This window comes from Chiloscyllium plagiosum, unplaced genomic scaffold, assembly GCF_037043375.1.
Source record: "Chiloscyllium plagiosum isolate Xiang-an unplaced genomic scaffold, Cpla_swu_hap1 HiC_scaffold_17, whole genome shotgun sequence".
Taxonomy (NCBI): domain Eukaryota; kingdom Metazoa; phylum Chordata; class Chondrichthyes; order Orectolobiformes; family Hemiscylliidae; genus Chiloscyllium; species Chiloscyllium plagiosum.
Window position 1 is genome coordinate 63,351,475 of NW_028270155.1, and position 144,179 is coordinate 63,495,653.

At 46.6% G+C, this 144,179-nt stretch overlaps 2 protein-coding genes across 2 annotated transcripts in view; both read left to right on the forward strand.

Moving 5' to 3' along the window:
- The first annotated feature begins 328 nt into the window (after positions 1-328).
- On the forward strand, positions 329-88,406 carry LOC122546991 (uncharacterized). The gene is made up of 18 exons (XM_087995606.1): positions 329-413; positions 4,313-4,762; positions 5,732-5,876; positions 11,855-12,002; positions 17,478-17,597; positions 48,943-49,053; positions 49,971-50,013; positions 50,108-50,226; positions 67,252-67,368; positions 67,463-67,493; positions 74,835-74,952; positions 76,417-76,426; positions 79,731-79,874; positions 83,060-83,176; positions 83,282-83,324; positions 83,413-83,519; positions 86,813-86,931; positions 88,358-88,406. The coding sequence occupies exons 1-18, from the start codon at positions 329-331 to the stop codon at positions 88,404-88,406; spliced, it is 2,076 nt and encodes a 691-aa protein (XP_087851732.1).
- Positions 88,407-108,097: 19,691 nt separating this feature from the next.
- LOC148147384 (uncharacterized) overlaps positions 108,098-144,179 on the forward strand; it is a 184,590-nt gene continuing 148,508 nt past the window's right edge. Inside the window, exons 1-5 of the mRNA XM_087995607.1 lie at positions 108,098-108,182; positions 111,849-112,298; positions 113,286-113,430; positions 128,677-128,824; positions 135,170-135,289. Of these exons, the coding sequence (XP_087851733.1) occupies positions 108,098-108,182; positions 111,849-112,298; positions 113,286-113,430; positions 128,677-128,824; positions 135,170-135,289 (948 nt within the window). The remainder of the gene's footprint in view (positions 108,183-111,848; positions 112,299-113,285; positions 113,431-128,676; positions 128,825-135,169; positions 135,290-144,179) is intronic.

Sequence of the window (144,179 nt, forward strand, 5' to 3'; positions counted from 1 at the left end):
AATTGGATAGGTGCATGGATGGGTGCTTAAGCTAGGACAAATGTTCGGCACAACATCGTGGGCCGAAGGGCCTGTTCTGTGCTTTATTGTTCTATGTTCTATGTTCTATAAAATCTCAATAATTTCCCCCAAAATTCACCGATCACGGTGATTTCAAATGGGAGCTACATCCTGTCAATTGGTGTCACTGTGTGTTGGGACAGTGACAGGTCATCATTTAACTCCATGTAATTTTGCATGTTTTGGATGTAACCATCATTTGTGTGAACCTCACCCTGTGCTCTCATATTCACAATGTTGATTTTCCAGAGGAGGAACCCAGTGGAAGATGCCTCTCAAAACCAGCTCCTTTCACAGACTGATCAACTGTCACTGCCTTCTGTTATGTTTCTTCAGCTTTCACATTGGGAAAGGTAATTCATTTCTCAGCACTTCCTTTGTTTCACTTCTTTTAAATTCCCCAGTTTATTTTCAATGCTGTGTGAGGCTGGTGATCCAAGGGGATGGATTATGTATCTCAGTGTGAACAGTGGTCCCAGTGTTAATGTGATTTCTGTACATTTCCCATCATTGACTGTTGAAAAGAGAGACAGAAAATTAACACGATACAAACAGAGTTCATCGAAGGTAAAGCAACAAATTAAGACAATTGTAGAGATAAAGTTATCACACAAATGCTGCTGACAGAACATAGAATAGTCCAGCACAGTACAGGCCATTCGGCCCTCGATGTTGTGCCAGTCTTTTATCCTCTTCTAAGATCAGACTAACCGATTAACCCTTCCTTGTACGATCTTCCATGTGCCTATCCAAGATTCACTTAAATGTCCCTAATGTATCTGACTCTACTACCACTGCTGGCAGTGCATTCCACATACCGCCCCCCCCCCTCCCCCCCCACTCTGTGAGTAAAGAACCTACATCTGATATCTCCCCTAAATCTTCCACCAATTACCTTAAAATTATGCCCCTTCATGATAGACATTCTGCCATGGGAAAAACTCTCTGGCAATCCACTCAATCTACGCCTCTGAACATCTTATACAACTCTATCAAGTCACCTCTCATCCTTCTTCGCTCCAGTGAGAAAAACCCTGGCTCCTTTCTTCAGATGTCATGCCCTCCAGTCCAGGTAATGTCCTGGTAAATCTCCTCTGCACCTTCTTGAAAGCTTTCCAATAATGAGGCAACTAGAACTGAACACAACATTTCAGGGCTCTGTAGAGCTGCAGCATAACCTCGCAGCTTGAAAACTCAATCCCCCTGCTCATGAAAGCTAACACTCCATACACCTTCTTAACAACCCTGTCAACCTGGGTGGCAACTTTGAGGGATCTATGGACATGGAACCCAATATCCCTCTGTTCCTCCACACTGCCAAGAATCATGCCTTGAATCCTGTATTCAGCATTCAAATTCAACTTTCCAATGAGAACAGCTTCACACTTTTCCAGGTCGAATGCCATCTGCCACTTATCAGCCCAGTTCTGCATCCTGTCAATGTCCTGTTGCAACCTACAACAGCCCTCTGCATTATCCACAACTCCACCAATCTTTGTGTCATCAACAAACTTACTAATCTATCTTTCCACTTCTTCATCCTACTCATTTATAAACATCACAAAGAACAGAGGTCCCAGACCTGTTCCCAGCAGAACACTACTGTTCACCAAGCTGCAGGCGAATACTTTCCATCAACCATCACTCTCTGTCTTCTATGGGCCAGTCAATTCTGTATTCAGACAGTTCCCCTGTATCCCATGCCTCCTTACTTTCTGTATGAGCCTACCATGGGGAATCTTACCAAATGCCTCACTGAAATCCATGTACACCACATCCACTGCTCTACCTTCATCAACATGTTTTGTCATATCGTCAAAGAATTCAATAAAGTTTGTGAGGCATGACCTGCCCCTCACAAACCATGCTGACTATCTCTATTCAAACTATGGTTTTCCAAGTAATCAGAAAATCTGTCTCTCAGAATCTTCTCCAGTTTTTGCTCATCAGTATCATAAGACTGCTTGGGGACTGAGTGTAATTCCCAGGATTATCTCTATTTCCTTTCTAGAACAAAGGAGAAATGTTTGCCACCCTCCACTCATCTGGCACTACTCCAGTGGACAGTGAGAATGCAATGATCATTGCCAAAGGTGCACCAATCTCTTCCCTCACTTCCTGTAGTAACCTTGGATATATTCTGCCTGGTCCAGGGGATTTATCCATCTTTATATTTTTCAAAATTTTCAGAACATCCTCCTTCCCAAAATCAAACTGTTTGAGCATATCAGTCTGTTTCACGCTGTCCTCATGAATGTCAAGGTCCCTCGCAGTAGGTATTCCTGAGGGAAAGTATTCATTAAGGACCTCCCCTATTTCCTCCGATTCCAGGTGCAAGTTCCCTTACTATCCCTGATCGGCCCCACCCTCCCTCCTGCCATCCCTTTTACATAATGATAATGACAAAGATGGGTGATCAAATTTTAACCTCTAACATTAGGCTGTTGTACCTGAGACCTTTCAGAGAGTAACACGGTTGCCAAAAAGGAAAAACTTGGATCTAAAATGACTGCAGGGGCCACCTGCCCAAAGGTTGAGCTAGATTCATGTGACCCATTTGTATGAAACAATCTATCGACAGTGAAATTACCATTTTATATGAAGAAATGTAATGAGTAACCATTAAGAAATTTTCACCCCCTACTTAGTACAGTTGTGTGTGTTGCTTTAATATTTTGGGAGATGCAAGAGTTACCAATCAATCAGAGAACTTGAAAAAACAAAGGATCGTGACTCTGGAATACACACTGAACTGTATTTCAACAGCTGCTTTTCAGCATCAGGACTGAGAGAATGAAAAGTGAATTTGTGTAGCAAGAGCTGGAATTCTCTCTCCCCCTTCCTGTTTCTAACATTATTTCAGAAACAGCACCCAGTGAAAATGTAAATTCGAGAAACAACTGTTCACCAAGAATTCAAAGATCGACAGATTCTGAACTGTTGAGGATAAAAGTCACTAAATTCTGATTTCAGGTTAAGACGTAACACCCCAAGATGTCTAAAGGCCACATAAACATTATTCTCACTGCCTCTACCACTGTCTATTTCCTACCTCTGTGTCTGTGTGGTCTGTTCATTTTAATCATTGGTTCTTGAATCAAGTGAGTCATAAAAGTCCTCTTTTCATTCAAGAAAAGCTTGAAATGGGCTCTTGCACTGTGTAGTGAACTTGGTTGAAGTTGAAAGATCATCACTGTAAGCTGAACAAAATAAATAAAATGTTTTTGCAGCTGACTAATAGGAGTGAGAAAACAGGGAGCTGGTTCCCTTCACACAACTCGTTATAACAAGTTCAAAAGCTGAATAAAAAATTGGAAAAATACATTTATCCTCCTGAATCCTGAAACTTCCTCCAGTCAAAGTCCAATAAGCTCTCCAGCAGCGAAGTCATTCAGTTTGGTGAAAGGCCTCCTCAGTGAGCAGGATGTGACATGAGATTCTGTTCCTGACCTTCTTCCTTGCTGACAGGCTCAGGCTGAGGACGGGAACAGACACGGCAGGAGGAGGGAATATTGTGAACTCTCTGAACATGCGATCCCCTTTCAGTGCAAAATCTCAGGCAAGCTCATTTCATCAAAGTTACAGATTAAACTCACAGTGTCACTTTGCTGTTCCGTTCTATCTATTGCCTTTACATTTCCTGATCCCTTTTCCAGGGTTCTGTTTTGGAAGAGCAATAACTTTCTCCATCTCAGTGTTGGCAAGATCAAAGCCTTTGACTGTGGCTTTATTTTATCACACAACTTGATAAGTTGATGGAGGATTGAGGAAACTGGTCAAACAGTTGTATATTTTCATGTGTATACAAGGACAGTGAGTCTGATCATCATAAAATGTAAAATCACCTCTCCTGAGTTAAAGCCAACTCCCAGCTTTATACAACATATTACAACATTATTTATGACACAGACACTGTCTATTCTTCACCCAGTTCTTGACTCCATCCTTAGAAAATTCTGACCAGCAAAATGTTTTAATATTTTAGCCTGTGTTTTACAAATACTATTGAGACCTTACAACGGCATCAACGTTTTGTTTGAGAACCCTCTTGTGAAGGGCCTTGGAACATTTTATTCCTCTAAAGGTGCTATGAAAAAAAAGGTTGTTGTTGTTGCTGAATATCAATTCCTGATTATGCAATTGGTGTGGAATTTCCCTCAATTTTCCAGCAAAGTCACAGTATTGATTTAAAAAGCTTCTGAGAAAATTTCTCGGGTGTTGATTAATGCTTACCTTGTGATTGTATTTGCAGCAATAGTTGGTGCTGAGTTCACAGTTTGTGGATACCTGAACAGTCACATTAATAAATCTCATCACTACATTGGCCCAGATCCATGTTCATTGAAAGTGTCTGTAAAGAAAACAGGCTTAGAAATAGAAGCTCATCTCATTGGGAATGGTTCATCTTCCTGGACACAAGATCCTGCAGCATCTACATCTGCAGCTTCATCAGAAATCTGCATCACCTGGAAAGGATCCGTTGGCCAACTCTACATAACCCGTGGTGATATTGGAAAGTCGTATCCAACTGCCATGTCCACTGGAGGGAAATGTTGTCAACATTTCACTCTCACCAATAGCAGTTCACACAAGAGTTCACCGTTGCTGAGAGACATTATTTACATAAATCAGTCAGACCTCAGTCCAGTTCACATGGAAAATGCTTCTTATTTGGAATTTACTGGATCTGAAGGAGCATGTGGTGAGTAGAATAATAACTGACACATTGTGAATCACAGATATGTGACTCTATGACTCTATTTATCACAGATAAAGAATAAAATAGAAACATAGGCCCAGGCTCTCTCTGTTTCTCCTACAACCACAGGACGAGGAAAGTGTGAGTGGGGGGTGTGTGCTGCTCCCTGTCTTCAGAGATGTCCCCAGTCAATGGGGAGGGGGAGATGGGAGGCCTGGGGTATATTATGGAGCACTAGATGAGCACTAAAAACAATACCTTGATTCTGTAAATAATGTTAATTGTACATCGCAACACAATTAATTTCATGACCTGCTGAATGAAAAGGATCGATGGCTTTAAACCCAGGTTGTGGAATATGCATTTCTTTAAGCTTTAGAGTATATTTCTCACAGGTAAACTACTCCCAGTATTACAGGAATATTAGTAGATTTGGCAATGTCTGTTCTAACCAGACTCAATTGTAATCTAATAAAACTGAAAGGTTTTTGGTGAATTAGATGATTGATAATAACCACAACAGATATGAACTTTTCAGCTATTTATCAGGACCCATGTTGAGAGTTTAATGTTCCCGATGCTCTATCAGGACCACAAGTGATTTACTTTCCCAATCCCAAGCTTCCTTTCTCCTTTCCTTGTATTGTTCCTGTTTCTGATGGAGTACCTTTCACTCGGGAGAAAGATCTGGCTGGACATCATTGAGTTGCCACGTACATTCAGTTTCCCTCTCCCCAGATACTGCAGGCCTGCTGGGTAGTTCCAGCATTTCCTGTTAGTGTTTCACAATTTTAATTGTACTGTTCAGGTTAGAATTCGACACAAAGATGGAGATGTGTGTACAGAAAGTCCTTTTTAACATTACACTGCAATTTGCAAGCACATGTATATAACATTTCAATGTTTGAAATATTTTCCTGATATTGAAGTGTTGAGATTCCCTCTTTTTTCTAACGGTATCTTTCCTATTAGAATTACCATTGGCTGATTGCTTATTTCAGAAAAACAAATTGACTGACCTCACAAGGAAAGGACAATTGAAACTAAATGATGCTCGCTATGCAATGTTACTGACCAACAGGATCCTGGGGCAATGTGATGGGAACATTTCAGTCGGGTAAGTGTGAACAACTTGAAGTTGAAAACAATGTTTAAAAGTTGATGTGGTGAAGGGGCACATTTTGGAAGTATTTTATCCAAGGCTTAAACAGATTCACTGCCAGGTTTCGGTTCCTTCCTGCTTCAGTAACGTGTCTGTGAGGAGTGTTCGTCAAGTTTGACGGTTTCTGATAAGTGAATAAAATCTCCTGTATAATGCAAAGCTGCTATTTTTCACCTTCAATGTTTTGCTTGTCATGTGAAAGAATGTGAAATGTTAAGATGCATTGTGGTGTGTGCTTAGTTCAAATGTTTTAATTCAAGTTCATAGACCCAGTAAAAATGAGCCTGAACACTGTATTCTGCCATTTCATTCAAACTGACACATTTTGCGCTGACTTGGAGGCTCTGTGACCTGCATTGCTTTTTAGCAGCAGAGGGAGAGGCAGGCAGCGTGCCATGGTTGGGAGCACTGAGCAGTCAAGGGGCTGGACATGTTGTTGTTGTACAGCACTGGACTCTGTCAATGTCACACCGAGAGCTTGTGGCAGCAGCTTATGTGGCAACACATTGCATGGGCTTCAAGCAAATGGCTCTGTCTAAAGGTCAAAGGGACCAGTCCTCAGTGGAGTGAAGGGACTATGTGTCAAGGAACTCATCTAATCCCAGTCCAGGGGCTTGGCCACAGTCTTCCAGAATGTGGGGATCCCTGCAGTCCAGGGACCCGGCCAGGAACAGCCCTGAGGAAACGTTCAAGCAGGTTGGAGATCACAGGTACATCAGCTGGAGTGCTGTGGGGACACCTGTCTTTGGGCTGGCTCTCATTCAAGGCTGGCCTGCCCAAGTGACTCTGGGGACTCAGACATGGTCCGAGCTGGAGGTTTGGGTATTAATGGTCAGGGGCTTTTCAGGGTCCTTTCCATGGAGTCCTGGGGAAAGCAGGAAACTCAGGTCTGAGGATCAGGATCATTGGATTGGGTTGATGAGGGAATGGTGGGAGTGAAAGGAGGGAATTCAAGATGGAAGGCTGGGATTTCCTGGAGAATGGGATGGGACAGAATGCTAAGGGAGGGATGGTTCTCACAAGGTGCTACTACTTTAGCCACAACATGGAGGAGGTGTAAGGCCAACGTGGGCATCGCAATTCACAGAACCATGGGCTCCGAGGGTAAAGTGAGAACATTGATGGTTATATAAAGGGGAAGGATAGAAATGGTGGAGGCTGACAGGTCACTGAAGATGCAAGGACAGCAACAGGAAAGGGAGCATGAAGCAAAGGGAAGATCATCATTCATCTCAGGCAAAGTCTGCAAGTCACTCACAAGGACACTCAGCTGAAATAGTCAGGTATGAGTATCCCATCGTCAACATCCCAGTGAAGCAGTCTGGGAAGGATGTCCCACAGTCAGCATCACAGTGAAGCAGTCTGGGAAGGATGTCCCACAGTCAGCATCACGGTGAAGCAGTCTGGGAAGGGTGTCCCACAGTCAGCATCCCAGTGAAGCAGTCTGGGAAGGGTGTCCTACAGTCAGCATCACGGTGAAGCAGTCTGGGAAGGGTGTCTCACAGCCAGCATCACAGTGAAGCAGTCTGGAAAGGGTGTCTCACAGCCAGCATCACAGTGAAGCAGTCTGGGAAGGGTGTCCCACAGTCAGCATCACAGTGAAGCAGTCTGGGAAGGGTGTCCCACAGTCAGCATCACAGTGAAGCACTCTGGGAAGGGTGTGCCACAGTCAGCATCACAGTGAAGCAGTCTGGGAAGGGTGTGCCACAGTCAGCATCACTATGAGGCACTCTGGGAAGGGTGTGCCACAGTCAGCATCACGGTGAAGCAGTCTGGGAAGGGTGTCCCACAGTCAGCATCACGGTGAAGCAGTCTGGGAAGGGTGTCCCACAGTCAGCATCATAGTGAGGCACTCTGTGAAGAATCATATAGTCATGTCGGGCAAGAAGATTTACTGAGTACGGTTGGGTGAGCGTTTAATTTATTTTTATCACTTAACGTCTTTATTTTGGGTTTATAGTTTACAAGTGCTGTGGCCAAGAGAAGAAGAACCTGGAAAAAATCAACGTAATTGATTTTACAGACAATCTGAGGGTCTCGTTGAGCAGAAAGTCATGGGAGTAGATCTCAATGCCGTGGTGTGCCCCTCCTGCTCTGTGGGGTAAGTGGGACCAGAACATGTGCAGGAAGTGGCTCCAGCTGCAGCTACTGGAAGGGAGCCTGGGTTTCAGAGCTGGAGCAGAGACTGGGGACACTGTGGAGCATCTGGGAGGCTGAGGGTATCGAGGATAACATGTACAGGGAGATGGTCACACCGCAGTCTCAATCTTCAAAGTGAGAAAGTGAACGGATAATCACCTGGCCGAGTCACAGAACGATGCAGCAAGTGCAGGAATCCCCTGTGGCTACCCCCTGTAATACAGATAGACCCACAATGGATCCTGCTGGGGGTAATGGCCTCTGAGAGGAACGTGGTGATTCTAAAATCTGTTGCACCGTGGTTGGTTCTGCTGTATTGGAGAGGAGGAACAGTTTGGAGTGGAAGGGTGAACAGCCAATGGTTGTAGACTGCACAGGTATCAAATTCATGGCTTAAAAAAAGGAATGAGGTCCTACAAGCAGAATATTGGGATTCGTTTTCAGACGTTTCATCACCGTACTGGGTAACATCATCAGTGGATGGTATGAGGCTGTCCCTTCCTGCCTAATACCACTCAGCTTGGGGAAATAATGGCCCTTTGTCTGTGACCAACATTCCCTCGAGTCCATGCATTGTAGAAGATGCTTGCACCTTTCCAATCGTTTTCCCCGTGTTGAACAAATGGATTCTGTGCAGATCCAACCACTTTAAATGAGCATCCACAATGACTGAAAACACGGAGTGTGTGAAAGGACTGGCGTTGTAGACTTGTGACTGAGTTCAGGGTTTACCCAGTCATTCCCACAAATGTTGGGGAGCTGCTGGTGGTAATTTGTGTCCTCGTTGGCACTCTGGGCACTGCCCCACCAAAGCAGCTATGTCATCATCAAATCCTGGCCACCAGATGTAACTTCTCACTAACATCTTCATTTTGGAATCCCCTGGATGACCCCGGTGGAGTTCAGCCAGTATCTGTCAATGACCTTTCCTCAGGACAATCACTCTTGCTCTCCATAACAATATGCCACCCTTTATGGTGATCTGGTCTCACTGAGTCCAGAAAGGTTTCAATTCTGGTGATGGTTTCTTTCCTCTCTCACCACCAGCTGTTTTTGTTTTGCCAGGACGGGATGTTTTTGTGGCGACAATCTGATATTTTCAGTGGTGACCAGAAGGGTGTCCAGAAAGTTTCAAACCAGAACAGACTCTTCTTGTGGTGGAACCACTGGCCAGTGGGAGGCGCCTCACGGCATCTGCATTTCCCACTTGGCCCCCCGGACAGGGGTCCAACTTGTCACTGTCTGCCTCAGAATAAGGGCCCACCACTGTATTCATCCTGAAGCTCTGGTCGGCATGGCCCAGTCTTCGTTAAGTAGCCCTAGCAGGGGACTGTGGTCTGTTCCTATTACAAATGTACACATGGAAAGGCACAGGTGGATCTTTCTCACATCAAAGGTGACCACAAAACCTTCCTTCACTATCTGGGCGTATCTTCGTTCAGCATTAGCCAAACTCCAGGAAGCATGCACTATCGGGCGTTCCTCTCCATTGGCCCTCCAGTGAGCCAACCCTACCCTGATACCCCACAGGGAGGTATCACACATCAGCACCATATCTCGCTTAGGATTGCAGTGAGCAAATACCTGAGACAATGACAGCTGCTTCTCTACTTCCCTAAAGGCTACATCTGAGCTCCAAGGCCATTCCCAAGGCTGACCCTTTTTCAATAGAAGATGGAAGGATGCCAGAATGGAGGCCAGGTTGTGGATGAAGGTTCTGGAATAATCCACCAACCCAAGGAAAGGCTTATGCTCTGGTACAGATGAAGGAGCCTCGGGATCTTTTTTCAATGAATCTCAACCAGTTCTGTCCTATCAAGCTTGGGCCTGGGCCTTTTACTACAATCAGTGGGAACTGACCCAGCTCCTTCTCAGAAAAGACCGGAACTGAAGTTGTACCCTTAATCTGGAAAGGCTCCCCAGTATAGGCTCTCAGCCTGGCCGAGGCCTTATACAGACTTAAGAGGTAGAGTCCAGAGGGAACTTTGGTAAAGACTGGTTCCACAATCACTGATACAGCCGCGCTGGTATGGACCTCCATTGGAACTGGGTGACCGTTTAACCAGACCTTTATTTTGATTGGTTCTGAGTTGGAGATGATGAAGCATTTTAACTGTTCCTAACCAGCTGTCGGTGAACTTTCCAGTGTGTGCACTCTCCTGGATAACGGCCTGTGAGTTCTTATTCAATTCAGGCCAAGTGGGACCCCTTTGCCGTCTCGGGTCCACATACTGGCTGTGACTACAATGGTCTGCCAGGCCGGATCAAGAAGAAAACGTTAACTGGTTGTCCGAGGCTTGGCTTTGTTTTGGGGTTTTGCTGTGGGCTGTCCAAGGGTCCCTCTGTTCAGGATATGTCCTGAGTGAGGCTGTGCAATGGCCTTCCCTCATGTGGTGTTCCCAAGCTCAGTCGGCCTGGTGAGGCTGTCCACATCCACCAACATACCCTGTAACTCCAGCTCCACTTGCTGCATTTCCCAACCACAAAGCCAGTTGTAGTGCCTGTTTGAAGTCCTGTTGGGCTTCAGCTGGTCAGTGCTTTTGCATGGTCGCCTCATAAAGCCCACACACCAAACAGTGTCTCAGCATCTCACTGAGGGTTAAACCAAAATCATATTCCTCTGTCAGTTGTCTTAACCTCGTCCAGACCCTGATACGGATTTCCCTGAAAGGTTTCTCACACTGTCGAGTAATACCGATGGTGTCTCAGAATGAGAGCAGACTTGGGTCTGTAACAAACCTTCACTAAATCCATCAGCTCTTGAAATGTTTTAGTGTCTGGTGCTGCAAGGGAACTCAGGCTCCTAATAACCAAAAAGGTTGTGAGGCCACGCGCTGTCAGGAGAATTACTCATTGCTTGTTACCTGCTCTAATGTCATTTGCCGGAAAAAATACTGCATTTCTTCCACATTCTGGGCCCAGTCTTCGATGGCAGGATTGAATGAGTCAAGCTTCCCAAATAGCAGCACGATACCACAAATGTTGACCCCAACTCAGGCACCTGTTGCAATCTCTTCAGGAACGTGCTTTTTTCTCATCATTACAGAAATAACTCACTGAAAGCTGGTGTCCCATCACCAAGTCACCCTTTATTTACATCAGCGTAGTCAATAACACTGACCCAGCGAGCTCAGAGCTGGCTCCTGGAGGGAGCAGAACCCCTGACACTCCAGTTTGTATCTGTCAGCCAGGGCTCCCTGATTGGAGCAGGTTAACAGCCCCAAACAGGGAACCCATATTCTCTGAGATCTACCTGACTGACCTTGTATCAGTCACTAGTGTTCAGTAACTGCACCTCACGCTGGGTAAGCCATTGAGCCACTGCCTTCAGGAAGTCTGACGATGCTCTTGTCTCCCAGTTTAATCTTACCTCATGGTTCTTCAGATTCATCTGAGAAGGACCTGAGAAGAGACTGATGCCCCCATTGAAGCTGCTATGTTTGAGCTGGTGGTGATGTGGTTTCTTTGGGGAATAACAGAAACGTGGATCAGACACCTTAGCAATTATTACAGTGTGTTTATTATCAGACTGAGCATGGCAGTAAGGGATCAGAGCAGCACACATAGTGATGACATCATGATAAAGGCTGATGGGTTCTGATGCAGAGTCACTGGACTCGGAACATTCATTCTGCTTTCTCCCCACAGATACCAGACCTGCTGATTTTCACCAGCAATTACTGTTTTTGGTTCATGACATGGACTGAACTGTAATAAATAAGTTAATATTGACCCTAGTGTGTGAATCCCTGTTTCTTATCCAGTCCAGAGCTAACTGTCTGTGCATTTTCCAGCCTGGAGTCTGATCTACATAAGGTCCTGATGGATATGGATTTTCCAATGGACAGTGAAACCTTTGTACTTCCAAATGTTAAGGCTGCTGTGACCAAAGAGGATGTGAAAGGTGTTTTAGCATTTACAGTTACTGCCACTTTCTCATGGGTAAGTGTTTTCACAATGCAGTAATTAATAAGGGTGCAGTAAGGAAATGTGACATTGTCTGACTTGATAATATTTGAGTATTAAATACCCCCCGGAGTAAGGATCACACAAATATTTAACTGCAACATTTCAATAGAATCAGATCGTTTCTGACTGGATAATCTGAACAATGACCAAGGGGGAAAGTCTCAGCTTTGTAGTGTTGCTTGTGATGAGACTACATGAGCCCTGTGCCCCCCTGGAGATGGGTGCTGTGGTGCCAGCTGTTTCCAGTATACCCCACATGGTACAGCCTCTTGAGAAGGTGCCCCCTGAGCCCTGTGTGTGGCTGGAACCAGGTGATGAGCTGCTATCCTGGTTTTACACAGCAGCCTCCCTGCCTGATGTAATACTGAATTCCCCAACTTGGACCACCCAGGGCCAAGCAACAAACATGTGCATCACAGAATCTTTATTCAGGAACATAGCCAGTGACATGGACAAATGGGAACTGACCATCCTTGTGCAGTGCCCGAGGGCCTGTCCTGGTGTTCCTGTGCAGCTTTACCCCATTGGTTACTGCATGGTTAGTGGAAGGCAGCTGACTTCCAATGGGGGAGACTGCAGGTGTATTTTGCAGGAATTCCTGGGGAAACCCTGGGCCTGGCTTCAGACTGCACCATCTCACAACAGACAGCAGCTGTCTGGACTGACAGGGTAAGGGACAACAGCAAGGGGACTGGTGGAGTGGCGACAGTGAGAGCACAAATGCTGTTACCCTGAGAGAGGGCAGCAGGTTGATGCCCCATGGTGCCTCTGCCAGTCCCCCAGGCAGCATCCCCAGGTCCCTAGTGATCTGTTGGAGGACAAGCTGCTGGCCTGCTCCAAGACCCTGCAAACCCCTTTGCCCACTGGGATCCACAGTCATGTTCACAGCGGGTCTGAGCCTGCATGGGACCAAGCACGACCTCAGTCTGAACTCATACTGCAGTACTGAGGGGTTTCTTGGCTTCTGTCTGTGCTTCAGCAGAGGCTGAGACAGTTAGCACAGATACTGGATCACTGCCCTGTCAGCTGCTGCAGTCAAGGAGCTGGCTCCCACTGCCACAGGGGAAATGATGGGATCCAAGCTCTGTGCAGTGCCCTCTGTCACATTGGGACTGAGCTTCTCCATGCCCTTTGATAGACTGTCTGACATGGCCTGCTAATGTACCAAGCATCTCAGTGTGCACTCCCATCAACCTCCTTCTGTAGGCCTCCCATTAATGTCCCCATCTGTATTCCTAGCAGCAGAATGTGCCCTCCATGGAGTTGGCACACTAGGTACCCATTTCCCCTGGCAGCTCACCTGTGAGATCACGTTACAATGCCCCCTCACCAGTGACCTGGGTTTGAACTTCCGCCTCCTCATGGCTGTGAGGAGGTCCCCAGCCGGTACTTCCTGGGAATCTGAAAGCAGCCAATCAGAACGGGCGGGTTGGGATGTTGGAGGGAGAGGCAGAGGAAAGCACCAGATCCATGGTCCCACAGTCTGCAGCTTTCATTTGATTCCCCATCTCAGGGTGAGAGTGAGGAGGGGATTGAGAGTAGCAGGGGCAGTTACTCACCGTCATCCTTAATGTCCCCCATGAAGCCATGGGCTCTGTTCCAGCTGTCCCCATGATTCTCAGCATATTCACAGAGGTCCCTCTGTGAATGAAATGGTCCTGTCCCCACTGATTCTGTCGGCCATGTAGCTATTATGGAGAACCTTCTCCTGTAAAATGTGATTGAGTCTGTTGTAGTGTGTCGGGGTGATGACCCACAGCTGAATAGCTGGATGGGAGTAGGAGCAGCAAGAGTTGGTGTTGGTCTGTGTGCGTGTGTGTGTGTGTGTGGTTAGTGAGAAGGGTTTGGAGTATTGAGTGGTTAAGAATATGTTGTACACTTGGTGGGATGTCCCAATGGAGGGAGCATGCACTCACCTTTCCCACACACGTGAGACCATACACTATTTAGTGGCAGGGCCAGGCATTGAGGTGCCATCTCCCTTGCAATCTGTCCTGACTCTATTTGGAAGCTCTTACATGAGGGCCTTCAGTCTGCCCACAGCTACAAGGTGCCTCCTCCCTAAATCCATTAAAAAATGGAGCTCTCTCCTTCACCTGATGTCTCAGTTTCCCTGACCTTCCTATTCCAACATGGAATTTGTGCTCTCAACACGGGCAATATACTTCCAAATCTCAAAATGGCAGCTGTAATCTATCTGCCCAGGCACAGCTCCCTCTGCAATACAATTGTTACTCTGTATGTAACTTCACTGGCCTTCAAAGATTTGATAATTTTATTGATTAAATTTTGGGAATGAAATCGATCTGTCAGTCTTAGAGAATCACCTAAAGCACAATGTATCTTTCCCCATTCGTTCCTGCATCACTTGCAGTAAGATAAAGCAGCCCATTCTTCTGTTGTCAGAGTGAACTGAAGGCTGTTGCTGACAAGGTGGCAAACTGCTTCCTCTTTACTCCTGAGTTTTTCTGCCACACAGTGAGGTTTGGGTTTGAGACAGACTGGTTGTGGAGAAGACAAGTGAAAGCCTATCGTAGCCTATTCTTCACATTAACACTGGTCATGAGGCTGTATACAAAATATTCAGATACATGGTGACCTTACACCAACATCTGACTTATAGTTACAACAGGAAATGATTAATCTGTTTCCTTCCAGTGTTGATGCCCATGTCTTCCAGAGAGTCACACCTTCCAGTGTTTTTCCCAGTGTATTTATACCCAATGATGTGCAGCTCTATGACATCTCAGCAAGCTTGCTCCAGGGTCCTATTACCCTTACACAACACTGGGTTATACAGAAAGCACAATGATTGGAGATTTGCTGCAAAGGTCATTTGGACCCCCTCATTTCAGATACTTCTGCCCATTTTCAGGGATGATGTGGAGGTTTTTTAGATTAGATTCCCTCCAGTGTGGAAACAAGCTCACCGGGCCAACAGTCCACACCGACCTTCCGAACAGTAACCCGCCCAGACCAATTTCCCTCTGACCTATGGACCTAACATTATGGGCAATTTAGCATGGTCAATTCACCTGACCTGCACATCTTTGTGACTGTGGGAGGGAACCGGAACACTCGGTGGAAACCCACCCAGACACAAGGAGAATGTGCAAACTCCACACAGACAGTTGCCCGAGGTTGGAATTGAACCTGGGACCCTGGTGCTGTGAGGCAGCAGTGCGAACCACTGAGCCACCGTGCCGCCCCTTTAAGAATATCATGCTCATGTTGGACTGGAGTGCACAAATTAAAAATCACACAACACTGGGGTATAGTCCAACAGGTTTATTTGGAAGTACAAGCTTTCAGAGTACTACCCCTGACGAAGGATCAGCGCTCCGAAAGCTTATACTTTCAAATAAACCTGTTGCACTATAACCTGCTAGTTTCAGGGAAGTCTCCCATTTCGTTGCTGAGTTCCTGCTCATGCACTTCGCCTTGCCTCACAGCTACAGGAGCTCACTGTGTCCCCATGGCTACTGGAGGTGCTGGGGTCACTGGCAGAGGGGCTGAGGATGCTCTGTGTGTACTCGGAGCACACTGAGAGAAGGCCCCGAGACAGAAGGAGTCTCTTCTCCTCCGTTGCAAGGGACACCTGCCCCATTGTGTGATGGGGAGATGGAGGAGCCCCTGGGAGAGACTCTCCAGCTATGTTGTTCCTCTCTCACCTGGTCACCCTGTGGGTGTGTATCCATCAAGTGACCTGCTGGATGTAGCTCACCATGAGGGGCACACACCCATCGATACAGGAAGCATGACACACCCACGGCTGGGACAGGATAGCACCGATGGCCTGAATGGACTCCTCCATTGTCCACCCATGGGGTTGTCAACCCCTGGCAGCTCCCTCACCTCTCGCTGTGACTGCAGCAGGTTCCATGTTACTGACTGCAGAGGCCCCTCATCAGCCTGGGGCTCAGCATGGGCCTGGCCTCTACCAGACCTCTGTCTGTCAGTGGCTTCAGTCATCACAGCCTCCATCAGCTGCTCAGGAGAGGCAGTGATGTACTCACCAGCTTGTGACATTGTATCAGATAGTGAGCAGATAGCCACTGCCCGGAGAGGGTCTGTGTTGGTGGGGGGGTGTCGGGGAATGATGTGATGCTGCATCCTCTGAAGGATCCTCCTTCTCCGAGTGGAATACAGCTCCCTGGTCTCAGCAGCTGACTGTCCTTCTGGAGCACGGAGTCCTGTCTGAGAAAACACAAACAGTCAGGGGGTAAGGGCTTCAGATCCCCTCCTCCCAGCCCTGCCCTGCCTGTTGTGAATCTCTGTGTGCCCAGTGGTGACACAGGAGCTCAATGCCCCCTCACTCTCTTTGCTGTTCCACCTCACGGGGGGAATGGACTGGAAATCAAACCCTGCTATTCCCAGAGTTATGACAAAAGCTAATGATTTTTACATCATATTCAAAACTCCCTCATTTACTTGTCTTTTTAGATCCAGGTTAACAGAAAACATGGACCAGGTTTTCATACTAAGCTATTTCCTTCAATTTATTCCTGGTACATCAGTGTCACTGGCGAGGTCAGCATTTCTTGCCCGTTGGGAATTCCCTTTGAGAAGGTGGTGGTGAGCTGCCTTCCTGACCCACTGCTGTCCAACTCAGACTTTATTGCGATTGACACAACTGAGTGGCTTGCTCGGCCATTTCAGAGGGCAGTTGGAAATCAACCAAGTGATCCTGATGAACAAGATCGCTCTGCTCACAGGATGAAAAGTTCTTTTGAGATGGTGCCAGGCCCTGTCTTTCAGTGAGGGGACACTGAGATTGGCACCTCATTACCCACTCCCACTTACCCATTCAGCATGTCCCTCACCCCCGGGTCTGATCACCATTGGGCCTTTTCCTTGTGTGGGAACAGCACCCGCTCCTCGTGCCAACACCAAGATGGGCCCCATCATTAAAAACAGAGGGTTCAGGGATGCTCCAAGTCCATAAACTGCATTTTCTGTCTGATTCCCATTCAAACTTCCTGAAAGATTGATGAACTGTGGAGTGCTGGGATAGTCCAACAGGTTTATTTGGAAGCTCTAACGTTCAGAGGCGCTGCTCCTTCATCAGGTGGTTGTGGAGTATAAGATTGTAAGACACAAGATTAAGAGCAACATTTTGTGATCTGTCTTATGATCCTACAGCACAACCACCTGATGAAGGAGCAGCGCTCCGAAAGTTAGTGCTTCCAAATAAACCTGTTGGACTGTAACTAGGTGTTGTGGGATTTTTAACTTTGTCCACCACAGTCCAACACCAGCTCCTCCAAATCATATCCCTCATTCAGAGTGAAGGTCGAAGTGACAGATCGTCAACTCCCTTAAAACCCACTCTCTGCCTCGTTCAACCTGTCACCATGGAATTATTAAACAACAAGGTTACATTGTCACTGGCTTGTTCAGTAAAAGACACTGGAAACTATTACAAACAATCTTATTATCATTGTGCAGGTGGGCCCTGATGGTCGGATGGAGGTCACTGCTGTTCAGATTTCTTTGCCATTTGCGTCACCTATATTCGGGAACCCGAGGGCCGTTGTCACTCAGTTGAAGAACGAACCCTCCGTCCAGGTAATGGAAGGAACCCACTCCCTCTGAATCTGTATTGATATGGATTCCAGACTGTCAGTGTTTCTGTTTGTTATTCCCTTTGTGGATGAATCTGGGGATTATTCTCTCTTTATCTGGAACCTGCTGTGTCTCCAGTATTACTGACATGGCTCCTCCTCACTTCAGGAGAAAGTGAGGTCTGCAGATGCTGGAGATCAGAGCTGGAAATGTGTTGCTGGAAAAGCGCAGCAGGTCAGGCAGCATCCAGGGAACAGGAGAATCGACTTTTCGGGCATAAGCCCTTCTTCAGGAATGGGGAAAGTTTGTCCAGCAGGCTAAGATAAAAGGTAGGGAGGAGGGACTTGGGAGAGGGGCGTCGGAAATGTGATAGGTGGAAAGAGGTCAAGGTGAGGGTGATAGGTCAGACTGGGGTGGGGACGGAGAGGTCGGGAAGAAGATCTCAGGTTAGGAAGGCGGTGCTGAATTTGATGGATTTGACTGAGACAGGGTGGGGGGAGGGGAAATGAGGAAACTGGTGAAATCCGAGTTCATCCCTTGTGGTTGGAGGGTTCCTAGCCGGAAGATGAGGCGTTCTTCCTCCAACCGTCGTTTTGTTGTGGTCTGACGATGGAGGAGTCCAAAGACCTGCATGTCCTTGGTGGAGTGGGAGGGGGAATTGAAATGTTGAGCTACAGGGTGGTTGGGTTGGTTGGTCCGGGTGTCCCAGAAGTGTTCTCTGAAACGCTCCACAAGTAGCCGGCCTGTCTCCCCAATATAGAGGAGGCCACATCGGGTGCAGAGGATGCAATAGATGATATGTGTGGAGGTGCAGGTGAATATGTGGCGGATATGGAAGTTTCTTTTGGGGCCTTGGAGGGAGGTGAGGGGGGAGATGTGGGCGCAAGTCTTGCACCTCCTGCGGTTGCAGGGGAAGGTGCCGGGAGTGGAGGTTGGGTTGGTGGGGGGTGTGGATCTGACGAGGGAGTCACGGAGGGAGTGGTCTTTACGGAATGCTGATAGGGGAGGGGAGGGAAATATATCCTTAGTGGTGGGGTCCGTTTGGAGGTAGCGGAAATGACGACGGATGATGCGCTGTACATGGAGATTGGTGGGGTGGTAGGTGAGGACCAGTGGGGTTCTGTCCTGGTGGCGGTTGGAGGGGCGGGGTTCAAGGGCGGAGGAGCGGGAAGTGGAAGAGATGCGGTGGAGGGCATCGTCGACCACGTCGGGGGGGAAATTGTGGTCCTTGAAGAAGGAGGCCATCTGGGTTGTGCGTTTTTGGAACTGGTCCTCCTGGGGGCAGATGCGGCAGAGTCAAAGGAATTGGGAGAATGGGATGGCGTTTTTACAGGGGGCAGGATGGGAGGAGGTGTAGTCCAGGTAGCTGCGGGAGTTGGTCGGTTTGTAGTAGATGTCCGTGTTGATTCGGTCGCCTGAGATGGAAATAGAAAGGTCGAGGAAGGGGAGGGAGGAATCTGAGACTGTCCAGGTGAATTTGAGGTCGGGGTGGAAGGTATTGGTGAAGTGGATGAACTGTTCAACTTCCTCGTGGGAGCACGAGGCGGCGCCGATACAGTCATCGATGTAGCGGAGGAAAAGGTGGGGGGTGGGGCCAGTGTAGTTACGGAAGATGGATTGTTCCACATATCCTACGAAGAGGCAGGCATAGCTCGGGCCCATGCGGGTGCCCATGGCTACTCCTTTCGTTTGGAGGAAGTGGGAGGATTGGAAGGAGAAGTTGTTCAGGGTGAGAACCAGTTCAGTCAGTCGAAGGAGGGTGTCAGTGGAAGGGTACTCACTTCAGCTAAAGGCAGGCTTTAATTCCTGGCTTTAGGTGAACAAGATCTTATATTTACAATCATCATGTCATCATCTGAGTATATCTGCATTTTCCCACCCCATCTCCTCCTATATACCGCGAGAATAAATCTGTTTATTGACCAAACATCGAACTACAGGAGATTAAGGTGACACGGTGACTCTGTGATTAGCTGCCTCTCAGCACCAGGGACCCGGGTTCGATTCCAACTTCAGGCGACTGTCTGTGTGGGGCTTGCACATTCTCCCCGTGTCTGCGTGGGTTTCCTCCGGGTGCTCCGGTTTCCTCCCACAGCTCAAAGATGTGCAGGTTAGGTGAATTGGCCAAGCTAAGTTCCCCACAGTGTTCACATGTATCTAGGTTAGGTGCAGTAGTCGGGGAAAATGTAGAGTAGAAATTGTGTTGCTGGAAAAGCGCAGCAGGTCAGGCAGCATCCAGGGAACAGGAGAATCGACGTTTCGGGCATAAGCCCTTCTTCAGGAATGAAGGCCTCACCTTCATTCCCCTACGCTCTCGGATTAATGAGTTCAACACGCGGCGTGACATCGAACAATTCTTCCGCCGCTTTCGCCTCCGTGCCTACTTCTTTAACCAAGACTCTCGCCCACCCTCTGACGAGCCCTTCTCCCGCCTCCAACACACCCCATCCACCTGGACACCCCGTGCTGGCCTCCTACCTGCCCTCGACCCCTTCATAGCCAACTGCTGCCGCGATATTAACCGCCAACTGAACTCCTCCACCCCTCTCACCCACTCCAACCTCTCACCCTCGGAACGTGCAGCCCTCCACTCCCTCCGTTCCAACCCCAACCTCACTATCAAACCAGCAGACAAGGGAGGCGCAGTAATAGTTTGGTGCACTGACCTCTGCACCGCTGAGGCCAAACGCCAGCTCGCAGATACCTCCTCCTACTGCCCCCTTGACCATGACCCCACCCCCCACCACCAAACCATCATCTCCCAGACCATCCATAACCTCATCACCTCGGGGGATCTCCCATCCACCGCCTCCAACCTCATAGTCCCACAACCCCGCACCTCCCGCTTCTACCTCCTGCCCAAAATCCACAAACCTGACTGCCCCGGCCGACTCATTGTCTCCACCTACTCCTGCCCCACCGAACTCATCTCCGCATACCTTGACACCGTCCTGTCCCCCTTAGTCCAAGAACTCCACACCTACATTCGGGACACAACCCATGCCCTCCACCTGCTCCATGATTTTCGCTTCCCCGGTCCCCAGTGCCTTATTTTTCTCAAACAGAAAATGTAGAGTAATACTCTAGTGGAATGGGTCTGGGTGGGATACTCTTCGGAGGGTCGGAATGGACTGGTTAGTAAATGGCTTGTTTCCACACTGTAGGGATTCTATGATATTATTGATCCAGACCTGTGGATAGCAGTATGTCCATAATCAGGATGTTATTCAGTGTAAATGGCTGGGACAGGGGCCTCGATATTAATGGGGAAAAGGGGAGGGTGCAGGGAGCCCAGCAGGGGGTGAAGGACCTGACCAAGTAGACAAACAGGAGGCTGGAAGAACACAGCAAGCCCGGCAGCATCAGGAGGTGGAGAAGTCAATGCATCAGTTCTAACCCTTCATCAGATAAAGAGAGGGAAGGGGAGGGGTGGGGAGAGCAGCAGAATGGTGAGGCAGTGATTGGTGAACACGGGTAGTGGGTACGACCTGGTTGGTCAATGGGAGGGATAGGTCCAGTTCGGAGCTGGAAGGAAGGGTCAGTGGATGGAATGGAAGGGAGGGGGTGGGGCTGGTAAGGGAGATGGGGGGATGGGTGGGAAGGTTATTGGAAATTGGGGAACTCAGTGTTAAGTCCTTTGGGCTGTAGGCTGCCCAGGCCAACCTGACAAGGCTGGGGAGGTGGAGCTCCTCAAGATCTTCCCTGGAGGGAGACATTTCCATCATTCTGTCCAGCCTCCCGAGTGACAGTCGGCCAGACTGACTGCCTGGTTTACAGCAAGAGCAGAAATGTCGGGGAGATCTCATGAAACATGCAAGAGCAGGAAATGGAATGAAATCAGAATGTGCTGGAGAAACTCAGCAGGTCTGGCAGCATCTGTGGAGAGAGAAACAGAGTTAATGTTATCCATCCAATCTGGCTTTTCTGATGAACTGAGGAGATGTGCTGGGAGTGTGGCTGAATTAGGCCGGGTGTGAATTGTTGTATTTCCCAATGACAGGTTGTGGTGTCGAGATAAAGCCGTGTGTTTACAGTTTGTCAGGTATTACACCAGACTGTGGGGCTTCCTACTTGGTTTACATTTGGATCCCATGAATATTCATGAACATAAAAACCCAGTCCCTCCTTGAAGCCCCAGTCAGCAGTGTGTGAGAATCTGGTGAGCCCGGTTCACGTTAGTTTCCCGGTGATGTACAGAGGCAGGTTTCTGCAGTTTGGTCTGAGGGCAGCACTTTCTCTTGGTTACGGCACAAGGGAGAGGGACAGAAAGCTGGCAGCTGGCATGGAGCATTGGGAATGGCCAGGTTGTGGCAGTGAGGGGAGCTGGGGGAATGGGGTCAAGGGGGTGGAGGGATACACAAGGAATTCAGGGGAGGGCAGAGGTGGGATAGGGAGTGGCGATAGACTGGGAACAGTCAGACAGGGTAAGGAAATGAGGGGCCTTGAAGGGGGTGTCAGTCCTGTCCACATTTGGCTCCACCTCAGGCTGTTAGCTGATAAAGTCATTCCCGGACGATGAGTTTATCTGTTCCCACTGAGGCACATCCCACAAGGAGCTGATGATGGTCTGTTCCTCACCTGAACCATGGTGAGAGCAACATGCAGAGGCAGTGAGACTCTGGGTGGACAGGGTGGATCTGACAGGGAGTACCCTCTCTCCTCCAGCTGGGATCAGAACAAGATCAACTCCAGTGAGACCAAATGGGAACCTTCTGGATATACAGAACGCCCAAGGCCCAGGTAACTTTAATTGTGTCCCAATCCCAGCTGATGGTGATACTGGACACATCAGATCTCAGAGTGAAACCTGACCTGATAAACCACAGTAATATGGAACAAAGAACGGTGGGTACTGGAAATCAGAAACACAACACAAAGTGCTGGAGAAACTCAGCAATTCTGAAGAAGGATCACTGGACTGGAAACATTAACTCTGTTTTTCTCTCTGTACATGTTGCCAGATCTACTGAGTTTGTCCAGCACTTGCCTGTTTTCTTTCAGATTCCCAGTATCCACAGATCTGTGTTTTATATTGGGCTGAGGCGGGTGTTGGGTACATTCCCTACGGCTGTGTCCCCACAGACATGGCCCGTTGTTGAACTCCAGACAAAGTGGAAGATGTTTTGAGTGACCTCCACTGTCCAGGAGTGGAGTATGGGCCAAAGTGACAGCACATTGAGAAATGAAGAAGCATCTCCCAGCTGGTGACCAGCTCCTTAACTCCAATGGAGAGGGAATGTCACTTCCCCATCCCAGTTTCAGTCACCTCACAGTGACCCACACCTTCCAGGTTCTAGCACACACCTCGGCTCCTCTGAATCACATTCCCAGCACCTTCAGGTAGTCTGCTGGGACAGGGCAAAGGGCAAAGGATTGATTGGCCCAGTTCTGAAAAGGAACAGGAGCCCATTCTTGCTGCAGTTGATCTTGTGTCCTGAAGCCAGTTTGAACTGGTCACAGATTCTCATCAATCTGATCACTGACGTGGATCTGTGCAGAAAGCAGTGATGTTTTCCATGTGCAGGGATGATTTGAACTCAGTGCCTGCAGTACCTGGCATTTTCCCTTTTCCTACACCTGCCTCCTTCCTATTGTACTCAGTAAATGGTTCAATACAGCACACAAACAGGACGGGAGAGAGGACAGCCCTGCCTAGCTCCATCTCTGATCGGAAAGCTTTCCGATTCCCACCCATTATTTAAACTGTCCCACTGATGTTTGTGTAGAGCAGATGGATCCAATTGTGGAGTCCCTGCATTAACCCCATTTGAAGAGCAAGTTGATTAAGTAGGTGTTGGATATTCTTCCAAAGGCCTTCTCCTGGTCCAAGCAGACAAGACACGTCTCCAAACCCCTCTGGCCTCACTGAGGTGTTTGTCCAGACTCTCCCTCATACTGCTGTCTGAGACCTCCATGAGAGAGAACAGCAAAGACTGAGGTCTTTCTGCCTGTGGGCTTCCCATCCTAAACTCCGATGCAGTAGGACTTGCCATCCAGCCACAGCAACAATGAAGGTGAAGCCACTGCCTAGAATGACCAGCCAGGAATTCACCAGCAGCAGTGGGAGCTGCTGGACACCAGCAGGTTACTGGCTGGTTTGAGTTGGGTGACATGTTGATTCACCACTGTCTAGCGTTTTTTACAAAATTACATCTTTAATATGAAGGTGACCGCCCACAACCTCCTTAACTTTATGGGAAGGATAAACTGTTTCCCTAGACTGGAACACCTAGGCCAGAGAATTATACATTATTTCCTTCTGACCAGATCGATGGCCCATGGAACCATTGCTGTGACCACTGCCTGTATGCACTGAGCTGCAGTATTTCACATTCCTGTCAATACAGCAAACAGCACTGACCTTGGTGAAGGACACAAGGTCAAATCACTTTGTTCAGTGAACATCTGCTGGACACAAAATGGAGGCAATCTTGATACATCATAAAACTCAGTTGGTTCCCAGTGTGATGAAGGTTCAGGAAATGTTATTATCATTTGGGAACCTGTGTTCTCAGGCAGGAGATGTATTGATAGCTTTCAGCTTGATTTTCATTTCTAAAGTGTGTTAAGAATGGAGGAACACAGTTTTATTTCATTTTTGAGTTTTGTTATTGGTACTGAAATGTTGGACAGTTTGTTCATCCTCACTTTACTGCGGGTTTCCAGACTGGAATAGACCTTGAGGTGGACAGTTGAGTGCATTAGAAAACAAAACTTATCAAAACAGAAACAGCTGTTGTCTACTGACAGGGCTAAAACAACACAGAAAGGCAGAATTGTACAGATAAATCAAAGGATACTTGTAGGTTCAGTCACACCGAAGAGCTACTATCTATTTAGCTGTCTCCAAAATCTCCTGGAGGTCAGTAAGGCTGGCGGAGTTGTGGATAGTGACGAAGGATGTTGTAGGTTACAGAGAGACATAGATAAACTGCAGTGCTGGGCTGAGAGGTGGCAAATGGATTTTAATGCAGACAAGTGTGAGGTGATTCACTTTGGTCGGAGTAACCGGAATGCAAAGTACTGGACTAATGGTAAGATTCTTGGTAGTGTAGATGAGCAGAGAGATCTCGGTGTCCATGTACACAGATCCTTGAAAGTTGCCACCCAGGTTGACTGGGTTGTTCAGAAGGCATAGTGTTTTCTATTTTATTCATAGAGGGATCGAGTTCCGGAACCAAGAGGTTATGCTACAGCTGTACAAAACTCTAGTGTGGCCACACTTGGAGTATTGTGTACAGTTCTGGTCACCACATTATAAGGAGGATGTGGAAGCTTTGGAAAGGGTGCAGAGGAGATTTATTAGGATGTTGCCTGGTATGGAGGGAAGGTCTTACGAGGAAAGGCTGAGGGACTTGAGGCTGTTTTCGTTAGAGAGAAGGTTGAGAGGTGACTTCATAGAGACATATAAGATAACCAGAGGGTTAGATAGGGTGGACAGGGAGAGCCTTTTTCCAAGAATGGTGACGGTGAGCACAAGGGGGCATTGCTTTAAATTGAGGGGTGATAGATATAGGACTGACGTCAGAGAGTTTCTTTACTCCGTAGTAAGGGTATGGAATGCTTTGCCTACAACATTAGTAGATTCTCCATCTTTATGTACATTTAAGTCGTCATTGGACAGGCATATGGACGTACATGGAATAGTATAGGTTAGATGGGCTTCAGATTGGTATGACAGGTCGGCGCAACATCAAGGGCTGAAGGGCCTGTACTGTACTGTACTGTAATGTTCTTTGTAAAACAGAACAGACCAATTATACCAGTATGAGCTGAATGAGGAACTTTAATGTGAAAACAGGGGGATCCTCCTATTCATGTACCTGTCCAAATGTCTTTTAAAAGTTTTATAACTGTACCTGCATCTGCCACTTCCTCTAACAGTTCATGCGACATATGAACCAGCCTCTGTGTGAGAACATTTCCCCTCAGCTTCCTTTTAAATCTTTCTCCACTCAGTTTAAAATTATGCGCTCTAGTTTTGAACTCCCTAACTCTTTGGGAAAAGTGTTTGTTACTTAACTTATCCATGCCCCTCATGATTTTATAAACCTCCATAATTAATTGGGGGTGGGGAAATTATATCGCTATTAGACAGGAGCTGTGGAATATAAATTGGGAACATTGTTCTGCAGGAACTGTACAACAGAAATGTGAAGGCTGCTTAAGGAACACTGGTTGAGAGTGTTGGATAACTTTGTCCCACTGAGACAGGCAAAGGAATGGTCAGGTGAAGGAGCCTTGGATAGCAAGAGAAGAGGAGCTTCTTATCAAGAGGAAGAAGGAAGCTTACTGAAGGTTTTGGAAGCAAGGATCTGGCACAGCTTTGGAGGATTACAGTATAGCTAGGAAAGAACTCAAAAATGGTCTGAGGAGAGCTAGGAAGGGGCATGAAAAAGCCTTGGGGGAAAGGATTAGGGACAACCCAGAGGCAGTCTACGTGAGGAATAAGAGAATGATCAGTGAGAGGGTAGGGCTGATCAGGGATAGTGGAGGGAACTTGTGCCTTGAGTCTGAAGAGGTAGGTGAGGCCTTAAATGAGTTTTTGCTTCAGTGTTCGAGAGAGGGACCTCGTTGATAATGACAACATTGTGGACCAGGTTAATAAGCTTGAACAGATTGACATTAAGGAAATGGATGTGCTGGAAATTCTGGGAAGCATCAAGTTAGATAGGTCCCCAGGGCCAGACCAGATATATCCGAGGTTACTACAGGAAGTGAGGAATGAGATTACTACACCTCTGGTGGTGATCTTTGCACCCTCACTCTCCATGGCAGTCATGCTGACTGATTGATTGGAGGGAGGCAAATATTGTTCCTGTGTTCAAGAAGGAGAATCGGGAAATCCCTGGGAATTACAGCCCAGTCAGTCTTACGTCTGTGGTAAGCAAGGTACTGGAAAACATTGAGAGATAGGATTTATGACAATCTGGAAAAGCATAGTTTGATTAAAGATAGTCAGCATGGCATTGTGAGGGGCAGGTCATGCCTCACTGGCCTTATTGAGATCCCTGAGGATGTGATGAGACAAGTTGATGAAGGTTGAGCAGGGGATGTGCTGTAAATGGATTTCAGTAAGGCATTTGATAAGGTTCCCCAGGGTAGGCTCATTCAGAATGTTAGGAGGTATGGGATATCGGGAATTTTGGCTGTCTGGATACAGAATTGGCTGGCTGAAAGAAGACAGTGAGTGGTCATGGATGGAAAGTATTCCTCCTGGAGCTCAGTGACCAGTGGTGTCCCACAAGGATTATTTTGGGCCTCTGCTCTTTGTAGTTTTTACAAATGACTTGGATGAAGAAGTGGAAGGATAAGTTAGTAAGTTTGCCAGTGACATAAGGGTTGGTGGTGTTGTGGATAGTGTTGAGGGCTGTTGCAGGCTACAACGAGACATTGATAGGATGCAGAGCTGGGCTGAGAAGTGCAGATGGAGTTCATCGGTCCTTGCAGAAGGCAGAGAGGGGTAGGGACGGCAATGTGTTCTTGGTGGTGGGGTCTAATTGGATTTGGTGGAAGTGTTTAAGGATGATGTGTTAGATGCAGAAACTATTGGGGTGGTAGGTGAGGACAAGGGGGATTCTGACTTTATTGTGTTGGGAGGGGTGGGAGTTTAGAGCAGTTGAACGGAGAATGAAGGTGGTGTGGTGGAGAGCTGTCTGGATGACAGAGGGAGGAAAAGCATGTTGCTCGAAATAGGTGGACATCTGGGATACTCACGAGTGGAATGTTTCCTCATCCGAGTAGATGCGGCAGAGGTGGAGGAATTGGTGAAGTCGATGAACTGCTCCAGTTCAGTCTGGGTGCAGGAAGCTGCACCGATGCAGTCATTGATATAACGGCAGAAGAGTTGGGGTACATTGCCTGTGTAGGTGCTGAAGAGAGACTGTTCGATATAGCCAACAAAGAGGCAGGCATAGCTGGGGCCCATGTGGGTACCAATGGCCACCCCCTTGATTTGGAGGAAATGGGAGGAGTTAAAGGAAAAGTTATTGAGGGTGAGGACCAGTTTGGCAAGGTGGAGGATATAGGTGAAGGGGGATGGGATGGGTCTGTTGGAGAGGAAGAAGCAAAGGGCCTGGAGGCCATCCTTGTGAGATATTAACATGTATAAGGACTGCACATCGATAGTGAAGAGATAGCACTGGGGGCCAGGGAACTGGAAGTTGCTGAAGAGATGGAGAGCGTGGTTGGTGTCGCAGATGGAGGTGGGAAGTGCCTGAACTGAGGGGCAGAGGATGGAGTCGAGGTAAGACGAGATGAGGTCATTGGGGCAGGAGCATGCCGTGACGGTGGGTCGGTCGGGGTAGTTGGGCTTGTGGGCCTTGGAGAGCAGGTCGAACCGGGCAGTTTGGGGCTGGGGGACTATGAGTTTGGAGGCAGTGGAGGGGAGATCACCGGATGCAATGAGGACACAGACAGTGCAGGTGATATTGGCTTTTGGCTTAAAGCCAGGATTGTGCGCAGAGTGGAGGAACAGCAGGATGTTGGGGCCCACGGACATAGATCCCTCAAAGTTGCTGCCAACTTGATCGGGTTGTTAAGAAAGTGGATGGTGTTTTGGTTTTCATTAACAGGGGGATTGAGTTTAAGAGCCAGGAGGTTTTGCTGCAGCTCTATAGGACCCTGGTTCGACCACACTTGGAATATTGTGTTCAATTCTGGTCACCTCATTCGAGGAAGGATGTGGATGCTTGAGAGGGTGCAGAGGAGATTTACCAGGATGCTGCCTGGATTGGAGGGCTTGTCTTCTGAAGAGAGGATGAGTGAGCTTGGGCTTTTCACACTGGAGAGAGGAAGAGAGAGAGGTGACTTGATAGAGGTGTACAAGGGAATGGGAGACCTAGATAGAGTAGTTAGCCAGAGACTTTTCCCCAGGGCAGTAATGGCTGTCACAAGGGATCATAATTGTAAGGTGATTGGAGGAAGATATTGGGGTGATGTCAGAGGCAGGTTCTTTACTCAGTGAGGGGTACGTGGAATGCACTGCCAGTGACGGTAGTAGAGTCAGAGACATTAGAGATATTTAAGCGACTGTTGGACAAGCTCATGGATGGCAGTAACCTGAGGGGTGTGTAGGTTAGGTTGATTGTCGATTAAGGTTAAGGTAAATGCACAGCACAACATCGTGGGCTGAAGGGCCTGTCCTGTACTGTGCTGTACTGTTCTGTGTTCTGTGTTTGAAGCGCACTCTTTAACCTCCTATGCTGCAGTGAAAAAGTCTTGTAGCTTTTCCAGCCACTCCTTATAACTCAAACCCTCCATTCCTTACACCATCTTTGTGAACCTTTTCTACATCCTCTCCAATTCAACCATATCCTTCCTGTACCATGACAACCGGAACTGTACACAGTGCAGGTACACAATCCCTTATCCAAAGTTCCAAAATCAAAAAATCTCTAAAATCCAAAATTGTTTTTGTGGAGTGTGGAGCGCCATTTTGGCATGTGAACAGGTGACCCAACTCCATACCCACTCGATTCGCGTCACTCAGATGTGACGTGGTGTGGCCCAGCGCTGACAGGCATCAATTGTGTCTCAGTGCTTGTACTATTCACACGTGTATCTGCTGTTAGGTAATACTTTTCTCATTTCACTGTGAAAATGTCATTTATTCCGAATCCAACAAATTCCTAATTCAGAAAACCATCTGGCCCCAGAAAAAGGATTGTGTAACTGTACTCCAAAATTGGCCTCACCAATGTCCTGTACAATCTCACCATGACATCCCAACTGTTTTACTCAATGGTCTCAGCAATAAAGGTGCCAACCACCTCCTTTCCCACCCTGTCTACCTGTGACTCAACTTTCAATGAACTATGTACCTGAACCCCGAGGATTTTCTGTTCTACAACATTCCCTCAGGCCCGACCATTAACTGTGTAGGTCCTGCCCCTGTTTGTTTTACCAAAATGCAATACCTGACATTTATTCAAATTAAACTCCATCTGCCACACCTCAGCCCATTGGCCTAATTGATCAAGATCCATTTGTAATCTTGGATTACAATCATCACTGTCTCCAACCCCACCAATTTTGGTGTCATCTGTGAGTTAACTGGCCCGTCCTCCTATATTCTCATCTAAATCATTTACATCAATGACAAATAACAGTTGGCCCAGTGCTGATCTCTGTGGAACACTGCTGGGTACAGGCCTCCAGTCTGACAAAGAACTGAAAACGGGACTCCTGAATGGTATGTTGCCTCCCAGGTGCTCGGGTCAGGAATGTCCCCGATCGGCTGCAGAGCATTCTGAAAGGGGAGGGTGGACAGCCAGTTGTCTTGGTGTATATAGGCACCAACGACATGAGTAGAAAATGAGATGAGGATCTGTAAGAAGAATTCAGGAAGCTAGGAGAGAAGTTAAAGAGGAGGACCTCAAAGGTAGTGATCTCGGGATTACTACCAGTGCCACGTGCTTGCCAGCATAGAAATGAAAGAATAGGTAGGATGAACACGTGGCTTGAGAGATGGTGTAGGAGGGAGGGGTTCAGATTTGTTGGACATTGGGACCGGTTCTGGGGAAGGTGGGACTATTTCAAAATGGATGGTCTACATCTAAACCAGACCAAAACCAATGTCCTTGGGGGAGTTTTTGCTACTGCTGTTGGGGAGGTTTTAAACTAATGTGGCAGGGGTCTGGGAACCAGAAGAGAAAACTAGTAGACAGCGAGGTGGAGGCTGGAGGTTGTAAGAATTATGAAAATAACATTAACAAAGGGAAGAATAGGCAGAGAGCAGATGAGTGCAAAAAAAAACTGATGGCCTGAAATGCATCTACTTTAATGCAAGGAGTATAGTGTGTAAGGCAGATGAACTTAGGGCTTGGATTGGTGCCTGAGAGTATGACATTATTGCAATCATAGAGACTTGGTTGAAGGAAGGGCATGATGATTGGCAATTAAATGTTCCAGGATATAGACACTTCAGACAGGACAGGGAGGGAAGTCAAAGGGGGGTGGTGGAGGGGTGTTGGATTTCCATTGCTGGTCAGGGACAATATCACGGCTGTGCTAAAGGAGTACACTATGGAGGTTTTGGGCAGTGAGGCATTATGGGTGGAGCTGAGAAATAAGGGTGCAGTTATATTGGGGCTGTATTACAGGCCTCCCAACCGTTAGCGTGAGGTAGAAGAACAAATAGGTAAACAGATTATGGAAAGGTGTAAAGGCAACAGGGTCGTGGTGATGGGAGATTTTAATTTTCCCAACATTGAGTGGGATGCACGCAACGTCAGAGGCCTGGATGGGGTAGAATTTGTAAGAAGTGTCCAGGCGAGTTTTCTAGAGCAGTACGTCAATAGTCTGACTAGGGAAGAGGCCATATTGGACCTGGTACTGGGGAACGAGCCAGGACAGGTGGTAGAAGTTACGGTGGGGGATTTCTTTGGGAACAGTGACCGCAATTCTGTAAGTTTTAGAATACTCGTAGATAAAGATGCGTGTGGTCCGGAGGCAACAGTACTAAACTGGGCCAAGGCAATTATATTAAAATTAGGCAGGAGCTCGGAAATGTGGATTGGACACAGCTATTTGAAAGGAAGTCCACATTTGAGATGTGGGAGGATTTCAAAGATAGGTTAAAGATAGTGCAGGATCGGCATGTCCCGTTGAAGGCAAAGCATAAGGGCAAGATAGGAGGATGACAGGAGAAATTGTACGACTAGCCAAGAGGAAAAGGGCAGCGTATATAAGGTCCAGGCAGCTAAGAACACAACAGGCCCTGGAAGAATAGAAGATGAGTAGGACAAGTCTTAAACAATGAATCAAGCGGGCTAAAAGGGGTCATGAAATAGCTTTATGAGCAGATTTAAGGAGAATCCCAAAGCATTTTATTCTTATATAAGAAGCAAACAGGTAACTAGAGAAAGGATTGGTCTACTAAAGGATAATGAAGGAAGGCTGTGTGTCGAACCTGAGAGAATGGGTGAGATTCTGAATGACTACTTTGCATCAGTGTCCACGGAGGAGAGGTTCATGATGAATCTTGAGATTAGAGATCCAAGTATGGATCATGTTGACATAAGTAGGGAAGATGTATTGGGTAGGCTAGAGGTTATTAAGGTGGACAAATCCCCAGGACTGGATGGGATCTATCCCAGGTTGCTGAGGGAGGCGAGAGAGGAAATAGCTGGGACGCTGACAGATATCTTCATGGCATCCTTAAATACAGGTGAGGTGTCGGAGGACTGGAAGGTTGCTCATGTTGTCCCCCTGTACAAGAAGGTTAGTAGGGATATTCCGGGTAACTGCAGACCAGTGAGCCTACATCAGTGGTGGGAAAGTTGCTGGAGAAGGTACTGAGAGATAGGATCTATTTATGTTTAGAAAAGAATGGGCTTATCAGTGATCGGCAACATGGTATTGTGCGGGGGAAATCGTGCCTTGCCAACTTAGAGTTCTTCAAGGAAGTGACCAAGTTGATAGATGAAGGAAGAGCTGTTGATGTCATATACATGGACTTTCGTAAGGCTTTTGATAAGGTTCCCCATGGTAAACTAATGGAGAAAGTGAAGTCAGTGTGCAGGGTGTTCTAGCTCGGTGCATAAGGAACTGGTTGAGAAACAGGAGACAGTAGTAGTTGAAGGGAATTTATCAAAATGGAGCAAGGTGACCAGTGGTGTTCCACAGGGGTCAGTGCTGGGGCCACTGTTGTTTGTGATATACATAAATGATTTGGAAGAAGACACTGTTGGTATGATCAGCAAGTTTGCAGATGAGACAAAGATTGGTGGAGTAACAGAAAGCATAAGGGACTGTCAGAGAATACAGGAGGATAGAGATAGGCTGGAGATTTGGGCGGAGAAGTGGCAGATGGAGTTCAATCCAGACAACTGAGAGGTGTTGCATTCGGCAAGTCTAATTCTAGAGTGAATTATACAGTGAACGGAAGAGCCTTGGGAAAAGTTGATGGGCAGAGAGATCTGGGAGTGCAGGTCCATTGTACCCTAAAGGTTGCTGCACAGGTGGATAGAGTGGTCAAGAAGGCATATAGTATGCTTGCCTTCATTGGATGGGGTATTGAGTATAAGAGCTGGCAAGTCATGTTAAAATTGTACAAGACATTGGTTTGGCTGCATTTAGAATATGGTGTACAGTTCTGGTCGCCACATTACCAAAAGGATGTGGACGCTTTGGAGAGGGTGCAGAGAAGGTTTGAGGATGTTGCCTGGTATGGAAGGTACTAACTACGAAGAGAGGTTGAGTTAGGTTAGGTTTGTTTTCATTAGAAAAAAGGAGCTTGAGGCGGGACCTGATTGAGGTTTATAAAATCATGAAGGGTACGGCAAGGTGGATAGAGACAAGCTTTTCCCAGGGTAAAGGATTCAATAACGAGAGGTCACGCTTTCAAGGTGAGAGGTGGAAAGTTTAAGGGGGATACATGCAGTAAGTACCTCACAGAGGGTGGTGGGCGTTTGGAACGGGTTGCCATCAGAGGTGGTAGAGGCAGGCACGGTAGATTCATTTAAGATGTGTCTGGATAAATGCATGTGTAGGTGGGGAACAGAGGGATACAGATGTTTAGGAATTGGGTAATAAGTTTAGACAGGAGATTTGGATCAGCTCAGGCTTGGAGGGCTGAAGGGCCTATTCCTAGGCTGTAAATGTTTCTTTGTTCTTTCTTTGTTAACCCTCCATTACCCCCCTCTGTCTCCTACCATGAAGCCAATTTTGTATCCAATTGGCAAACTCCCCCTGAATCCCATGTGATCTAATTTTACTAACCAGTCTACCTTGTGGAACCTGGTCAAAGGCCTTCCTAAAATCTATGTATGCAACGAGGTAAAAAACAATGACTGCAGATGCTGGAAACCAGATTCTGGATCAGTGGTGCTGGAAGAGCACAGCAATTCAGGCAGCATCCAACAAGCAGCGAAATCGCCGTTTCGGGCAAAAGCCCTTCATCAGGAATAAAGGCAGAGAGCCTGAAGCGTGGAGAGATAAGCGAGGGGAGGTGGGGGTGGGGAGAGAGTAGCATAGAGTACAATGGGTGAGTGGGGGAGGAGATGGTGGAGTGGATAGGTGGAAAAGGAGCTAGGCAGGTCGGACAAGTCAAGGGGACAGTGCGGAGCTGGAAGTTTGAAACTAGGATGAGGTGGGGGAAGGAGAAATGAGGAAGCTGTTGAAGTCCACATTGATGCCCTGGGGTTGAAGTGTTCCAAGGCAGAGTGGGAGTTCTTCCTCCAGGCGTCTGGTGGTGAGGGAGCGGCGGCGAAGGAGGCACAGGACCTCCATGTCCTCGGCAGAGTGGGAGGGGGAGTTGAAATGTTGGGCCACTGGGCGGTTTGGTTGATTGGTGCGGGTGTCTTGGAGATGTTCCCTACAGCGCTCTGTTAGGAGGCGTCCAGACTCCCCAATGTAGAGGAGACCGCATCGGGAGCAACGGATACAATAAATGATATTGGTGGATGTGCAGGTAAAACTTTGGATGTGGAAGGCTCCTTTAGGGCCTTGGGAGGAGGTGTGGGCACAGGTTTGTCAGACCTGCCTAGCTCCTTTTCCACCTATCCACTCTACCCTCTCCTCCCTGACCTATCACCTTCATCTCCTCCCCCACTCACCCATTGTACTCTATGCTACTCTCTCCCCACCCCCACCCTCCCCTCGCTTATCCCTCCACGCTTCAGGCTCTCTGCCTTTATTCCTGATGAAGGGCTTTTGCCCGAAATGTCGATTTCGCTGCTTGTTGGATGCTGCCTGAATTGCTGTGCTCTTCCAGCACCACTGATCCAGAATCTATGTCTGCAACGTCTACCCCTCTGCCAAGTTATAAAAAAAAAAATCTCACAGCAGTCCAACAATTGTATTTGGAAGCACTAGCTTTTGGAGCACTGCTCCAAAGGTGTTTTTTTTAAGGTGGTTGTGGAGTATTAGATCATTAGACGCAGAATTTATAACAAAAATTTAGTGTGATGTAACTGAAATTATATATTGAAAAAGACCTGGATTGTTTAAGTCTCTCATCATTTAGAATGGCCACGTTGGTTTCACTTCATTCATATGTAAATCCCAGAACATTTTTGAAGTTACTTTCTCAAGTGAACTTTAACAACGTGTGCCATCCTCGTCCAGATAATGCATTGAAGGTGTGAGGTGCCCTGTGTGAGGCTGTCTGTCTGTGCCCCAATGTTCAGACTGATTCTATTTCTAAAACTGGGAATTTACAGCATCTAACAGATTTCATGCAGTTTTTGAGCAAAATAAAATATAATTTTGCAAGTACAAATTTACCCCACAAAGTTGTGTGTGTGTGTGCACGGGGGGTATTAATGTCTGTGAGAGTGTGTGTGTATGTGGATGTGAGTGTGTGACTGAAAAGGGGTATAAGTATGTGAGAGGATGCATGTGAGGGTGGGAGTGTGAGAAAGTGCATGTAATTCTGCACTATTTTGAAACTAATACAAGTATGAGCATTGTTCCCAAAATGTACCCACGGACACTTCCGTCACTTGCCCTGCAATATTTCCCAAGAGAAGGTCACGTTTTGCTCCTTGCTCCTTCTCTCACAGGTACATCCACATTTTGAAGAAAGTTTTCTTGAATGCATTTAACAAATTCCTCCCCATCCAAGCCCTAAATACTATAGCCATCCCAGAAATATGTTTAGGAATTTAAAATCCCCTATTTCACCCCAATTATTCTTGCACATGTCTGAGATCTCTCGACATATTCCCTCCTCCCTTTCCCACTGACTACTGGGGGACCTATAGTACAATCTCATCAAGAAGAACATTTCCCAACTTGTTTGAGTTCCACCAATATGGCTTCACTGGACGATCCCTCAGCAATATCCTGTCGAAGGAGTAATGTTTTCCCGAATCAAAAATGCCATTCCTCCTCTTCTCTTGCCTCCCTTTCTATCCTCCCTATAGTATCTAAACCCTGGAACATTAAGCTGCCAGTCCTGTCCCTCGGTTTCCCTGTAGTTGATGTGCTCCCAGTGATGTTAGTGCTGGAGAATCCGATCCCAGACTGAACCGTGGCAGGATTGATTGCATTTTGTTTTGTTTAAATTTAATGTGGCAGTATTTCATTGAAATAAGCTCACAAAGCTGCAGATTTACTTGTCACAATAAGACAAAAGTTTATTATGCAAAAGAAATAAAAATTAAATCAAACAAACCACACTATTGAAATACAACCATTTGAATGATTTCACAACACAATAGAAAGAAACACAATCCCAACTACTTTCCAACATCATTTACTTTGGAAAAATCCAGAGAAATTGCTTCTGCAGCGTTTCTGTAGTTTTGAGTTCGCTGCTTCTTCTCAGTTCAAGTCCTGTGAGCTGTGGGGCCTTTTCCCTTGACCACTTACACATCTGAGAACTTAGACTTTCTCAGTCTTTGAATAATCTGCAGAATTCTAGCCAAACACTTCTTTTCTAGAATGTTTACAAACTACACGGTTTCACTGAGATTTAATTTTCTTAACTGCTCTGATCAATTCCTGCTTTCTTGGAGAAAATGTATTTTCTTCTGAACCCAAGAGCTCTCCTCCCAACTGCCCTCAAAAGTTGAACTTAAAATTAAAAGGCTTCCTCATCCGAGCTGCTAGTCAGCTAAGAGCCTCATATTTTCTCTCTCTAGTCATAAAACCCCTCTGCCCACCCCAGTACCAACAAACTTGCTGCCCCAGGAAGCACATCCTGGATTTAAATCATGGTTCCAGAAAGACTGACCTTGGTCATCTTTAAGCTCCGTCATCTCACACCTTTCATCACAAACTGAACAATCCGGCCTGTTCCACTTTAGTACACACGGGGGTGCCCACTGGACATCCCACTGCACTCAGTAATTTGCGTTGGGATATGCACCACCATTTGCAATTTCCAGTGTTTCAGAAACTTGGGGTATTTTCCTCCAGCTCCTTAAAGTTTTGCCATTACTTTTTCTGGTGTCACCATTCTTCCATTCTCCAGCCAAAAAGGAGCAGCTCGTTCTCATCTGTTTCCGTGTGGAGCCGCCCCTTGGCACTGGGTTGGTGATGGCTCATCTCTTATTTGACTCATGTTTTGTGGTTAAACTAAGACCATAAGATGGAGGAGCGAAGGGAAGCCATTCAGCCCATCAAGTCTGTTCCACTATTCAATGTGATCATGGCTGGTCTGATAATCCTCAACTCCACTTTCCTGCCTTTTCCCTGATACCCTTGATTCCTGACTGATTAATAATCTGTCTGACCCAGCCTGTTTGTCTATTCCTTTGCAAATGCTGGCAGATATTGCCATTAACACCATGACCATCACTTTCGCAGATGATTGAGAGCAGACTGATCGGGTGGGAATTAGTTGGGATGGATTTGTCCAGCACTTTCTGTCCTTTGTCAGGGCATATCTGTCATTGTCCAAATTGTGGGAAACTTCCTGTATCGTGTGTGATGGACTGCTCTTCCTGGTTCACCATTTCCCCTTCCTGTGCACAGTCATTACAATGGAGGGGCTGTTTGGTTCACCTTACTGGGCCATTTCACATGAGCCAATGTGGAGTCACATATCAGCCAGACTGGGGAATGATGGGAGATTTCCTTCCCTGCAGACCATGAGTGACAATCTGGTTCCATGGTCACCATTACTGGGACAAGCTTTTGGCTCCAAATGTCTTTGTTAATTAATTGGATTTAATTTTCACGTCTGCACTGGGATTTAAACCCACATCCTGCATTGACTGAGACCTCTGGATGACTCGTCCAATAACCTTTCCCCGACACCATCATTCCCACAATCCTCACCACTGTTATCCAAGCAGTAGCTGAAACCACTCAGAAATATATTCCCCAACAATGAAGAAGGGAGAAAGAGAGAAAACAGAAAACTACAAACCTGTTAGCGTTATACCAGGAGGAGCGAAAATACGAGAATCGATTTGAAAGAATGTGATAACTGAACACTTCGAAAATAACATTAGTTTGGACAGGGTCCACACGGATGTGTGAAAGGGAAATCATTTGACAAATCTGTTGGAGATTTTTGAAGTTATTACTTGTAACGTAGATAATGGAGAACAGGAGGATGGGATGTACTTGGATTTTCATAAGGCCCCAAGCAGGAGGTTGGGAAACACACTTCGAGCACCAGGGACTGGGAGAAAGGTCCTGCTGTGGGGATTGGGAATTGTTTACCAGACAGAAAACAGACTTGGAATAAATGGGTCACTCTGAAGATGGCAGCCTGTGTCCAGTGAGGTCCCACAAGGATCAGTGTTTGCATCACTGCTGTTCACAATCGAAACCAATGATGTGGATGTGGGGACCAAATGTAATGGGCAGCATCGTATCGGGGTCTGAGCAGCGAGTGTTATGGTGAGCTGTGTGACAGAATTGGGTGACATGTGCAGTGAGGCCTATCTCAACATCAGGAGCAACTCACACCATCTTTTCACAAGCAGCATGGCAAGTTTCTCACTAGGCAGCGGGGAGTTACCAACTGATGCTCAGTATTGATGGTTAAACACCAGGTTCATAACCCAGACCAGCTCATTAACAGTCAGACTGCCATCTCACCAAACTCACCAACAAGCCCGATGGCAGGGAAACTTGACTGGGGACCCAGAGTGAGCACAGCGTGAGTATGAGATATTTGAGAGAAGATGGGGGGACTTATGCTGGCAGACTGGAGAAGGTCATTGGCTTCTTCCTATAATACTGGGCATTCCACCAAACAGTTCAGACCGCTTTACCCCAGTGACAACCTTAGAGCAGGATGGCATGGGGTGTCAGTGCCAGCCCCTTTTGGGGAGGGGTATGGGGAGTGGAGTCAGCACTGGGCCATGTGGGGGAGGGGCAACAGGGAGTAGAGTCAGCATTGGGCCATGTGGGGGAAGGGCATGGGGAGTGGAGTCAGCACTGGGCCCTCTAGGGGAGGGGGATGGGGAATAGAGTCAACACTAGACCCTGTGGGGAGGGGCATGGAGCAGTGAGAACAAATTTACATTTTTGAGGATTTGGAGGCTGAAACCCTGGAGGAAAAAGAGCAGGATTGTTATGGTTAGAGGCGATTCAGTAATAAGGGGAACAGATAGATGGTCCCGTGGCTGTAAACGAAACTCCAGGATGGAGACATCGGGTGAAGGATGTCTGTGTGGCTGCAGGACATTCTGAAATGAGAGGGTGAACAGCCAGTGGCCGTGGTACACATTGGCATCAATCACACGGGTAAGACAAGGGATGTGATCCTCAAAACTAGAATAATCAGGATTTAGGGAGCAAGGGACACAGTAGCTCAATGGTTCGCACTGCTGTCTCAGCGCCAGGAACCTGGGTTCAAAACCAACTTTGTGTTATTGTCTGTGTGGAGTTTGCACATACTCCTCGTGTCCACTCGGGTTTCCTCCGGGTGCTCTGGTTTCCTCGCATAATCCATGTCCAGGTTAGGTGAATTGGTCATGCTAAATTGTCCATGGTGTTCAGGGATGTGTCAGTTTGGTGCTTTAGTCAGGGGTCAATGTCAAGTGATACGGTAGGGTTGTGGGTGGCTTAATTTACAGAGGGTTGGTGTGGACCTCTTTGGCCAAAGACCCTGTTTCCACACTGTTGGGTTTTTATGAAGTTAAAAAAAGTAGGATATCAAAGGTAGTGATCTCAGGATTACATTGGTTCAGGTACACATTGGTGTGAACAACATGGGTAAGACAAGGGATGATGTCCTAACAGCAGAATACAGGGATTTAGAAAGCAAGTTTAAAAAGTAGGATCACAAAGGCAGTGATCTCAGGATTACTGCCAATGCCACATGTACATCAGAGTAGAAATAGCAGGTTATATCAGACTAAAATGATCAGACAGGAGAGGGTTTCAGTTTGCTGGAGCATTGGGACATTTTCTTGGGGAGGTGTCACTGTTACAATCTGGATGTATTGTACCTGGACCGGACTGGAACTGGTGCCCTTGGGAATGTATTTGTGAGTGTAGTCAGGAAGGTTTAAACTAATATGCCAAGGGGATGAAACCCTTATAAAGGGAGAAGGATGACACCGAGGTAAGGGTGAAATCAGAAGACCAAATGGGAGGCAAAAAAGCTGTGAGGCAGAGAATCCAAGGGCTAGAATTGAGCAGGGCAACAATGAACAGAACTGTGGAAGCCTTAAGGCCTTGTGCCTCAATGTGCAATTATTCTCAATAAAACGGATAAATTTGCCACACATCAGAGTGGATATGATATTTTGGGTATTACAGAGATGTGGCTGCAGGGTGACCAGGAATAGGAACTGAATTACCACAGGTTTTTAAATTTTAGAAAGGAGAGACAAAAAGCAAAGGTGCAATAACACGGCTGATTAAAAGGGAAATTGTTGTGATTATGAGGAAAGATATTAGAATAGACCCATGACAGTGCAAATAGAGGCCATTCAGCCCATCAAGTCTGTACCAACTCACTGAAGAGCATCCCACCTTATCCCAGTCCGCCCACATTTGCCACAGCTAACCCACCTAGCCTGCCCATCCCTGGGCACTGTAAGGCAATGTTTTTAGTGTGGCCAATCCACCTAACCTGCACATCCTTGGATAGTGCCTGGCAGAAACCCACATAGACACTGGGAGAACATCCAAACTCCACACAGACAGTCACCCAAAGGCTAGAATTGAAACCAGGTCCCTGACACTTTGAGGCAGCAGTGCTCCCCACTGTGTCACCGTGCTGCCCGAGAATAGCTCTTGTGAAGTAGAATCTGCATGGGTTTAGAAACACCAGGGGGGCAGGGAATGGTAGTGGGAGTTGGAATATCAACCCCCAAACTGTGGTAGTAATATTGGGCAAGGCATTAAAAAGGAAATTAGAGACACAAGTAATACAGGTAATGGTGACCTTCGGGGAGGGTGACCACAAGATGAAATTCTTCATTAAGATGGAGAGGGCTATCATTGTGTCTAAGACTGTGGCACTGAATTTAAATAGAAGAAATTATGATGGTCTGAGATACAAGCTGACCATGATAATTTGGTGATTGTTATTTAAAGGGATGATAGTGGTTAGGCAATGACAAACATTTACACAGACAAACAGCAAAATATATTAATTTCTGGAATAAAAGTAAATCGGGAACCGTGTAACGCCCTGGTTAACAAGGGAAATTAGGGAGAGTATTAAACCTGAGGAAGGCACATCCAAATTGGCCAGAAAAGCAAAGACCAGAGGATTGGAAAGACCTTTGGCCCTTGCAACGGGAGGAATAGAGACCGATTAAGAGGGGCAAAACAGAGTATGGGAGTAATCTTAAAGGAAACATACAAGCTCATAGTAGAAGCTTCAATGAGTTTGTTAAGAGAAAAAGGATTAATTAACATGAACATAGGTCCCCTGCAGTCAGGAACAAGAGAACTTATAATAGGAAACAAAGAGGTGGCAGACCAATTAATGACATACTTTAGTTCCGTCTTCACAAAGAAAGAAAACATACAACTTCCCAAAAGATGGGGGACACAAGGACAAATGGGAAGGAGGAATTGAAAGGAAGAAGTCTTCTTAGGGAAATGGTATTGGGGAAGCAGATCGGAGAAAAGGCAGATCAATCCCAGGGCCTGATAACCTTCATCACAGAGAGGTTTAGAATGTGGCCCTGGAAATAACAGATGTGCTCGAGGTTATCTCCCATAATTCTCTCAACTCTAGAACAATTCCTAATGTAGTTAATGTAACCGAGGAGAAACATCAGTTGTTGTCTTTTCCTGAGATGAATTAATGTTCAGAGGTTTTACACAATGTTGTGGTCTTCTCCACTGAGGTATTGTCACCGTCAGATATTCTGTCCTCAGGTCTTTATTTGGCAAAATTATTTGTGGATCTTTAAACAATGTTGTCTCTGACACATTTGTTCAGGTTGCTAAGTGTTGATCTGCATATGACATCATCTGTCATCTGTACAGTGCAGGAAACTGGTCCAGTCTGTGTTACAATGATGGCTGGTATCTACTTCACACCAGTGGTATAATTCCTCACCAACACTTATTGAGCTTTTTATAAAACCCAGAGTTTGCCCTTGTTCTCTCATTGGAAACCCTGATTCTGCTGTTTCCCATCAACAGTGTCCTGTGTAATGGATGGTTCCAGCAAATCAAATGCCATGTGCAACTGATCCTTTCCCAAGGGCAATGCTGGAACCTTTAGTCATCGAGTGGGTTGTGTTCTGGTATGGGAACAAAACTTGGCTCAGTTTTTTGGATTGTGATTCTTGTTACCCTGAAGGAATGTTTCATTGTCTGAACAAATGTTTCTGTCAAATTTTTAAGACTATAAGACATAGGAGTGAAAGTAGGGCCATTCAGCCCATCGAGTCCACTCCGCCATTTAATCATGGCTGATGGGCATTTCAGCGCCACTTACCCTCACTCTCCCCATTTCCCTTAATTTCTTGGGAGATTAAGAATTTATCAACCTCTGCCTTTCAGGCATTTAACGTCCCGGCCTCCACTGCGCTCTGTGGCAATGAATTCCACAGGCCCACCACCTTCTGGCTGAAGAAATGTCTCCTCATTTCTGTTCTAACTTGACCCCCTCTAATTCTAAGGCTGTGCCCACAGGTCCTAGTCTCCCCACCTAACAGAAACAACTTCCTAGCATTCAGCCTTTCTAAGCCATGCATTATCTTGTAAGTTTCTATTAGATCTTCCACAACCTTCTAAACTCTGAGTACAATCCCAGAATCCTCAGTCGTGCATCACATATTAAACCTACCATTCCAGGGATCATCCGTGTGAATCTCCGCTGGACATGCTCCAGTGGCAGTGTGTCCTTCCTGAGGTGTGGGGCCCAAAACTGGACACAGTACTCTAAATGGGCCTAAGTAGAGCTTTATAAAGTCTCAGAAGCACATCACTACTTTTGTATTCCAACCCTCTTGAGATAAATGACAACATTACATTTACATTCTTAATCACAGATGCAACCTGCGAGTTAATCGTTAGAGAATCCTGGACCAGCACTTTCTACTTCGGCTTTGTGAATTTTCTCACTGTTTAGAAAATAGTCCATAGCTGCATTCTTTTTTCCAAAGTGCAAGACCTCACATTTGCTCATGTTGAATTTCATCAGCCATTTCCTGGATCACTCACCTCAACTTTCTGCAGCCTCCCCACCTCCTCAGTACTAACTGCCTGTCCACCTAACTTCATATCATCGGCGAACTTTGCCAGAATGCTCCCAGGCCCGACATCCAGATCATTAATATACAAAGTGCACAGCAACGGCCCCAACACTGAACCCTGCAGGAAACCACTTGTCACCAGCTACCATTCTGAAAAAGAACCTTTTATCCCAACTCTGTCTTCTGTCAGACAGCCAATCCTCAATCTATGCCAGTAGCTTACCTCTAACACCATAGGCCCTCACCTTACTCTGCAGCCTCCCATGAGGCACCTTATCAAAGGCCTTTTAGAAGTCTAGATAGATAACATGCACTGGGTTTCCCTGATCTAACCTATTTGTTACATCTTCAAAGAATTCTAACAGATTTGTCAGGCATGGCCTCCCCTTACTAAATCCATGCTGACTTGTTCTAATCCAACGATGGACTTCCAAGAATTTAGAAATCTCATCCTTGACCATGGATTCTAGAATGTTACCGACAACCAAGGTTAGGCTAATCGGCCTATAAGTTTCCATCTTTTGTCCTGATTCTTTCTTGAACAAGGGTGTTTCCAATCATCTGGGACTTTCCCTGACTCCAGTGGCTTTTGAAAGATCACAGTCAGCACCTCCGTTATTTCCTCAGCCACCTCCCTCAGAACTCTAGGATGTAGCCCATCGGAGCCAGAAGATTTATCTATTTTTAGACCTTTTAGCTTTTCTAGCACTTTCTCTTTTGTAATGGCTACCATACTCATCTTTGCCCCTTGACTCTCCCTAATTGTTAGGATATCAGTGTGAAGACTGACGCAAAGTATTTGTTAAGTTCTTCAGCTATTTCCTTATCTCCCATCATTAGCCTTCCTGTATCAATTTGGAGTGGCCCAATGTCTACTTTAGCCTCTCGTTTGTTTCTGAAGTATTGAAAGAAACTTTTGCTATCATTTCTCATATTACTGGCTAGCCGACCTTCATGTTTGATCTTCTCCTTCCTTATTTCTTTCTTTGTTATCCTCTGTTTTTGTAGTCTCCAAATCTTCTGATTTCCCAGTGCTCTTGGCATTTCATGGGCTCTCTTTTTTCCTTTGATGCATTTCCTGACTTCCTTTGTCAGTCATGGCTGTCTAATTCCGACCCTCCTGGAAAACCTTTATTTTCTTTGAGATGAGCCTCTGTACTGTGTCCTCAATTACACCCAGAAACTCACGCCATTGTTGCTCTACTGCCTTCCTCACGAGGGTCTGCTTGCAGTCGATTTCCGTCAGTTCCTCTCTCATGCCCCTGTAATTACTTTTATTTAACGGTAACACCATTACATCTAATTTTGCCATCTCTCTTTCAAACTGCAGGCTGAACTCTACCATATTATGATCACTACCTCCTAAGTGTTCCGTTATTTTAAGATATTTTATGTCTGGCTCATGACATAGCATGAAGTGCAGAATAGCCTGCTTCCTTATGGACTCCATCACACACTGTTCCAAAAAGCCATCCTGTAAGCATTCCATGAATTCCCTTTCTTTGGATCCACCGGCAATATTATTCACCCAGTCCACCTGGATATTGAAGTCCTCCATGGTCACCCTGACATTTCATTTCTGACATGCCAGATCTGTTTCCTGGTACATCTTGTGCCCCTGGTCCTGACCACTGTTAGGAGGTCTGTACATAACTCATGGGCGGCACGGTGGCACAGTGGTTAGCACTGCTGCCTCACAGCGCCAGAGACCCGGGTTCAATTCCTGCCTCGGGAGACTGACTGTGTGGAGTTTGCACGTTCTCCCCATGTCTGCGTGGGTTTCCTCCGGGTGCTCTGGTTTCCTCCCACAGTCCAAAGATGTGCAGGTCAGGTGAATTGGCCATGCTAAATTGCCCGTAGTGTTAGGTAAGGGGTAAATGTAGGGGTATGGGTGGGTTGCGCTTCGGCGGGGCGGTGTGGACTTGTTGGGCCAAAGGGCCTGTTTCCACACTGTAAGTAATCTAATCTAATCTAATCTAATTATGTATTTTTTCCTTTGTGGTTCCTTAACTCCACCCTCGCAGACTCATCTGACCCTATTTCATTCAGTGCCATAGATTTAATTTCATTCTTAACTAACAAGGCAACCCTGCCCCCTCTGCCCACCTCCCTGTCTCTTCGATAAGTTGTAAATCCTTGGCTGTTTAACTGCCAGTCCTGAACCCCCTGCAACCATTTCTCTGTGATGCCTATCATATCATAATCATTCACAATGATTTGTGCCGTTAATTCATTTACTTTGTTACGAATACTATGAGCATTCAGGTAAAGTGTCTTAATGCTAACTTTCTTACCATTATTAGAGATATGGGAAATCATAAGATGTCCTAAGGCATCCTTTCTTTTTGCTGCATTCCTAGTCAGCTTCAATTAAACCCACCTGCACACATGCTCTCCTGCTGCTTATCTTTCCGTTTAACTCCATACTCCCTGTAGCTTTCGCTTTCCCTCCCCCCACTCCCCCTGCCACCCCCCCCCCCCCCCCACCCCCCGACTCAGTTTAAAGTCCTACTGACCACCCTATTTCGCCTTTGTGCCAGAACATTAGTTCCAGATTGGTTCAGGTGGAGACCGACCCAATGGTACAGCTCCCCCCGGTTCCAAAACTGATGCCTATGCCCCGTGAAATGGAATCCCTCTTTCCCACACCAAATCCTTAGCCACGTGTTTACTTCCTTAACTTTTTTATCCCTATGCCAATTGGCACTTGGCTCGGGCAGTAATCAGGAGATTATGACCCTTGAGGACCTGTACTTCAATTTCCTTCCTAGTGTGTGATAATCCCCAAACAGGTCCTTTACCCTAGCTTTGCCTGTGTTGTTAGTCCCAACATGAACCACACAATTGGAGCCTCCCCATCCTGCTCCAATATTCTTTCAAGCCGGTCGGAAATGTCCTGCACCCTGGCATCGGACAGGCAAAGTATTTAAAACGGTGAAGGGTTTTGGTCGAGCAAAGAAATAGAATCTGTTTCCAATAGCTGAAGGGTGGTTCACCAGGGAGCACAGATTTAGAAAAAGGGTCAGAGGCGATACGAGGAGAAACAGTTTAATATAATCTGCAGCTCGCCTGTGAAATGTAATGGCTGATAGTGCAGTGGGTGCACATTCAGGATTAAATTTTAAAATGGAATGGAATAAATATTTGAAGGAGAAGGATTGCCAGAAGATGAGTCCGTGCTGTCTGATTCTATAAGGACAGAGCAAAGGAGGGGACCCTCAGTGGATTGCTCTCTGAAACACCAGGTACAGATTCAATGGACCAAATCACCACCTTCTGTGCTTTCAGTCGGGATTCGGGATTTTCAGGCTGAGGTTCCTTCTCCCCAGTTACAGGGCTCTGTTTCTGGTTGGTGGGGTTCGAGCCTGGGAAAGGGGAAATCGGGTTCACAGCCTGCAGCCCTTCGAAAGCTGGCATAGGGTAAAGCTGTTCTGTAACAGTGTGGAGTAGAGCTCGAGGAACATCTTCCTGGAGAAACTCAGCACGTCTGGCAGCATCTACGGAGAGAAAGCAGAGGTAATGTTTTGAGTCCACTGACCCACCTTCAGAACAGTCCTGAACAAGGGTCACTGGACAAATAGAAATATAGAAACAATTACTCTACTTTCTCTCCACAGATTTTGCCAGACCTGCTGAGTTTCTCCAGCACTTTCTGTTTTTGTTTCAGATCCTCAGCATCCACAGTTCTTTGTGTTATTTTGGATGAACATCTTCCTTGTCTTGAGGGTCCCTTGTCTCTGAGTTGTACAGGAGCTGGTGCAGTTGGAGACCACGTCCTTGAGGGAATCAGAGATACCAGGCCACCTCCAGGTTCTGCTCCCAGACACAGCACTTGAAAATCCCCAGGTATTCCTGGTGGATCTTCTGGAGCGTGTCTGGTTCGAGAGCCCGTGGGATCACTAACTGCTCGTTTTAGAATGTGCTGGCCTTGTTGGAAATGCTGCCTCAGTGTTGTGTTGGAATGAAATGCTTCAACAGGTTCTTGTTAATCTGATTGAGAAATGGTCATGAGCAAAGAATCATGTTTTGTTATCATGATTAACTTTAACTTTAATAATTCAAATCCCACATATTAAAAGCAACCAGTGAGTGTCACATCCTCCTGCCCATTGGTGACCCCTCAATGACCTCTGGCCTGAAGGATCGATCCCAATTTCCACTGCACCGTTTATGAACCTGGTGGTGAAGTTCCACAAGTGGGACAAAGTCCCTGATATTCATCCTATTCTGAATTTAATGCTACATGTTGTATCACCTCATCTGAGTACTTTCCCAAATGTTCCTGAGACCCCATGACCATCAGTAATACTGATGTAATGGCCTTGTTTGAAATCCTGCCGCAGGACAGGGTGACTGGGAACATATTGCAGTCAGAGCGAAGGGAAGATATGCAGATCAGGACATAATTCTCACCATGTGACAGACCCTCACAATATTCCTCCAAAATTGATTGTTGTGGTGAGGAAATGAGGAGTGGTTAAGTGACCTGGGAGGTATTTTTCATGGACAAGGTTTAGACCATAAGACCTTGGAGCAGAAATTAGGCCATTCAGCCCATTGAGTCTGCTCTGCTATTCAATCATGGCTGATAGGTTTCTCAACCCCATTTCCCGCTTTCTCCCCATCACCCTTAATCCCTTTGATAGTCAAGAGCCTTTCTATCTTAGTCTTAAATATACTCAATGACCTGGCCTCAACAGCCTTCTGTGGAAATGAATTCCATAGATTCCCTACTCTCTGGCTGAAGAAGCTTCTCTTTATCTCTGTTCGAAAAGGTCTTCCCTTTTCTCTAAGGCTGTGCCCTTGGTTCCGAGTCCCTCCTACTGATGGAAACATCTTCCCAACATCCACTCTGTCCAGGCCCCTCAGTATTCTGTGTGTTTCAATTCGATCGCCCCTCATCCTTCCAAACTCCATTGAGTACAGACACAGAGTCCTCAAATGTTTCTCATTTGTTAAGTTTTTAATTCCTGGGACCATTCTAATGAACCTCCCCTGGACACGTTCCAGGGCCTTCCTGAGATATGGGGCTGAAAACTGTACACAAAACTCCAAATGTGGTCTGACCAGAGCCTTATAGAGCCTCAGAAATACATCCCTGATTTTGTATTCAAGTCCTCTCAAAATAAATGCCATCATTGCATATGCCTTCCTAACTTCTGACTCAACCTGCAAGTTCACCATGAGAGAATCCTGGACTAGAACTCCCAAGTCTCTTTGCACTTCAGACTCCTGAATTTTCATCCCATTTAGAAAATAGGCCACGCCTGTGTTCTTCCTCCTAAAGTGCATGACCTCACACTTTCCATCTGCCAATTCTTTGCCCACCATCCTAACCTGTCCAAATCCTTCTGCAGCCTCCTCAATACTATCTGTCCCTCTACCTATCTTTGTATCATCTGCAAACTTAGCCAGAATGCCCTCAGATCCTTCATCTAGATTGTTAACGTGTAAAGTGAAAAGTTGTGGTCCCAACCCTGAGCCTTGTGGGACACCACTTGTCACCTGCTGCCATCCTGAGAAGGTTCCTTTCATCCCCACTCTCTGTTTCCTGCCAGACAGCCAAGCTTCTATCTTGCCAGCACCTGGTCTCTGACACCATGGGCCCTTGTCTTACTCAGGAGCCTCCCGTGTGGCACCTTGTCAAAGACCTTCTTTCTGTCCTCCTTGCTCGGATGTTGATGGGATCCTTGATGGAGTGTCACATTGATCTGGTGTTTCCCTGTAAATTTTCCTGACCGTGTCATACTGGATCAGTCACCATCAAGAGCTCTGGATTTTGGGAGGAGACTTTATGCTTAACAAGGTGAACAGTGAAAGTGAGCCTTAATGAGCATCCAAGCATCAAAACCAGAGGGTGACTGGGCATCATCATCAGGAACATGGTTTGTACCCCACACCCCTTCACTCCCCAACACTGAGTGTCTCTGTATTTCTGTTTCTGTCCCTGTGTAAGGGGTCACTCTGTCTCTCTGAACTCCCACTGGGGTGGACATCACTGATGTACTTTAATGTGTTAATGACCCATCCCCACAGTCTAGGGCAGGGCGGGCAGAAAGCTTCATGGAGGGTCTGGAGTTACCATTCACACATTTCTGACAGCAAAGGGAGCTTCTGGGATTGCAGCCCCTAAGGTAACATTTGTTACAATGAGGAAGCCTCCTCTGCTCACCCTCACCACAGAAATGAAGATCATTGAAATGTTTCTGTGTGTTCTGTAAATCCTCAGTGAGTAGATGTTTAACCATCCATTCTGTGTGTTGTTACAGGGCCAGGAGAGGGACCCTGTCTCACCCGATGTTACAATCCAAGTGGGGGATTCAATGATTGATGATCTCACCAGCCCTCTGACAGTTACATTTCAGGACGTGCCTTTCCAGGTGAGATAAACCTCCACAATATCATCGAGCTGAGCCTGTGAGCAGCCAGGTCTGACTGGATTGTGCAGCACAGTCTGGACCATCTCCAGTGTTGATGAACAAGTTAAACTGAATGACCCCGAAATTCTATAGTCCTCAGGCTGTGAATGGAGTCCAAAACATCCAAAACCCATCCCCTTTACAGCCCGAGAGACTCTGGGGATGAAACCTGTTCGTGGAGCATCACCTCGAACAGAGCTACACAATCTCGCTCAATTCCCTGACAGTAACAGCCACGTCCTGCCTGTCCTCGGGGAATTCGGATGAGTCTTTGCTTGAATCTCCTCAAGACAATTGAATTTTGAAGGGCTCTCTCACTGGGAGGGCAGTGGAGCATGGGTAACTGACATAACTGACAGCATCAGGGAGCTGCAATGCTCACAGTGGTCCTGGAGTAGTGCAGACACACTTTCAGAGGGATCACTGTCCAACCTGAGGCTCCTCACAGGACTTTGTATCGTTCTCACCACTGAAGAGAGAGACATTTGTGAGTGCCCCTATTTTAAGGTGATGCTCGATCTCTCCCTTGTCCAGCAGCGTTATCCTCTCCCAATGAGGCTGTTGTCTGGGCACTGCTTCAGACCCTCCCACTGGGCCCTGTACTTCCTGGTAAATTTAAAGATGGTGAATGGGGAGGTGACCAATTAGGAATCTGCTTTGTGTAACGTTGCTTTGGTGGGAACACTGAGGTCGTACCCAGGATCCGGAAAATTCAACCCAACAATTTCCCAGTTGGCATCACATTTCCTCCTCCTTCCCTGCCTTACCCTGTTAGACAGGCGAGAGAGAAATGTCTCAATGTGTTTGTATCGACACAGCTGCTTCAACTGTGTTATTGTTGGTGAAGCTAATGTTCTGGTTTATCATTTCCATTTTAGTCCGATTCTCCACCATGCAGCGCCCGAGACTCTGGTGGGAATGGTAAGTGAAGATTGTTTTAAAATGCTGACATCACTCAATACTGGAATGTGAAAATGGGGGAATGATTCTCATGATTAATAATTCTCCAACACAGGCCCCTTCGATCAGAATGGATGTAACACCCTCATGAGCAGACCGGGGAACAGAGTGGATACGATCACTTGCAGATGTGACCGTCTGGGTTTCTTCTTTGTACTAACACTGGAATCGAAGGTATGAATCATGCTCATCTCCACACTGTAAATAAACTCCAATATAAGGTTCAATTGGCCTGGAAAGTGAGACTGTTGTCACATTTTTACTGCAGTTCAATACAGCTCTGCCCAAGTCTTGAACATGCCTCTGCAAAATATTCTGTAGCTCTCCCACCCCAGTCTCTATGTTTATTTTTAATCTGTTTAAAAACCAGCAATGTAACAATATTTCAGCCTCTCAGTTCAGATGGACCTCCTGCTTGAAATCCCGTTCTGACTTTGATATCAAGCCCATACATGGATTTTCAATGGGCCTCCCAACTCTGCTGCAGTGTCTGAGCTCCCGCTAGTGCAGACAAACCAGGGAAATCAGTCATTTGTTTTCATTCTCTCCCAGGATGCAGGTGTTGCTGGATGGGCCAACAATAGTTCCCTGTCCCTCATTGCTCGGGAGAAGCTGGTTGTGTGCTGCCTACCTGAACCTCTGTAATCCTTGGAGATGCACCATCATGCAGAGAGGAAGGGATTGCCCTGATCTTTACCCAGAGATTGTGAGCGAAGGGTGATGTGTTTCCAGATCGGGTAGTGTATGACTTGATCGGCAACTTGTGGCTGGTGTTGTTTCCATGAACCTGCTGGCCATGTGGTCAATGCAGCAGGTTTGAAAGGGACTTGTCAAGGAGCTTTGCTGAGGAGCTGCACTGAATGTGAGATGTGGTACTCACTGCTGCCCCTGTCAGCCAGTGGTGAAAGGAAGGAATGGTAAAGGTGATGGATGGAGTGCCACTCAAGTGGGGTCCTTTATCCTGGGTGCTGTCAACCTTCCTGAATGTTCTTGCAGCTATACTTATCCAGGTGTGATGTAAAGTTCGTGATTTTTACAAATGTTAATATCGTTTTAAGAGTTTAGAGTTCAAACTGGTGGCATCCGGGTGTTGGTTAACTGTCACGGGTGTTTGCAAAATCGTCAAAGAGTCTGGAAGAGGGACCGAATGCAGCAGGTGTCAGAGAGCAGGTCCCTGCAAACCCCCTGCTGTGTGAATGGAGGGTTGTTGATATGATGGGGTTTATGACACGGGGAATAAATATTGAAAATCATTAACTTGCTTTTGGTTTAGAATGATCAAGGATTAATTTCTGAGCAGTTCAGAAGGGAAGTGACTGGGGTAAGAAGGGAATATATTTTCTCACCTAAAAAGTTGTAAAGAAAAGTTCAAGGAAAACCTGGCCATCTTGGTGAAAGAGATTAACTTGTGAAACTTCCAGACGAGGAGTGTTTGATTCGAAATATGCAGATGATTAAAAGACTGAGAAAGAGTAAGCTTTCAGTGACATGAGTGTTCATGTCCGAGGCTTGACAGCGCACTGTTTTAAAAAAAAACTGGAAGCAGCAGTTAAGTTGAACTTAAAGATTTGACATAGAAGGGTAATTTCTCTGGATTTGAATCACTGTAAGATGATAATATTAGGGATTGATGAGAGTTTGTGGTGCTGTGTTTAAAGATCTGTCAAACTATATTATTTATTTAGATAGCTTTTTGTTATTTTGTCCAGGAAGCTTCTGCTTTATTGCTGAAGAGAACTGCAGCCTTTTGGATCTATGATTCGGTTAATGAGCCCCACTTTAAATTAAGAATAAATATGATTTATACAATCCATTCAGTCAGGTTTCAATCTGGGATCTGAACTGTCCGGGGATAATATCAGCTGGCATCATAATAAAGACAAGTGGAGAGTATCCCATCAGAGTCCTGAGTTATGTGACGTAGGCAGGCGTACGGATACAAGGATGAGTTACTCACAACCCAATTCCCAGCGGTTGGCCTGCTGACCAGCCACAGTATTTATATTGCTGGTATAGCTGGTCAGTGATAAGCTCATGATGCTAAAAGTGGGGCAGTCAACAATGATAATGCCATTGAATGTCAGGGGGAGATGGTTATATTCCCTCTTGTTGGAGATGACCACTGTCTGGTAGTTGGGAGTGAAGGTTACTTTCCACTTAGCAGCTGAAGCTGCATGTTGTCCAGGTCTTGCTGCATATTCACGTGCACTGCTTCAGTAGCTCAGGCATAGTACTGAGAGTGAACATCCTCACTTCTGGCCTAATGATGGAGGGATTGTTGTGTAAGAAGCAGCTTATTCAGGTTAGGCCTAGGATACTCCCCTGTGGAAGTCCTGCCGAATATTCTGGACTGAGATAATTGATCTCCACTAACCACAACCATCTTCCTTTGTGTTTGGGATGGCTCTAGCCAGCGGAGAGTTTTCTCCCTGATTCCCAGTGATTCGGGTTTTCCTGAGGCTCCATGATGCCCACCCATGGTTAAATACTGCCTTGGTGTCAAGGGCATTCACTCTCACTTCCGTTCAGCTCTTTGTAAACAGTTGGACCAAACCTATAATCATATCAGGAGCTGGGGATGCTGTGGTACCCAAACTCAGTTAGCAACGTATTGCTGAAAGTGCCATTTGAGAGCCCTATTAACCAGGCCTGCTATGGTTATCGCTGAAAATGTGTTGCTGGAACAGCGCAGCAGGTCAGGCAGTATCCAGGGAACAGGAGAATCGATGTTTCGGGCATAAGCCCTTCTTCAGGAATCAGGGCTTATGCCCGAAACATCGATTCTCCTGTTCCCTGGATGCTGCCTGACCTGCTGCGCTGTTCCAGCAACACATTTTCAGCTCTGATCTCCAGCATCTGCAGACCTCACTTTCTCCTGCTATGGTTATCAACAATAGACAGCTTGAACTGTAATTGATCAGGTTGGTTCAGTCCTGGTTACTGTCGATGAGATATTCCAAGCTGCTTTGTAAATGGCAGCGCTGTACCTACACTCACACAGCTTGGTCAGGGGTGTGGTTACCGCTGGATAACTTGGTCACACAGCTTGGTCAGGGGTGTGGTTACCACTGGATAACTTAACCTTTGTGTCCAGGTTAGTGTCCAGGACCTTCAATTCCTCCTTGATATGACATGGAGTGAATCCACTTACCCACAGACTGGCATCTCCAGTGCAGGGAATGTCAGGTGGAGGCCAAGATGGAGTTTCCACTCAGCAGTTTGAGCTGAAAATGATGACAATGCTTCAGTCTTGTCCTTTTCCCTGATGTTCTGAGCTCCCTCCTCATTGAGGTGGGGGATATTTGTGGAGCCTGCTACTCCAGAGAATTGTCTAATTGTCCACCTCCATTCAGCATCAGGACTGCAGGGCTGAGATTTGACCCATTGGTTGTGGGATTGCTTAGCTCTGTCTATTGCAGGCTGCTTACACTGTTTAACATGCAAGTAGTCCTGTGTTGTCGGATCACCAGGTTGGCCCCCCATTTTCAGTGATGCTCATGTTCTGTTGATTCACCCTTTTTCCTGGGACCATGCTCTGGATCCTGGGAAGTGTACTCGAGCACAATGTAAGCTTTCCCAAGGTTAGTCTGAGATCCAAGCTTGCTCAGCTGCACCAAGCAAACACTACCGTGGGATTATATGATCTCACTGTATACTGCCCTGAGCTATTAATGTCTCACAGGCTTCTTCACAGCCACACCATGGCTCTCAGTACTTGTGCTAAATCTTAACTGTGTAACTGCTTGGTATCTACTAACAGCCTTACTCTGCCTGAAGGCAATTCTACGCTCTGGCCTCCTCTCAGTTACAACTCCTGGATCCCAGAGCTTTCCTTAATCCTGACTAACTGCAGCTGTCAAATCGCTCCTGGGACTTCTCGCTGATCCCTAGTTCCAGGCCCCTCTCTGTAACTTCAGTCAGTTCCTACATGGAGCCTGTTTCTGACTCTGTTTCTCTCTCTCTGCCATTGCTTTACTGACTGAAACTGACTGCAACTCTTCAGCTGCTGTTCAGTTTCCTTTGAGTTGTTTCGCATGATTTATCAAAACTCCGTAACAAGCCCCATCCTTATTCCTCGGTAGGATTGCAACCATTGGAACAGGCAAAGGTAGCAACACTCGCAGAGCATGAAGTTCAGCTTAATTTTCACACTTCCAAATGCAGTAACAAGTAGCAGGATTTAAACACCGTAGCATTTCAAGGTACCAGCACTGTTTTAATAATCTTCCTTTAAAGCTGTGCTGAATATTTGAGTTAAGGACACAGACACATCATCCATCCATTCATGCACTGGAGATGTACCTTAACCTCTAAGCTTATTCTTCAAACTTAAATACGATAGATTCTCATTTTTAGTCACTGAGGTAAAAATGATATCTCTATGTTCCAACAATACACCTCTATTCCAAATAATATCCCTTTTAGCTGGTTTGAGAAAATTATTGAGATTTTGTGTTGAAATGTTTTGGATTCCTGTTGGCTTTGACCTTTGAAGACTTTGAGATCTGTCACCTTCTCCTGATCCCCTTTTGAATGTGCTTCATTGGAATCTTTCTCAGCGATGTCAATAGTTCCCTTCTTCTGTTTCTCTTTCTAATATTTTCAGTCTTTTGGGAAATTTATGAACCACATCCTTCCCATCCTCTGGCCTTTTGCTTTTCCTCTTCTCTATCGGTAGAAATTCCATGGCTCCATGACGGTGGCTGTGGGAAGCTGGGTTCCTGACTGACAACCAGCTTCAAACTCATCTCCCTGAATCACTTCCTTTGGAACAGAATTGGCTGCATTGTGTGGGTCTATATTAGTTTATTCAATCAGCGTGAAGGGACTTTTGGTTCCTTTACTCAGATCATGTTCTAGTTTCTCTGAGATACATAGCACAGCCTTTTGTAACCAATCATTTTCTTCCCTGTGAAGTTTTAAAGAGTGGAAACTTAATTTTCACTTCTTTCACAATTTCCTCCGACTTTTGTTTTCTCTCTTAGTTCATAATTCATTCTCAAATTTGTTGACTTTTTTAAATTCAACCGCACAACTACTCTGGTCAGTTTAGTTGCCTCTGTTTCATAGTGGACTTAAAAAACCCAGCTACAAGTTTCACCATTTCACACAATAATTCCACACATTATGGAACTATTCCTCCCTATGTGTCTGATTGCTCCTCAGCCCATTCCTTAAAAGTCTCTTTATCTGTTCAAATATTTGGTTCATTTTTTTCCACACTGAACATCTCATCTTTCTTGTTCTCCAGTCTGCGTCAGCATTTTGTCTGTCTTCGTTTTTAATTCTGCACTGAGCCAACTATTCTGAGGCATCAGAAATTCCTTCTCCTGTTCAAGGTATTTGTCACCTCACAGAGACTTTTGATATTTGATGTTCTAAACTGAATCTTTATTGAATTTGCTTCCACGTGTTTATCATTGAGACATTTTAAGTTCTCGTTCAAGTATTTTCGTTCCTGTGACCGATGCTGAAGTGTTCTCACCTGTTTGCATTTTTCTTCAGTAAATTCATCATTTGAGTGTGGAAGTTGGTTCTCCACATTACTCAGTTTTTCCTTAAAGTGTGATTATCAGCAAAAGGCTTCTTGGGTTTGGCCGCAGTCATTGTGGAGTTTGGGCAAGATCAGCATGATCAGGATCTGCAGCAACACACTCCTTGCTCTGTGACTGTCTATGCTGGACAACTCACTATCCAATATCATTTCTTCCCCCTTCAATAAGTAAACCAGGAATAATTTACACAATTTAATTCCACTTCCTAGCCACTTTGTAAGTTAACTTTGTGCAAGTAAATAGATTCATAAATCTTTATTAATACTTTTTATTTGTCAAATAATCTGCAACATAAATCACAACATCAGCCACCATCAAAGACTGACGTGCCCAGAGTCTGTCAAAACATTAATTAATTTTCTCACGCGGGAGAAAGAGGATCATTCTTGCTGAGAGATAAAACACCAGTAACCCCCCATAACATGACAGTTATGCTGTTTAGCAGTGGTCAGCTTCAGGAACAATTCCTTTAAATGTTCTAAGACACATTCTGTGGAAAGGTCTGGGAGAAAATGCTGCTTGTCTATTACCCATGGTTTATAGGTCCATTTCCAGCAATCAGTGCAATGCGGTTGCTATGGAAACATAAGCTTTCAGACTTCACTCCCACTCTCAGCATCTCTCATTTTGACTTGAGAGTATTCTTTTGGGTGGAAATTTCTGCTCCAATGAGTGGCATGGGAAAAGGTAAGAAAACTGGAAAATATAGGGAGAATGGGAAAATCAGATTCTTGATAATATTTCCAGCTTTCCCTGGAGTTTACACAACAAATTTTCAATCTCTCAATCAGCAGTCACCACCTTATTTAAAATGCAGTTACATCTCATTATTCGACAGACTCATGTCATTTGTAAGCAGCTTCCAGTTCTCCTCTCTGTCCCTGAGAAACCAGATCACACCAATTTCTGACATGAAAGTCACCGCGGTTACCTGGCAACAACAGCTTGTTATCTCCTTCTCTGTGCCTTTGGGCAGGTCCATCTGACCATCATTTCATTGCCTGCTCCATGGACACTGTCCTCTTCCATTATGCAGTTTGCATCAACTGCCTCCTTGTCATGTCAGTTGCAAACTGAGTAACCTCACTGGGTTTGCCATTTCTGTGTCACTTTTCCAACCTGTTACTGGAAGACAGCACTGCCACGTTCTCACTCTGAACTGTAAGTGTGCAAAGGCATGGTCTGTGATGTTCAGGGTGACCTTTTTTAGATGGGGGTTTTATCACAGCGGGTATGTGCCTGAATTTCACTCCCCTAATCTAGAAATAGCACTGTGGTTCTGTGGCATATTTTCGGATAAGGTTACATTGCTCCGAGCTCTGTATTAAGGCATATGACCATAAAACATAGGAGTGGAAGCAAGGCCATTCGGCCCATCAAGTCCTCTCCACCATTTAATCATGGCTGATGGGTGTTTCAATTCCACCTGCCCACACTCTCCCCGTAGCCCTTAATTCCCTGTGAGATCAAGAATTTATCAATCTCTGCCTTGAAGACACCCAACGTCCCGGCCTCCACTGCGCTCTGTGGCAATGAATTCCACAGGCCCACCACACTCTGGCTGAAGAAATGTCTCCTCATTTCTGTTCTAAATAGAACCCCTCTAATTTTAAGACTGTGCCCATGGGTCCTAGTCTCCCCGCCTCTCAGATACAACTTCCCAGCTTCCACCCTTTCTAAACCATGCATTATCTTCTAAATTTCTATTAGATCTCCCCTCAATCTTCTAAACTGTAATGAATACAATCCCAGGATCCTCAGCCATTCATCGTATGTTAGGCCTACCATTTCAGGGATCATCCTTGTGAATCTCCGCTGGACATGTTCCAGTGCCAGTATGTCCTTCCTGAGGTGTGGGGCCCAAAATTAGACCCAGTATTCTAAATAGGCCTAACTAGAGTTTACAAAGTCTTAGTAGCACATCACTGCTTTTATATTTCAACCCTTTTAGAAATGTACAGCATGGAAACAGACCCTTCGGTCCAACCCGTCCATGCCAACCAGATATCTCATCCAATCGAGTCCCAACTGCCAGCACCCAGCCCATATCCCTCCAAACCCTTCCTATTCATATACCCATCCAAATACCTCTTGAATGTGGCAATTGTACCAGCCTCCACCACTTCCTCTGGCAGCTCATTCCATACACGTACCACTCTCTGTGTGAAAAGGTTGCCCTGTAGGTCTCTTTTATATCTTTCCCCTCTCACCCTAAACCTAGACAACATTACATTTGCTTTCTTAATCACGGACTCAACCTGCAAATTAACCTTTAGAGAATCCTGGACTCGCACTCCCAGATCCCTTTGTACTTTGGCTTTATGAATTTTCTCACTGTTTAAAAAATAGTCCATGCCTGTATTTTTCTTTCCAAAGTGCAAGACCTCACATTTGCTCACATTGAATTTCATCAGCCATTTCCTGGATCACTCTCCTCAACTGTCTAGACCTTTCTGCAGCCTCCCCACCACCTCAGTACTAACTGCCTGTCCACCTAACTTTGTATCATCGGCAAACTTTGCCAGAATGCCCCCAGGCCCTTCATCCAGATCACTAATATATAAAGTGAACAGCTGTGGCCCCAACACTGCCATTCCCAAAAAGAACCTTTTATCCCAACTCTCTGCTTTCTGTCAGACAGCCAATGCCCAATCCATGCCAGTAGCTCACCTCGAAAACCATAGGCCCTCACCTTGCTCAGCAGCCTCCTCTCTGAGGCTGAGAGGTGACCTTATAGAGGTTTATAAAATCATGAGCAAGGATAGGGTAAATAGACAAGCTCTTTTCCCTGGGGTGGGAGAGTCCAGAACTAGAGGGCATAGGTTTAGGGTGAGAGGGGAAAGATTTGAAAGGGAGCAAAGAGGCAACGTTTTCATGCAGGGTGTTGCATGTATGGAATGAGCTGCCAGAGGAAGTGTTGGAGGCTGGTATAATTACAGCATTTTAAAGGCATCTGGATAGGTACATGAATAGGAAGAGTTGAGATGGTTATGGGCCAAGTGCTGGCAAATGGGACTAGATTAATTTAGGATATCTGGTCGCCATGTAACCAGTTGGACCCAAAGGTCTGTTTCCATGAGGTACATCTCTGCGACTCTCTGACTCTATATCAACAGGTGAAATAGTGGGCAAAATGTTGGCAAATGGTGTATAATGTGGGAAAATGTGAAGTTGTTGATTTTGGAATGGAGAACACAAGAACAGAGAATGATCAGGGAGAAGGTAGGGCCGATCAGGGATAGCAGGGGGAACTTGTGTGTGGATACCGAGCAGATAGGGGAAGCTCCATTCCTGAGGAAGTGCTTTTGCCCAAAACGTCAATGTTCCTGCTCCTCGGATGCTACCTGAACTGTGTGCTTTTCCAGCACCACTCTAATCTAGAATCTGGTTTCCAGCATCTGCAGTCCTTGTTTTTACGAAGCCCTAAATGAGTTTTTTGCTTCGGTTTTCACCAAGGAAAGGGAACTTGTTATAAATGAAAACTTAGTGGAACTGGGATACAGTCTTGACCAGATCAAGATTATTGAAGTTGATGTGCTAGAAATTTTGGAAGACATGAAGATTGATAAGTCCCCAGGGCCAGACCAGATTTATCCTAGGCTGCTCTGGGAAGCCAGAGAGGAGGTTGCTAAGCCGCTGGCGACGATACTTGCCTCCTTCTCGAGCAGTGGATGTGGTGTATATGGACTTCAGCAAGGTATTTGATAAGGTTCCCCATGGTAGACTCATTCATAAAGTCAGGAAGTATGGGATACAGGGAGATTTGGCTATCTGGATTTGGAATTGGTTGGCTGACAGAAGGCAGAGAGTGGTTGTAGATGGAAAGTATTCTGCCTGGAGGCCAATGTTGAGTGGGGTCCTGCAGGGCTCTGTACTTGGGCCTCTGCTCTTTGTAGTTCTTATAAGTAACTTGGACAAGGAGGTTATGGTGTGGGTTAGTAAATTTGCAGATGATACAAAGGTTAGAGGTGTCGTCGATAGTATAGAGGGCTACTGCAGGCTGCAGTGTGACATAGGCAGAATGCAGAGATGAGCTGAGAAATGGCAGATGGAGTTCAACCTGGATAAATGCAAAGTGATGCATTTTGGAACGTCGAACTCGAATGCTGGATATAAGATTAAAGACAGGATTCTTGGCAGTGTGGAGGAACAGAGGGATCTGGGTGTGCAAGTACGTAGATGCCTCAAAGTTGCCACCCAAGTGGATAGGGTTGTTAAGAAAGCATATGGTGTTTTGGCTTTCATTAACGGGTATCGAGTTTAAGAGCCGCGAGGTTTTGCTGCATCTCTACAAGTCCCTGGTGAGACCACACTTGGAATATTGTGTCCAGTTCTGGTCACCCTACCATAGCAAAGCTACAGAGACTTTGGAGAAGGTGCAAAGAAGGTTTGCCAGGATGCTGCCTGGACTGGAGGGCTCGCCTTGTGAAGAAAGGTTGAATACGCTCGGAGTTTTCTCTCTGGAGGAAGAGAGGAGACCTGATCGAGGTGTACAAAATAATGAGGGGAATAGATAAGAGTCAGTAGCTAGACACTTTTCCCCAGGGCAGGATTGACTGGTACGAGAAGTCATAGTTTGAAGATATTAGGAGGAAGGTATAAAGGAGAGGTAGGTTTTTTACACACAGTGTTGTGAATGCATGGAACGTGTTACCAGCTGTGGTGGTGGAAGCAGAGTCAGTGGGGACATTTAAGCGGCTGCACATGGATAGCAGTAAGTTGAGGGATGCGTAGGTTGTTACTATATGTTATATTAGAATTAAATCTCGGCACAATATCATGGGCCAAAGGGCCTGTTCTGTGCTGTACTTTTCTTTGTTCTATGTTCTAACAGTATTATTTAAATGGAGAATAACTGCAGAAAGCTGCAACACGAAAGGAATTGAAGGGACATGTGCATGAAACACAAAGCAGGTCATTAAGAAGGCCAGTGGAACACTGGGCCGTATTTCATTGGGTTTGGAATATAACAGCAGGGAATTGTTTTAGTTTTCCACCTGTTACCCAGTAGATAAGTGCCCACACCCAATAGTCTCTGTGTCTGTGCTCAGGCGGTTTCTGGAGGTTTGGAAAGCTCTGCCTGTCCCCTTCAGGGACAAACCCAACAGCACTGAGGCGAGTGATCTTGGCTGTTTCACAATCGACAGAAACTTCTTCAGAAAGCATTTCAAAACCCACAGGGGTTTCTCCAGTCAGCCTGCTCTGCATGAGAAGGGTCCAGCCTTCTGTGGGACAATCGTTTTGTTCTGCAATGTTTCAAAGGAAAGGAAAATGTCTCCATGTCCCTTTCTTCAAATTTGTGGATTGTTGGGGAAATTTAAATAGCACCGGACTTGGCCCTGAGCTGGAGGCAGATCTTTCCCCATCAATATCTTCACTGAGTTCCAGGGAATTGTTCCGTCTTAGTTCAAACTTTTAGGACTGAAATTCCCTTTATTGCCCCCTCCTGTTCTCCCTTTTTTCTTTCCTCCCCTTCCCTTTGGAATTCTAGTTCTGGTCTCCTGTGTTCCAACTAATTCTTTCCCAGTGCTACCTCATCTATTTCCAGCTCTACACTTCCCTCTATCTCCCTCAAAATTAGCCATTTCCATAAAACCATCAGATATCGGTGCAGAAATCGGTCATTTAGCTCATTGAGTCTGCTCCACCATTCAGTGAGATCCTGGCTGATTTGATAATCCTCTGCTCCACTTTCCTGCCTTTTCCCTGGAACCCTCGAGTCCCTTCCTGGTTAAATATCTGTCTATCTCAGCCTTGGATATCCTTAAAGGCCCAGCCTCAACAGCCCTGTATGGTAAAGTCTCAGAGATACACCACCCTCTGAGAGAAGGAATGCCTCCTCATCTCGCTCTTCAATGTGCAAACACTTCCTCTGAAATTATACCCTCTGCTCCGAGACTCTCCCACAAAGGAAACCAACTTCCCCACATCTACCCTGTCAAGTCCTCTAAGAATCTTGTATATTTCAATAAGGTCACAGTTCATTCCTCAAGCCTCCAATGACTACAGGCCCAACATGCTCAGCCTCTCCTCATAAGACATCCCCTCCATACCTGGTACCAACCTTGTGAATCTTCTCTGGAATGTCGCCAAGGCGAGTATACTTTTCTGAGATAAGATACACAAAACTGTTCACAGTATTCCAGCTGTTGTACAACTGGTCCCTTGTATCGTTTTAGCAAACTCTCCCTGGTTTGATTCTCTGTTCCCTTTGGAATTAGGGCTAACATTCCATTTGCCTTCCCTATTTCCTTTTGAAATTGGATACTAATTAATTGTGAGTCATGCATGAGGACTCTCAAATCCCTCTGTTCTGTAACTTTCTGCAGTCTTTCTCCATTTAAATAAGATTCTACTCCCTTATTCTTCCTGACAAACTGCATAAATTCACATTTTCTCACGTTATGTTCCTTCTGCCTAGATTTTGCCCATTCGCTTAAACAATCTCTTTTTTGTGTCATCCATACCACTTGCCTTTCCATCTATTTTTCTGCTGTCTGCAAACCTGGTGAGAGAACAGTCACCTTCTTCATGCAGTCACTAATATATATTGTATATGATTGTGGCCACAGAACTGATCCCTGTGGCTCACCACTAATTACAGGCTGCCATCCTGAAAATGCCCCCCTTATCCCAACTCTCTGTCTTCTATTAGTTAACCAATCCTCTGTCCATGCTAATGTACTTCCTCCAACACCATGAGCGCTTATCTTTTTAAACAGCCCAATGTTTGATACATCATCAAAAGCCTTCTGAAAATCCAATTTATTACATAAACCACTTCCACTTTATCTGTCCTGCTGGTTATTTCCTCAAAGAATTCAGGTAAATTTATCCCCTTCATGAAGCCAGTCTAACTTTCCTCAATGATATTACATATTTCTAAATGCTCTCCTATTACATTCTCGATAATTGACTCCAACAGGAGACTTTGTTCAGATGTTAACCTAACCGGCCCATAGTTACTTGTCATTGTCTACTTCACTTTTTAAATTAAGGTGCTACATTGCCAGTTTTCCAAACCTCTGGGAACGTTCCAGAATCCTGGAGAGATTCTGGGAAAATTATTATCACTGCATCCATGATCTCTCCAGCCACTTCCACTAATTACTCTTGCACTTTTTCTCTGGTGATCGTTATTGTATTTATTTCCTCTTCTCCTTTGCAACTTGATTATTTAATAATTTCAGAATGTTGTTCGTGTCTTCTACTGTGAAGGCTGATGCAAAGTATTTTTCAACCTCTCTGCCATTTCCTGGTTCCCCTCATTCTCTAAGGGGCTTACCATCAGTTTGACTTCTCTCTTCCTTTTTATATCTTTAAAGACATTCTTGCTAACCATTTTAAGATAACTTTTAAGTTTACTCTGAGATTGTTTTCTCCCTCTTTAATATTTTTGGTCATATTTTGTTGGTTTTTAAAGCCTTCCAAATTGTTTGGCTCGCCACTAATCTTTGCCACATTGTACTCGCCTTCTTTCAATTTGATTCGATCCTTAACTTCCCTGGTCAACCATGGTTGGCTTATAATCTTCCTGGGATCCACCTTCCTCACTGGAATATGTCTTTACTGGGAGCCATGAACTATTTTCTTTAAGTTCTGCCATTGTCCTCAACCATCATTGCTGCTAAACCCCTTTCCCAAACCACTGTCTTCATTCCTTTGTAATTACCCTTATTTAAGCTTTGCAGAGTTGTTTCAGACCCACATTTCTCCCTCACAATTTGAATGGTATATTGTACCATATCATGATCATTGTTTCTTAGCTGCTCTTTTACTCTGATGTTATTTATTAAACCTGTCTCATTACATATCACCAGATCCAAAATAGTCTGATCTCTAGTTGGATCTATAACACATTATTCTTGGAAACTGTCCCAAATATTCGATGAATTCATCCTCCTGACTTCTCCCAACAATCTGACTAGCCCAATCTACATTAGGATTAAAATCACGCATGATAAATGTACTGGCTTTGTTACATGCCATCATTATGTCCTGGCCTATTCTCTGTCCTACAATATAGCTCTGGTTAGGAGGCCTATAGACTATTCCTTCCAGGGTCATCTTGTCCTCATGGCTCCCTCTGCCAATCTGACTGACCCAACCTACATAAAGATTAAAATAATCCATGATTTTGGTTTGTATAATTTTACTCTTGTGCTCAGGAACCTGGATTTATAAAAAATGATCATTTACACCACAATTATCCTCATTCCTCTAGAATGAGGATTCCATGTCAGTGTCATGTGTGATCACATGAGTTCAGTGAAAAGTGTAGAAAGCCGCCATTCCCAGCACCGTCTATGGTTCGATGCCAGATACGAGCATCCAAGTATTTGTTCCGGCCAATGTTGGAGGTGTGCACTGATCCCATTGCAGGGCCACTTCTCCATTGGCCATTACAAAAGTTAGGTTTAACCAAGGAGTCGTTAACGTTGCCAATTAGAGAGAGCTCAGACTGTAATAAAAACAGCAAGTGCCGTCTAAAATGGCTGTGTAAAATGAAGCAGAGATTAATCATAAATGGGCCTGTTACAGCTGGGAAGGATATAATGAGTGGTGTGCTGTAGGATTAGTACTGGGACTCTACTGTATACAATTGACATAAATGACTTGGACAAAAGGACAGAAGGTATGTTTCCCAAAAGATATACAGAGTTACTTCGATTATCCGAAGGCCACAGGCGGGGAGCATTCCGTTCGGTGAACCGAATGCTGGATAACATAGATTAGCCATGCAGCGGGACCTTGTGATCTTGTTTGGATAATCCAAAATTTGAATAATCGAATGCCAGGTAATCGAGGTTCCTCTGTAGATAAGTTAAGTGAGTGGGGAAGATCTGGCAAATGGAATATAATGAAGCAAAACATGAAATTGTCCATTTAGACAGAATAAAAAAAAGCTTATGATCTAAATGGTGAGAGATTACAGTGCTCTCGGGTGCAGAGGGATATATGTGTGTCCTAATACAGGAATCATTAAAGGTCAATGTGTGGGTGCAGCAAAATATTAGGAAAGCTAATAGAATGGTATAATTTAATGAGAGGGAAATGGAATACAGAAATGAGGAGGTGAGACCACATCTGGAATACTCTGTGGAGTATTGCTCACCTTATTTAAGGAAAGATGAAAATAAATGGGAAGCAGTTCAGGGAAGGTTTGCCAGAAGAACACCTGGAATAGAAAGGTTGACTTGTGAGGAAAGGTTGGACAGACTAGGTTTGTATCCATTAGAGTTGAACAGAGTAAGAGATGACATGGTTGAAATATATAAGATTCTAAATGGCTTTGACTTGGTGGATGTTGAAAGGATGTTTCCTCATCTTGAAGAAACTACAACGAGGGGTAATTGTGTACAACTCGGGGCTTGAGAAATGGAGAGGAAGCAAAGTATATTTTTCTCAGAGTCTTCTTGAAAAGGTGGTAGAAGCAGAGGCCTTGAATATTTTGATGTCAGAATTTGCTAAATTCTTGTTAAAGCAAGAGGTGAAAGATTATTAATGGGAGTGAAAAATGGACTTGAGTCACAGTTTTTTCCATTTACAGTGTAAAACAGTAATGGAAATGTGTTGCTGGAAAAGCGCAGCAGGTCAGGCAGCATCTAGGGAACAGGAGAATCGACGTTTCGGGCATTAGCCCTTCTTCAGGAATCAGGATTCCTGAAGAAGGGCTAATGCCCGAAACGTCGATTCTCCTGTTCCCTCGATGCTGCCTGACCTGCTGCGCTTTTCCAGCAACACATTTCCATCTCTGATCTCCAGCATCTGCAGACCTCACTTTCTCCCCAGTGTAAAACAGTAATAACATTCTAAAATAATCAAGAGGTGAAACATTGAGGCTGGGGAGGAAATAAATCAGCAGAGACAAAGTATTAAGGAAACGAATAGGGATAAAGGTTCCCAGGACCTGATTGGCTGCTTCCTAGGATATTAAAGGAGGTAGCTACAGAGATACTGGATGTGGTAGCGGTAATCTTCAAAGAATCGTTAGATTCTGGAAAATTCCCAGAGGATTGGAAAACTGCCTGCCTCACACACTCATTCAAAATGTGGACCAAGTTAAACATCACACAACACCAGGTTATCATCCACCAGGTTTACTTGGGATCACGAGATTTCGAAGTGCTGCTCCTTCATCAGGTGGTTGTGGAGAATAAGACCACTCCTAAAAGATGTTGGAGAGTTGAGATTAGGAGAACATTTGCCAGGATGACAGCCTCTAACTCACAGAATGTCACAGGGATCAGTGCTGGAGCCAGTGCAATGGCTTCCTCTGCACTATAAGAATTCTGTGATTCTGTATGGAGGGATATCCTTATGATGAGAGGTTGAGTAGGTTTGGCCTGTACTCATTGAAGTCTCAGAAAATGAGAGAGATGACTTTCTTGAAACATTTAAGGTTCTTTGAGGATTTGACACTCCCTAGATGCTGAGAGTTATTTCTCTTTGTGGGAGAGTTTACAGGCAGGGGGCATAATCTCAGAGGAAGGGATCACCCATTTAAGACAGAAATGATGAAGAATATCTTTTCTCAGAGGGCACTGGTTCTGTGGAACTCTTTACAGCAAAGGGCTGTGGAGACTGGACCACAAAGTGTATTCAAAACTGAGGTAGACAGATTTTTAATCAGTGACAGAGTTAAGGGTTATTGGAAAATAAGTAAGAAAGTGGAAGCGAGAATGATCAGATCAGCCATGAACTTATTGAATTGCAGAACCTTTGATGGGCCGAATGGTCTACTTCTACTCCTTATGATCTTATTAAATTGTGGAACAGGCCCAAAGGCCTGTATGGCCTGCTCCATGTCTATCTGTTTATATGTGTCCCTGCCTGCTAGGCCTCAATGTTTAGCAGGTACATCTGGAACCTCCACCAGACTGGGAAGGCTGAATAGGGCCCCAGTGAGAGCTGTATTAAAGCTTCAATTTTAAATGTTTGGATTTTTTCCAGCTGTCCAAACCTTGATCTCAGCCTGAGCCCCTGGTTAGCCCCCAGTTCTACTCCTGTTAATGTGGGATTCCCCTCCAATCCGGGGTAGTTAGAGCCGTTACACAATAGCACCCACTGAAGACTTGGGAATTCTCACATTTGGAGTCTGCAGACTGATTCTCCGTGATAACAATGATCATATTTTCATCACCATTGAAGTATTTCAACACTTATCCAAGACCCAGTGGTACTTGGGTACTGATCGAGTACACAGACATTCTGGAATGTTCCCTGACCCCCTTTCAGTTGCTCAAAACTAATTACACTTCTCATTTTCTGAGTTCTGAAGAAAGGTCAAACATTTGAAAATGTTAACTCTCTCATTTCCTTTTCCATAGATGCTGCTGGACATGTTAAATACTTCCTTTTGTGTTTATCCTTGGCAGATTGTTGGGTTTTTTATTGTTTGAGACACAGTGTGACACTCTGTTGTAAAACAGTGTCACCTGAAATATCAAGGCAATGGGTATTTTCTTATCTCTATTTCTAATAAATTTATGCACTAAAAATAGATAAACCTTGCTTATTTCACTGAGCACTTACTAGAACGACTGACAACAAGTTGGAAATAAAAACCTCTATAAAATATTCATGGTATGAATTTTTACTTTCAGATGATCTGTTTCAATATTTTTATCATATTTCTTTCCAGGACATTTTTGCCTTTTTTCCAAGTGGTGACCCATTTAAAATTACAACACAGAGTAACCTTTCCAATCATGTCAATGTCACTACCCCAGTGACAGGCAGAGCCTGTGAAACACCCCCGGTAAGGTCCAATTATTATTCAGTATCTCCATTCTGTTATTTATAAACATTTATTTGATTGAAAACTTATCTGATGCTGTAAATTTCCACTTTAGGAATCAAGCATCAGCACACCCTCTTCAGCAGGTAATTAAATGTTTTTATAAATATATTATTCTGATCTGGACAATGTACATCTCAAGTTAAATCAGTTTACATCAACAACTTACAATTTTCTTAAGCAATGAGGTTGCCATTAAGGACCCGTTCTGTGATATTTCAGGGTACTGTACATGACTGTTGTGTGATAGACGCCCTTTGCTATCACACATTGAGGTCTGCAACAGTTGGACCTCTGTGAGACAGTTCCATCAGAAATTTAAACTCAGCTCAATTGTATGTCCATTGAAGGAAATACTGGCAAAAATCCCATTACATATGAGTACTTTAAACTTAAAAAAAAGATTATGGCAGATCCGACCTTGGCCTAATCTTCACTTTCCCGCCCAATCACTGTAAACCTCAACTCCCTCGTGGATTAATAATCCAGCAGCAAGGTCTCAGCTGTTTGACAATTCAAATCCAACTGCTCATCAAGAGTGTCTGCTTTGGTGAGGATCTCATCGTAACCAACCTGGAGTATAGTAAAAGGTTTCCTCATTGGTTACTTACCACACAACTATGGGAAGTACATCTTTCCACCAATGAATCATTTAAAGCATTCGCAGATGATGGATATTGTCAGGAAGACAGACTTTTACACAAATATTCTGTTGCCAATGATCACAAACCATTCCTTACTAATGGAACTGAATCCCATGACTGGATTAATTAAATACAGTTCCGGCCCTCAATGTAAATATTGGACTAATCGGTGACTCTTTACAACCTGGGAGGGCCAGAAATGTAGAAGGAACCACTCTCCCTGCCCTGTTGGTGAAGCTGGTCAGTGTGAAGCTGGTGCCATGCACCCAATTAGTGCATCAGTCACTTTATAATGCAGCAATGATCAGTGAGCTGTCTGATGTGTGCAACATGAACAATGGGGTCGTGAAATGATCCTGTTCCAGAAAAGGTAAGTATTGTAATTCGCTTTGCTGCTTGATGTTGCTTTATTGGGACAGCATGGCTGCTTGTAGCAGGTGGCAAAGATTTGCAATGGCTTTCTTCAGTTCATAGATTTAGATTTAAACCTTATTGTCATGTGTACTCAAGTACAGGAGAACAGTGGAAAATGTACAATGTCGCCACACATGATGTAATCTTAAGTTTGAGGGAACTTAGTTACAAAGTAGTAACATAGAGAAAGAAAGGTAAAAGATAAACTTTACAGTTGCTCTTAGTATAAGTAGAAAAATAAAGACATAAAAATAAAAGCTCAACAATGTTTCTTCAGTGCCCTCCCTGCAAGGGCTCGGCCTCCTCAGCTTTCACCTGTTCTCTGGGAAGCCACGCACTTCTTGCTCTTGATGCTGCAGATGCTGGGAAACCCCTCTCACCAAAATGTCAAACTCGCTGTAACCATGTTGTTTTCAGGTTCACAGACACCGCCACACACCGGACCTCCAGCCATCACCACTCCGGGCCCACAGACACCGCCACACACCGGACCTCCAGCCATCACCACTCCAGGCCCACAGACACCGCCTCACATCAGAGCTCCAGCCATCATCATTCTGGGCCCACAGACACCGCCACACACCGAACCTCCAGCCATCACCACTCCAGGCCCACAGACACCACCTCACATCAGAGCTCCAGCCATCACCACTCCAGGCCCACAGACACCGCCTCACATCAGAGCTCCAGCCATCATCATTCTGGGCCCACAGACACCGCCACACACCGAACCTCCAGCCATCACCACTCCAGGCCCACAGACACCACCTCACATCAGAGCTCCAGCCATCACCACTCCAGGCCCACAGACACCGCCACACACCGGACCTCCAGCCACCACCACTCCGGGCCCACAGACACCGCCACACACCGGACCTCCAGCCATCACCACTCCGGGCCCACAGACACTGCCACACACCGGACCTCCAGCCATCACCACTCCGGGCCCACAGACACCGCCACACACCGGACCTCCAGCCATCACCACTCCAGGCCCACAGACACCGCCTCACATCAGAGCTCCAGCCATCATCATTCTGGGCCCACAGACACCGCCACACACCGAACCTCCAGCCATCACCACTCCAGGCCCACAGACACCACCTCACACCGGACCTCCAGCCATCACCACTCCAGGCCCACAGACACCGCCTCACATCAGAGCTCCAGCCATCATCATTCTGGGCCCACAGACACCGCCACACACCGAACCTCCAGCCATCACCACTCCAGGCCCACAGACACCACCTCACATCAGAGCTCCAGCCATCATCATTCTGGGCCCACAGACACCGCCACACACCGAACCTCCAGCCATCACCACTCCAGGCCCACAGACACCGCCTCACACCGGACCTCCAGCCATCACCACTCCGGGCCCACAGACACTGCCACACACCGGACCTCCAGCCATCACCACTCCGGGCCCACAGACACCGCCACACACCGGACCTCCAGCCATCACCACTCCGGGCCCACAGACACCGCCACACACCGGACCTCCAGCCATCACCACTCCGGGCCCACAGACACCGCCACACACCGGACCTCCAGCCATCACCACTCCAGGCCCACAGACACCGCCTCACATCAGAGCTCCAGCCATCATCATTCTGGGCCCACAGACACCGCCACACACCGGACCTCCAGCCATCACCACTCCGGGCCCACAGACACCGCCACACACCGGACCTCCAGCCATCACCACTCCGGGCCCACAGACACCGCCACACACCGGACCTCCAGCCATCACCACTCCGGGCCCACAGACACCGCCACACACCGGACCTCCAGCCATCACCACTCCGGGCCCACAGACACCGCCACACACCGGACCTCCAGCCATCACCACTCCGGGCCCACAGACACCGCCACACACCGGACCTCCAGCCATCACCACTGCGGGCCCACAGACACTGCCATGCTCTCCCGATCCTGCTACCTTTCTTTCCGGAACTCCAGAAGGTGAGTAAACATCATCTAAAAACTAAGCAACAAACAAAAAACGATAAAAATGAGAAAAGAAGTAAAAAAATTAAACTAAAAGTGAATGAGCTGACCCTGCAGCTGCCATCTTGGAGGATATGCCTGAATCAAGATTCAACCCACAGCCCTTCAATCTCCACCATGGGTGGGGTGGAGAGACGGGTCTTGAACACACCCAGCTGGAATGGAGAACATCTGTGTGCTGGGTGCACCAATCTGATCCATACCAGCCATCCAAGATAACGGCCACTCAGGGATCTGAGTTGCTATGACAACACACACTGTTAGACGCATGTTGAAGTATTGAGAGTGATGGTAAACGATCTAATTTCTTTGGCTCTGTCACCATAGCTGACCAGAATCTCTCTTGCTCATGCTATCTGTCATTGCCATGTGTGGGAAGGGGTTGCAAGTGGTTACTAAACTTGTTTGGCCATGTTACAAACACACTCATTCTGAAGAGGGGTCACTGGATCTGAAACGTTTAATCTGATTTCTCTGCATAGATGCTCAGACCTGTTGAGCTTTTCCAGCAATTTTGTTTTTTGTTTCTGGAGTGAGACCTGAGGCCAGATCACTGGCTCAAGGCAGAGGCAGGGACACTAGCCACTTGAGCATATGATCTACAATCGTGTACATGACCAACATACGATGCTGGATTGAGCTGTTAGGTGGAATTTTGGATGCTGCAGATTATTTCAACTAATTCTGATAGGTTTATCAAAATCCTTAATCAGCTTCATTTCACAAACAAACCCACAGGAAAAAGAATTCTAAAAACTGAATCACTGTTCACTGAATGAAGATAGGGACCCATCAGTGAATAAAGAGACAATTCGACCCCAAACTGTCTGGATTGTGTAAATGAGATATAAAATCTGACATAAACCTCAGCCTCTCCAGTCCAGAAATCTACAGTTTAGAACATGAGTTATCGAGAAATGTTTTGAGTGGAGTTGAGTAACTTTCAGCGCTATTTTAGTCCAGTAGCTTGAGAGTGGAAATGGTGGATAAGTAATGCAATATTTTTACTGCCTTGTAATGTTTGATCACTGTTTTATGCTGCAGGTGAACATTTTAAGTTTGATGTTCTCCAATTTTGTTTTCTAATGTTATTCTTTAATCCAGAAAATTCCAGTATTCAGAGATACCTTGATCCTGAACATTTTGGATTGGAGAGATTACAGTCTGTCCATTTCATTATGCTCCATTTTTTCCCCTATGATCGTAAGGCTCTAATATAAACTGGTCCAAATGATCCCTCTGTCAGATTGTGGATTTGCTGTGGACCCAGTACATGATTATTTCAACGAGGTAAAAACAATGACTGCAGATGCTGGAAACCAGATTCTGGATCAGTGGTGCTGGAAGAGCACAGCAATTCAGGCAGCATCCGAGGACAGGCAAAATCGACGTTTCGGGCAAAAGCCCTTCATCAGGAATAAAGGCAGAGAGCCTGAAGCGTGGAGAGATAAGCTAGAGGAGGGTGGGGGTGGGGAGAGAGTGGCATAGAGTACAATAGGTCAGTGGGGAAGGAGATGAAGGTGATAGGTCAGGGAGGAGAGGGTGGAGTGGATAGGTGGAAAAGGAGCTGGGCAGGTCGGACAAGTCCGGACAGGTCAGGGGATCGAGTTTCTGGAGGTTAGAAGCTAGGATGAGGTGGGGGAAGGGGAAATGAGGAAACTGTTGAAATCCACATTGATGCCCTGGGGTTGAAGTGTTCCGAGGCGGAAGATGAGGCGTTCTTCCTCCAGGCGTCTGGTGGTGAGGGAGCGGCGGTGGAGGAGGCCCAGCACCTCCATATCCTCGGCAGAGTGGGAGGGGGAGTTGAAATGTTGAGCCACTGGGCGATGTGGTTGATTGGTGCGAGTGTCTCGGAGATGTTCCCTAAAGCGCTCTGCTAGGAGGCGTCCAGTCTCCCCAATGTAGAGGAGACCGCATCGGGAGCAACGGATACAATAGATGATATTAGTGGATGTGCAGGTAAAACTTTGATGGATGTGGAAAGCTCCTTTGGGGCCTTGGATAGAGGTGAGGGAGGAGGTGTGGGCGCAGGTTTTACAGTTCCTGCGGTGGCAGGGGAAAGTGCCAGGATGGGAGGGTGGGTCGTAGGGGGGTGTGGACCTGACCAGGTAGTCACGGAGGGAACGGTCTTTGCGGAAGGCGGAGAGGGGTGGGGAGGGAAATATATCCCTGGTGGTGGGGTCTGTTTGGAGGTGGCGGAAATGTCGGCTGATGATTTGGTTTATGCGAAGGTTGGTAGGGTGGAAGGTGAGCACCAGGGGCGTTCTGTCCTTGTTGCGGTTGGAGGGGTTGGGTCTGAGGGCGGAGGTGCGGGATGTGGATGAGATGCGTTGGAGGGCATCTTTAACCACGTGGGAAGGGAAATTGCCGTCTCTAAAGAAGGAGGCCATCTGGTGTGTTCTATGGTGGAACCGCTCCTCCTGGGAGCAGATACGGCAGAGGCGGAGGAATTGGGAATACGGGATGGCATTTTTGCAAGAGGTAGGGTGGGAAGAGGTGTAATCCAGGTATCTGTGGGAGTCGGTGGGTTTGTAGAAGATGTCAGTGTCAAGTCGGTCGTCACTGATGGAGATGGAGAGGTCCAGGAAGGGGAGGGAGGTGTCAGAGATGGTCCAGGTAAATTTAAGGTCAGGGTGGAATGTGTTGGTGAAGTTGATGAATTGCTCAACCTCCTCGCGGGAGCACGAGGTGGCGCCAATGCAGTCATCAATGTAGCGGAGGAAGAGGTGGGGAGTGGTGCCGGTGTAATTACGGAAGATCAACTGCTCTACATAGCCAACAAAGAGACAGGCATAGCTGGGGCCCATACGTGTGCACATGGCTACCCCTTTGGTCTGGAGGAAGTGGGAGGATTCAAAGGAGAAATTAAGGGTGAGGACCAGTTCGGCCAAACGAATGAGAGTGTCGGTGGAGGGGTACTGTTGGGAACGTCTGGAGAGGAAAAAACGGAGGGCTTGGAGGCCCTGGTCATGGCGGATGGAGGTGTAGAGGGATTGGATATCCATGGTGAAGATGAGGTGTTGGGGGCCGGGGAAACGGAAGTCTTGGAGGAGGTGGAGGGCGTGGGTGGTGTCTCGAACGTATGTGGGGAGTTCCTGGACTAGGGGGGATAGGACAGTGTCGAGGTAGGTAGAGATGAGTTCAGTGGGGCAGGAGCATGCTGAGACAATGGGTCAGCCAGGGTAGTCAGGCTTGTGGATCTTGGGAAGGAGGTAGAACCGGGCAGTGCGGGGTTCCCGGACTATGAGGTTGGAAGCTGTGGGTGGGAGATCTCCTGAGGTGATGAGGTTCTGTATGGTCTGGGAGATGATGGTTTGGTGATGGGGGGTGGGGTCATGGTCAAGGGGGCGGTAGGAAGAGGTGTCCTCGAATTGGCGTTTGGCTTCAGCGATGTAGAGGTCAGTGCGCCAGACTACCACTGCGCCCCCTTTGTCCGCTGGCTTGATGGTGAGGTCAGGATTGGAGCAGAGGGATTGGAGGGCTGCACGTTGTGAGGGTGAGAGGTTGGAGTGGGGGAGGGGGGTCGACAGGTTGAGGCGGTTAATGTCCCGGCGGCAGTTGGAAATGAAGAGGTCGAGGGCAGGTAATAGGCCAGCGCGGGGTGTCCAGGTGGATGCAGTGTGTTGGAGGTGGGCGAAGGGGTCCTCGGAAGGTGGGCGGGAGTCCTGATTGTGAAAGTAAGCTCGGAGGCGGAGGCGACGGAAGAATTGTTCAATGTCACGGCGTGTATTGAATTCATTGATGCGTGGATGGACGGGGACGAAGGTGAGTCCTTTGCTGAGGACTGATCGTTCGTCCTCAGTGAGGGGGAGGTCTGGGGGGATGGTGAAAACTCGGCAGGGCTGGGAGCTGGGAGCTGGTGTGGGTGTAGAGCTGGGAGTGGGGTCGGAGCCAGTACCTGGAGTGGGTGTGATGGTGGGGGGAATGGGGGTAGAGTCATGAGCAGGGGTAGTGTTCCCCTCGGGGTTCTGGGGGGTGGGGATAGTGACAGTGGGGTCTGTGGGGGGCGTGATTATTTCAGTTGTATAGAATATTTGATAAGTTTGAATCATTGTAAGAGATTAGCAACATAGTGGGATTATTACCGTTTAAATTATTTATAACAAACTGATGCAGCAGTTTGAAACTTCGCTGCTTACAATTTAATTGAAGATTTCACTGATTTGAGTCAAATCTGGAAATTTCTCTCAAACTCATTAACCAGTTAATGAAAGAGCTGAGAAAGGGATTCCACTCCCAGAATAAAACAAAGCGGGTTTACCCCGAGACCGTACTGTGGGTGTTTTCCTGTTGGTATTTCGAAGGGTTGGAGCTGATTTGTATTGACCTGATTATTTAATCCTCTCCTTCTCCACTCAGGGCCGACTGAGACTTGTGAACATTTATGGTGCCAGCTTGATGAAAGTGAACACTGCACAGCTGCAGTTGGAATAGTGAACAAATTCATCCAGAGATGTACCAACCACACTCCGGACATGTAAATAATCATTCTCCCAGAGGGCAATGTCAGCCTCACAACACAGTTCATTTAGATATCATCCCAGTACTATGGGTTTTAACTAGACTGTATGTTCAATAATACTTGGTGCTTTTCGGGCCGTTCCCTCTGTTTGAACCTACTCTGTGCTCGTATCCCAGTCTGAAGGAGGTACCCGAGGCAGTGTTGTTGAAATATCAGAGGTCTCACCTGATGACTGGAGAGAGTCAGCAAGAGACCCATTGTGTCTCTTTAGGACAAATACCAGCCAAACCACATGCCAATCAGGCAGTGGCACGGCTATTGACAGAGCCTTCCTTGGAATCATTACCCTGGGGGTAGCAGTGCCATACAGTGAGAGCTGCTGGCAGTTGATGTGCTCAGCAGTGCCACTGAGGTGGTCATGGATGATGTCAGAAGGATCCCCCCCCACTCCCCCAAATCCCAGGCTCCTGGAGGAGCCACGCCACAGGTCAGTAATGTAGCAGGGATAGTGCTGTGGGAAGTTGCAGGGAAAAAGGGGCCAGGAGGGTAGGAAACAAATGCAGGGGCAACACTCATCAGCCCATCCCTTCCTGATGTGCTATCCCTCGATTAGTTACTGATTGCCTTTGATTGAAGGATGCCAATACCCGCTCTCCCCAGAGATGACAAGCAGCCCACACAGTTTGATCAGTCCAGCACGCCACATAACACCATGCCCACTTGTAGCTGCGTTAATTCCAGCAGAGGTGGTGTGATGAGGCCATCTTGTGATCCATTATTGGCCACTTAAGGGCCTTGACGATGAGCATGGTTGGGAAGTCGAGCTGCAGCCCAGACCCTAATTCTTGTGAAGATGGGAAGTCAGCAGGGTTCAGGTAAAACACCATCCCACCTAATTATTTACCCTCCCTGTCTCCAAGCTTGTGAGAACACTGCTGCCTCACAGCGCCAGAGACCCGGGTTCAATTCCCGCCTCAGGCGACTGACTGTGTGGAGTTTGCACATTCTCCCCGTGTCTGCGTGGGTTTCCTCCGGGTGCTCTGGTTTCCTCCCACAGTCCAAAGATGTGCAGGTCAGGTGAATTGGCCACGCTAAATTGCCCGTAGTGTTAGGTATTGGGGTAAATGTAGGGGTATGGGTGGGTTGCGCTTCGGCGGATCGGTGTGGACTTGTTGGGCCGAAGGGCCTGTTTCCACACTGTAATGTAATCTTAAAAAAAAAATCTAAAACACCAGTGAGAACAGGATATTCTGCTCTAGCCTCATGCTAGTGTTATCCATGAAAATCCTTGGCCAGAGTGATAAATAGGGGGGGCAGAAATTAGGATTTATATTGCTTCTTTTACCATCAGCAAGCTCAGGTAAAATTAGTATCAAATGGAGAAATCTTTCTTGATGTAAGATGTTAAACTTCTGTGTTGCTTCCATAGAATGCTTATTATACTTTGCACACATCCCTATTCTGTTTCACTACATGTAGGTGGAAGTGGGTACTACAGATGCTGGAGATGAGAGTCTAGATTAGAGTGGTACTGGAAAAGCACAGCAGGTCAGGCAGCATTGGGTGTGTCTAGCTTGCACATAACTATCTCTTTTTTGAAAGTCTCCCATTTTCCATTATTTCATCCAGCAAAGAGAAATTCCAATGTGCTCCAGTTCATCTTTTAGACTCCTAAAATCTGTCCTTTTCCAGTCAGAGATCTTAATCCTTGACTGATTTTTATTGTTTGCCAACATAATATTGAACATGATTAATACTATGATCGCTATTTCCCAAATGCTCCCCTACTCTGGCATTCTCCATTTGGCCTGCCTCATTTCCTTGGACCAGATCCAATACTGCTCCCTCTCTGTCGGACTGGAAATGTACTGTTCCACACTGTTCTCCTACACACACATACTATATTTGTCCCAGTCTACCCTCGGGTAATTGCAATCACCGACAATCACAAACTGATTTGTCATGAAGATTTCCATGATCTGCCAAAAAATGCTCTCTTCTACTTCCTCCCCTTTGTTTTATAAAAAATATCTGACAAGGTCACCACTCCCTTCCAGTTTCTCACCTCTAACCATATCGATTCCCTCACTGCTGCTACATCATATCCCACGAGACAAATCTCTGTTTCCTGTCCCCAGTTTTGTTCACTATACTCCGTACATTTACATACATACAATTTATCCTGCCCTTATTTCTTCCTTGCCCAATGAAAGGTGACCATGTCTTTGTTCACCATCAACACTCAATCCTTCCCTCACTTCCTTTTCCCTATTCTCCATCTTCTCTGTTTAGCCCTCTCTGGTACCTCCAAAACTAGGTCCATTAGTTAACCCACATCCCTGCCTTACAAGTTTAAACCCACACTCACTACACTATTTAGTCTCTCAGCCAGGAGATTATTTCCATTTCTGTTTTGGTGAAGCCCATCTCCTCTTTCCCAAAAGTGATCCCACTCGTAATAAAATCTAAACCCCTCCCTCCTGCACAAGGCCTCAAGCCACACATTTACCTCCCTGATCTGCCTTTGCCTAAATGGTGAAGCTCATGGCACAGGGAATATTCCTGAGATTCCTGCCCTGGAGGTGCTGCGTTTCAACCTACTCCCTACCTCCTGAAGCTGATCCTGCAAGACCTCCTTGTTATCCCTCCCTGTGTCATTGGCTCCCACGTGAACAGCCATCGGTTTTTCACTCTCCCTCCCAGAAGTTTATCCAGCCGTTACATTACATCCCAAATCTGTGCACCCAGAAAGCAGCAGAGCATACGGGACTCACCATCTCATCTGCAAACCAGACTGTCTGTCTATTGCTCGAGTTATTGAGTCACCAACTGCTACCGTCTCCCTAATCTGCCTCTCAGCCCCTCTCTCTTTTCCCATGGAAGATGCCAGTTACCTCCCAGAATTCCATAAGGCCATAAGAAATGGGAACAGGAGGAGGCTGTTTGGCCCCTCGAGGCTCCTCTGCCATCCAATAGAGTACCAGCTGAGCCGACATTCCCCATGGCCACTTTCCACATAACCCCTGACACCCCCACTGATCCAAGAATCTAACTATCTCAGCCTTCAATATACACAAGGATTCTGTCCCCCAGCTCTCTGTGGCAAGGTGTTCAAAAGATTCTTAACCCTCTGAGAGAAGACATTTCTCCTCATCTCTGTCTTAAATTGGCTCCCCTTTATTCTGAGACTATGCTTGCTGGTCCGAGACTCTCCCATGAGGTGAAATACTCTCTCAGCATTTACACTGTCAAGCCCCTAAAGTGTTTTCTAGTGACCCTTCTCTGAACTGCCTCAGATTACATCGGAATGTAATCTTTCCTTAAATAAGGGACCAAAATACTACAGATGTGGTCTCACTAGCACCTTGTTCAGTTGCAGTGAGACTTCCCTACTCTTATATTTCAACTCCATTGAAATCAGGGCCAACATTGTATTAGACTTCCTGATTACCTGCTGCACCTGTGAGTGGGCTTGTTGTGTTTTGTGCACAAGTTTCCCCAAGTCCCCTTGTGTTGCAGCTTTCTGCAGGGTTTCTCCATTTAAATGATCCTGTTTTGGTTTCCCTTCCAAAATGAACAGCTTTGCATTTTCTCACATTATGCTCCATTTACCAACTTTGTGTCCACTCACTGAACCGATCAGTATTTCTGTATAAACTGTTGATCTCCCTCTGACAGGCTGCCTTTCCACCTATTTTCCTTCAGCATATTGTTCCTGATACTTCAGATTGTGATAAAGGCTCCCAATATGCTATTATCAGGGATCTTGGACTCTCAAGGTAAATGGATTTTCAGTTCTGTGAAAAATATTCTGTGAAGCATTGGATCAAAACCACCTTTCCATGAAATGATGTGCTTAAGCTGAACACCCAAGCATGTCACCTGATGGAAAGACTGTTGGACAATGTTTCTTTGTTTCTTTTTCCCCCCGTTGAATGTGGGTGTCACTGACCGGGTCAGCATTTATTGCCCATCCCGAGTTGCCCATGAAAAGGTGGTGGTGAGATGCCTTCTTGAACTGCTGCAGTCCATGTGTTGTAGGTAGACCCACAATGGTATTGGGAGGGAGCTCCAGGATTTTGACCCAGTGATAATGAGGTAATGGTGAAATACTTCCAAGTTAGAAAGGTGAGCCACTTGGAGTGTTAACCAATTTAAGATTCATGACAGACTGAGAGACAGTTGGAGAGAGGGTAGGGAGAGGTTTGAAAGAAAAGAATACATACCAGTAAAAGAGCAGTTTAATTTTGACAGTCCCCAGACCATCAGAGCGAACAAGATGTCATAAGCTGTTTCAGCAGTACAGGTAGACAGAGCAGAAAAAAACCCTTAGCATTTCTTAGTCTGTCAGTGTCTGGGTATCTCAGAAAAGGCAGTAATGGGGAGAAAAGATCACAGGTGAATGTGTAAATGTCACCCTGGTGAGCTTGTCAGTTGAGTAAGAAATTGACCGGAGCGACAGTTCACAGGGGGTTAAGTGTGTGTGAGAGACACTGTCGTGGAAATGGGTTCATGGGTCTTTTTGCTGTTTATGATCGAATACTTCCAAAACGTCTCACTGATATCATGCTGTTGGTTATTCCAGTTTGTATGCTAAACTTCTGCTCTTAGTTAAAAGAATATGAGAAACCTCTTATGAATATGTTCAGTGACTGACCACCATGGCACCCAAACTGGAAAAATAAACTTTACAGTCAATCAAGTCAGGTTTCCCTCTGGAATCTAACTGGTTCAGTATTATCCCCAGCTGGGCTCATGATAAACAATTGATTTACCTTGTTTCATTCAAACAGATTCAGCAGCAAAATATCTCAAGCTTAGCCCGAAAGGTTGAAATTGAATTGCCTCCAACTCTTCTGGACCAGGTTAAGGAACAGCCAAATGTTCTGATCTCGAGAGTCATTTTTGTTATCTATGGAAATATAAACCTTTTCCAGGTAACGTAGTCAGAATCAACATTGAAGTATAATGCAAGTTAATTCATTTGGAAAATAGCAATAGGACAATATTATATCAAGTAATCGCTACATTTATGAAGTTAACACCGTGAAATGTAATGCTGTGCCTCGGAGTGGGATGCAAGAAAGGACAGCAGGTTTATGCTCATACACGCTGCTTCATACTCTCATGGTCAACATTTTCCAACAAGAGAGAGAGAAATGTCCCAGTGATTGTATTGTACCGTGTCATGTGATGGGGCTGCTATACCGAGTAGCTGGAGTTTTGTGGAAGCAGCAGGAACTGGGTGAGGGTCTGGCCTCACTGGGTTCTGCATGAGCACAAGGTGCAGTATCTGGATGTTTGGTCTGAGTCCCAGTCCCCAGGGACTGCTGGGTGATATGGCTGTGGTGCATTGAGCAGCGTGTGGTGAGAGTGGTGTGGTTCGGGGGAAATGTCCTTTTGAAGATACATTCACTGACCTCGACCACCAGTGTAAGCTCACTGACATACTTGTGGCACTGCTTCAGACACAAGACCCACACTTGAAAACAGGAGAGAACACAGCTTCAGCACTCACTCTGTCACTCAAAGGAAAAGCTCCCAAATTACATCAATCATTTAGACTGTGACTTAACTGTATTTTGCCTCTGGTATGGGGGGCTTGTGTTCCTGTACGAACATCGCATTTGACCCTTCAATTTACAAAACTCGTTAAGTATTTTTTAGTTCTGGGCTGTATTGAAGTTATAGCAGGAGAACACTGGGTTTGAGAGCATAAACTGCTCAGAAGGACAGTGATGTCAACCCTAGCTATGCATCTCATTAATTTTGTACATTTCGACTAAGTCTCCCCTCAGCTTCTGCGCTCCGAGTTTTACTCACCTCTCCTTATAGCTTATACCCTCTCATCCAGGCAGCATCCTTGTAAACTCTTCTTTCTGAAGCCTCCAATCCTTCCTTTGGACTGACGACCAGAAATGAACACAAAATCCTACGTGTGGCCTAATCAATGTCTTACATCGCTGTATCATGACCCCCTGACTCTTGAACACAATTCTCCAAACAATTTTCTTAAATAAAGGCACAACATTAGTCCTCTGGCAACTCACCTGTGGTGACAGATGAGTCAAATATTTCTGAATGGGCTCCACAATTTCTTCCGTCACTTCCCACAGCATTCTGGGATACACTTGATCAGGTCCTGGAGATTTATTTAACGGTATGTATTCTCAGACATTCAACACTTCCTCTTCTGCAATGTGAACTGTTTTCAACATATCAATATTTATTTACCCAGAGTTCCCTAGCCACCATCTTTTTTTTCCACAGTAAAAAATTGACACGTAGTATTTATTTTGTATCTCTCCCATCTCCTAACACAGAGAGAACCTCATTGATCTGTAAGGGACCCGATTCTCTCTCGAGCTCCTCTTTTACTGTTCATGTTTTTAGAGAATCCTGAACCTTATCTACCAAGGCTCTCATATCCCCTCCCTGACTTCCTGATCTCCCTCTTCAGAATGCTCCTACCCTCTTTATACTCTTCATAAGAATCATTTGATCCCAGTTGTCTCCATTTCACGTGTAATGCTTTTGTATTCTTGACGAGAACCCCAATCCCTTCATCCATCCATTGTTCTCTCAAAAGGTCATGAATCTATGGGATTCTCTATTCCAGAATGCAGTGGACATGGGAAACTGAATACATTTGAGGAGGAGAGAAACAGATGTTTAATTAATACTGGGTTAGAGGGTTATGGGGAGAGGGCAGGATAGTGGAGTTGAGGCAGAGATTAAATCAGCAATGATCAGTTGAACGGCAAAATAGGCTTGAGGGGCTGAGTTACCTACTCCTGCTCCTAGTTAATAGGTTTACTGTTTATTACTGGTGTTTTGTCTGCTTCCTCTTGTGTGAAAATGGACACAAAGTACTCAGTATATTGATCCATCATTAGCTTGATGTTTCTTCCAGAATACCAGTCTCCAGCAAATAAAAAAAAACAAAGGAACCAACAGGAACAATACTTTCAGTTTTTGTTTATTTCATCTTTTGCATCACTTTGACTTTTCAAACATTAGTTGTCCTTATATGCTCCATTTTCATTCAGTAATTTTCTACTCTGGCCAGTTCATACTGCCCAATTCTCCCAATCTCTCATATCCCGGGAAGTACTCTGTAATTGTAAAAGAATTGGGCAGTGTGGGTTGGAACAGCTTTACCGAGCTGGGAAAATAGCTGACATTGGGAGACCTGGAGTAAATACTGAAATGGAAGTGAAGGTGCTACAAACATCGGAAAATCCATGGATTGCAAAACCATTTCCAGTTTTAACTTGATGTCAGGTAAACTGGAACATCGGCAGTCACAGACAAAGTGTTCCTTTCCAGGGCAGAGATCAGGAGATTACTTCCATCCACACCACATGAACTTTTCTATTTCCAATATTCAGCGCCCCGGATGAACAGCCTCTCATTACAGGAAGAGATTCTGACTTCAAATGTCGGATCATAAACAATGTGTTCAAAGTTGTAAAGAACAAAAGAGGATTCAGTTTTAATCAGCCTTTTGGAATGTTTTTAGATGACTTACAGTGTGGAAACAGGCCCTTTGGCCCAACAAGTCCATACCGACCCGCTGAAGCACACCCACCCAGACCCATTCCCCTATATTTACCGCTGCACCTAACACTGTGGGCAATTTAGCATGGCCAATTCACCTGGCCTGCACGTTTTTGGACTGTGAGAGGAAACCGGAGCACCCGGAGGAAACCCACGCAGACACAGGGGGAATGTGCAAACTCCACACAGTCAGTCGCCTGAGGTGGGAATTGAACCTGGGTCTCAGGCGCTGTGAGGCAGCAGTGCTAACCACTGTGCCACCGTGCTGCCCATATGTTGGTGAAGACATTCCGACCAATGAATCCAAACATGTTTCTGCAAAACTAAGCTGCCTCTGTCTTGTTTGGGTGGGCAGTTTCATGCTGGCTGCACACTCATACCGTTCACAAATGCTTCTTATTTTGCCTCACTTACTGAAATACCAATAAGGCCAAGTCTCTGCAAAAAGGTTTGTACATACGAATTTATTCAAATTTAATCCTGTTTAAAATACACAGTCCCATCTGTAAAAAGTATCCACAGTCCTTAAGTATACATTACTCTTGCTGTCCTTTGTCTCCAGAGTGACAATAACAGCACTGTGTTAAACAATCTAGTAAGTGGAATCGAAGTGGTCAATGTCACCATTGAAAACCTCACCGACCCAGTGACCATTGTCTTCCAGAACACAACCTTGCCGGTAAGGGAAAACACAAACACTCATTCATTCATCACTGTGCAACTGAACAAATAAATTATTTAAGTGAATGAGAGCCCTTTATGATGTAAATCAATTCCATTTTAGACTAACTCAAGTGGAAAATGTGTCTTTTGGGATTTCAGAAAAGGTGAGTTAACATTTGATGAAACAAACTTTGTTAGCTCTAGAATTGAGGAGTAATGGCTCACCTCTGATTTTCTAACTTTTCATTGTAGGGAGCACAAGTCATGGCATCTGGAGTGAGTCTGGCTGTACGACAGAAAGTCAGCTTCACTACATCACCTGCAAGTGCACCCACTTGACCTCTTTCGCTGTGTTACTGGTACGAATGATCCAATCAAATACTGTGTTTTATTCTGGATGGATTGCAGTAGGAACAATAAATCTCCAGCATGCTGTGATCAATCTGTCCTCTCATTGTGGTTTGAATACAATTTCATTGTGGAATGAAAGGGAAGCAGAGAGACATAGATCATTGAAAGCACAGATGGGGACCATTCTGTCCATCACGTCTGTGCATACTGAGAGGGATCTATCCAAAATCAATCCCACTTTCCAGTAGCAGCTGTGTAAATTACAACAATTTACATGCATATCCAATTTTCATTTTTGAACATAATTAGGGTTTGACTCCATTACACTTTTCGGTTGCGAGTTCCAGATCCCTATCTTCTCCTCAACTACCCTCTATTCATACACAAATTAATCTAAATTTCTACCCCATGGGTAATGATCTGTCTGCCAAGGGAAACAGGCTTACTCTGCCTCAAGCGCCTATTGCATTGTCCATCTCAATTAAATTTCTCCTCAACCTTCCCTGTTTTAAAAAAGCCTGGTCTCTCCAATCTGTCCTTGTGTTCTTTATTCCTGGTGATATCTTTGTCAATCTCTGTGTACATTTCCTCTGTGATCAAATCCTTCCAGTAACCCTGTAAATGGTGTTGTGTGCAGGACTCCACCAGTGGCTGACCTAGATTGAGCTGAAGCTCTCTGCTGCTATATTTTACCCCTTGGTTAATCAACAATCCCATTGGCCTTCTTTGCAGCTGATCGACCTAATTTGTAACCTCAGGGAACATGTGCTCCACAGTCTCTCTATTCCTTCACACCGCTCAGTATTCCACCATTTATCGTTTCTTCCCTCACGCATTTGCCCCCTTCCAATTCCCTACTTACATTTCTCTCCATCGCGTTTTCTCCCAGCTCAGTGGTAATCTCTCTGATGCCTGAAGATTTCTTCCTCACTATCCATTTTTATAATATCTGCAAACTGAATCCTGTCCCAACATCATTGATACCTGCCAAGTAAAGTAAGGGACAGAGCCTTCCACAACCCCACTGAAACAGCCTCCCAATCACAAAAGCAGTGTTGCCCATTGCCCTTTGCTTCCTATCATTGAACAGCTCAGATTCAATTTGTCCCGTGCTCTTGGATCCTGTGGGTTCTTGCTTTTCTGCCCAGTCTCCCATATCATTCTTTCCCCTTAGAGTGGTCCCTCGCTGACCCAGATAACAGGGAGGCAACATATCATCCTGGTGTCTGTGGCTACAGTAATGTATGTTTATTCCCTTAAGTAGTGGTTGCACTTCCACTGTCATCATTCGGAATTTTATCGGTGTTTCCCTAAACAGAGTCACCAAGGTGCTCACAGTTTGGCATTGCCATCACCAGTTCACAAACCCACCTCCAATCAAAGAGAAAGATGCATTGGGACTCCTACCTGGTTCTCTTTAGGCAGTCATTCATTCCCTCTCTGCTCGGGGATTATTAAGCTGCAGCATGTCAGCTCCTGCTCACGATCTGAAGCTCAAGCTGCTCCAGATGGTGATAATTCCTGTGTACGTGATTGTCCTGCACAAGAGAGCTCCTGTGGTACAGTGGGTAGTGTCCCTACCCCTGAGGCAGGAGGCTTGGGTTCAAGTCCTCCCTGCTCCAGAGGAGTGACATCACAATTCTAAACAGGTTCATTAGAAAGTACCTTGTCCAACATGAGAAGCTTCCTGGATTGCTACGTGCTACAGGGTGTGTACTCAACACAACTGAGGTGCCCCACCATGTCCTTTTTCATTGCACAGCGTATGAACTTACCAGAAAGACAGAGGGTTGTGCCTTATTTGAAAAATAGTCCCAGCTACTTGGGATCTGCTCCTCCCCTTGTGCTGATATCACACTATTCTTTTATATTCCCACTGCTCCCATTCCCTTCCCTCCAGGCTTTCCATTTCAACTTCATTTGTTTCGACCTGATTTCTTGATCACAATGAAGTTATCAGTAACTGAGCTGAAACATTTCCCTGCGAATCGCTGATCTGCCTTGCTCTGTGATGCCACTTTGTTATTTGTTTCATGCTGTGTCCTTCAGCTCCCTTTGCTGTTACTCTGCTACACTGCCATTGAAATCACTGCAATTACTCCTGTGACCCACCTCACTCACCTGACTCTCTCCATCCTTGTGGGATCAGACATTGTCATTGATGAACCGAGGAAAGAGGCAAGTTGGCAATAGTCAAGGTCGAGGCATTTCAAGCTCAAATGATCCAAGGGCAGGCTGTTTTCTCCCAGAACCCCTTGCCAACCCAGCGCCAAAAATAAAACACACCACAAATGTTGATGTCTGCAAATACATCAGGCAAGAGAGAATCCCAAAGCAAAGTCTCGATGCCCAGTGCACATTTCTCTCACACATAACAGGCCACTGTGAGCTATCATTTTTCCGACAGTCCAACATGTCATGATCATTGATGCAGATGAGATTGGAAATGTGTCATCCATTACACAGCAGACCCAATTGTTGGAGTTGTTTGTCACCTTTGCAGAAATCGTGGTTTCTGAGGGTTCGTTTTGAATTGCTGCATGTCCATTTTGGTTTGACTGTCTCTTTCTCCAGTGTATGAAATGTCCTTAATTTAGGCGGCATTTGATGTAGATTTAACAGAATAGAACAGAGACAATTAATTAAAAAGGACTTCAACAATCCTGGTCTCTAATACTCTGCTGTTTTGTCCAGCTGCTCCATTTTGATTGACAGATATTTCTCTGATCCTTTAGACCTCGGTTTCTTCTGCACATTGAATGGGAGCTGGGTGGGAGCTGGAGTTTTAAGGAACATTCAGAATAGTTGGTTGAGGCTGAACTGCCTCAATTCTGATGTGAAAAGAAAACAGGGTCACCAACTGGCAACAAAGCTGGTTTGACAGATTCTGCAAGATGGCACAATCCACATACATCTCCACCTGCTCACAGCCATGGGACACTGTCTTCTGGGAGCTAAAGGCAGCGTGGATTACAAGGGCACCTGCAACCACTGTGCAGTTGAAGGCTGGTCCAGCCAGTATTGGAAATTTCCCTCTGCACCAGTGAGGCATGTTGTACTGGAGACTGGACTTCTTTAGTCTTGTCCATATTTCATGTTTCCTTTCATTTTCCTTTTTCGTGTTATTCCTTCAACCTCTCCTCTTTCAGCCTTGAGTTAAGGTATGAATTGGTGGAAGTGCCTTTAGAACATTTCTAACGCTTTCAGGATTTTTGTGATCAGCCCTTAAATATGGTGGACCTGTGGCTAGATCCCTGATGGTGCTTTGATGTAATAACATTTAGAATTTTCTTTCTCAAAGGATTATCACAGTGACGATGCCTCAGATGTTACTTCATCGACACGGTCTGTTGCATTGATTATTGTTGGCACTTTTATCATTTTCATAGTGATTACAGTTCCCTGCTATGAGACAATCAGGTAAGAAAATCTGCTCTCAAGGCTGTCATTCTCCTTTTGAAGTGTATTTCTGCTGCAAACCCATTCTGTTTTACATTTACACATTGTTCATTCTGAATTGTTATTTCTTTCAATCAATTACAGGCTACATGCACATACGCTAATACAAACTGATTGGATCAAGTGACTAGTTTCCACGTTTTACTTTGATTTTAGTGTATGCTTTGATTATTTGATTTCCTTCACACAATGAACAGTATATTCCCAAACCCAAAGCAATAATCAGCTATTAATAACCCTTTGACGAGGAGAAGGGACAATGTTGAATCAAATGTTGCTGTCTTGAATTGCCAACAACTCCTGAACGTCACTGTGACCATTCCAATGTGATGGTCCATGTTGCAAAACTTGCAATCCCAGCCTGAAATTCTTTGTATTCTTTGATGTGGGCAGATGGAAAACTGCAGGCTGGGTAGGAGTAATTAGAATATGGATTCACAGCGTGTATGAGGGGAAAATCCATACAGGATGTTCGCACCTGCACACTGAAAGGATCTAAAACATTAATCTTTAGGTTTATTTATCAAATTGTTCATTTATTCATGAAAGCTCCTCTCATGGACTTGTCTTCCGAGTCTTAGCTTTTCGTAGGAGCTGATGCTTGACTTTACCCCCCTCCTGGGAGGGACTTCAATCAGTTCACCCGTGGCCAATAGTACTGACTATTTTGAATTTTTGATGATGTGTCAAGTGAAATGTTGCCTTTGTTAAAGTGTTTTTAGTTTGAAATTGTGGAAAATCAGTGGTTGTAGTTTCAAGTTTCATTCTGGAGACTTGTGCACCTGATCGAGGCTGGTACCTCAGTGAAGTGTAAATGAAGTGCTGCAGTGGCAGGGGGGCTGTCTTTCAGATGAAGCATTAAATCAAAGGCCTCGCTGCCCTCTCAGGTGGATGGAAAAGATCCCCTGGGCCTCTACTGAAACACAGCTGGGGAGCTAGACCAAAGTGGGTTTATACTCTTGTACTTGGGTATCTGTGAGGCCCATTACCAACCCCATTGCTGCCTTGAGACAAGGCAGGGTCTGTTAATGTGAAGAGTGCTGCACTTGCTGGAATTCCCAGCTCACCTCTGACACAGCCTCAAACCTGCCACAATGTCCAGGATGTAGCCTGAAGGTGTAGGCCTGTTCCTTCACAATCAGGATTTCAGATTAAACTCAACTCTGGACAAACAATCTAAATTCCTGTCTCTCACAGATTAACCCAACTTGTTCCCTCCCAATTGTTGTTTTTATTGTCAGAAACCTGTATCTTAAAGTCATTATGAGTAAAGGTGTGTCAGTATTTCAAGGTCATGTCAAGGTCAAGCGAATGAAGACAATTGGCTCTGAAATATCCTGTCAGTGGTTTGCTCCTTTTGAATATTTATATTCTCTTTCTTCAACAGCAGGATGATGTGGCCTTCAGGAAAACCTACAGGACGTTCCCGGTTCTAAGCAATTTGAACAGAATGATCCTGGCTTTTCCTCTCGGGCTGAAAATGTGTTGCTGGAAAAGCGCAGCAGGTCAGGCAGCATCCAAGGAACAGGAGAATCGACGTTTCGGGCATAAGCCCTTCCTGAAAAAGTGGGTTGGGAAGGACCATGTTATTAAACAAGACCGTTAATATTTAAATCGCTGCACAGTGAACCTGACAGCTCTGTGCTAACAGACTGTTGAGATATACCAAGATAACATTTATGCCCGAAACGTCGATTCTCCTGTTCCTTGGATGCTGCCTGACCTGCTGCGCTTTTCCAGCAACACATTTTCAGCTCTGATCTCCAGCATCTGCAGTCCTCACTTTCTCCTCGAAGATTTTACCTCTCGAGTGCCATTACATTCTGTGGCTGGAATACTTTTTAAATAGCTGAAGAATTTCCAAAGTTTCTGCTAATGAAGAGACACTAACATAACCTTGTAACTAGAGCTGGTAATTTCTATGTCATACTACATCATGACTGCTTGGAACAAACCTCCAGAATATCTTCTTCCAGTGACAGGTTTGTCTCTGAAGCCAGTCTTCCTTTGTTAAATTGTTTATCACTGTCAATGGATTCCAATCTCACCTTAATGACTGCTCAGCTTGGAGTGTGGGTGAAGAAAGAGGAGGAAATAAATCATTCCTCAATCTTAGTGTTACACTGCACCAAACTGTTTCGAAAAATGGTGAGAGCTCGTTCTCAGTCTTGAACCAGGAGTGCACACTCCTTCCTATTCACTGTCTCGGTGTTCTGCTTTCAGGATGTATGTCTGTCCAGCTCAAACAGCATTGCTGAAACCCAAGGAGCAAACTGCTGTGATTCTGAAATGGGCAGCTGACAGGCCCCATGGCTTTCCATAATGAGATAAGGATAATGGGAAACGTGGATGGTGTATGTCATTCATGATGCAAACCAGTGAAACACAATGCTATCCCTGTCTGTCAAACCTTGCTGAGGTATTTTACAAAGCTAATAATAAAGCACATGGCGAGAAGGCAGAATGTAAAGTTTCGGTGCTCCCCACTTATTGTTCTCTGTCTTTATTTCGGGTCATGATTTGGAGATGCCGGTTTTGGACTGGGGTGTACAAAGTTAAAAATCACACAACACCAGGTTATAGTCCGACAGGTGATTATCACCTGATGAAGGAGCGTCGCTGCGAAAGCTCGTGTGCTTCCAATTAAACCTGTCGGACTATAACCTGGTGTTGTGTGATTTTTAACTTTATTTCGGGTGAATGTGAAGAATGTTTTGCTTTGCTTACATTCTGCTTCTGGGATATTTTGGGCCGATTTACAAACCAGCCTCGAGAACCCTAATCCAGATGAACTCCACAACCAAACCCCAAGCCCCAACAGAATTGCTTTGGTGTTGTTATATTTGAATTCAAATGATTTAATTGGTCAGGAGGTGAGTTCCTGAGGTACCAAGTGTTTCCAGGAGATGGGAGCTGTCAGGTTGGTGTCCATGCCAAAGACAGGTGGCAGCCATGTTGGGGATTGCTGCTGCTTTGAAGAGAATAGACTGAAGGGAATAGAGAATACCTGAGATGGCTGGCAGAGTCAATGGGTCTAGACAGTGCTGTGAAAGGGAAATGGAAATTTAATGCTTTCACCGTAGCAAGTGGGTTGGGAAGGAACATGTTATTAAACAAGACCGTTAATATTTAAATCATTGTACAGTGAACCTGACAGCTCTGTGCTAACAGACTGTTGAGATACACCAAGATAACATTTAAATGTCAGTTCTGTAATGGCCAGGTACCTGAACCAGCTCCTTGTGGCACAAAGGGACCAATAATTATTGCCGAATGGCATTTCTTTCCCTTCCCCCACTGGCCCCATGCAAATTGCAAACTGTCACAGAGACCCTGGGATCCTGAGACAAACACCACGACTGTGATTGTCATATCTCGCTCACATTGAGTCCCAATAATTAGCTCTTTGAAAATCCAGCCCCACTGTGTCTTTACAGTGCAATGGTTGTGATGTTTTGTGGGGTGATAGAACATAGAACAGGACAGCACAGTACAGGCCCTTTGGCCCTTGATGTTGTGCCGACCTTTTATCCTGCTCTAAGATCAACTAACCTCCATCCCCTTCATTTTACTATCATCCCTGTGCCTATTCAAGAGTCACTTAAATGTCCCTAATGTCTCTGACTCTACCACCACCGCTGCAGTGCAGTCCATGCACCCACAACTCTCTGTGTAAAGAACTGACCTCTGACATCTCCCTGAGAACTTCCTCCAATCACACTCATATTATGGCCCTAGTGATCTCCATTTCTGCCCTGGGAAAAAGTCTCTGACTATTCACTCTATCTATGTCTCTCATTATCTTGAACACCATTATGAAGTCACCTCTCACCCTTCTTTCCTGCATTAAGAAAAGCCTCAGTTCCTGCAACCTTTCATCATAAGTCCAGTCCAGTCCAGGCAGCATCCTGGTAAATCTCCTCTGCACCTTCTCTAAAGCTTCCACATTCTTCCTATAATGAGGTGACCGGAACTGAAAGCAATATTCCAAGTGTGGTCTAACCAGGGCTCTGTCGAGCTGCAGCATAACCTTCTGGCTCTTAAACTCAATGCCCCTATGAATGAAAGCCAACACACCAATTGCATTCTTATCTGCCCTGTCAACCTGGGTCCAAACTTAGAGGGATCTCTGGACATGGACCCCAAAATCCCTCTGTTCCTCCACACTGCCAAGAATCCTGCCTTTAAACTTGTATTCTGAATTCAAATGCAGTCTTACAAAATGACTCCCTTCAGACTTTTCCAGGTTGAACTCCATCTGCCAGTTATCAGCCCAGTTCTGCATCCTGTCAATGTCTCGTTGGAATCTACAACAGGCCTCCACACTATCCACCACTGCACTGACCTTGGTGTCATTGGCAAACTTACTAGCTTTAAACTGAGGGGTGATAGTTATAGGATGGATGTCAGATGTAGCTTCATTATTCAGAGAGTATTAAGGACGTGGAATGACATGCCTGAAACCGTAGTAGATTTGCCAACTTTCAGGGCATTTAAATGGTCATTGGATAAATATATGGATGAGAATGGAATAGTCAATCCTTTCACCTTTTTGCAGTCGGTGAGAGAGAGGGATGCAACGACCAGTCAGAAGTGAAGTGCACACATTTCCCTTTCCATTTTCAGTTGTGGTTTTCAGCCATGGTTATTGCCCATTCCTCACGAAACCACATCCCAATTTGGAGAATACTCCCCTTGAAGACTTCAGCACAGAAGGAGACCATCCAAGCCATCGTGTCCACGCTGACTGTCCAACAGCACTGTGATTAGTGCCACTCTTCCGCCCTTTTCCTGTACCTTACAAGTTTTATTTTCTCTGCACCTAGTTACCAGTTCTCTCCTGAGAGCCACTGTTGAATCTCTTTGTGCCACACTGTGGTCAAGCTAAGTTTTTGTATAGCTGGATAGGATAAATAGACAAAGTCCTTTCTCTGGGGTGGGGGAGTCCAGAACTAGAGGGCATAGGTTTAGGGTGAGAGGGGAAAATATAAAAGAGACCTAGGGGGCAACTTTTTCACACAGAGGATGGTACGGGTATGGAATGTGATGCCAGAGGAAGTGGTGGAGGCTGGTACAAATACAATGTTTAAAAGGCATCTGGGTGGGTCCATGAATAGGAAGGGTTTGGAGGGATTTGAGCCAGGTGCTGGCAGGTGGGATGAGATTGGGTTGAGGATTGCACTGAAGGGTGTGTTTCCATGCTGTACATCTCTATGACTCTATGGTGGGGTTCACATCGGTGTCACAGGTCGGCGTAACAGCGAGCGCTGAAGGGCCTCTACTGCGCTGTATTGTTCTATGTTGTTCTATGTTCTATGTTCTAACCCAGCCTTCCACTTCATCATCCAACTCATTTATAAAAACCACAAAGAGCAGTGGTCCCAGAACAGATCCCTGTGGAACACCACTGGTCACCGAGCTCCAGGCTGAATGATTTCCATCTACTATCACCCTCTGTCTTTTGTTGGCCAGCCAATTCTATATCCAGACAGCCAAATTTCCCTGTATCCCATTCCTCCTTACTTGCTGAACGATTCTACTATGGAGAACCTTATCAAACTCCTTGCTAAAATCAATGTACACCACATCCACTTCTCTCCTTTCAATGTTTTTTTGTCACACCCTGAATGAATTCAATAAGGCGTCTGAAGTATGACCTGCCCCTCACAAAGCCATGCTTTCTCTAATCAAACTATTTTTCCAAGTAATCATAAATCCTGTCTCTCAGAATCCTCTCCAATACTTTGCCCACCACTACGCAAGACTGACTGGTCTGTAATTCCCAGGATTATACCTATTCCCTTTCTTCAACAAAGGAATAACACTTGCCACCCTCCAATCAACTGACACTACTCCAATGGACAGTGAGGAGGCAAAGATCATCGCCAAAGGCACAGCAATCTCTTCCCTTGCTTCCTTTAGTAACTGAGGGTATACTTGTCTGGCCCAGGGGATTTATCTATCCTTTTGTTTTTCAACATTTTCAACAAATCAACCTGTTCAAACATATCTGTCTGTTTCACGCTGTCCTCACAAAAGACAAGGTCCCTCTCAGTAGTGAATACTGAAGCAAAGTATTCATTAAGGACCTCCGCTACCGCTTCCAACTCAAAGCACAAGTTCCCTCCACTATCCCTGATTGGTCCTACCCTCACTCTGGGGAGAAAGTGAGGTCTGCAGATGCTGGAGATCAGAGCTGAAAATGTGTTGCTGGAACAGCACAGCAGATCAGGCAGCATCCAGGGTCCAGGAGAATCGACATTTCGGGCATAAGCCCTTCTTCCTGACGAAGGGCTTATGCCCGAAACGTCGATTCTTCTGTTCCCTGGATGCTGCTTGACCTGCTGCGCTGTTCCAGCAACACATTTTCAGCCCTACCCTCACTCTGGCCACTCCCTTGTTCCTCACATAAGTGAAGAATGCCTGAAGGTTTTCTGTAATCCTACCCACTTAACCGTTTTTGATACTCCCTTCTAGCTCACCTTAAGTAAGTTTCCTTCTTCCTCTTGACTAGATGTTCCACATCCCTCCTTACCCAAGGTTCCTTCACCCGACCATCCCTTCCTTGCCTCAGTGGGACAACCTATCCAGCACTTGCAGCAAGTGCTCCTTAAATAACCTCCACATTTCTGTCATGCATTTTCCTGAGAACATCTGTTCCCAGTTTAGGTGTCTCAGTACCTGTCTAATAGCACTGTAAGACCCCCTACGCCAATTAAATACTTTCCCATACCATCTGCTCCTATCCTTCTCCATGACTATTGTAAAGGTCAGGGAGTTGTTGATCACTATCACTGAAATGCTCTCCCACCTAGAGATCTGACACCTGGCCTGGTTCATTGCCAAGCACCAAGTCCAATACGGCCTTCCCTCCATTCGGCCGATCTACATATTGAGTTAGAAATCCTCCCTGGACACACCTGTCAAAAAACTGTTCCATCCAAACTATTTGAACTAAGGAAGTTCCAATCAATATTAGGGAAGTTAAGGTCACCCACGACAACAACCTGTTACTTCTGCACCTTTCCAAATTCTGCCTTCCAATCTGCTCCTCCATGTCTCTGTTGCTATTGGGGGGTCTGTAGAAAACTCCCAATAAAGTGACTGCTCCTTTCCTGTTTCTGACTCCCACCCACACTGACTCTGTAAACAAACCCTCATCGATGGCCTCCCTTTCTGCAGCTGTGATACTGTCCCTGATTAGCAATGCCACTTCCCATCTCTTTTACCTCCCCTTCTATTCCTTTTGAAATATCTGAACCCTGGAACAGCCAATAACCATTCCTGCCCCTGTGATATCTAAGACTCTGTAATGGGCACAACATCAGAGTTCCAATTACTGATCCATGTTCCAAGTTCTTCACCCTTATTCCTGATATTTCTTGCATTAAAAAATAGATACATTTCAACCCAACACACTGACTGCAACTTTGCCCTATCAACTGTCTATCCCCCCTCACAGATTCTCTGTGTGCTGTATCTGGCTGTACACTAGCTACTCCACCCTCAGATCCGTAGCTCCAGTTCCCACCCCTCTGCCAAACTAGTTTAAACCCACCCACCCTCCTGCCCAGTACATTGGTGCCCCTCCAGTTCAGGTGCAACCCATCCTTCTTGTACAGGTCACCTTCCCCAGAAGGTATCCCATTGATCCATATCTCTGAAGTCCTCCCTCCCCCACCAGCCCTGCAGCCACGTGATCATCTACACTCGCTCTCTGTTCCTAGCTTCGCTAGCTCATGGCATTGATCCTGAGATTCCTATTCTGCTCATCCTGCCTTTTTCGCTTCCAAAATAACACCCCATATACTCTTTTCAGGTCCTCATGCCTTTTCCTAGCCATGTCATTGGTACCAATGCATCCCACAACTTCTGTTTTGTCTCCCTCTTCTTTAAGGATCCTGTCAATTTGATCAAAGACATCCCTCACCTTGACACCGGGGAGATAACATACCATCCGGGAGTGTCGTTCACGACCACAGAATCTCCTGTCTGTTCCTCTCACCATTGAATCTCCTCTCACTATCGCTCTCCTATTTCCCCCCTTCCCTTCTGAGCCACAGAGCCAGGCTCAGTGACAGAGACCTGGCCATTGAGGCTTTCCCCTGATAGGTCACTGCTCCCAACAGTATCCAAAACGGTATAGTTATTGATGAGGGGGGTGGCCACAGCGGGGGGGTCCCTGCACTGTCTGGCTATTCCCTTTCCCTCTCCTGATGGTCACCATTCTAACAGTGTTTGTCATTATATATGATAATTATGTCAAATCTGCTGAGGTGCTTCTGGATTTGCTGAAAGTCACTTTCTATCAAAACAAACATGTCCACAAAGAATTGACATGATTTGTGAAATCATTCGTAAGATTGTTTCACGTTTGTTCGAGAAATTACATTTTCACAATTTAATCATTGGAAGACACACACTATTGGAGTTGAGCGTGATAATTTCTGGACGTTGAGACACTGAAATAATCTGAATACCTGATGTACAAGTTGTCACCGATTATTGCATCCTGGTGAGAATTTGCTTAGACAGAGCCACATACTTTAATTTAATGCTTGTTTAATGTGTTTAATGCTTTATTGCCAATAACAAAATAAAATGAAATAGCTGTTCTCACATTGTTGTGTCTGAATTTTTAAAAATACTCTTGAAAGTGATGATGACCAAACTGGTGCCAAACCAGCATAAGGATACACTAATTAGGAGGAGGTGGCCATTTGGCCCATTGACCCCACTCCGTCATTGAATACAATCCTGGCTGACCTGATTGTGGCCTTGGCTCCACTTTCCTACCTGGAGCCTTTGACAGAGATTTTTTTTTGCTCCAAATGCAATGCAACCCAACCTTCAATATATTCAACAACCCGGCCTCCACCACGATCCAGGCAGATAAATTCCAAAGATTAAGGATTCTCTGAGAAGGAAAATTCTGTTTCATCTCCATATTAAATTGGAGACCCCTTTTATTGTGATCCCCCTCATTGTGGATTACCCTTCATGGGAAAACAATCCTCTCGGTCCCCCTCAGAACCTTATCAGTTTCAATAAGATCCCCCTCATTCTTCCAAATTCCAATGAGCATATGCCTCCAACCTGTTCAAAGTTTCCTCATAATCGAATCCTTTCACCCCAGGGATCAGCTTGGTGAACATTCTTCACATTGTTTCCAATGCTATTCTCTCCCTCCTGAAGGAAGGAGACCAAAACTCTACGCAGTTCTCCTGGTGTTGTCTCATCAACCCCCATCAATAATCTGTAGCAGGACATCCATGTTTTTACACTTCTTCAGCGTTTGCTCATTGATTACTCCCTTTACCTGCATGCAAATATTTTATAGTTCTTGTTTTCGGAAACCTTGATTCTCTGGACTGAAGTATTCTGCAGTCTCTGTCCATTTGGGTGGTGCAATGGCTCAGTAGCTACCACTGCTGCTTCACAGCACCAGGGGCCAAGGTTCAATTCCCAGCTCAGGCAGCTGTCTGTGTGGAGTTTGTGCGTTTTCCCTGTGTCTGTGTGGGGTTGCTCCGGTTTCTTCTCACAGTTCAAAGAGGTGCAGGTCAGGTGAATTAGCCTTGTTAAAATTGCCAATAGTGTTAGGTGTGTTAGTCAGGGGTATATATGGGGTTGGGGAATGGGTCTGGGAGGTTACTCTTCGGATGGTCGGTGTGGACTTGCTGGGCCGAAGGGCCTGTTTCCATACTGTTGGGAATCTAATCTAATCTTCGTACCAAAGTGACATTTTCCCACATTATTCTCCAGTGCCTTTTCTTTGTACTTTGACTCATCAATATTCATTTGCAGACACCCTGGAGCTGCCTCAACTTGCTTGCCAACCTATCTTTGTAGTGTCAGGAAATCCTGCTACAAGACAGTCAATTTTTTAATGAAAATAATTGACCCAGATCATATATATTTGAGGGCCCAACATTAATTACTATGGTACTTCACTAGCTCCACCTTTTCAGACTGTAACTAATCTGTTTATCCCAACACCCTGTTGGCTAATGGTGTATTCATGCTAATGTATTACCCCATCACCTTGAGGATTTAATGTGCAGTAAAGTTTTATGGGGCATCTGACTCAATTTTTTTTGGAAATACAAATCTACCACATCTCCTGGTTCCCCTTTGTCCACCTGCTTGTCACATGATCAAAGAAGTCTTGTAACCTTGTCAAAGGTTTCCCACTAACAAACCCAAGCTTGGACTCTGCCTGATTGTATTGTAATCTTCTAAATGCCTTGTGACCACCTTCTTTCCCATCCCTTATTCTCAAGCTTCACCCTGGAATGCTCACTGTAGCTACTCTTACTAATTGTTGAAGTTTTTATTATGTTTTACTATTTCTTGCTAGTTCCCTTGCAATGCCCCAATTTCTTCCTCAAGATGTTTCATCATCCTTTCCCGATCTCCAAAAGTTTTCCAATCTGCTTTGCTTTTGAAATTAAACATACGACAGAATTCACTTCATCTTGGTGTGACCTCAGCAATGGCAAAAACGACGGGACAAAATGGAGAGGCATCAGAATCTCAACACTGATTGTAATTTTCACTTCAACCTTAAATCCTTCAGCATCTCGCTATTGAGAGGTAACTACCTTATTTTGATGCATTTGCATCTTATTATTATTCCAACTCATCTCATTTATGTGACACTGACAATTCTCCTCCCCTTCTCTGAAAAACAAGACAGCACAAATTTCCAATGTGTAAACCTGAAGACTACACCTCACTGATTGCTTGTCCCAGCCATCAGCCATCTCTGCCTTCAGCATAGTATCCCTGCATGCTCCATGGTCATCACCCTCCTTGACCTTCATCCATAATCAGTCAAGGGATCGGTCTGATTCCAATCCAGGATGTGGAACATGGTTAGGCTAGAGATCCATTTCCTTGCAGTCCATGGACTGGACCAGCATCAATCCCAAAGGCCTAGGGCAGCCAGTCCCCAGGTTACAGGGAGACCAGTCAGGGTGCAGTGGAGACATCAGTCAGGGCTGTGCTAGGTTCAGTCACGGCCGTCCCTCCAAATCAGACCCATGGGGTGGCCCACTGTCAGTCCTCAGCTCAGTCCTTGTTAGAGTTCAGACAAATGAGAGAGGATCTCATAGAGACTTAGAGACTTCCACAGGTATAGACAGGGTAGATGCAGGGAGGATGTACCCGATGGTGTCCAGAATCAGAGGTCACAGTCTGAGGATTCAAGGTAGACCATTTAGGAAGGAGATGAGGAGACATTTTATCACCCAAAGAGTGGTGAGCCTGTGGAATTCATTACCACAGCAAGTAGCTGGTGACAAACCATTGAATGTATTCAGGAAGCAGCTCGAGATAGCACTTGGGGTGAATGGGATCAAAGGTTATGGGGAGAAAGCAGGATTAGGCTATTGAGTTGGATGGTCAGCCATGATCATGATGAAAGGTGAAGCAGGCTCGAAGGGCCGAATGGCCTCCTCCTGCTCCTATCCTCTATGTTTTTGTGTTTTGCTCAATGTCAGTCGGGAGCTAATCGGGGACAGTCATGGTAACGTGGGGAAAGTGAGCTCCTCATGCCTAGGGGTGGATTTCATTGCATAGAGTCACTAGGGGAATGCTGATGGGACAGGGGGACGTTCTAGAGAAGAAGGATGAAATCAGAGGGGGACTGGCTCTCCCAGGCAATGATCATGCAAAGCCATCAAGGACATTGGAATTTAAAAACTCATTGCCCATGGGACTAAAGTGTGCACATTAATTGTAACCTGAAGGTGCTCAAAGGAATCAGGGGGACACTGTAAGGTCATAGGGCACACAGGAGCAGCAACACAAAAGGTAACATGAAGGATGGAGGGAAAATATTCTCACACAGAAGCAGCCTGCAAGTCTCTCACAAGAACATGAAATTGGAACTTTATCACAAAAGCTCAAATATCAATTACACAACAGCAGCAAAAATGGCTGAGACCAGATGAAAAGTGGGTGGAGCAGATATTCCTCTTCTGGGGTGGGTGGAGTGGTTCAGAATCAATTAGCCCTGGTGTTAATGTGAGGGAAGCACAGCCCAATGAAGCTGGGTCAGTGTGTGCGACATACAGGCTTCCCTCTTCCCACATGAGCAAGTAAATTCTTCTCCAGCTAATTCCAGAATTTTTTCCCTGTAGGGAGTGAGGAGCCTGATATCCATCACTCCCTTCCTGGCTCAGGCCTCTCAATCAGGTTATTGGCTAATTTGTCCTACAATGAGACAAAAAGAGGAACTGAGCATGTGCAGGAGATGGAAGTGCCAATAGCAGTGATGCAGGGTCACCAGTGAGTAGTAACTACATAATTACTGAAAAGGACAGCGATAGAACAGGAGTTAGAAGAATTCTCAATTGGAGGTGGAAAGTCAGCTGTGCAATGATTTTGCGAATGTGTGATGGAAACAGGTTCTTGAAGGTAAATCAGTGTCAGTGCGCTGCAAGATATTCACGTGGGAGATTCGAGGGTTTTAGAATAAATATGTTCCCATAAAGAAAACAGGGGACAATGGCCAAATCTTGAGACCCACTCTCCCCAAGATATCAAGGAGCTTATGGGGATAACATAAGGCAGAAAGGAAAGCTTCTATCCAATACCGAGGGGTGTTGTGGGAGAGCTGCAGTGTCCTTCCTCAGGGCCAGAATGATCTGGGTGCAAGTCCCACCTGCCCCAAAGGTGTGTCACATCACGTCTAACCAGTGTCTGACTGAAGTAAATAATTATGTCTGATGCTGAGAACTCACACTGGAGAAATTTAAGAGGGGTAGGAGAGTGCAAAGAGAAATCAAAGAGAATACAAGGGAAAGCAAACTGAGGGCAAGAAAGGACCTTGGCAAGCACAATCAGGGTGAATGGGGAGATGGGTTATCAATACATTAAAAGGATCATGGAAGAAAAAGGATGACCCATAAAAGAAACCCAGACATAAGGGTGAAAGATATTGGCAAAGTTCTTCAGGAATATTGTCTCAGTCTTAACAAGAGAGCAGCTGATGCAGACATTGTAGTTGAGGAGGATTGTGAAATGTCAGATGTGATAAACCCAGAGAGAGAGAAGTTTGAATGGAATGGGCTGGTCAGCTGGTCAGAAAAGTTCCAAATGGAATTTAACCCAGACCAGTGTGGGACAGTGTGTTTGGTGAGGTCAAGCAAGGGAAAGGAACAGACAACAAATGGGAGAATATTGAGCTACAGAGATGCTGAGAGATCTTGGAGTGGATGACCACAGACCCCTAAAGGGAGCAAGGCAGGTCAACAAGGTGATTAAATAAGTACATGGAAACCTTCTCTTTATTAGTTCAGCCACAGCAGGAATAATGTGCACAGTTCTGCCCACATCACAGAAAGGATGATTTTATGAGAAAGGGCACAGAGAAGAGTGAAGGATATTGCCAGGACTGGAAAATACAGCAATGAGGAGGGACTGGATTGTCGAGACTTGTTCTCCTTTGAAGACAAATATTAAGATGAGGTTTGACGAAGATGTTCAAAATGAAGGAACTTGGGTACAGTTGATAGAAAGGGCCTATTTAGCAGAAATCAGTGACAAGAGGGCAGAGACTGAAAGTGATTGGGACAATGATCTATGGGGAGATGAGGAAAAGTGTTTTAATCCAGTGGGTAGGAGTCTGGAAGTCATTGTCTGAAAGGAGAGCAGAAGCAATGATCCGTAACTAATTTCTAATGCATTTCGATATGCATCTCATCCTTAACCTGCAGGGCAATGGACCAAATGCTGTCAAGTGGGATTACGATGGGTGGCTTGTTTCTTTGGCCTTGCAGACACGACGGAGAAGGACATGGAAGCTTGGGAACTTGGGGATATAAATTTGTAGAATTTCTCTGCATTCCATTCCTGATTTCACTCGAAGTATCCTCCCACTGCCCTTATGCTTCCCGAGGGATTCACGCAATCCCCCGGTCTATACCTGACATATTCCTCCTTTTTCCTGAGCAGTGCCTCAATTTTTATATTCATCCAGTATTTCCTGTACCCACCAGCCTTACACAATGCACTAACAGGAACATCCTGTCTCTGAACATCTGTTCCCTCATGTTTGAAGGCTTCCCCAGCTCCAACCATCCCTTTCCCTGTGAAGAACCTTTGCCCAATCAACCTTTGAAAGTTCCTACCTCACACCATCAAAATTGGCCTCACTCCAATATTGAACTTTAATTTTTGGATCAGGTCTGTCCTTTTCTAAACTATTTTAAAACTAATAAAATTATGATCCAATAAAAAAAACAAAAGAAATCCTGATGCTGGAAAACAGAAACAAAAACAGAAAATGCTGGAAAACGTCAACAGGTCTGGGAGCATCTGTGGAGAGAAATCAGAATTGATGTTTCGGGTCCAGTGGCCATTCTTCAGAACTGATGGTAGCTGGGAGAAAGTTGGCTTTTATAGAGAAGATGGGGTTGGGGATGGGTTGAGGAGTAAGTGACAGGTGAAGAAACAGCCTAAAGTGAGAGGTGGACAGTCAGACAGACAAAGGTGTGTTAATGGTCAGCTTAGGAAACCCAACCCCAACCCAACCCCCACACACTAGGCCTTGTTATTACATGGTCTGCTATTACACACAGCCAGTTGTTAGCCATGAATTGTCCCCATTGGCTGCTATTCATTCTCATAGGCTGGCTGTCTGGATTTGAACACTATATTTATAATGCCTGTGTACATCTTTCTAATTGACAGCTGAGGTGGTTCTCGGGTTATGTCTTTCTATTCTCGTGTGACCTTCCCGTACCTTCTGCAGATGCTCTGCCTGCTTTGGGTTGGGGATGTTGATTCTGGGTCTGACTAGTAAGACCAGCTTCCAGAACGTTATCATGTCTGATAGACGGGTCCTGCCGTTTTACTGGCTGTGCTCACTGTATCCTATCAGGCCGTCACTGACACAGCAACAGTAGCTCCTTGTCCTTGCTGTCTAATCTCTCATCTGACTCAGTTGTGAGGGTGTTATATTCAGGAGGTGATGGATCCTTACAGCCAGAACTTGTATCTCATCTTTCTCCTGTGGCAGCAATCAAGATGGGGAGTCTGTCAGCACCATTTCTCTTGCTGGCTTGTATTTCTAAGTGGAGTCATAACTCTGAAACCTCAAGAATAACCTCTGTCTTGTTGACATTTTATGAAGATGATTCTTGTCGGTCTGCTCCTGTGGATGGTGATCAATGTCCAGGATGAACTTTCTCCCAGAGAAATATGTATGAACTTCTCATATCCCTACACGACTGCCAAAAGTGCTTTTTCTATGTGGTATATCGGGTTTCAGCTGAGGGTAGAGACCGGGATACAAATGTTATTGGCTTTCCTTCTTGTTTCAGGGCTGTCCCAGCACCCTTTGGAGAAACAGCTCCTTAGAGAGTGACAGAAGGTTTCTGTTGTAGTATGACAGGCTTATCCTACTTGAGATTCAATAAGAGTGTACCAGAAGGATCTAACATTTATCCAGAAGCCAGATTTCCAGCAGGTATTCCCTGGACTGGGGGATCACTCTCTGGTCCCGAGGACAGCAGTGAAAGAGAAATGGGGAAAGGACACAGCTGAGACTTTCCACTGAACTCTGGACATGAATCTGTGTTCTTCAAAGTTCCCAGAAACATCCTTGAACGTTGACAGTGGGGCTCAGTTGGCTGGAGAGCTGGTTTACAGTGCAGAGTGATGCCAACAGTGAGGGTTCAATTCCTGCATGAATTGAGGTTCCCATAAAGGGCTCTTCTTCTCAACCTCTCCCTCCCCCTGTGCAGGGTGACCCTCAGGTTAAACCAGGACCAGATGACTCTCTCCAATGGTCCACTCAGCCTGTGGTGACATTACCTTGAACTCATTGAATATTCACATCCTCTCCCAAATCCTTGCTAATTTTAGTTGGAGGAGAACCATGACAAATACCTCCCTAGTTTCTAATAGGTACAAACATCCACAGGGCTCCCTGCCTTTGAAATGTTCGAGCTAAGTGTTAATTTCCAGTTCCTTCTCCATTATTTACTTTGGATCCATTAGTCCAACACAAGGGCAGGTTGCAATCTGAATCTGACACATTCGAGTCTGAGTCCCAGTCAAGGGAGGAGCAGCTGAGTCACTTTCCCACTGCCCACCTCACAGTATTTAATCTTCTCATGGATGGGACACAAACAACTCAGAACAGTCAGACTTTGTGTTTCTGATGGAGGTGGAGGATGGGCACAGGTATCTCACCCCATCCAATGTAAGTAATGGATGTTGGTCATTACATTATTTCCCTCGATCCTTGGCCTCCTCCTTCCTCATCTTCAGGATTATTTCCAGTCCATCCCTGACCCTGCTCAGTGAATTGGAGTGAGTTTACACAGCTGTATTTCCTCATCTGTGTCCTCTTCTCCCCAACAATCGATTTCTCCACTCACTCCAAATTACTGCCTTCCCTCCTCCCTCAAAGTATCCTGTGATAAACTTTGGGATGTTTCATTGCTAAAGGTGCTATCTAAATACATGTTGTTGTTGTAGTGTTGCCAGCTCCCCATGCTGTTGCCCATGCACTGTACCAGGTTGTACATTCTCTTGTTGCTGTTCCTGTTGTCAGCAGCAGCAAAGCATCCGATCTCTGCCTTGGACAGTACGCAATATGGAGCAAACAGATGGAAAACAACTTGTCTCATTGATTGTAGCTCAGGGTGACCACTCTCTCAGTCAGAGTCACACTTTGTGCCCTGGGAATTAAAGATAATCAGGTGGCTGTTTGTTGAAATATTCTTTTCATGAAGATTTATATCCACATTGTTTTTGGGTAAACTGCTCATTATTTCTGTGTCCAATGCTCTCCTCCTCCACACAGGACATTCACTGACTGGAATCTCCTCTGAGACTGCCCCAACATTGAAGCTTGGCCCAAGTGTAACTGACTGCATGAGTTCCCTCAGTGATCGATAACATCAGAAGATGGTGCTGCCTTTGACATATTTGGATTCACCTCTTACTTGGCTCAACATTCCCTTATTTTTTATTGAACCATCAATGGATAACATTTCCTGCTGGCCTGTGTCCAGCTCAATGTTAGGGATGGCACGGTGGCTCAGTGGTTAGCACTGCTCCCTCATACCACCAGGGACCCTGGTTTGATTCCAGCCTCAGGTGCCTGTCGGTGTAGTATTTGCCCAATCTCCCCGTACCTGTGTGGGTTTCCTCATACAATCCAAAGGAATTCAGGTTGGGTGAGTTGGCCATGCTAAATTCCCCATAGTGTTCAGGGATGTGTTAGTTTGAGGTAAATGGAGTGGAATGGATTTGAGTAGGATACTGTTTGGAGGCCAGTGTGGACCTGTTGGGCTGAAGGGCCGATTTCCACACAGAAGGGATTCTATGAACGTCAATGCCACATTTTCCATATTTCCATGTTTACGAGACTGGTGCACACAGAGCTCAGCTCCGATTGTTCCAGGAAATCAATAACGCTGGTTATCAATGCAAAAGTACCTGCACAGGCAAATTTCTAGCACATATAGAATTCCCACATTGTGTGTCAGTTTCTCAATGTCCAGGACCCGCAGGCCACAGGTAAGGAGCTGGTATTACTTTATTTATGCTTTTAATCGGAATATGTTTACTATTTAAGTCCAGGTTGACAAAGTCGAATGTGAAATGTAAACCTGCTTGTTTTAATATATTGTCATTAACCGAGTCTTCCTGAATGATAATACATGTTGTGTGAGGAATGCTCAGGGCAATTGTATATTTTTCTGTTTTTGGCAAATTTCTGAACATAAATGTATTGATACAATCGAGGTTTTATAATGGAAGGCGGAGAACATTCTGTGTGAAGTATTTTGTGACCCTCTGTCTGTGCACTGTTTCATGGATAGTTGCACAAACTGTTCCTGAATTTCCTGGTCTGTTATTGTCCCTCACGGTTCCTTCCAACACTGACCCTGCCAGGGTTAGTGGGACCTACAGGAGGGTATCACATTGGTGAGGGTGGGATTGGTGCACAACTTTGGGTGTAACTCTGGAACCTGCCGTCCCTGTGTTTTCAGAAGCTCCTACACTGCCCTGTGTAAGATTTGGAATGAGGACTGTATGAACACAGTAATACTCCTTCTACTCTCTGTGGATGTCGATATGACTCACTCACACAGTCATCCAGTCTGTACAAAGGCTGGGTCTTGGTTCCAGATCAGGATGACTTTCTGAAGAACAGAAATTCCTATCCACTGTCCATCATAAGTTCTGAGTCACTGTGTGTACTTCCCAAGACAGTGAGAAAGCAGTATCATTGGAATTAGAATTGCAGGGTCACAGTTTTGTTTAGTGGACGGCTGACTAGACTGATATTTGTGTCTCACAATGATGAGGGTCCTGAGTACACCCCAATGTGAGTGATTTAGGGCAGAGGGCAGTGGATGCTTCTTCCACAGATCTAGAGGCTGTGGTGTGAACATGAAGTGAATGCAGTCTAACTGTCCGTGTTGCTGAGGTCTCACATGGATTCACCATTACATTTTGACCTCTCCATTGAATACTATGTTGTCAGAGGGATCTATCTGGCCCACTGCCCAAATTCAGACAAACATCAGTCAGGCCATTTTTCTCTTGACCATGCAGTGCTGCTCATGGAGCTGCTGGTTTTACACACTGTACTTTAACCCCAGTATCCCCAAGAAGATGTTGGTGGAAGGGGAACATGTCAATAATTCTGGTGTCATCAGTGAGGTGGTCAGTGCAATTTTAACATGGAATGTGTGTGTAAAGCCCACCCTCCATATTAGACAATTAGCTCCTGGCTGTCTGGGCTTGGAATGAACACATTTCACAGATTTTGTTTTCATTTTGTTGCTTATGCAGATTATTCCTGATGTTTATCATTTGTTGAATCAACAAGTTATTTCCATGACCTACTTAGCCTATTTGATGAGTATTTTAATTGAGGTGTGGTAGAGACAGGGGCTGTAGAATTCCACTCCAGCCCATTCCTGTCAGGGCAGATGTGTGGACATGTTCTGGGTGAGCTGGAAATATACAGCAGATTCTGACATGGAAACAGCCTCATTGGCTGATTTGGTGCATGTCCTACCAACGTGGAGACCATGGGTCCAGTCAATGCCCTCTCCTCATCACTCCGAGCTGGTGGACAAGGAGACAACACCCAACAAGGTCATTTAAACAGACAGCCATCCAATGGCCACTCAGCACTCAGGTGCTTTGACTGAGTTTTGTTGTTGCAAAGTTTGTGGATGCCCTGTAGTAACCTTTAAATGTGAAGGTCTCGCTGAGCGATGGGTGATCCAAACACTTTACCGGCCCCCTGTTGATTGTGCAGTCTGATTCAGTGCTGGGCTGCACACTGACATTATTGAAGTGAGGAGACAGTGTGTAGTTTGCATGCTGCCTGTCTCAATGAGAACAAATGTAGACTCATCATAAATTGTAATTCCTGTTTTCTAAAATGGAAGTTTCCTCACTGGAAGTTTTCATCCACAGTCAGTTATTTAGTTGAAGCCGTACTCTGTGTTCATCCTGACAGATTCGTACCTGAGGGACATTAACAATATCTCCCTGGAAATACCATTTCCAATTGAGCAGTTTGGGTTTCTCTAGCCTTACCATGTTTCAAATATTATTAATATATTCCTTTTGAACATTGTTTAACGAATGAATGTGTTGGCTTTTGTTGACAAGATGCGAACTCAGAAATCCAAGGAAGATTTGACTAGTGTAGTATAAAACCCTCGCTTTAAACTTTTAAACAGTTACATTCTTATGTCTGACCATTCTGTGCTGTATTGAGTAATTATTTTCATATTGTTCAGACCATTGAAATTGGTTTGTTCAGTATCATTCTGAAACCCCTTACTAAATGCTCCATCCCAGTTCAGTTCTTCCATTACACACCTTTTTATCTATTGTTCATTCCTTTACAGAATGCTTGTGATGTCGACAGCATTGACATTAGTGGCATTAACAGTAACTGGTGTCACAATGAGGCAGCTGGTCTTGCTGGGTTAAACTTTCACCAATATACCATCCCCACTCCTTAACTAAAAACCCTCAGCATTAACCCCAACTCCCAAACCCCAGCCCAAAACCCAATTCACATCAGTCATCCTGATTTCCAACTTGAACACCTAATCTGAACTAATAACCTCTGACCCTATTCCCAATTTTACAATTGACCCACTTACTCCAAACCTTCCCCCAAACCTATAAACCATATGTTGCCAGTAGCAGGTATGTCGGTTATGGTCTGGATAATCATGTGTGTTTTAAATTGATTATTCATCTATTTGCCCAGTAATTGTGGCTGGTCTGATTCCTGCCCTAAATATTCTGCAGTGGTGTAATTTGATTCTCTCTTTTCCATAACGTATGGTCCTGAAAGATTAAAAACATGAGGAGAATGAAGATTAGGGTTGTACGATGGCTGCAACATTATTGTGACTCCTTCCCTGCTCATCCAGAACCACCTGGGGAGGGGAAGGAGAGTATTTAAAACAGGGAATGATGGGTGGTATTGGGCAGGGGGATTCGCTTCACATCACCCAAACAAAGAGATGGTGGGCGGAGGGAGAGTGTCATTTGGGTGAATGCTGGAACAAATGTCACATTAACTCCCTGGATCACAAGCTTTTCCACAGTAATACCCAAGCCAGCTCTGGGATTATTTGAAAACCTGAGGGAATTACAACCCAAATCTATATCTGAAGAATTGATGGAACATGACAATCAATTCAAATTGATTAATTCCAAACATTTCTGTTCACTTTTGAGCTCAGACTACCTGTATTTTTATTTCTGGTCTCTGATCTCCTCAGACCATGAACTAACAAGGACAGATGAGCTGCCCTCAGCCTCTATCAGTCCCTGTTTCACTTGGTCACTCACAGCTGAGTCCCAGCAGCCTGACAACTCCATCTGAGGATTTCTCTCCATCAAAATCTCAATAATTTCCCCCAAAATTCACCGATCACAGTGATTTCAAATGGGAGCTACATCCTGTCAATTGGTGTCACTGGGTGTTGGGACAATGACAGGTCATCATTTAACTCCATGTAATTTTGCATGTTTTGGATGTAACCATCATTTGTGTGAACCTCACCCTGTGCTCTCATATTCACAATGTTGATTTTCCAGAGGAGGAACCCAGTGGAAGATGCCTCTCAAAACCAGCTCCTTTCACAGACTGATCAACTGTCACTGCCTTCTGTTATGTTTCTTCAGCTTTCACATTGAGAAAGGTAATTCATTTCTCAGCACTTCCTTTGTTTCACTTCTTTGAAATTCCCCAGTTTATTTTCAATGCTGTATGAGGCTGGTGATCCAATGCGATGGATTGTGCATGTACCTCAGTATGAACATTGGTCAGAGCTTTACTGTACAAACACGGTTAATAGAAGGTAAAGTAATAAATTAAGACAATTGCAGTGATAAAGGAATTAGCTGAATGTGGCAGTACGTAATGGTAATGACAAAGATGGGCAATCAACCTTTCACCTCTAACATCAGTTTGTTATACCTGAGACCTTTCAGAGAGTAACACGGTTGACAAAAAGGAAAAACATGAATCTAAAATGGCTGCAGGGGCCACCTGCCCAAAGGTTGGCAAGATTCATGAAACCCATTCGTATGAAACAATCAATCTATTGTGAAATTACCATTTTATTTGAAGAAATGTAACGAGCAACCATTCAGAGATTTTTACTCCCCATTTAGTACAGTTGTGAGTGTTGCTTTAATATTTTGGGAGATGCAAGAGTTACCAATCAATCAGACTGGTTGAAAAAAACAAAGGATCGCGACTCTAGAATACACACTGAACTGTATTTCAATAGCTGCTTTTCAGCATCAGGACTGAGAGAATGAAAAGTGAATTTGTGTAGCAAGAGCTGGAATTCTCTCTCCCCCTTTCTGTTTCTAACATTATCTCAGAAACAGCACCCAGTGAAAAAGTAAATTCGAGAAACAACTGTTCACCAAGAATTCAAAGATCTACAGATTCTGTTACTGTTGAGGATAAAAGTCACTAAACTCTGATTTCAGGTTAAGAGTTAACATCACAAGGTGTCTAAAGGCTCCTCAACTGCATGAATATTATTTCTGTCTATTTTGAACTTTCTATCTCTGTGTATGTGTGTGTTAATTTTAATGATTGGTTCGAGAATTAAGTGAGTCATAAAAGTCCTCTTTTCATTCAAGAAAATCTTGATAATGGACTCCTTCATTTTGTAGTGATTGTTAATTTTGTTTTGATTGAAAGACCATGACTGTTTGCTGAACAAAATAGATAAATGTTTTGGCAGCTGAGTAATAGGAGTGAAAAAACAGGGAGTTGATTCCCTTCACACACCTGGTTATAACAACTTCAAAAGCTGAATAAAAAATTGGAAAAATACATTTATCCTCCTGAATCCTGAAACTTCCTCCAGTCAAAGTCCAATAAGCTCTCCAGCAGCGAAGTCATTCAGTTTGGTGAAAGGCCTCCTCAGTGAGCAGGATGTGACATGAGATTCTGTTCCTGACCTTCTTCCTTGCTGACAGGCTCAGGCTGAGGAAGGGAACAGACACGTCAGGAGGAGGGAATATTGTGAACTCTCTGAACATGCGATCCCCTTTCAGTGCAAAATCTCAGGCAAGCTCATTTCATCAAAGTTACAGATTAAACTCACAGTTTCACTTTGCTGTTCGGTAATATCTATTGCCTTTACATTTCCTGATCCCTTTTCCAGGGTTCTGTTTTGGAAGAGCTATAACTTTCTCCATCTCAGTGTTGGCAAGATCAAAGCCTTTGACTGTGGCTTCATTTTATCACACAACTTGATAAGTTGGTGGAGGATTGAGGAAACAGGTCAAACAGTTATATATTTTCATGCGTATACAAGGACAGCGAGTCAGATCATGAAATGTAAAATCAACTTTCCTGGGTTACAGCCAACTCCCAGATTTATACAACATATTACAACATTATTTATGACACAGACACTGTGTGTTCTTCACCCAAGGATGGATGAATGTTGCTGATAATATGGCTCCTGTGTTTCAAGCTGCCTGTGTACATCCGTGATTCCTGTTTGCTTGGGATGATTAAAATTTAATCCCTAACTAACTGAAATTTATTCAACCCCTTCACCTGATCACACACATTTATTAACCTGCTCCTCAATTCACCCTGTCTCCGTGACAACAGGAGGGAAAAGAAATTGTTCCCCAACTCAGTGTCCCATTTACCTCTGATTTGAGGTTCTGAACCCACATCCTCCCTATCACAAAGACTCCCTGTGTACACATCTGTAATGTCCTCATTTCTGCTCTGACCTCATATCATTTGTAGCTGATCCTCGTTCTCATCTCTTTGACAACTCCATCCTCCTGAATCTCCTCGTCTGCCTCCCCCCTGAGACCTTGTGTTAACCTGCGTTCACCCTGTTGGTGTCTGTTTGAATTTTATATGGCTGGAGGAGACCCCTGTTATGATCGCAGCTGATGTTATTACTGGATAAGTCAGAGCTCAAACTCAAATCCAGCTTGATAGATCACATCACGTGAAGGGGATCGAATTGGCTGAAGATTGGCATCTGTAATGGTGGGCACACCTGGAGGAGGCCAAGATAGATCATCCACTTGGCAGTTCTGGCTGAAGGTTGCTGTGAATGCTTCAGACGTATGTTTTGAGCTGATGTGCTGGCCTCTTCCATCATTGAGGTTGGGGAGGTTTGTGGAGGCTCCTCTTCCTCCAGTGAGTTAATGGTCCACCATTATTCATGACTGGGTGTGGCTGGACTGCAGCGCTTCAATCAGTTCCATTGGCTGTGGGATTGCTCGGCTCTGTCTGTCGGTTGCTGCTTATGTTATTTGGTATGTAAGTAGTCCTGTATTGTAGCTTCACCAGGTTGACACCTCACCTTCATGTATGCCTGGTGCTGCTCTTGGCATGACCTCCTGCACTCTCCATTGAACCCAGATTGATCCCCTGGCTTGATGGTACTGGTTGAGTGGGGGATATGCCGGGCCGTCACTTTGCGGATTGAGCTGCAGTGCAATTCTGCTGCTCTTGATGACCCTCAGTGCCTCAAGGATGCTCAGTCTTGAGTTGCTAGATCGGTTCGAACTCTGTCCCATTTAGCACAGTGATAGTGCCACACACACACGGGAGGTAATTCTCAATGTGAAGGCGGGACTTTGTCTCCACAGGGACTGTGTACTGCTCACTCTTCGTGATACTGTCATGGGCAGATGCATCTGTAGCTCCTAATATTGTGCCCTTGCCCCCCTCAGTGCTTCCTCCAAGTGCTGTTTAACATGGAGCAGTCCCAATTCATCAGCCAATGGGTGGATGGTCCATGGTTATTGGCAGGAGGTTTCTTTGCCCAAGTTTAACCTGATGCCATGAGACATCACTGGGAGTTCATAACATTTTAGCCTTTTTATCTGCTCCCCTTTTCGCTATTTGCTGAGCCCCATTCAAAAGTGGTTTGTTCATTCACAAGCATTGGTTAGATTCAAAACGTGGAGACGTGGATTGGTGGCATCGGTTGTGAGCTTTTGATGATAAACTTCTCTGTAATTAGTTTCAGTGGTCTGGCAAAACATGACTCCATCTTTATATAATCCTGACCAATAAAAATGTTTTAATATTTTAACCTGCGTTTTATGAATACCAATGAGACCTTACAACGGCATCAATGTTTTGTTTGCGAACCCTCCAGTGAAGGGCCTTGGACCATTTTATTCCTCTAAAGGTGCTATGAAAATAGAAGTTGTTGTTGTTACTGATGATCAATTCCTGATTATGCAATTGGTGTGGAATTTCCCTCAATTTTCCAGCAAAGTCACAGTATTGATTTAAAAAGCTTCTGAGAAAATTTCTCAGGTGTTGATTAATGCTTACCTTGTGATTGTATTTGCAGCGATAGTTGGTGCTGAGTTTACAGTTTGTGGATACCTGAACAGTCACATTAATAAATCTCATCACTACATTGGCCCAGACCCGTGTTCATTGAAAGTGTCTGTAAAGAAAACAGGCTTAGAAATAGAAGCTCATCTCATTGGGAATGGTTCATCTTCCTGGACACAAGATCCTGCAGCACCTACACCTGCAGCTTCATCAGAAATCTGCATCACCTGGAAAGGATCCATTGGCCAACTCTACATAACCCGTGGTGATATTGGAAAGTCGTATCCAACTGCCATGTCCACTGGAGGGAAATGTTGTCAACATTTCACTCTCACCAATAGCAGTTCACACAAGAGTTCACCGTTGCTGAGAGACATTATTTACATAAATCAGTCAGACTTCAGTCCAGTTCACATGGAAAATGCTTCTTATTTGGAATTTACTGGATCTGAAGGAGCATGTGGTGAGTAGAATAATAACTGACACATTGTGAATCACAGATATGTGACTCTATGACTCTATTTATCACAGATAAAGAATAAAATAGAAACATAGGCCCAGGCTTTCTCTGTTTCTCCCACAACCACAGGACGAGGAAAGTGTGAGTGGAGGGTGTGTGCTGCTCCCTGTCTTCAGAGATGTCCCCAGTCAATGGGGAGGGGGAGATGGGAGGCCTGGGCTATATTATGAAGCACCAGATGAACACTAAAAATAAAACTTTTGATTCTATAAATAATGATAATTGTACATCGCAACACAATTAATTTCATGACCTGCTTAATGAAAAGGATCGATGGCTTTAAACCCAGGTTGTGGAATATGCATTTCTTTAAGCTTTAGAGTATATTTCTCACAGGTAAAGTACTCCCAGTATTACAGGAATATTAGTTCCTGTCCAGCTAGATTTGGCAATGTCTGTTCTAACCAGATTCAATTGTAATCTGATAAAACTGAAAGGTTTTTGGTGAAGTTTTTAATTAGATGATTAATAATAATCACAGCAGATGTGAAGATTTCAGCAATTTATCAGGACCCACATAAAAAGTTTAATGTTCCCGATGCTCTATCAGGACCACAAGTGATTTACTTTCCCAATGCCAAGCTTCCTTTCTCCTTTCCTTATATTGTTCCTGTTTCTGATGCAGTACCTTTCACTCGGGAGAAAGATCTGGCTGGACATCATTGAGTTGCCACGTACATGCAGTTTCCCTCTCCCCAGATACTGCAGGCCTGCTGGGTAGTTCCAGCATTTCCTGTCAGTGATTCACAATTTTAATTGTACTGTTCAGGATAGAATTCGACCCAAAGATGGAGATGTGTGTACAGAGAGTCCTTTTAACATTACACTGCAATTTGCAAACATATACATAATATCTCAAAGTTTGAAATATTTTCCTGATATTGAGATGTTGAGTTTCCCTCTTCTTTCTCACTGTCCCTTTCCTATTAGAATCACCATTCGCTGATTTCATAAATCAGAAAAACAAATTGACTGACCTCACAAGGAAAGGACAATTGAAACTAAATGATGCTCGCTATGCAATGTTACTGGCCAACAGGATCCTGGGGCAATGTGATGGGAACATTTCAGTCGGGTAAGTGCTGACAACTTGAAGTTGAAAAAATGTTTAAAAGTTGATGTGGTGAGGGGACACATTTTAGACGTATTTTATCCAAGGATTAAACAGATTCACTGCCAGGTTTTTGTTCCTTCCTGCTTCAGTAACATGTCTGCGAGGAGTGTTCGTCTAGTTTTAAGGTTTCTGATAAGTGAATAAAATTTGTTGTGTAAAATGCACTGCTGCTTTTTTCAACTTCAATCTTTTGTCTTACCAGTAAAATTCCTGAAATGCTAAAGTGCATTTTGATGTGTGCTTAGTTCAAACATTTTAATTAAAAATGAGCCTGAACAGTGTATTCTGCCATTTCATACAAACTGACACATTTTGTACTGACTGGATGCTGCCAGACTCTCTGGCCTGTGGTGCTTTTTAGTAGCAGAGGGAGAGGCAGGAAGGGACGCCCGCCCCATAGTTAGCATCACACTGAAGCAGTTTGGGAAGGGTGTCCCACAGTCAGCATCGCACTGAAGCAGTCTGGGCCGCTTCTCGGCCTTTTGGCTCGGAATATGTGTAGTCCCTGAGGACCAGAGGAAGAGATTCTGCTCGGGTCCTGCAGGTTCGGCGCGGCAGACGTGTACTGGCTGGGGAGATACCACGGGGGTCGTGTTGCGAGTCATCAGAGCTAATGGAGATCATCGCTGGACCGTGATAGGATGTTGGAGGTTTATTTGGTTATGCTGACCTGCTCTTGGTGGATCTTCATGCTGGCTTCGGCCTAACGCCAATTCAGGTACTCGCAGCCCAGGCCAGGGCATTCGCAACACAGTCAGGGTGTCTGTGAAGAAGGTGGAGGAGTGCACACTGGTCGATCGGACGGTGTTTATTAAGAAGATTTTGCTGGAGTGCTGTGGGTTCGATGCAGCGGTCGTGTACTGCCTGCAGGATTTCCCTGGGGCAAGCTATTTTGACGTGACCTTCAGGAGCATGAAGAATTGCGAGCAGCTCCTGAAGGTCTTCAAGGAGAAGGAAGGGGAACCTCTGTTCTCCATCTTGTCGGTGGTCCCGTTGTGTGTACTTCCTGCGCAGAGGAGTCGGGTTGTTACAATCCATATATACAACCCCCACGTCCCAGCAGCAGAGAAATTAGAAAGTGATGATCACCTTATTGGGATTGTATTATAGACCCCCCAATAGTCAGAGCGAAACTGAGAAATAAACTTGTAAGGAGATCTCAGCTCTCTGTAAGAATAATAGGGTAGTTATGGTCAGGAATTTTAACTTTCCAAACATCGACTGGGACTGCCATAGTGTTAAAGGTTTAGATGGAGAGGAATTTCTTAAGTGTGTACAAGACAATTTTCTGATTCAGTATGTGGATGTACCTACTAGAGAAGGTGCAAAACTTACCTACTCTTGGGAAATAAGGCAGGGCAAGTGACTGAGGTGTCAGTCGGGAGAGCACTTTGGGGCCAGCGACCATAATTCTGTTTGGTTTAAAATAGTGATGGAAAAGGATAGACCAGATCTAAAAGTTGAAGTCCTAAATTGGAGAAAGGCCAATTTTGCCGGTATTAGGCAAAATCTTTCAAAACTGAGTGGAGGCAGGTGTTCGCAAGTAAAGGGACGGCTGGAAAATGGGAAGCCTTTAGAAATGAGATAACAAGAATCCAGAGAAAGTATATTCCTGTCAGGGTGAAAGGGAAGGCTGGCAGGTAAAGGGAATGCTGGATGACTAAAGAAATTGAGGGTTTGGTTAAGAAAAAGAAGGAAGCATAAGTCAGGTATAGACAGGATGGATCGAGTGAATCCTTAGAAGAGTATAAAGGAAGTAGGAGTATACTTAAGAGGGAAATCAGGAGGGCAAAACGGGGACATGAGATAGCTTTGGCAAATAGAATTAGGGAGAATCCAAAGGGTTTTTACAAATATATTAAGGACAAAAGGGTAACTAGGGAGAGAATAGGGCCCCTCAAAGATCAGCAAGGCGGCCATTGTGTGGAGCCACAGAAAATGGGGGAGATATTAAATAATATTTTGCATCAGTATTTACTGTGGAAAAGGATATGGAAGATAAAGACTTTAGGGAAATAGATGGTGACATCTTGCAAAATGTCCAGATTATAGCTGAGGAAGTGCTGGATGTCTTGAATCGGTTAAAACTGGATAAATCCCCAGGACCTGATCAGATGTACCCGAGAACTCTGTGGGAAGCTAGAGAGGTGATTGCTGGGCCTCTTGCTGAGATATTTGTATCATCGATAGTCACAGGTGCCGGAAGACTGGAGGTTGGCAAACGTGGTGCCACTGTTTAAGAAGTTGTGGTTCTGTTCGCCGAGCTGGGAATTTGTGTTGCAGACGTTTCGTCCCCTGTCTAGGTGACATCCTCAATGCTTGGGAGCCTCCTGTGAAGCGCTTCTGTGGTGTTTCCTCCGGCATCTATTGTGGTTTGTACCTGCCGCTTCCGGTTGTCAGTTCCAGCTGTCCGCTGTAGTGGCCGGTATATTGGGTCCCGGTTGATGTGCTTATTGATTGAATCTGTGGATGAGTGCCATGCCTCTAGGAATTCACTGGCTGTTCTCTGTTTGGCTTGTCCTATAATAGTAGTGTTGTCCCAGTCGAACTCATGTTGCTTGTCATCTGAGTGTGTGGCTACTAAGGATAGCTGGTCATGTCGTTTCGTGGCTAGTTGGTGTTCATGGATATGGATCATTAGCTGTCTTCCTGTTTGTACTATGTAGTGTTTTGTGCAGTCCTTGCATGGGATTTTGTATATTACGTTGGTTTTGCTCATACTGGATATCGGGTCCTTTGTCCTGGTGAGTTGTTGTCTGAGTGTGGCTGTTGGTTTGTGTGCTGTTATGAGTCCTAGTGGTCGCAGTAGTCTGGCTGTCAGTTCAGAAATGTTCTTGATGTATGGTAGTGTGGCTAGTCCTTTGGGTTGTGGCATGTCCTCGTTCTGTTGTCTTTCCCTTAGGCATCTGTTGATGAAATTGCAGGGGTATCCGTTTTTGGCGAATACATTGTAGAGGTGTTCCTCTTCCTCTTTTTGCAGTTCTGGTGTGCTGCAGTTTGTTGTAGCTCTTTTGAACAGTGTCTTGATGCAACATCTTTTGTGTGTGTTGGGGTGGTTGCTTTCGTAGTTTAGGACTTGGTCTGTGTGTATGGCTTTCCTGTGTACCTTTGTGGTGAATTCTCCGTTCGGTGTTCTCTGTACCATCACGTCTAGGAATGGGAGTTGGTTGTCCTTTTCTTCCTCTCTAGTGAATCGGATTCCTGTGAGTGTGGAGTTGATGATCCGGTGTGTGTTCTCTATTTCTGTGTTTTTAATGATTACAAAGGTGTCAACCACATATCTGACCCAGAGTTTGGGTTGAATTTGCAGTCAGACTGTTTGTTCTAACCTTTGCATTACCGCTTTTGCTATGAGTCCAGAGATGGGTGAGCCCATGGGTGTGCCGTTGGTTTGTTCATATATTTGGTTGTTGAATGTGAAGTGTGTTGTGAGGCACAGGTCCAGTAGTTTGAGTATGCCGTCTTTATTGATAGGTTCCCCGTCTTATTGTCTGTTCTGTATGTCCAGCAGATTGGCTATTGTTTCTCTGGCTAGGGTTTCGTCGATAGAGGTGAACAGTGCCGTTACATCGAATGAGACCATGGTTTCTTCCTTGTCTATGTGTATATTTCTGATGATGTCCAAGAATTCCTGTGTGGATTGTATAAAGTGTCTGGATCCGCTGATCAGGTGTTTCAGTTTTTGCTGTAGTTCTTTAGCCAGTTTGTGTGATGGTGTCCCTGGTAGTGATACTATGGGTTGAGTGGGATGTTTAGTTTGTGCACTTTAGGTTGGCAGAGAATCTGGGGGTGTTGTTGCTTTCAGGTTTCATTCTCTGTAGGTCAACCCTGGTTATCTGTCTGTTTTTTTGTAGGTTCCTCAGTGAGTTGTTTATCCTATTGGTGATAACAACGAGCACCCGAGCTACAAATCTTCTCCCAAACTTTGAACTGTTTAAGAAGGGCGGTAAAGACAAGCCAGAGAACTATAGACCGGTCCAGAGAATAAGAACCTGAAACAATCAATGTTATTGGTTTTACAGACAATCAAAGGGTCTAATTAAAAGCAGAAAGTCATGGGAGTAGATCTCAATGCCGTGGTGTGCTCCTCCTGCTCTGTGGGGAAAGTGGGACCAGAACATGTGCAGGAAGTGGCTCCAGCTGCAGCTACTGAAAGGGAACCTGGGTTTCAGAGCTGGAGCAGAGACTGGGGACACTGTGGAGCATCTGGGAGGCTGAGGGTATTGTGGAGGGAGATGGTCACACCGCAGGCTCAGATGTGAGAAAGTGAATGGATGACCACTGAGCAGAGTCACAGAACGATGCAGCAAGTGCAGGAATCCCCTGTGGCTATCCCCCTGTAAAACACATAGACCCACAATGGATCCTGCTGGGGGTAATGGCCTCTCAGAGGAATGTAATGACCCTAAAATCTGTTGCACCATGGTTGGCTCTGCAGGACTGGAGAGGAAGGATGAACAGCCAATGGTTGTGGAGTACCTTGATGTCAACAACATAGGTTACAAAAAGAAATGAGGACATAAAAGCAGAATGTAGGGAGTTAGGCAGCAAGTTACAAAGGAAACTCACAAAGGTAGTGATCTCAGGATTGATCCCAATACCATGTGCAAGTCAGAGTAGAAATAGCAGGATACATCAGATCAATATGTGGCTGGAGAGATGGTATGAGGGGGAGGGTGTCAGATTACTGGGGCATTGGGGGGAGGTCTGGGGGCGGTGGGATTAGTACAGTCTGGATGGTGTACACTTGTGTGGGACTGGTACTGATGTCGTGCTGGGAGGATTCAAACTGAAATAGCAGGGGGATGGGAACCTATCCAGGGAGACAGAGTGGGAAGCCAGGACAAAAACAAAAGATACAACAGACAAAAGGGAAAAGGAGGTCGGGGAACATTGCTGGTTAAAGAGCAATTTACGCAATAGTTAGGAAGGATATTGACTCCAATGAAATGGAATCTCTTTGAATGGAGCTTAGAAACACCAATGGGACATAAACCAACACTGGAAGTTGTATATAGACCAACAAACTATCGTGGTAATGTAGGCATGAAACAGGAAATCATAGAAACAGATACATGGTAATTCAGGGTAATTTTAATCTGCAGATAGATCGAGCAAATCAAACCAGTACCAATGCTGTAGGAAGAGGAATTCCAGTGCGTTTGCGAGATGATTTTCTGGATCAATGTGTTGATGAATTAAATAGAGGATAGGGCATCCTAGACTGAGTATTGTGTAGTGAGAAAGGAATGATTGCAAATGTTGATGTCAGAGGCCCCTTGGGAAAGACTGGCCATAGTATGATACAGTTCCTTATTCAGTTGGAGAGAAACAGTGATTGAAGACAAATGTATATCCGTTACAATCTGAAAAAGGGAAGGTATAATGGGGCACAAAGAGATGGCAGAACATTTACATACATAGTTTAGTCTGATTTTCATAAATAACATTTGAAAAATGTTGAGGGAATCAGAATCTAGTGAGAGGGAGGAACTGAAGGAAAACAATTGGAGAAATTGATGGGATTAAAGACCAATAACTGCCCAGGGCCTGACAATCTCCATCCTGGAGTACTTAAGGAAGTGGCCTGAGAAACAGGTGGTCATCTTTCAGAATTCTCTCGACTCTGGAACAGTCCCAATAGATTGGAGGGTCATTAATTTAACTCACTATTTTAGAAAAAGAGCAAACATGGATTTATAGAATAGCTAGCCTGTCAACAGTAGTTAGGAAAACGCTCAAGTCTTTTTTGAAAGATTTAATAGCAGTGCACTTAGAAAGCAGTGAGATGATTGGACAGTCATTTCATGCTTGGCAAATTCATAGTAAAGTAGACTAATTAAGGAATATCTAGTGGATGTGATTTATTTAGATTCTCAGAAGGCTTTCGATAAGGTCTCACAGAAAAGATTAATGTAAATTAAAGTGTGTGGGTTTGGTGGTAGTGCACTGTCATCGATAGAGAGCTGGTTGGCAGACAGGAAACAAAGAGCAGGAATCAATCCGTCTTTTTCTTAGTGACAGGCAGTAAGTAGTGGTGCTTGGGTCCCAGTTATTCACAATATATATTCATGATGTAGATGAGGGGACAAACAGCCATGATTATACTGAATGGTAGATCAGACTCGAAGGGCCGATTGGCCTACTCCTGCTCCTATTCTGTGAAACCTTGCCATTTTCAATTCAAACTACATTGAACAATAAAACACAAAGACTGTCACCAAATGGTTTTCACTTTGGGGATGAACACTTTGATTATGTTGCCCTCCCAGGGGCAATTGTGTTCATCATGAATCAGTGTATTCAGTAATGGCACCCATCTGGAATCCAATTACAATTCACTGGCACCTCGATCCTCTTGCAAGAATAAACATGAAATATTAGAACATAGAACAGTACAGCACAGGAACGGACCCTTCGGCCCACAATGTTGTGCTTAACCCAACGCCAAATTATACTGATCCCTTCTGCCTGCCCATGGTCCATATCCCTCCATTCCTTGTATATTCATGTGCTTATCGAAAAGTCCCTTAAACACCATTATCGTATCTGCCTCCAACCCCCCCCACCCCAGCCCGGCAGCATGTTCCAGACTCCTACCACTCTCTGTGTAAAATACTTACCCCTCACACCTCTTTTGAACTTGCCCCTGCTCACGTTAAATGCATGTCCTCTAGGATTAGACATTTCAACTCAGGGAAAAAGTATTCTGACTGTCAATCCAATCTGTGCATCTCACCATTTTATAGACTTCCATCGAGTCTCCCCTCAGCCTCTGCTGCTCCAAAGAAAACAACCAGAGTATGTCTACTCTCTCCCTCTCGCTCAGACCCTCTAACCCAGGCAGCATCCTGGTAAGCCTCTTCTGCACCCTGTCCAAAGCCTCCACATCAGCCATCCTGTAATGTGCTGACCAGAACTGAATGCAGTACTCGAAATGTGGCCAAATCAAATTATTATAAAGGTGCAACTTGACATCCTGAATCAATAAAGGCAAGTATTCCAGATGCCTTCTTTACCACCGTATCTACTTGGGTGGCCACTTTCAGGGAGCTATGGACTCGAACCTGAGACCCTTCAATATATCAATGCTGTTCAGGATCCTGCCATTAACTGTATACTTTTCCTTACCATCTGATCACCCAAAGTATATCACCTCACACTTACCCAGCTTAAACTCCATTGAACATTTCTCCACTCTTTTTTTTTTAAAAAAAAAACTGTGTGATAATTCCCTGTTTATTTATTTTTTATTAACCCCCACACTACCGCCTAACTGCAGTAGTGCTTATTTTTTCCCCAGCACCCGGGGTGTGTGTGTGCAGGTGTAAGACACAGTGAGAGACACAAAGTGTACAAATCTTTATTCAATTTCCACCATCAGGAAGATAGGAAAACACCCGGGTGGCCAGTGACAAGCGACAAGCACTGCCCTTCACATCAAAGGGCAGTGCTGTGTGATCAACCAGTGAAGGGGAGGGTAGGGACTAAATCAAAATAGAGTTGGAGGGAGAAATGATGCACTCCACTCCCTGCGGCGCCCACCTCTCCCTGACCAACTCCAGGGTGTTGGTGGACACCGCGTGCTCCTTCTCCAAGGACACCCGGGCCCTAACGTAACCGCGGAAGAGGGGCAGGCAGTCCGCCCTAACGACCCCCTCCACGGCCCGCTGCCTCGACCTGTTGATGGCCAGTTTGGCCAGGCCCAGGAGCAGATCCACGAGGGAGGCCTTCAGACCTGCCCTCCTTCCTCCGTACCGGGTGCCCAAAGATCAGGAGCGTGGGACTGAAGTACAACCAAAAGTAGAGGAGGAGGATTTTGAGAAAATCAAAAAAGGGAGTGCAAACGCCCACACCCAATATAGACGTGGTCCACAGACTCCACAGCGCCACAGAACAAGCAGTTGGGCTGGGAGTCCGTGAACCACCACAATCTGCGTTTGCAGGGGACTGCTGCGTGCAGCACCCTCCACCCCAGATCCCCGAGAGAAAGGGGGAGGACTCCCGTGTAGAGAGCCCTCCACTGGGGATCCCCAACGCCCGGTGGCAAATGGGCACGCCAAGGCGTGTCCGGACGGTGGATGAGGGAGAAGAGGTGGACGGTGTGCAGCAGCAGTCGGTACAGGGCTCTCCTTTTTACCCCCTGAAAGGGAACAAAATTAAAATTCTGGAGGTGGCTCAGGTTGTGGGGCACAGGCTCCCGCGGGAAGTACGGGACCTTGGGGCCAATGTGAAATTCCGTCCAGGCTGGGGTGAGCGCGGACGGGATCCCACCGCACACCTGAGCGTCCTCCAACTGGTGCACTACGTCGGGTCCGAGCACCGCCGTTTTAAGGCGTCGGATGGCGGTGGCCACGTACCGGACGTCTACCGCTGCCCTGCCTGCTATGTCCTGCGGCAGCGTCCAGCCCAGGCCCCCGCCACCCAGCACGTCCCCGACCCTGGTCACCCTCGCCGCCGCGGCCCTCCCCTCCGACAGCCACTCGAACCCGCGAGTACGGAGGTGCGGATTCCTGAGCAACGGCTCCCTGACGACAGCCGCTACTCCAGGCGGAGGGTAGGTGCTACGCGATTCGACCATGTCCCAGACAGTGATCAGGTCCTGGTAAAAGATGCAGCGTCTTGAGGGAGACCTCCAAACCGTCACGGTCAACGAACAGGAGCTGCGTGTCGTAGTGGAGGTTATGCACCTGGTGGAAAAAATACGTCGCCAGGGCGCACCACCTAGGAGGAGGCTCGATGTAAAGGTATCGCCGCAAGGTCTGAAGGCGGAACGTCGCGACCTGGGTGCGGACGCACACCAGCGACTGACCGCCCTCCTCAATAGGGAGACTCAGAACCTGGGCAGTGACCCAGTGCATCTTTTTGTCCCAGAAGAAGTCGACCAACGTTCTCTGGATGTCAGCGACAAAGCCAGGAGGAGGGACCAAAGTGACCAGCCGGTACCACAGCATGGCAGCCACCAGCTGGTTTATGACCAGCACTCGACTCCTGTAAGATAGCACTCGGAGCAGTCCTGTCCAGCGGCCTAGGTGAGCAGAGACTTTGGCCTCCAGCTCCTGCCAGTTGGCCGGCCAGGATTCCTCAGCCGGGCTAAGGTAGACCCCCAGGTAGAGGAGATGGGTGGTACTCCAGCTGAACCCCCGTAACTCCTCCGGCAGAGAGTCCACCCGCCATGGGCCGACCAGTAGTCCGGAACATTTGGCCCAGTTGATCCTGGCGGAAGACGCTGCCGAGTACACTCTCGCATCTTCCCCAGGTCAGCCGGGTCGGTGAAAGTGAGGAGCACGTAGTCGGCGTAGGCCGAGAGGACCACCCCCGTGCCCGCGCCGCGCAGAACCAGCCGACAACCTCCTCCGCAAGAGGCGCAGGAAAGGCTCCACGCACAGGGAATACAGCTGGCCGGACAGGGGGCAGCCTTGACGCACTCCTCTCCCGAAGCGAAGGGGTGCCGTCAAGGACCCGTTAACTTTAACCAGACACTCTGCGGCGGTGTACAAAAGTCGGATCCGGGCGACGAACTGCGTCCCGAACCCGAATGCCCGCAGAGTCCCGAGCAGGTACTCGTGATCGACCCTGTCGAACGCCTTCTCCTGGTCGAGAGACAGGAAGGCGCTCGGCAGACCAGCCCATCGACAGAAATGGATCAGGTCCCGGACCAGGTGGACGTTATCGTGTATCCTCCGGCCCGGGACCGTGTAGGACTGGTCCGGGTGAATCATGTGGGCCAGCACCGAGGCCAGGCGAGAAGACAACACCCTGGCGAAGATTTTGTAGTCTGTGCTGAGGAAGGAGATTGGATGCCAGTTCTTCAAAGAACAAAGGTCCCCCTTCTTTGGCAGCAGGACTATAACCGCCCTGCGCCAAGAAAGGGGCAGCTCTCTGGCATTTAGACACTCCCCCGGACCTTTGCGTAGTCGCTCCCCAGGACGTCCCAGAACGCCCTGAAGAACTCCACAGTCAGCCCGTCCAACTCCGGGGACTTGCCCCTCGAGAGCACCGCTCAGCTCCTCTAAAGTGACGGGAGCGTCGAGCCTTCCGGTGCCCTCCAGGCTGAGCTGCGGCAGGTCCTCTCAGAACTCTGCGAGCATCCTCGCTGGACGGATCCGGAGAGAACAGAGCCGTGTAATAGTTTCGGACGTGGGCCCTGATCCCCTCCAGATCCGAGACGAGGGACCCGTCGTCAGCCAGCAGCACAAGGAGCTGCTGACGGGTGCCATGCCTTTTTTCCAGCGAGTAGAGGTAGGGGGAGCCGCGGTCCAGGTCCTGGAGGAGCTGGATCCGCGACCTCACGTACGCGCCCCGACCAGCTGCAGGTCCTGGAGCGCGGCCTTCTCTTCGTACGCCTCGCACAGGGCCGGGCCCACACGGGCTGACCGAGGCATGACTCCAGGTCAAGCATCTCCCTCTCCAACTCCCCGATCCTGGATTTCCGCCTCTTCGTCGACCCCCTCGCGTACTCCTGACAGAAGACGCGGATGTGAGCCTTGCCCACGTCCCACCATAGCGTCAGGGAGGGGAAACTTCCCCGCTTCCTTCTCCAGCCGGCCCAGAAACGACAAAACTAGTCCCGGAACCGCTCGTCCTCCAGCAGCAGGTTGTTAAAGTGCCAGTACGCGGAGCCGAGCCTGGCACCGAATGGAAGGAGTTCCGCCCACACCAGGTGATGGTCCGTGCACGACACCTGCCACGTGGAGGCCTTCGGAAAACAGGAGGCGTACGTCCGCGAAACGTACAGGCGGTCGATTCTGGACGCTCTGACCCCAGGCCTCACGAAGGTGAAGGCGATGGAGTCAGGATGGAGATTCCACCAGACGCCCACCAGGTCGAAGGACTTGACCAAGTCCCCCAACCTCTTCCCCGACGCCCAGCCAGTGCGGGCACTGCCGTGGTCCCTGTCCTCGAGGACGCAGTTAAAATCTCCCCAGAGGACGACGCACTGGCTCTCGTCGATGGAGGCGAGATGAGCGGACACTTCTCCGAAGAAGCTCGCTTGCCTCGGCCCGGCCAGGGGAGCGTAGACATTCACCGTGCCCCCCAGTCGAACCGTCAGGTGAAGCAAATGGCCTGGCACTGGCTCCCTGACCCCCAAGATCTCCGGCTGAAAATGCAGGGCCAACAGGATGGCCACCCTGCCAGATCTGCGGGTGAGGTGACTCATGTAGACCCCCCCTCGCCACTCCAGGAGCCAGGTGGCTTCGTCTCCCGGGGTAGTGTGGGTTTCTTGCAGGAAGCACACCGCATACCTCCCGTCCCAGTGGACCGAGGGGGTCTGGAATCTGCGCTGTGACTCCCTGCTGCCGTTGATGTTGAGGCTGGCTATAGTCGTCTCCATGTCGGAAGCTTTGTGCAACCACCACCAGTACAATTAACAAACTTGTATATATATTTACAGGGAGGATGAGGGAGGGGCACTGGAGTCCCTCACCCTCACCAGGAGTGCCCCCAGGAAGTTCCTGACTCACTTTCACTCGTTCACGTCGAGCCCAGGCACCTGGCGGGCAGCTTGGACCGACCAGTAAACTCTCTCAAAGGAGCTCTAGCGGTCGAGCGCCAGTTGGGCTCTATCCCGGCGACTCAGTTTCCTTGACAAACTCCCAGAGTTCCTCGAGGGGGAGATCGGTGGGGGGCACCTGGGACTCAAAAACATCACTGCAGACAGAGTCCGCGTCGTCCCCGGTGTCCGCCACCGATCCTGAACCCTCCTCCGGGAGGTCGCCCTCGGTCACCGACCCCTCCCCCACCCAGAGGATGGGGGCTGGTCCAGCACCGCCAACTGGCCTCAAACCCCCAGCGACCCCACCCCCAGGGTCACCAGCAGTACCTTCCTCGGTACACCCCTTCCCAGAACGCCCCAAGTTCAGGTCGTCAGGCAGCAGAGGCTCAGGGCCCCTCTCCTCTCCCGACACCAGGACACCCAACTCCTTGGGGAAAAGGTCCTCCCCCAGGGACAAGGCCACCAGAAAAAACAGTCTGGGAGGGAGGAGCAAGGATAACACCTTCCTCCCCACCACCGCTCAACAACCCAGCAGAGGGTTCCCCGTTGTCACCCGCACCACAGCCAGTGTGGTTATTAAAGTCCTCCCTAGGGGCCAGAGGAGTTTATGGCAACAGAAGGTCACACTGTAGCCCCTGGGGGTTCAGGCAGGTCAGGCCACGGTGCGGGACAATCAAAAGGCACTGTAGGCCCATCCCCCGGGCAAGGGGTAGCACTACTGGAGTATCGCTCCTCTCCAAGGGCTAGCACCACTTCCCCAGCGCGACAGGAGGGAATTTATGGGTCTTCCCCTCCCCGCCTGCCTTGGTGGTCACGGGACCCAAGGTCCCTCCCCCAGAGCCTTTACTGGAATACGATTGGCTGGGGGAAGACAGGGGGTGTGGCCAGGGTGGGGAGGGTCAGCTATGTCACTTCCTGCCCCGGCCCTGGTTTATCAGGTGATGGTGGGCAGGACAGGGGCTGAGTTCCTTCTCCAGGGCCCAGAGACACGGTTGCTGCAGGAGGTGAGGCAGCGGTGGTTCCCCCCAGGTTAGTGCCAGGGCTCAGGCTCAGTGGCCCCGGGCCGGGTGTTGAAGTCCCAGGGGTTTCTGTATTGGGGTGGGGGTCAGGGTTCCCGTGCTGGGGCGACGCTGGCACGGCTGCAGGGGCATTGTTGTGCTGGTGTGGGGCAGGTGTTGGGGAAGGGGATAGGGTGGTCTCCCCGTGGGTGGGCCTGATGCGTTGCGTCTTCCTGAGCGCCTTCTGGCCGGTCGGATGCTCGCTCCTCTTCCCGCCAGAGGCTGAGGCATTGGAAGCCTCCGGCTTATCCCCCGCTGCCGGGGCTTGTGGTGTTGTCTTCGGGGGAGGAGGTGTGGGTGCGGTGGTGCCTCCCTCAGCCATTGGTGTGGGCTGGCCAGCTTTCTGGGTGGGGCACTTTTTTCTTATGTGCCCCACCTTGTGGCACAGGTGGCACTGCATGCCATCTGCCGTCCAGAAGGTGTGGTAGGCTGTGCCCTTGTGGAGGAGGGTGAAGGAGCCCTCGGTGACCTCCTCCTGGGCCAGGCAGATGAACACCTGTCGTCGGAAGGAGTACACGTGCCGGAGGGCGGGGTCCTTAAGACCGAGCAGGAGCGGTTGGACACCCGACCAGAACTCCCCCAAGGTGTTGAGGTGGGGAAGAAGGAGCTCACTGGCAACGAAGGGTGGGACGTTGGAGATCACAACCCTCTGGGCCTTAATCTCCAGAGGGTCGACGGGACGGTGCCCACAGTGGTCCCCTCTCCACGGCCAGGTAGACCGCCTGCTTGGTCTTCAGGAAAAAGATGGCCTTCCCGTACACCCTGGCTGCAACGACAATGGCCAGTGGGCCGACCACACTAGCCATGGCCTTACTGCAGGGGATAGGCCTTTACCCCCAGTTGTTTGGTCATATGCCTAAAGGGGGTTGTGGTTGCAGCAGGGGTTGGGACAGCCGAGCCTAAGGCAGCGGCTACTCTGGCGTAGGTGCGGCTGGGCCCTGCGACCTTCGGGCTCACCATACTCTGCTGCTGAATGTTGGTAGGCCTCAGGCAGCAGCGGTGGAGGCAGGACTCTGGCGAGTCCCAGGTAGACCCTTGGTCATAGCAGTGGGGGCAGACCTGTTGGGGAGGGTCCCCCAGGCAAGTCCCAGACAGCCCCAAAATTTAGTCCCAGGCAGCAGCGGTGGAGGTGGGCCTCCAGCAGTAGCAGTGGTGAAGGTTGTGGGGAGAGGCCCAAGGTGAGTCCCAGTCAGCGGTGGTGGAGGCAGGCCTCAGGCAAGTCCTAGGCGGCCTTTGGTCACAGTGGTGGGGGCAGACCTGTTGGGGAGGGTCCCCAAGGCGAGTCCCAGGCAGCAGCAGTGAGGCAGGTCCCAAGGAGTAATAGCTGAGGCAGGTCTGGGTGGGGTCCTAGAGATCAGCAGTGGCAGTGGGCCCCAGGTCAGCAGCAACACACCCTTGACCTGGGTGAGACCCAGGCTGCAGCTCCAAAAGTAGGCCCAGGACTCAGAACTCTCACCTCCTGCTTCTGCCGCCGCCTCCTTCTTCTTCCTCCTTCTTCTCTTCCTCTTCTCCTTCTTCTTTCCTTCAGCGCTCTCGATGTGGGGCAGCTAGTCAGGGACAGACCCCTTCAAGGCCGAGAGCCCTTGCACGTGCGCGCGCACACTCACACTGATCCAACTCTCAATAGGAAAACACCCGAGTGGCCAGTGACAAGCACTGCCCTTCACATCAAAGGGCAGTGCTGTGTGATCAAAACAGTGAAGGGGAGGGCAGGGACTAAATCAAAATAGAGTTGGAGGGGGAAATAATGCACTCCACCACTCCTGTCTATTTTTTTAAATTTATTTTTGTACTGCTTATTTTTTCCCCAGCACCCATGGTGTGTGTGTGCAGGTGTGAGACACAGTGAGAAACACAGCGTACGAATCTTTATTCAATTTCCACCACCAGGAAGATAGGAAACACCCGAGTGGCCAGTGACAAGCAGTGCCCTTCACATTAAAGAGCAGTGCTGTGTGATCAAACAGTGAAGGGGAGGGCAGGGATTAAATTAAAATAGAGTTGGAGGGGGAAATAATGCACTCCAACACTCCTGTCTATATATGTTTAGTCAGTGTTCTCTAATTGGACCAGGTTAACAGCCCCAGTCAGGGAACTCATTCTCTGAGATCTACCTGACTGACCTTGTATCAGTCACTACAGTGTTCAGTAACTGCATCTCACGCTGGGTAAGCCATTGAGCCACTGCCTTTAGGAAGTCTGACAATGCTCTTGTCTCCCAGTTTAATCTTACCTCATGGTTCTTCAGATTCATCTGAGAAGGAACTGAGAAGAGACTGATGCCCCCATTGAAGCTGCTATGTTTGATCTGGTGGTGATGTGGTTTCTTTGGGGATTAACAGAAACGTGGATCAGACACCTTAGCAATTATTACAGTGTGTTTATTATCAGACTGAGCATGGCAGGAAGGGATCAGAGCAGCACACATAGTGATGACATCATGATAAAGGCTGATGGGTTCTGATGCAGAGTCACTGGACTCGGAACATTCATTCTGCTTTCTCCCCACAGATACCAGACCTGCTGAGTTTCACCAGCAATTACTGTTTTTGTTCATGACATACACTGAACTATAATAAGTTAATATCTGCCCTTATGTGTGAATCCCTGTTTCTTATCCAGTCCAGTGCGAAATGTCGGGGCATTTTCCAGGCTGGAGTCTGATCTACGTAAGGTCCTGATGGATATGGATTTTCCAATGGACAGTGAAACCTTTGTACTTCCAAATGCTAAGGCTGCTGTGATCAAAGTGGATGTGAAAGGTGCTTTAGCATTTACAGTTACTGCCACTTTCTCATGGGTAAGTGTTTTCACAATGCAGTAATTAATAAGGGTGCAGTAAGGAAATGTGACATTGTCTGACTTGATAATATTTGAGTATTAAATACCCCCCAGAGTAAGGATCATACAAATATTTAACTGCAACAGTTCAATAGAATCAGATCGTTTCTAACTGGATAATCTGAACAATGACAAAGGGGGGGGGGGGGGGGGGGAAGTCTCAGCTTTGTAATGTTGCTTGTGATGAGACTACATGAGCCCTGTGCCCCCCTGGAGATGGGTGCTGTGGTGCCAGCTGTTTCCAGTATACCCCACATGGTACAGCCTCTTGAGAAGGTGCCCCCTGAGCCCTGTGTGTGGCTGGAACCAGGAGATGAGTTGCTATCGTGGTTTTACACAGCAGCCTCCCTGCCTGATGTAATACTGGATTCCCCAACTTGGACCACCCAGGGCCAAGCAACAAACATGTGCATCACAGAATCTTTATTCAGGAACATAGCCAGTGACATGGACAAATGGGAACTGACCATCCTTGTGCAGTGCCCGAGGGCCTGTCCTGGTGTTCCTGTGCAGCTTTACCCCATTGGTTACTGCATGGTTAGTGGAAGGCAGCTGACTTCCAATGGGGGAGACTGCAGGTGACTTTTGCAGGATGTCCTGGGGAAACCCTGGGCCTGGCTTCAGACTGCACCATCTCACAACAGACAGCAGCTGTCTGGACTGACAGGGTAAGGGACAACAGCAAGGGGACTGGTGGAGTGGCCACAGTGAGAGCACAAATGCTGTTACCCTGAGAGAGGGCAGCAGGTTGATGCTCCATGGTGCCTCTGCCAGTCCCCCAGGCAGCATCCCCAGATCCCTAGTGATCTGTTGGAGGACGAGCTGCTGGCTTGCTCCAAGACCCTGCAAACCCCTTTGCCCACTGGGATCCACAGTCATGTTCACAGCGGGTCTGAGCCTGCATGGGACCAAGCACGACCTCGGTCTGAACTCACACTGCAGCATTGAGGGGTTTCTTGGCTTCTGTCTGTGCTTCAGCAGAGGCTGAGACAGTGAGCACAGATACTGGATCACTGCCCTGTCAGCTGCTGCAGTCAAGGAGCTGGCTCCCACTGCCACAGGGGAAATGATGGGATCCAAGCTCTGTGCAGTGCCCTCTGTCACATTGGGACTGAGCTTCTCCATGCCCTTTGATAGGCTGTCTGACATGGCCTGCTAATGTACCAAGCATCTCAGTGTTCATTCCCATCAACCTCCTTCTGTAGGCCTCCCATTAATGTCCCCATCTGTGTTCCCTGCAGCAGAACGTGCCCTCCATGGAGTTGGCACACTAGGTACCCATTTCCCCTGGCAGCTCACCTGTGAGATCACGTTACAATGCCCCCTCACCAGTGACCTGGGTTTGAACTTCCGCCTCCTCAAGGCTGTGAGGAGGTCCCCAGCCGGCACTTCCTGGGAATCTGAAAGCAGCCAATCAGAACGGGAGGGTTGGGATGTTGGAGGGAGAGGCAGAGGAAAGCACCAGATCCATGGTCCCACAGTCTGCAGCTTTCGTTTGATTCCCCATCTCAGGGTGAGAGTGAGGAGGGGATTGAGAGTAGCAGGGGCAGTTACTCACCGTCATCCTTAATGTCCCCCATGAAGCCATGGGCTCTGTTCCAGCTGTCCCCATGATTCTCAGCATATTCCCAGAGGTCCCTCTGTGAATGAAATGGTCCTGTCCCCACTGATTCTGTCGGCCCTGTAGCTATTATGGAGAACCTTCTCCTGTAAAATGTGATTGAGTCTGTTGCAGTGTGTCGGGGTGATGACCCATAGCTGAATATCTGGATGGGAGTAGTAGCAGCAAGAGTTGGTGTTGGTGTGTGTGTGTGTGTGTGTTTAGCATGAGCACTGAGTGTTGCTGAGTGCTACCAGTGAGTGAGAAGGGTTTGGTGTATTGAGTGGTTAAGAATATGTGGTACACTTGGTGGGATGTCCCAATGGATGGTGCATGCACTCACCTTTCCCATACACGTGAGACCATACACTATTTAGTGGCAGGGCCAGGCATTGAGGTGCCATCTCCCTTGCAATCTGTCCTGACTCCATTTGGAAGCTCCTACATGAGGGCCTTCAGTCTGCCCACAGCTACAAGGTACCTCCTCCCTAAATCCATTAAAAAATGGAGCTCTCTCCTTTGCCTGATGTCTCAGTTTCCCTGACCTTCCTATTCCAACATGGAATTTTTGCTCCCAACACGGGCAATATACTTCCAAAACTCAAAATAACTGCTGTAATCTATCTGCCCAGGCACAGCTCCCTCTGCAATACAATTGTTACTCTGTATGTAACTTCACTGGCCTTCAAAGATTGATAATTTCATTGATTAAATTTTGGGAATGAAATAGATCTGTCAGTCTGAGAGAATCACCTAAAGCACAATGTATCTTTCCCCATTCGGTCCTGCATCACTTGCAGTAAGATAAATCAGCCCATTCTTCTGTTGTCAGAGTGAACTGAAGGCTGTTGCTGACAAGGTGGCAAACTGCTTCCTCTTTCCTCCTGGGTTTTTCTGCCACACAGTGAGGTTTGGGTTTGAGACAGACTGGTTGTGGAGAAGACAAGTGAAAGCCTATCGTAGCCTATTCTTCACATTAACACTGGTCATGAGGCTGTATACAAAATATTCAGATACATGGTGACCTTACACCAAAATTTGACTTATAGTTAAAACAGGAAATGATTAATCTGTTTCCTTCCAGTGTTGATGCCCATGTCTTCCAGAGAGTCACACCTTCGTGTTTTTCCCAGTGTATTTATACCCAGAGATGTGCAGCTCTATGACATCTCAGCAAGCTTGCTCCAGGGTCCTATTACCCTTACACAACACTGGGTTATGCAGAAAGCACAATGATTGGAGATTTGCTGCAAAGGTCATTTGGACCCCCTCATTTCAGATACTTCTGCCCATTTTCAGGGATGATGTGGAGGTGCCAGTGTTGGACTGGGATGCACAAAGTTAAAAATCACATAACACCAGGGTATAGTCCAACAGGTTTATTTGGAAGGACAAGCTTTCAGAGTACTACCCCTGACGAAGGATCAGCGCTCCGAAAGCCTGTACTTTCAAATAAACCTGGTAGACTATAACCTGCCAGTTTCAGAGAAGTCTCCCAATTAGTTGCTGTGCCATTGCTCCTAAACAGTCATTCCAAAATCACCTTTTGTCAGATTTTAGCTCAATCGTGTCACTTCCCTTTCAGAGCAACAGCCAACCTTTGAACCCTGGATCATGTGATGTTCTCCTATTGGTTGAACCAGGTGAATAGCCCCAATCAGGGAGTGCATATTCTCTGAGAGCCAGCTGCCTGACCTTGTTCCAATCCCTGCACGTTCCTCAATGGGGATTGGGGGATGATTTGACAGAGAGGCAGAAGATAGTGAGAAGATTGGAGAATGTGGACAGTGTGAAGCTACTGCCATTTCCTGATTGTACAAGTGTCAGGGAACAGGGATTTAAGGGTTTTATAAACGTTGCAGTGGGAGTGTGAGGAAGAATGTTTTTATACTGTGAGTGTTTGTGACGTGGGATTCATTACCTTCGAGATTATTGGGGGTGGAAAGGATCAGTAATTTCAAAAGGAAATTTGATGGGCACATGAGAGCAATAAATTTGTATCCGACAGAATAAATCAAGGGAAATGGGAGTGAGCCGACAAGACTAGACTCTCACAGCTCCCTTTGCACTCCTCAGTTTTCACAACTCTCCCCCCTGTCCCTCCAATGCTGTCACGGTTCCCTCTTCCCACCCACACTCTCACAGCTCTGGGAACACAGTGATTTTTGTCTAAAGTTTGGGAGTCACTGATCCACACACTTTCCCTGTTCCCGATGCTCCAGCTGTTCTCTCCTCCTGTGCACCTTCCGGAAAGGATCCTCAGGGACAAGGGGTGGCCATTGCAGACACAGACACGTGGCCAACCCTCCCATTATAGCAGGGGAAAGGTACACGGCCTGTCACAGTGTGACCCAGCAATGCATGAGCAGGCCCTTGGCCTCTTAAACACGTGATCCCATTGGCTGGTCTGCACTATGTCCCAGAAAGGGCCTCCCATACTGTCCCTGTGCTCTGTGCAACCTCACACTGCAGAGGGGGGAGGCCTTTCATCAGGACCACATCATCAATTGTCACTCCTCATCTGACCAGGAGGATGTAGAGGGGGTAAGGGAGTCTAGGGCCCAAACTCTCCACACACAGTGACCCAGCTGAGGTAATGACCAAACACTGCCTTCCCTGATGTCCTTGGGAGCTGTCCATTCACCGCCTGAGGCCTGAAGGACCCTGACATGCTGTGGGACTGCCTCACAGCTACTGGAGCTCAGTGTGTCCCCATGGCTACGGGAGGTGCTGGGGTCACTGGCAGAGGGGCTGAGGAGGCTCTGTGTGTACTCGGAGCACACTGAGAGAAGGCCCTGAGACAGAAGGAGCCTCTTCTCCTCCACTGCAAGGGACACCTGCCCCATTGTGTGATGGGGAGATGGAAGAGCCCCTGGGAGAGACTCTCCAGCTATGTTGTTCCTCTCTCACCTGGACACCCTGTGGGTGTGTATCCATCAAGTGACCTGCTGGATGTGGCTCTCCATGAGGGGCACGCACCCATCATACAGGAAGCAAGACACACCCACGGCTGGGACAGGATAGCACCGATGGCCTGAATGGACTCCTCCATTGTCCACCCATGGGGGTGTCAGCCTCTAGCAGCTCCCTCACCTCTTGCTGTGACTGCAGCAGGTTCCATGTTACTGATTGCAGAGGCCCCTCATCAGCCTGGGGCTCAGCATGGGCCTGGCCTCTACCAGACCTCTGTCTGTCAGTGGCTTCAGTCATCACAGCCTCCATCAGCTGCTCAGGAGAGGCAGTGATGTACTCACCAGCTTGTGACATTGTATCAGACAGTGAGCAGATAGCCACTGCCCGGAGAGGGTCTGTGTTGTTGGGGGGGGGGGGGGGGGGGGGGGGGTGTTGGGGAATGATGTGATGCTGCATCCTCTGAAGGACCCTCCTTCTCCAACTGGAATCCAGCTCCCTGGTCTCAGCAGCTGACTGTCCTTCTGGAGCACGGAGTCCTGTCTGAGAAAACACAAACAGTCAGGGGGTAAGGGCTTCAGATCCCCTCCTCCCAGCCCTGCCCTGCCTGTTGTGAATCTCTGTGTGCCCAGTGGTGACACAGGAGCTCAATGCCCCCTCACTCTCTTTGCTGTTCCACCTCACGGGGGGAATGGACTGGAAATCAAACCCTGCTATTCCCAGAGTCATGACAAAAGTTAATGATTTTTACATCATATTTAAAACTCCCTCATTTACTTGTCTTTTTAGACCCAGATTAACAGAAAACATGGACCAGGTTTTCATACTAAACTATTTCCTTCAATTTATTCCTGGTACATAGGTGTCACTGGCGAGGTCAGCATTTCTTGCCCGTTGGTAATTCCCTTTGAGAAGGTGGTGGTGAGCTGCCTTCCTGACCCACTGCTGTCCAACTCAGACTTTATTGCGATTGACACAACTGAGTGGCTTGCTCGGCCATTTCAGAGGGCAGTTGGAAATCAACCAAGTGATCCTGATGAACAAGATCGCTCTGCTCACAGGATGAAAAGTTCTTTTGAGATGGTGCCAGGCCCTGTCTTTCAGTGAGGGGACACTGAGATTGGCACCTCATTACCCACTCCCCCTTACCCATTCAGCATGTCCCTCACCCCCGGGTCCTATCACCATTGGGCCTTTTCCTTGTGTGGGAACAGCTCCCGCTCCTAGTGTCAACACCAAGGTGGGCCCCATCATTAAAACCAGAGGGTTCACGGAGGCTCCAAGTCCATAAACTGCATTTTCTGTCTGATTCCCATTCAAACTTCCTGAAAGATTGATGAACTGTGGAATGCTGGGATAGTCCAACAGGTTTATTTGGAAGCTCTAACGTTCAGAGGCGCTGCTCCTTCATCAGGTGGTTGTGGAGTATAAGATTGTAAGACACAAGATTAAGAGCAAAATTTTGTGATCTGTCTTATGATCCTACAGCACAACCACCTGATGAAGGAGCAGCGCTCCGAAAGTTAGTGCTTCCAAATAAACCTGTTGGACTGTAACTAGGTGTTGTGGGATTTTTAACTTTGTCCACCACAGTCCAACACCAGCTCCTCCAAATCATATCCCTCATTCAGAGTGAAGGTCGAAGTGACAGATCGTCAACTCCCTTAAAACCCACTCTCTGCCTCGTTCAACCTGTCACCATGGAATTATTAAACAACAAGGTTACATTGTCACTGGCTTGTTCAGTAAAAGACACTGGAAACTGTTACAAACAATCTTATTATCATTGTGCAGGTGGGCCCTGATGGTCGGATGGAGGTCACTGCTGTTCAGATTTCTTTGCCATTTGCGTCACCTATATTCGGGAACCCGAGGGCCGTTGTCACTCAGTTGAAGAACGAACCCTCCGTCCAGGTAATGGAAGGAACCCACTCCCTCTGAATCTGTATTGATATGGATTCCAGACTGTCAGTGTTTCTGTTTGTTATTCCCTTTGTGGATGAATCTGGGGATTATTCTCTCTTTATCTGGAACCTGCTGTGTCTCCAGTATTTCTGACATGGCTCCTCCTCACTTCAGCTAAAGGCAGGCTTTAATTCCTGGGCTTCAGGTGAACAAGATCTTACATTTACAAACATCATGATATCATCTGAGTATATCTGCATTTTCCCACCCCATCTCCTTCTGTATACCGCGAGAATAAATCTGTTTATTCACCAATCATCGAACTACAGGAGATTAAGGTGACACAGTAACTCAGTGACTAGCTGCCTCACAGCGCCAGGGACCCGGGTTCGATTCCAGCTTCAGGCGACTGTCTGTGTGGAGTTTGCACATTCTCCCCGTGTCTGCGTGGGTTTCCTCCGGGTGCTCCGGTTTCCTCCCACAGCTCAAAGATGTGCAGGTTCGGTGAACTGGCCAAGCTAAATTCCCCACAGTGTTCACGAATATCTAGGTGAGGTGCAGTAGTCGGGGAAAATGTAGAGTAATAGGGTAGGGGATTGGGTCTGGGTGGGATACTCTTCGGAGGGTCGGTGTGGACTGGTTAGTAAATGGTCTGTTTCCACACTGGAGGGATTCTATGATATTATTGATCCAGACTTGTGGACAGCAGTATGTCCACAATCAGGATGTTATTCAGTGAAAATGGCTGGGACAGGGGCCTCGATATTAATGGGGAGGGTGCAGAGAGCCCAGCAGGGGCCTGACCAAGTAGACAAACAGGAGGCTTGAAGAGCACAGCAAGCCCGGCAGCATCAGGAGGTGGAGAAGTCAATGCTTCGGGTCTAACCCTTCATCAGGACTGGATGTGGGGATGGGGGCCGGGTGGGGAGCTGCAGATAAAGAGAGGGGAGGGGAGAGATGTGGAGGATTGGAGAACACTGGTAGTGGGTACGACCTGGTTGGTCAATGGGAGGGATGGATCCGGTTGGGAGCTGGAAGGAGGGGTCAGTGGGTGGAATGGAAGGGAGGGGGTGGGGCTGGAAAGGGAGCAGGGGGATCGGTCGGAAGGTTATTGGAGATTCAGGAACTCAATGTTAAGTCCTTTGGGTTGTAGGATGGTTGCCCAGGTCGACCTGACAAGACTGGGGAGGTGGAGCTCCTCATGATCTTCCCTGGAGGGAGACATTTCCATCATTCTGTCCAGCCTCCTGAGTGACAGTCGGCCAGACTGACTGCCTGGTTTACAGCAAGAGCAGAAATGTTGGGGGGATCTCATGAAACCTGCAAGAGCAGGAAATGGAATGAAATGAGAAAGTGCTGGAGAAACTCAGCAGGTCTGGCAGCATCTGTGGAGAGAGAAACAGAGTTAATGTTATCCGTCCAATCTGGCTTTTCTGATGAACTGAGGAGATGTGCTGGGAGTGTGGCTGAATTAGGCCGGGTGTGAATTGTTGTATTTCCCAATGACAGGTTGTGGTGTTGAGATAAAGCCGTGTGTTTACAGTTTGTCAGGTATTACACCAGACTGTGGGGCTTCCTACTTGGTTTACATTTGGATCCCATGAATATTCATGAACATAAAAACCCAGTCCCTCCTTGAAGCCCCAGTCAGCAGTGTGTGAGAATCTGGTGAGCCCGGTTCACGTTAGTTTCCCGGTGATGTACAGAGGCAGGTTTCTGCAGTTTGGTCTGAGGGCAGCACTTTCTCTTGGTTATGGCACAAGGGAGAGGGACAGAAAGCTGGCAGCTGGCATGGAGCATTGGGAATGGCCAGGTTGTGGCAGTGAGGGGAGCTGGGGGAATGGGGTCAAGGGGGTGGAGGGATACACAAGGAATTCAGGGGAGGGCAGAGGTGGGATAGGGAGTGGAGATAGACTGGGAACAGTCAGACAGGGTAAGGAAATGAGGGGCCTTGAAGGTGATGTCAGTCCTGTCCACATTTGGCTCCACCTCAGGCTGTTAGCCGATAAAGTCATTCCCGGACGATGAGTTTATCTGTTCCCACTGAGGCACATCCCACAAGGAGCTGGTGATGGTCTGTTCCTCACCTGAACCACGGTGAGAGCAACATGCAGAGGCAGTGAGACTCTGGGTGGACAGGGTGGATCTGACAGGGAGTACCCTCTCTCCTCCAGCTGGGATCAGAACAAGATCAACTCCAGTGAAACCAAATGGGAACCTTCTGGATATACAGAACGCCCAAGGCCCAGGTAACTTTAATTGTGTCCCAATCCCAGCTGATGGTGATACTGGACACATCAGATCTCAGAGTGAAACCTGACCTGATAAACCACAGTAATATGGAACAAAGAACGGTGGGTGCTGGAAATCAGAAACACAACACAAAGTGCTGGAGAAACTCAGCAATTCTGAAGAAGGATCACTGGACTGGAAACATTAACTCTGTTTTTCTCTCTGTCCATGTTGCCAGATCTACTGAGTTTCTCCAGCACTTGCCTGTTTTCTTTCCGATTCCCAGTATCCACAGATCTGTGTTTTATATTGGGCTGAGGCGGGTGTTGGGTACATTCCCTACGGCTGTGTCCCCACAGACATGGCCCGTGGTTGAACTCCAGACAAAGTGGAAGATGTTTTGAGTGACCTCCACTGTCCAGGAGTGGAGTATGGGCCAAAGTGACAGCACATTGAGAAATGAAGAAGCATCTCCCAGCTGGTGACCAGCTCCTTAACTCCAATGGAGAGGGAATGTCACTTCCCCATCCCAGTTTCAGTCACATCACAGTAACACACACCTTCCAGGTTCTAGCACACGCCTCGGCTCCTCTGAATCACATTCCCAGCACCTTCAGGTAGTCTGCTCGGACAGGGCAAAGGGCAAAGGATTGATTGGCCCAGTTCTGAAAAGGAACAGGAGCCCATTCTTGCTGCAGTTGATCTTGTGTCCTGAAGCCAGTTTGAACTGGTCACAGATTCTCATCAATCTGATCACTGACGGTGGATCTGTGCAGAAAGCAGTGATGTTTTCCATGTGCAGGGATGATTTGAACTCAGTGCCTGCGGTACCTGGCATTTTCCCTTTTCCTACACCTGCCTCCTTCCTATTGTACTCAGTAAATGGTTCAATACAGCACACAAACAGGGCGGGAGAGAGGACAGTCCTGCCTGCCTCCATCTCTGATCGGAAAGCTTTCCGATTCCCACCCATTATTTAAACTGTCCCACTGATGTTTGTGTAGAGCAGATGGATCCAATTGTGGAGTCCCTGCATTAACCCCATTTGAAGAGCAAGTTGATTAAGTAGGTGTTGGATATTCTCCCAAAGGCCTTCTCCTGGTCCAAGCTGACAAGACACGTCTCCGAACCCCTCTGGCCTCACTGAGGTATTTGTCCAGACTCTCCCTCATACTGCTGTCTGAGACCTCCATGAGAGAGAACAGCAAAGACTGTGAGGTCTTTCTGCCTGTGGGCTACCCATCCTAAACTCCGGTGCAGTAGGACTTACCATCCAGCCACAGCAACAATGAAGGTGAAGCCACTGCCTAGAATGACCAGCCAGGAATTCACCAGCAGCAGTGGGAGCTGCTGGACACCAGCAGGTGACTGGCTGGTTTGAGTTGGGTGACATGTTGCTTCAAGAATTTTTTACAAGATTACATCTCTTATATGAAGGTGACTGCCCACAACCTCCATAACTTTATGGGAAGGATAAACTGTTTCCCTTGAGTGGAAAACCAAGGCCAGAGAATTGGACATTATTTCCTTCTGACCAGATCGATGGCCCATGGAGCCATTGCTGTGACCACTGCCTGAACGCACTGCTGTCCAAATATCTATTAAAAGTTATAACTGTACCTGCATCTGCCACTTCCTCTAACAGTTCATGCCACATTTGAACCAGCCTCTGTGTGAGAACATTTCCCCTCAGCTTCCTTTTAAATCTTTCTCCACTCAGTTTAAAATTATGCGCTCTAGTTTTGAACTCCCTAACTCTTTGGGAAAAGAGTTTGTTACTTACCTTATCCATGCCCCTCATGATTTTATAAACATCCATAATTAATTGGGGGAGGGGAATTTATATCGCTATTAGACAGGAGCTGTGGAGTATAAATTGGGAACATTGTTCTGCGGGAACTGTACAACAGAAATGTGAAGGCTGTTTAAGGAACACTGGTTGTGAGTGTTGGATAACTCTGTCTCACTGAGACAGGCAAAGGAATGGTCAGGTTAAGGAGCCTTGGATGGCAAGAGAAGAGGAGCTTCTTGTCAAGAGGAAGAAGGAAGCTTACTGAAGGTTTTGGAAGCAAGGACCTGGCACAGCTTTAGAGGATTACAGTATAGGTAGGAAAGAACTCAAGAAACGGACTGAGGAGAGCTCGGAGGGGGCATGAAAAAGCCTTGGGGGAAAGGATTTGGGAAAACCAAGAGGCAGTCTGCACTTACGTGAGGAATAAGAGAATGATCAGCGAGAGGGTCGGGCTGATCAGGGATAGTGGAGGGAACTTGTTCAAGAGAGGGGGACCTCGTTGATAATGAGAACATTGTGGACCAGGTTAATAAGCTTGAACAGATTGACATTAAGGAAATGGAGGTGCTGGAAATTCTGGGAAGCATCAAGTTAGATAAGTCCCCAGAGCCAGACCAGATATATCCGAGGTTACTACAGGAAATGAGGAATTAGATTACTACACCTCTGGTGATGATCTTTGCATCCTCACTCTCCATGGGAATAGTACAGGCTGATTGGAGGGAGGAGAATGCTGTTCCTCTGTTCAAGAAAGGGAATAGGGAAATCCCTGGGAATTACAGACCAGTCAGTCTTTCGTCTGTGGTAAGCAAGGTGCTGGAAAGGATTCTGAGAGACAGGATTTATGACCATTTGGAAAGACATTATTTGATTAAACACAGTCAGCATGGCTTTGTGAGGGGCAGGTCATGCCTCACTGGCCTTATTGGGATCTCTGAGGATGTGATGAGACAAGTTGACGAAGGTTGAGCAGTGGATGTGCTGTAAATGGATTTCAGTAAGGCATTTGATAAGGTTCCCCATGGTAGGTTTATTCAGAATGTTAGGAGGTATGGGATATCGGGAATTTTGGCTGTCTGGATACAGAATTGGCTGGCTGAAAGAAGACAGCGAGTGGTCGTGGATGGAAAGTATTCCTCCTGGAGTTCGGTGACCAGTGGTGTCCCACAAGGATCTGCTCTTGGGCGTCTGCTCTTTGTAGTTTTTATAAGTGACTTGGATGAAGAAGTGGAAGGATGGGTTAGTAAGTTTGCCAGTGACACAAAGGTCGGTGATGTCGTGGATCGTGGCGAGGGCTGTTACAGACTACAACGAGACACTGACAGGATGCAGAGCTGGGCTGAGAAGTGGCAGATGGAGTTAAACCTGGTTAAATAAGACGTGATTCATTTAGGAAGGTCAAATTTGGATGTTGAATACAGGGTTAAAGCCAAAACAAATGCTATACTGGATGCTGGGATCCAAGGTAGACAGGAGGAGGCTGGAAGTAGAACACAGCAAGGCAGGCAGCATCAGGAGGTGGAGAAGCTGATGTTTTGGGTGTAACCCTTCTTCAGGACTGGGGCTGGGTGTGGGGGGGGGAGCTGCAGATAAAACGGGTGGTGGGTGTAAGGTTGTAAAGTAGGGTTTGGTGAAGACAGGTAGAGGGGATGAACTGGTTGGTCAATGGGAGGAATGAATCCAGTTGGTGGCAGGGAGCAGTGGAAGGGAGGGGAGGGGCTGGGAAGGGAGTTAGGGGATGCGAAGAGAGATTATTTGAAATTGGAGAACTCAAAGTTTTGTCCTCTGGGCTGTAGGCTGCCCAGGTGGAAGATGAGGTGTTGTTCCTCCAATTTGCAGTGTGTTTCATTGAGGCAATGGAGGATGCCAAGGATGGTCATGTCAGAAAGGGAGTGGGAAGGGGAATTAAATTGGGGGATGAGTAGGAGGTTTGGTCGGCTCTTGCAGACCCAGCTGCGATGTTCGGTGAACTATTCCCTAAGACAACATGGGGAGCACCTGATGCAGTAAACGAGGTTGGAAGAGAGGCAGGTGAACCTCAGTCTCACCTGGAAGGACTGTTTGGGGCCCTGGATGGAGGTGACCGGCTGGTGTACCTACAGGCTCTGCATCTTTTCCGGTTACCGGGGAAGGTACTTGGTGGCTCGAAGGGGGTTGGTGGGGAGAGTGGCGCAAACCAAGGATTGTCGAAGGGAATGGTCCTTGCGGAAGGCAGAGAGGGGTGGGGACTGGAAGATGGTCTTGGTGGTGGGGTCTAATTGGAGTTGGCGGAAGGGTTTAAGGATGATGCGTTAGATGCGGAGACTATTGGGGTGGTAGGTGAGGATAAGGGGGACCCAGCCTTTATTGCGTTTGGAAGGGCGGGGGTTTGGAGCAGTGGAATGGGGAATGAAGGTGGTGCGGTGGAAAGCGGTTTGGATGACAGAGGGAGGAAATGCATGTTGCTCGAAATAGGTGGACATCTGGGATATTCAAGAGTGGAAAGTTTCCCTTGTCCGAGTAGATGCGGCAGAGGTGGAGGAATTGGGAGAATGGGATGGAGTTCTTGCAGGATACTGTGTGGGAAGAGGTGTGGTCCAGGGAGTTATTGGAATCTGTGGGTTTGTAGTAAACATCAGTCTGGTGACTCGCCGGAGATGGAAACGGTGAGGTCAAGAAATGGGAGGGAGGTGTCCGAGATGGACCAAGTGAATTTGAGAGCAGGATGGAAGTTGTGGGCGAAGTCGATGAACTGCTCCAGTTCAGTCTGGGTGCAGGAAGCTGCACCGATGCAGTCATTGATATAACGGCAGAAGAGTTGGGGTACATTGCCTGTGTAGGTACTGAAGAGGGACTGTTTGATATAGCCAACAAAGAGCAGGCATAGCTGGGGCCCATGTGGGTACCCATGGCCACCCCCTGGATTTGGAGGAAATGGGAGGAGTTAAAGGAAAAGTTATTGAGGATGAGGACCAGTTTGGCGAGACAGAGGAGGGCATTGGTGGAGGGGGACGGGGTAGGTCTGTTGGAGAGGAAGAAGCAAAGGGCCTGGAGGCCATCCTTGTGAGATATTAACATGTATAAGGACTGCACATCGATAGTGAAGAGATAGCACTGGGGGCCAGGGAACTGGAAGTTGCTGAAGAGATGGAGAGCGTGGTTGGTGTCGCGGATGGAGGTGGGAAGTGCCTGAACTGAGGGGCAGAGGATGGAGTCGAGGTAAGACGAGATGAGTTCATTGGGGCAGGAGCATGCCGAGATGATGGGTCGGTCGGGGTAGTTGGGCTTGTGGGCCTTGGAGAGCAGGTCGAACTGGGCAGTGTGGGGCTGGGGGACTATGAGTTTGGAGGCAGTGGAGGGGAGATCACCGGATGCAATGAAGACACAGACAGTGCGGGTGATATTGGCTTTTGGCTTAAAGCCAGGATTGTGGGCAGAGTGGAGGAACAGTGGGATGTTGGGGCCCATGGACATACGTCCCTCAAAGTTGCTGCCAATTTGATTGGGGTGTTAAGAAGGTGGATGGTGTTTTGGTTTTCATTAACAGGGGGATTGAGTTTAAGAGCCAGGAGGTTTTGCTGCAGCTCTATAGGACCCTGGTTAGACCACACTTGGAATAATGTGTCTAATTCTGATCGCCTCATTAGGGGAAGGATGTAGATGCTTTAGAGAGGGTGCAGAGGAGATTTACCAGGATGCTGCCTGGATTGGAGGACTTGTCTTATGAAGAGAGGTTGAGTGAGCTTGGGCTTTTCACACTGGAGAGAGGAAGAGAGAGAGGTGACTTGATAGAGGTGTACAAGGGAATGGGAGACATAGATAGAGTAGATAGCCTGAGACGTTTCCCCAGGGCAGTAATGGCTGTCACAAGGGATCATAATTTTAAGGTGATTGGGGGTAGGTATTGGGGTGATGTCAGAGGGAGGTTCTTTACTCAGAGAGTGGTGGGTACGTGGAATGCACTGCCAGTGGTGGGAGTCGAGTCAGAGACATTAGGGATGTTTAAGCGACTGCTGGACAAGCACATGGATGGCAGTAACCTGAGGGATGTGTAGATTAGATTGATCTTAGATTAAATTAAATGCTCAGCACAACATCGTGGGCTGAAGGGCCTGTCCTGTGCTGGACTGTTCTGTGTTCTGTGTTCGAAGGTCACTCTTTAACCTCCTACGCTGCAGTGAAAAAGTCTTGTAGCTTATCCAGCCACTCCTTATAACTCAAACCCTCCATTCCTTACACCATCTTTGTGAACCTTTTCTACATCCTCTCCAATTCAACCATATCCTTCCTGTACCATGGCAACCAGAACTGTACACAGTACAGGTACACAATCCTTTATCCAAAATTCAAAACTCCAAAAGCTCCAAAATCCGAAATTGTTTTTCTGGAGTGTGGAGCGCCATTTTGGCGTGTGTACAGGTGACCCACTCGATTTGCGTCACTCAGATGTGACATGGTGGTGTGGCCCAGCACTGACAGGCATCAATTGTGTCTCAGTGCTTGTACTATTCACACTGCATCTGCTGTTAGGTAATACTTTTCTCATTTCCCTGTGAAAATGTCATTTGTTCCAAATCCGAAAAATTCCCCCAAATTCCGATAAACAGCTGGCCCCAAGGATTTTGGAAAAAGGATTGTGTAACTGTACTCCAAAATTGGCCTCACCAATGTCCTGTACAATCACACCATGACATCCCAACTGTTTTACTCAATGGTCTCAGCAATAAAGGTGCCAAACACCTTCTTTCCCACCCTGTCTACCTGTGACTCAACTTTCAATGAACTATGTACCTGAACCCTGAGGTTTCTCTGTTCTATAACATTCCCTCAGGCCCGACCATTAACTGTGTAGGTCCTGCCCCTGGTTGTTTTACCAAAATGCAATACCTGACATTT

Excerpts from the sequence above, each read along its gene's own strand:
- LOC122546991 (XM_087995606.1), top strand. The coding sequence starts at position 329 with ATGCCTCTCAAAACCAGCTCCTTTCACAGACTGATCAACTGTCACTGC. Across the intron at positions 83,177-83,281 it reads TCCAGAACACAACCTTGCCG|ACTAACTCAAGTGGAAAATG; the intron begins GTAAGGGAAAAC and ends ATTCCATTTTAG. Across the intron at positions 83,520-86,812 it reads CCTCTTTCGCTGTGTTACTG|GATTATCACAGTGACGATGC; the intron begins GTACGAATGATC and ends TCTTTCTCAAAG.